Source organism: Globicephala melas, chromosome 12 (assembly GCF_963455315.2).
Source record: "Globicephala melas chromosome 12, mGloMel1.2, whole genome shotgun sequence".
Taxonomy (NCBI): Eukaryota; Metazoa; Chordata; class Mammalia; order Artiodactyla; family Delphinidae; genus Globicephala; species Globicephala melas.
In genome coordinates, this window is record NC_083325.1 from 26,945,111 (window position 1) to 27,056,274 (window position 111,164).

Below are 111,164 nucleotides of genomic sequence, written 5' to 3' on the forward strand. Positions count from 1 at the left end.
TCTCTCTTAGCATAGCAAAACCAGATGATTTGTTTATATGACATGGGTTCTGTGTTATGGTAATAGGAAGAAAACTAATCTCTCATGAAGGATAATAAAAGTTTTTTTCTGAATGAAACTTTCTGCCTGTCCGGTATCATTTAATATCCATTCTATGGTATTGTTGGGGACCAGGCTTTTTCTATCCTCTGGTCCCACCATCCTTATGACATGACTCTCAACCTCATGATGGCAGGAGATGTGTTGCACCTTCAGCCATCATGCCTGCTTCCCAATCAAGAAGAAGGCAGGAGGACCACAGGTCTTCTACCTAATGGAAGCCCTTCCCATCAGACTAAATTTACATACCATTGGTCAGAACTGTGTCATATCTCCATCGCTAGCTGGATTGCAGCTCGGAAAATTGAATACTTAGCTTTCTTCTCTGTGTTAGAGCAAATCAAAGGAGAATCAGTGTTGAGTGAACCAATTCTTGATTAAAGCAAGGATGGGAGAGAGAAGACATCAGTTACTTAATGAGCTATTCATTTATGTTATGTTTATTTCCACAGTCAGATGAGGGACTAGGGTTCAGGGAAACTGCAACAATTACCCAAAACGTAAAGGTAGGAGTCGAGCCCAAGTCATTCCAACTCCAACATTTTTGCTCTTAAAAAGAACTTTCCTTGCTTTGGACAAGAATGTAGAGTTTCCTTTTAAGCACCTCAAGACAGAGTAATGGTCTCCCCGGGTCTCCACTTCGGGCCGGAGTGGGTGGCCGGGGGCAGCCGAAGACATGCGTACGTGCGTGCGTGCGTGAGAGCGTGCGAGTCCACGGGGTGGGCCGCGCACGCAGCGAGTGTGTCAGCCCGGTCCCCGGCTGGTTGTTCTCGCCTCACGCCAGCCCGAGTTGGCGGTAGCGCTGGAGGCCCCGGTCCTGTGACCACAAAGAGGGAGCCGGGGGCCGGACGGGAGCGCGGCGGCGGCAGCTGAGGCCCAGGCCAGGCCCCCTCCCTTCAGCCTCCCGCCTGCCCGTCTGCCCCGCCCCCGCCGGCGGCGCCGCGCCCCTCCCCCAAGCGCCAGACTAGCGCGGTGCGGGCGCCGCGTGCGAAGACATGGGGGGGAAGCTGGAGCTGAGGCTGGAGTCGCTCGTGGGGACCGAGCCCGCCGTCTACCCGTGGCCGCTGCTGGTCTACGTAAGTGCCGCCCGTCCCCTCCTCCCGGACCCCCGCCCCTCTTTCCCCACGGCGCGCGCTGAGCCTACTGAGAAACGGAGCGACTCGAGTCGCCAGACCCTCTTTGGAGCCCCCGTTCCCGCCCCGCCGTGGTTCTCCGCGGCAGTGTCCAGCCCCCGCGCGCAGGGTGGGCAGAGGGGAGCCGGCGCCAGCCGGGGGGCACAGACTCGGCCGCGGGGACCCCGCGCTTCCGAGGGGCGCCCGAGCCGGTCTGCGGTTGGCTCTGCAGGGCTGGGGACCCCGTTTCCCCCGGGCCTGGAATGCCGGCGGGCTTACCCTTCTGTACTTTAGGATCTGACATGTAGGGTGTCTTGTTCCTGGTAGTTTATTCTTAGCGCTGTCAACGTGCTTAGTTTTGTTTTTTTTATTTTTCAGGGCACCCTTTCCTCCCTCACTCCAGTTTTTTTGTGTTTCTGTTTTGTTTTGTTTTAGTTAGGCATTTTGTCCCTCTGATCTTGAGTGGGTGGGCTGGCAGGACACTTGGAGAGGAGGCGTTCTGTCCCCTGATCTTGAGTGGCCTTTGGAAAATGACACGCCAGACGGAAATGTACACAGGCGTCCAGTGATTCCAGAAATGCAGGGTGTCCGGCTAGGTGGGCACCCGGCCTCTCGTCCCCCGTGGCGGCGTGGTGCGCGTGTTCCTTGTCTCAGGGTTTACGCTTGGGCCCCGCAGCCCACCTTCCGGAGGGAAAGCACAGCGGGCGCCTTGGGCCGGCGCTTTTGGGGCGCCCTTTCGTGCGCTCGGCTTGCGGGGGACCGTCCTCCAAGCGACCCGGCCCTCGCGCGGGCTCCGTGTGTGTCAGTTTGTGGAAAGTGTGTCGCGGCCGGGGTCAGGGTCGGGACGCTGGGACCGCCTGGGAGCCGATGTTGACTCCCGGGCCCCGGTTCTCCGCAGTTATCTGAGGTCCGAGGGTTTCCAGCCCGCCACCGCGCACTGACGCTTTCTATTTTTGCCCTTCCTGTGCCCGAAGGCGCGGCTGAGCCTGGGCTCTGGCTTTTCCGGTTGGGTAACTCCGGGTGGCCTTGGTGGGCGGCTTGAGCAGTGGGCAGGGCGGGGAGACATCCCAGGGGAGGGAAACTGAAAGTGGGGAGAACCTTCAGAAGTCCAGCTGATCCACTTGCCTCGCCTCCCTGCCCCTCTTACTGCACTTGTCATGCACGGGTTGGCTGGCCGGCGCATTTTTCAAAATGTAATCATTTGTTTATCCTTAGTAGCCGTGAAGAATAGTTCACTTGTAGTGCAGAGTTGTAGGAGTTTTGACAGATGATCGCCGTCAGGCGGCAGAGCAGTCCTGTCATCCCATTTGCTGCCCTTTGGCGCCAGCGTGCCTCTAGCTTCTTGGCCGCTAATCTCCTGTCTGTCCCTAAGGTTTTGGCTTTTCCAGAAAGCCAGATAAACGGAACAACAGCATGTAGCTTTTTGGTTCTGGCTGCTTTGGCTCAGCAAAACCTATGCGAGATTCATCCCGGGTTTTTTTTTGTTGTTGTTGTTGTTTTAAACATTGATTTAGTTAGTTATTTACTTGGCTGTGCCGGGTCTTAGTTGCGGCACATGGGATCTTCATTGGCGCGTGCAGTATGTTTTCGTTGCAGCGTGCGGGATCTAGTTCCCTGAGCAGGGATGGACCCCGGGCCCCCCGCATTGGGAGCGCGGAGTCTTAGCCACTGGACCACCAGGGAAGTCCGTCATCCCTGTTGTTGCGGGTATGAGAAGCCACTCATTTTTCTGGCTGTGTTGTATTCCATGTTCCGTTTGTCCATTTGCCTGTGGGTGGCAGGACTTGTGGGATGTTTCCAGTTTTGAGGGGATCAGGAATAAAGCTGCTGTAAACATCCCAGGGCAGGTTTCCATGTGAACTTGGGTTTTTACCTCACTTGAGAAAATACTCAGGAGTGGGACTGGGATCTGTGCTAAGTGTAAGTTTAACAACCCTTCTGCATCTTAGAAATTGGTATTTTTGAATATTGGAAGAGTTTAGAAATGCACTGTGACCCAGCACCCAGGCACTTGAAACGAAGTTGAAAGTTCATCTGGAGATAGTCACGTTGTCCCCGTCTCTTTTATTCGAGGCAGAGCAAGGCCACAGATTTGTAACCCTTGTAGGGAAGGCCTCGTGTGTCCAGGCCCTGGCAGGACCTGGCTTTCTAGTGGTGGGCGGTTCTGAAGTGGAGAGAGCGTCTTTCCCTTGCTGGGCGGACCTCGCTTGGCAGGGTGCAGGGTGTGCTGCCTGCCTGGCTGGGTGCTCTTTCTGCCGGTCAGCAGCCATTCCTGGTGTGTCTGTCCTACTACCAGGCAGGCGGTCAGGGGCCCTAGTGAAGTGCTCAGTGAGCTGCAGCCTTCCCAAAGCTTTGCGGGTAATGTCTGCTACCCTCCCATTTCCCTGCTGAGGAATTTTGCTTTCTCATGGGAAGTGAGGGGGCAGTACTTTATAAGAGTTCATATTTTGTGATGACTCGATGCTGAATACGTTAAGAAAATGGGCTCCTTCCAGAAGCTTAACTTCTTAGAAGGTGAGATTACTCATGTGACCGCACGTTTGAAATGAGTGAGCTTGTTTGTTCATTGATTCATTCATTCTGCAAGCACCTCCTGGATATTTAGAGTGAGTGTTCCAGGGGGCGCGGAGGACAGTAGACAGTATTCTTTTTTTTTTTGATTTTTGAATTTAATTTAATTAATTTTTTTATACAGCACGTTCTTATTAGTCATCAGTTTTATACACATCAGTGTATACATGTCAATCCGACTCGCCCAGTTCAGCACACCACCATCCCCACCCCACCCCACCCCACCCCCACGGCTTTCCCCACTTGGTGTCCATACGTTTGTTCTCTACATCTGTGTCTCAACTTCTGCCCTGCAAACTGGTTCATCTGTACCATTTTTCTAAGTTCCACATACATGCGTTAACGTACGATATTTGTTTTTCTCTTTCTGACTTACTTCACTCTGTATGAGTCTCTAGATCCATCCACGTCTCAACAAATAACTCAATTTCGTTCCTTTTTATGGCTGAGTAATATTCCATTGTGTATATGTACCACCACTTTTTTTTCTATTCGTCTGTCGATGGACATTTAGGTTGCTTCCATGACCTGGCTATTGTAAATAGTGCTGCAGTGAACATTGGGGTGCATGTGTCTTTTTGAATTATGGTTTTCTCTGGGTATATGCCCAGTAGTGGGATTACTGGATCATATGGTAATTCTATTTTTGGTTTTTTAAGGAACCTCCATACTGTTCTCCATAGCGGCTGTATCAATTTACATTCCCACCAGCAGTGCAAGAGGGTGCAAGAAGCTAACCTTTTAGCTTCTTTTTGTTCCTTGATTGTAGTTAAGCTTCATCTTGCCTCAGGGCCTTTGTATTTGTTTTTCCCATGTTTTGGAAATATTATTTCCAGAAAAATTGTCCATAAATGATTCCTTTCTATTCTTTGGCGCTCATCTCTTAAAAATATTTTTTCCTTGATTGTCCTACCAGCCTAACTTAGTCCCAATTTATCAGATTACCTTACTTCTTTCACAGAATAATTATAAAAACAAATATTATCTTTGGTGTCTCTTTGTATTTAGATGAACTTCTTCCCAAAGAACTCAAGCCCCACAGTGACAGAAGTTGTTACATTTCTTATCCCTTATTCTGTGTCTTAGAACTGTGTCTGGCATGTAGTAATCACTCGAGGTCTATTGACTGTGTAACGAATATGTGAGTAGATGAACAGATTTGGAGTTATTTAAGGTCGCTCTTAATGATGGCTGGTGTTGGTGATTAAATTAAAAGTGTAGGTTTTAGAGTTGGAAGTGATCTTGCTGAGTCTCAGAGCTACGGCAAAACTCTCCCTACTGTAGCATCCCTGACAGATGATCAAGTCTGAGCTTGAATGACTGTATATGAAAGACCCTAACCAGGGCAACCTCATAGCTTTCTTCAAGCAGATCACAGCCTTCCATGGGAGTTTTCTCCCTATTAGTCAGCTGTAATTAGGAGAAAACGGTTTGATTTACCCAGAATCATCTTCTCTCAGTCTCCTTGTTCTAGTTCCTAGAGAATAGACAGGACAGAGTTTCCTCTAAATTACATCCTTTGGGTTTGCACTCCGGCTTGTAACAAAATAAGCACCACGCTATGGCAGAATTCCCCTTGATTGTCTGCCACTTGTTGCTACATTCCTTGTTAGTGTTTAGAAATAATTTGTCTTAATGTTCCATATTATAATTGATGGAGTACAGAAGTAAAAGAGATCTCGGGGTTATGTCAGAAGCAATCAGACAGATATTTTAACTTACCCTTTTAATGTATTTAATGCTGACACTGTGAGGAATTGAGCAGTATAGTCACCGCGTTATTGCCATTGATGAAAAAATGTCTTTATGGTGAAATTTATGGTCACTTTGAAAGCATGAGCTGATGGGGGAATTGTCAGCTACATCTTAGAGCGCTGAGCATTTCTCAAAAAGTTGTGATACGAAACACCCCTGCCTTTTCTTGTATTTCTGTTACATTCACCTACTTCACAAAAAGCATTCGTCATATTCCTGAAATAATGATGGGCTTAGTTGAGATTCTTTTGGGTCCTAAGGGACCAACATGTGTGCATAATAGTGTCGAGTTACACAGAGCCTGGATGTTTGGCTCCAGACTGAAAGCCCCATGGAGTCGTTTTTTCACATCTGTTCACCAATGTGTATGAATGGGAGAAAACCAAAGTTCTGGTTTGTTTGATCAAGGGGAGCCACACTCCTTTTACTTCTGCTGTGAGAAACAAGTAAAGAGGTGTAAAATATCTGAAAAGAGCCTCTTAAGGTTTGGTAGAACGCTTAAGTGGGATGTAGAGAATATAAAACAAAAAGGAAAGCAAGTGAGTACTGCTGGCAAACTTTTTCAAGGACAGCTAACAAATTAATAATAGTAACAACAATATTAAGATTGATTTTCAAAGACTTAAGAGTGGCGCCACTCTACATGTATTAACTCCACGCCACAGCCCTGTAAAATGGGTGAGGTTATTAAGCCCTTGATTTTCAAAGAGGAAGTGGAACACAAAGAAGTACCACTCCTGAACTCCCACAACTAATAAGTGGTGGAGCTGGGGAAAAAAGATTCAGGCAAATTAATTTTAGAGTTAGTGCTCTTCACCCGTAGGTTATATCCCACAGGTAATATTTGCACATTTTGAAATCACTTTACAAATACTATTTTTACCCCTAAAGTACACAGGGAATACCCAGGGAAATTGGCATTCTAATTATTTTTATATCTTTGCCAATAATCTGTTAACTAAAATGTTCTCTTTTTTCTGATACTTTTACAAGTCATTAATTGAATGTTGCTCACTTTCAAGGCCAATCTGTGAGACATTATTTAACTTGTCTACTCTAAAGTTCCAGCATTAACTCAGGTGGGGCTTCACCAAGTACTGATCATGTGACCTTGGCCTCTTATTGCCTCAGTTTTCTCATTTGTAACATGGGTATAATAATAGGCTTATTTCATACGCCTGTGAGGAGGAAAACTATATATATATATATGTGTGTGTGTGTGTGTGTGTGTGTGTGTGTCTATATATATGTATTTAAACAGTGTCTTAGAATAGTGTTTGGCACATGATAAGCATTATAGAAGTATTGACTGCTGCTACTAGTACTGTTATTATGAGAACTAACTGTTGAGAATAATCCTTCATATAGTGGTTTATTCCACTGAAGATAAAGGAAACTCATAGAATATTAGAAATCAGATTAAACACAGAAAGCCAGTAAAATATACCAGGACAGAAGATGATGAGAGTGTGAAAGCATAGAGGAAAAAAAATGGCTTTTGTTTTTCTTTTTCTTTTTTAAAGAATGAAAGAGCCTAGAAATAGGACAAAAACTATTCATTGGCTATACTGACATGGAGATCACTGGTGACCTTCATAAGTAAAATTTCAGGACAGTGGGCAGAGAGATTACGGTGAGAGAAGTCAGATGGATGTAAATTATAGAGTAAATGGGACGTGAGGAAATGGAAACAATATACGATGATAACAGTTTTGAAAAGTTCAGACATGAATTGGCTAAAGAAGATATGCAGGGATTAGAGGAGGAGGGAGGCTTTCCTGTTACACGTATAGTTTTTAACATTTTAAGTTGGAGTTACTAGTCTAGAATGAGGTTGAATTTTGGCAAGAATCATTCATAAGGAGTAGATGGGTTGTAGAAAATGCAGTGCTGTGAAGTACTTGAGAAGATGAGAGAAAATGAAATGCTACCTGTAGTGCACGTGGCCTTTGAACTTGAACTCCTGTAGTGAAAGGGAATACAAAGATCAATGCAAATGCTAATGAATTAACGGATTTGGCAGTGGACTATTTACTGACTTCTGTGTTCCTAATGAGTTAGGAAGCGCCTCACCAGCTCAGAGTGAAGGAAGTAGAGAGGATGGAGGAAAATTTGAGGAGGGTAGGGAAAGCTTCTAAGAAAATAGTCCTTAAGGAGAATTAGAAAGAACTTACTGTAAGTCAGAGCAATATTTCCAGTCTTGAAAATTCATTTGGAGTTGGTGATGATTAATTTATTGGAATACCAATTTGCCCTTCCACATGATTTTTCTCCAGCTACCTGGATATAAGTTACACAGAGGCAGAAAAGAATGAGAGATAACAATCGAGGGAAAATACAATTAGTATCTTTTTTTACCATTTTCCACTTCTCGGCTCCAACTCTGGGGAGGCTTCATGGACATGGCTGCCCTCCCAGCCTCCAGAAGCACTCTGTTATCAAAGAATTCAAAGAAATGGAACATAGGTTTCCAACTTATTAATTTAGCAAAATCAAAAATTGTATATAATGTTTTCTGTTGGCAAAGATTTTTGCAATATAATTTGGTTCCATCTTTTGACAAGTAATTTGGCAATGTCTAGCAAGATAAAAATGTTAATAGCTTTTTACACATTAATTCTAATTCTGGAAGCTTATGCCATAAATAATTTATAATCCAGAAAATTATTATATAAAGATGCTCATGTCATTTGTAGTAACAAAAAATTGGAAACACCTTTAATTGTTAACAATAGGAAAACAGTTTAGGAAATTATATCCACTTAGTAGAAAGTGACACAGTTACTATATTATAATTACACGATGATGGAGCAAAATAAAATAATGCTTAATAAAGAAAGAATGAAGAAAGCTGACCTAAAATTGTGTCTTCCTTATGACAGTAATTATGTAAACATATCAATATTTATTAAAACTTAAAACCAAAATAAAGTTTTAAAAGCTCTGTACCAGTAATGCGGATTTTATGTTTGTTTCAAAATATTTTTTAACATAACTCTTATAATTTTGTTTTGTCTACTCCTTTTCTTAAGAATTTCTGACTCTTACCTCATTTTTCATTTCATAGTTTCAAATAAAGTCAGCAATTTTATCATCATAGAAGATTAGACTTATTTGACAGTTTATAATTCCAAGTTATTTGGTATAAAAAGACCATATACACTTGTAGGTACTTTCAAAATAAAATTTCGAGAATGTTTTTTTTTTGCTTAGTCTTTCCTAGTATGGAGATGAAGCAAACTACCTAAAATTGCTAGCCATTCTTTTTTCATTTTTCTCATTTTATTGATTTATCTTGCCCTTCACAGAAATGATAACAAATGAGTCTGCAGTTGCATCTGCCAATTTCTTAAATCCTCTATTATCCACATTATGAAATCATACTAGTACGAATGCTTCCAGTATTTTCAGAGCTCTTTAGTTAGTATACTTTAGCATTCTGTATGAAGTATCTTATGTAAGTGTAAAATTTAGACTCAACTTCTGGAAGCTTTTGATTTCTTAATTCAAAAGTGAGAGATCCTTAGTTCAGCCATATGATTAATAATTACTTGTATAGTAAGAAGCTCCTAATTTATTGTTTTATGTATACCTGGCAGTTTTCTTGCCATTTCTCAGAAGTTCTCTATTAAACACATTCTCTCTCTTTCTCTCTCTCTCTGTCTGTCTCTCTCTGTCTCTCTGTCTCTGTCTCTGTCTCTGTCTCTCTCTCTCTCTCTCACACACACACACACACACACACACACACACACACACACATATTGTGATTAAAAGCACAGATTTTGGCATTATGAAATCTAAGGTTCAGTTTCCAGTTCTGTAGTTTCTGGGCCACTTCACTTTAGGCAAGTAACCTAATGTCTCTGAACCTTGTTGTTTTCATCTGTAAAATAGAAATTACAATTATATCAGACAATCCTCAAAACATCCGTAATGATTTTAGAGTTTCAGAGTCAGATAAAAGCAGGCACTCAGTAAATGGCTAGTGCTTTTATTACTTTATTATTATTTAGGTCTTGGTTTTCCTTGAGTCTGTGAGTCCCCATAATGAAATGTGATTTCCAGTAGATTGAGTAACACCTGTTTTCACCAAAAATTTTAACTGAGTTCATTACTTTCTGTGCAACCCAGATTAGTTTTCTGCCTCTTTTTCTGTGCCGTATGTAGGTATTCAGTAGATTTATTCAATAAATGTATGAATGCATGAACGCGTAGATGAATTTTTAAATGCTTCTTTATGAGAAGGTAGAACAAATGTGACACAGTAGAACAGATAAGAAAATAATCCATGGAAAAAATGGCAAAGTCATGTATGAGCCCAGGGCCAGCCTAAGAAGAATTGCTTTTTTTTTTTTTTAGGAAAAATGTGTTGAATAGCTTATTTTAATTATTTTTAGAAGTTAAGTACAGGGACTTCCCTGGCGGTCCAGTGGTTAAGACTTCACCTTCCAATGCAGGGGGTGTGGGTTCAATCCCTAGTCGGGGAGCTATGGTCCCACATGCCTCGCAGCCAAAAAACCAGAACATAAAACAGAAGCAGTATTGTAACAAATTCAATAAAGACTTTAAAAAGTGGTCCACATCAAAAAAAAAAAGTTAAGTACAAAAATTTGCTGATGATTTACATATTTAGGACCAATAAAATAATGTGAGATTAGCTGTACTAAAACAGAATGTTGAGCTACATTCACATTAAGTGACACTATATAGTCTAAATTTATGGAAAACTTCTAAGATGGTGAGTGACCTTTGAGCAGAAAAAGACAGAAGGAGAAATGGCCTTTTCTACATTCTATTGTGCCTCTAAGTAAAATGCTTGGTAATCTAGCTACAAAGCTCTGTGTCATTTGGCTTTAGGCACCTACTGTGATTTACCTTGTGAAGATCAGATTTTGCCATGGAGAGGATTTGTAAAAGTATCACACGTTCCAGTACCGTTGGCAACCACAACTACCAAAAACTCCAATTTAAATTGATGAACCTAATATCAGATGATAGTATCATTTCCTTGTGGGTGTTCTGGGAAAAGGTGGGTAGGAAATGTATAAAAGTGAATACTTTATTGACTGAAATAACAATTCATCATTTTGAAAACATAAAATACATTAAAGTTGTTATAGCATCATACATTAATGTTTCACTGTATTTTAGACATGGCCTACAATCAATGTTTTCTGCCCTTTGAAACAGAACCATGCTTGTGGTATGCATTAATCATATAAAAGATTAAACACTGAAAAGAAATTCAGCCTTTAAAGACAACTTGCTTTGATTTATTCAGTGGGTTCTCCTAGAAAGTTAATACGAAGAATTATTGCTTGTTAAATTGGAGTTACAAATTCTTTCAGAGTTACTTAGTATTTTCTTTAATATCAGTATCAAGGAAGGCAAAGCAAATTTGCATATTTATTAGGAAATACAGGTACATAATCATAAAACAAGAAAACACAACGTTTTTATAGACTTTATTTTCTAGAAGTGTTTTAATTTTACAGAGAAATTGAGAAGAGAGTATAAAGTGTTTCCATATACACTATACCCATTTCCCTCTATGATGATCAACTTATATTAGTATGTTACATTGTTACAATCAATGAACAAATATTGATACATTATTGTTTACTATAGTCCATACATTAGTCCAGTTCCTTAGTTTTTACCTAATGTCCTTTTTCTATTCCAGGATTTCATCCAAAACATCACATTACATTTAGTTGCCGTGTTTCCTTAGGCTCCTTTTGGGTTTGATAGCTTCTCAGATTTTCCTTGCGTGACCTTGGCAATTTTGAGTAGTTAGGTTTGTGTAGGATGCCCACTACTAGAATTTGTTTGATGCATTTTTCATGATAATATTGGGATTATGTGTTTTGGGGAGGAAGACCACAAGAGTAGAAGGGTTATTTTGTCAGATCACATCAAGTGTACAAAGTATCAATATGCATTATGAATGCTGAGGTCGACCTTGATCACCAGGCTGAGGTAGTGTTTTTCAGGTTTCTCCATTGTAAAATTACTGTTTTCCCTTCTCCATATTGTATTTTTTGGAAGGAAGTCAATATGCTCAGCCCACAACTAAGGAATGGAGAGTTATGCTTAAGATGGAGTACTACATAAACTATTTGGAATTCTTTTGCACTGGAGATTTATCTATTCTCCCGCATTTATTTACGTATCCAATCACTTATTTATATCAGAAGAACTCATGGATTTTTATTTTATACTTTGGGTTATAATCTAATTCTACGTTAGTTACTTTGTTCCTCAAATTGCTCTAGTCCTGACCCTTGTGAACTCTTTTCAGTTCAGTGGCTCGTGTGCCACTCTGAGGTATCCCCATCCTATATATTTTTTTGGAACTTCCTTACTTTCTGACACTATAAGATGGTCTTGTATATAAATCTTGTATATTTACTGACCCAGTCCTAGAATCAGCTATTTCTTCAAGGATAACTAGGTCTTTTTAGTGGAGAACAGTATTAGACAGCAGGATCTGGGTGTGGGGTGTGCTGATTGCTGCCCGGATGTCATTGCTTCTAGATCTTCTCAGCTGACAGAGCAAAGAGATAACATGCATGTACATTACCCATGTATATGCACATGTCTATAAGTATCTCTCTACATAACCATGTGTATTAAGGTAATATGAAGCAATATTAAGCTAAACATGAATGTATATTGATGTTTCCAACTTTAATCTGTTACCACATAGATCATCTTAGCCTCATCTCTTGCTTATCTTTAAATTTCAACTCCGGCAAAACACTTGACTTTTAGAAGTATGAAAATCAAATTGTAGCTACTTTGGGAAGCCACATCATCTAGCAGAATAATTCTGAAAGGGCAAGGTGTATATCATCAAATTTTAATTTACAGTCAGCAGTACTTTGTAACATCCATAGGCCTCCAGACCTCTGCTTCCAAGAAGATGAAGTAGCCCATTTCTCCCAGGTTCTTCCACTTAAAACTAAAACCCTGAACATAACAACAGACAAACATAGGAAGACACTGAAAGGTGGAAATGAGAAGGCAGACTTATCTAGGGACTTTGGGACTTGAGGAATAACATGGTGATGAGTCCCCTGTGTTTCCTGTTGCTTCCCATACATCCTGGAGAGGGTATTACAGGAACCCCCAATCAATAACCACCAACAGAACAACAGACGAAAAAGCTTCAAAAAAGAAAACACAAAACCCCCGTTCCCCCTAGCCAAGGTGTGAGGAAATGGGTTGCCAAAGACAGAAAAGCATTTGGGCAATAATAGACACACTACTCGAGCCAAGTGCCAGTGGAATATTGCACCCATCCCCTATGTCCTGTGGTTTCAGTTGGGCCAAGCTAGGATTTGATCTTCCACACCACCCCACTCCTGCTCTCCAGAAGAGGCAGCACTCTGATTTCGCCACCAGGGCTGTTTCAGTGTGGTGCAGTGGTGAGCTGAGCCTCCACCCCTTTGCATTAGCAAAGAGACTTTGAAAGGTGGTGCCTGACAGGCTAGTTAACACTGGGCTGCCCTCACACAGTCGTGGGGTCCAATGGTGGGACCTAGCCTCCGTCTCTCCCTGACATCGATAAGAATAGGATGTTACAGGTTGGAGGGAGTAGGCACCCCACTAACCCCCAACACATGGTGTCAGTGAGACCCAGTGGGGTGCTGAATCCCCATAACCGTCCTGAGGCAGTAAGACAGAATGAGATGGCACAAGCAGGGCTAGTTGGCAGTTCTCTTCCTCTTACCCTGGTGTCAGTGGGGCCAGCAGGTAGCTGACCCTCTACCCACACCCGGCATCAACAAGAAGGAATGAAGTGGGAGGAAGGACAGCAAACACTTCACTTCTCCCCTCCCCTGGTGTCAAGAAATCTACTGGGGAGATGAACTTCCACTCCTACTAAAAGGCAACACAATGATATTAATGTTCCCACTTTGGGGGGAAGGTGTCAGAAGGGCCAATAGGATAGCTGAACTTCTACTTGATCTGTCTGCAGTGAGAGAATGTAAGTGCCCACTTTTGCTGGGGTATTGACAGTAGGGCCCAATGGAAATCTGTACGTAACCCCCCAGTCCTCATACTACACCTCCAATAGGATGACTTCCTTCTAAAAAGTAATAATAAAATTAAATGGGATACAGAGTCATGTAATAACTCACAATGTTTAGAATCCAACTGAAAAATACTCATGGCACCAAGAACCAGGAAATCACAGAATAAATGAGAAAAGACAATAAACCTACACCAGCACTGAGATAAAACATCTATTGAAATTATCAGACAGGGATTTTAAATAAGCTGTCACATAAATGCTTCAGTTAGCAATTATGTGTTCCTTGACGGAAATGGGAAAAATAGAAAATGTAAACAAAGAACTAGAAGTTATAAGAATAAAAATAAATGAGAACAGTAGAACTGAAAAATACAACAATCAAAAAACTTTGCTCAAGAGTAGACTGGAGATTACAAAGCATAGAATCATGAACTTAGAAGAGATCAATACAATGTACCAAATGTACAGAGAAAAATAGGCTGAGGGGTAGAGATGGGAGAAAGAACAGGAGGATCTCAAGAACCTGTAAACAGTAACAAAAGCACTCACATTCATCTCATCAAAGTTCCAGAATGAAAAAAGAGAGCACGTAGCTCTGACAACGTATTCAAAGAAATAATGAGTAAAACGTTCCCAATTTTTTAGAAGATATAAGCACACATTCAAGAATCTGAGCAAATCCAAAGAGGAAAAACACAAAGGTATCCTTGTCAAGAGGCGTCATAATTAAACTTCTGAAAAGTAGAGACAAAAAAAATCTCGAAAGTGGACAGGCAGAAACGATGCATCACTTACTGAGAAACCAATTCCAATGACAGCACATTTCTTGTCTAAAATTATGGAGTCAGAAGCTTTGACATAACATTTTTCAAGTAGTAAAAGAAAAGAACTCTCAGCCACAAATTCACACTTTTTATATCCACTTTCTTGTTTGACTTATATTAATGGACTACTAACTCATCTTTCTATATCCAGGCCTGCCATCACACTTCTCCAAAAATCTAGTCACAGTATTTCCAGAGTGATCTTTCTGAAAAAGAAACAAATTTTTCTTATAAAAATACCTGATTGTGTTATGAAACTTTTCTCTCTTCTAAGTTACCAGGTAAAATCCTTCAACGGATTCCCATCTTTCTTGGAGTAAAATCTCACATCCAAACTCTCTTTGTCCTTTTGGGCTGCTGTAAGATTATCCTGCAGGTTGGGTGGCTCATAAACAACAGGAATTTTTTTTCCTCACGGTTCCGGAGGCTGCAAGTTCAAGAATAGGGTGCCAGTATGGTCAGATGAGGGCCCTCTTCTGAATCACAGACTTCTCATTGTATCCTCACATGGCAGAAGAGCTTAGGGAGCTCTGTGGGGTCTCTTTTATAAGAGCACTAATACCATAATCATTTCCCAAAGGCCCCACCTACTAATACTATCAGCTACGGAAATTAAGATTTCAACGTATGAATTTGGAGGGGAACACAAAGACTAGACCATAGCACTTACTATACATACATGGACCATGCATGATCTGGCTTCTACCTCCCTCTCCATTGTCCTCTTTTCCTACACTCCAGTGAGCATTTCTCTTTTTTTTTTTTTTTTTTTTCTTGCGGTACGCGGGCCTCTCACTGTTGTGGCCTCTCCCGTTGCGGAGCACAGGCTCCGGACGCGCAGGCTCAGTGTCCTTGGCTCACGGGGCCTAGCCGCTCCGCGGCATGTGGGATCTTCCCGGACCGGGACACGAACCCGTGTCCCCTGCATCATCAGGCGGACTCTCCACCACTGCGCCACCAGGGAAGCCCCAGTGAGCATTTCTTATACTGATTATGAATGGAACTCCTTTCTGGACTGATCCTTAACCATTCATTTTCTGGCAACCGTGAATTTCTCTTCTCTTTTCCTCAAAACTTCACCCTTCCTTCGTGTTACATATCCATTTCAATTGCCTTCTACAGGAAGCCCTACTGATATGGCCCATATACTACTGTCCACAGGATGAATTAAGGTCTTACCGTGTCTTCCTATAGCACTCTGTAATATCTTTTACGGTAACTATGGATTTTCTTATTTGAGTGTCACAATACATTGAATTCTAGGTGGCACTATAATGATTTTAGTAACAGTAACACTGGTGCCTAGTTTAACCCATGACATACTTTAGGTGTTCAATAAATGTTTGTTGAATGAGTGAATGAATGAATGGTCAATTTGAAATCTTAATCATGTTACTTTTGCAAAATCTGTTAAAAGATACCACAGTTTTCCAGAAGATTAGGGAGTTAGGACCTTAAACTTGATTTAACAGAGGAAATTTTTACTCATACATCATGCTTAAATACCTCAAAGTAAAACCATAAACCCAGGAATTTAAGGTTATCCATTTGGACTTTCAAGCCAATAATTAATATCTCCTGCCCCGACTGTATTAGATGGTTTCGATGCTCCACTCATATCTCCCCAGCACTCATCATTCCAGTATATGCTGATAGAATCATGCTGCCACCTGCAATTATCCACCTTAGGGCAGGCCAGAAGTGTACAGGAGTTAATGTATCTGGGTGCAGAACCTCTTTTGGCACATTCCTTTGCACAACCTGAAAGTATGTGGGAGTTAATGTCCCAAGGGATAAACTTTGAACAGTAGGATTCAGTAATTTGTGGGTAAATTCAGTCCTATTTATCCCTTCCAATAGAAGGACCCAAAATGAAGCTAGTATGGATTTTTGAGAGTAATCATGGTATTCTGCAATTTGTCTTACTTAGTGGTAGGCAGTTCAATAATCTATACTTGTATCATCTCTCCCTTCCTCCTTGCCACTTTGTCTTTCACTTCTGCTCCCTAGAAATGAACATAACTCCTCTGCCTCAGGCTCAGCTTTCTGGAAAGACTAAGCTACCAGTTTGTACTTAGAATGCTAATCTTCAAGGTGGAATTTCGGAACTGAATTTTACCCTCAACTGAAAGCAATAAGAACACCACAATCACTAAAGATTTTATGTGTCATTTGGATGAGGTATAGGTGGAAGGTGAAGAGTTCAGATTTATAATGGCTAAGGCACTTGAGCAGTATGACAGCAAAAAATAATTATAAGAACTGTGAAGTGGGTTGGCTTTTTATAAACTGCTAACCATAAGAATGTACTGTAAACCGTTGTTATTTTTAACCCAAATTTTAGTATAAAAATATGTGACCTTCAAAAATTAGAAGTTTGCATTCCTATATCCCTTACCTAGAGTTTCCAGGTTTCATTATTTGCTATATATCCTTTATCTCTCACCCTCGGTCTACCTAAACATACACTCACAACAATACACATTTTGATTACATATTTATCAATTATTTAAAACTAAGTTTCTGATACTTCACACAAATATTTTAGCTTGTATTTCATTTTTTTTAAAGATATTTTATCTAATTGTAATGTAATTATCACATCCAGAAAATTTAAGCCTGATATACAAAATGTTCTTTAATATTTATGTCATGTGTTCAATATAGCAATTTTCCCCAAATATGCCACTGAAAATTTTTCTAGTTGTTTTTATTTCTTAGTTCTGATCCAAGATCTAATAAAAGATCACATATTGAATTTTCTGGTCATCTAGAACAACCCATATTCCTTTTATTTTTATAACGACGTTTTCACAGTTGTGACTGAGAATTTTCTTCACTTACTTCCAAATACCAGGAATGAACTTGACTAAGGGCTCCAAATCCACCACTCTGAAATCCAACTCTGTGATAACACTGAGGTCACAGGCTATCTACGGGACTCCTCTTAGAGCCGATGTTGCCAGTAACAATGTCCCTTTATTTTCCATTCTTGATATTGAAATTTTTCATTCTTATAGGAAGCTCTTCTCCCTTTTTTCTTGCCACTGTAACTAGAAGTTTGTCAATTTTATTGAACTTTTCAAAGAATATGCTTTTATTTGCATTGATTTTTTTAATTTTTCTATTTTCAATTTCATTAATTTCTTCTCCATTCTTTATTACTTCTTTCTACTTGCTTTGGGTTTAGTTTTCTCTATTTTTCTTTAAAAATTTCTTAAGATGGGGCTTCCCTGGTGGCGCAGTGGTTGAGAGTCTGCCTGCCGATGCAGGGGACACGGGTTCGTGCCCTGGTCCGGGAAGATCCCACATGCCGCGGAGCGGCTGGGCCCGTGAGCCATGGCCACTGAGCCTGCGCGTCCAGAGCCTGTGCTCTGCAACGGGAGAGGCCACAACAGTGAGAGGCCCGCGTACCACAAAAAAAAAAAGAAAAAATTTCTTAAGATGAAAAATTAAATTATTGATCTGAGTCATTTCTTCTTTCCTAATATAAGTATTCAATACTATAAATGACCCTGAAAGCACTGCTATAGCTGTATCCCTCATATTTTGATGTGTTGTATTTTTATCTGTATTTCATACAGACTGTTTTTTCATTGGTTTTAGACTTCCCCTTTAACCCTGGGTTATTTAGAAATGGGATGTTTAATATCTAAAGATTTGAGAATTTTTTAGATTTATTCCTGTTTGACTTATAGCTAAATTCTATTATGCTATTAAAATGTAGCTATGATTTCTACTCTTTTAAATTGTTTGAGATATTTTTATTGGCTTATTTTATGGTCTATCTTGTTGAATATTCATATGTCTTTGAAAATAACGTGTATTCTACTGTTGGGTGAATTGTTCTATAAATGTCAATTAGGACTATTTGGTTGATAGTGTTCCAATCTTCTATACTCTTACTGTCTTTCTGCCTATTTGTTCTATCAATTACTGGGAAAGGATTTTTGATGTCTCAATTATAATTTTAGAACTGCCAACTTGTTTTACTAACTTCCATTTTTGTCTCATTTATTTTGATGCTCTGTTATCAGTAATATATATATATATATTTATGGTCATTATGTCTTATTGGAGAATTGACCCTTAATGATGATATACTGTCCCATTTTATTCTGGATAGTATTCCTTGTTCCGAAGCTGGCTTTTTCTGATATTAACATAGCTATTCAAGGTTTTGGGGGCTATTTTCATGGCATATCTTTCTCCATCTTTTTACTTTTAACTTATCTTTATCAGTATATATTAACTGCATTTCTAATAGACACAGTAGAATTGGATCTTGCTGTCTGATCCAATCTGACAATTGCATTCTTAAGAAAGTTATATTTAAGCCATTCATAAGTAACGTGATTACGGATGTCGTTGGATAAAAACTTTACTAAATCTCTAGCTGTTTTGTATTTATTTAATTTATTATATACTCTTGCTCTGCCTTCTTTTGCATTAAATAAACATTATATAGTATATCATTTTACCTCCACTATTGACTTATTACTTATACATCTCTTATAAAGTTTGTAGTAATTTCCTGCTAATTTAAAATATACATTGTTATATCTTTAATGAATATACCTTTAATTAATCAGGTTCTACCCTCAAATGATTGTTTCACCTATCATGTAAGCTCGTTAAAACTGGCCTTAATATACCCTAAGGCCAGTAGTGTCACTGTTCTTTCTGATTAAAACTTTTGTCTTGTGGAAATAAAGAGGAAGCATCAGGATGCATATACTTGTCCCACCCACATGACTGTGTTCCCCTTTCCGGTCTGTATCACCATAGACACTTCTTAGTTGATTTTTTAGACCCTTTGCTGTGAGAGGCCAATGGGGTTCATGAAGAAAGAGTCCTTCAGGGCATGCAGACTCCTCCAGTTTCTTCAGTGCAGTGTTGTTTCACATGGCATTGCCAGCCTGCAATCATCCTTCTTCAAGTATCTGCTCTTCTAGCATCTTACCAATTTTGTTTTGTTTTGTGTTGTTTTAAGAACGTGTTTTTTTTCTGTATATAGCAGTACTATTGTATTATTTGGAACATTAGTCTTCTCTTAGATGTCACTTTCTAAGAAAGACAACTTCACATCTGACTCTGACAAACTGTAAATTCTTAAGTATGTATTACCTGCTTGAATTGTCACATAATAGTAAATGTTACACTGAAAATATTTTATGATGAAAGACCTTTGGAATAAAATACCCTTGGAATATTGTAAACAAAGTTTTAACATATTAAACAGGGAAATTTTTAAACAGAAGTACTTAGTAAGTTTCTCACAACTTGACATAACCTTAAATACATACCTTACTTAGAATGATTGCTTCTATCATAGAACAGTCCTATGCTGAGATCTATACCATTATTGAAATAGCTGAAAATCAATGTGTTATTGGGAGATATATAGCCAGGTGTATATTCACATTGTCAGTATGCTTTATAATAAATGCTCAAGGACTTAAAATTATTATAGCTAAGTGATTTGCCCTTGACATTCAGGGATTACTGTTATGTATTTTGATTCTTGCATTTTATATAATAGTAAGTTCATTTGGTTCAGAGCCCTAAATGTTTCCAAATGACTACAATTTTTTCAATGCCAGCAGTTTGGAAAATAATTGCTTTGAATCTCATTTTTTTTTATTACCCATCATCTACACTATGCCACCCGGACAAGAGAACAGTGAAGTAAAAACACATTGTTGATTTTTTTGTGACATTACAATGTCTTCCCATTAATGTATATTGATATGGAGTTTTTTTAAGTGCAAGGACTAAGATCACTGAAAGTACAAAATAACATGCCTTAAATTTTGTTGTTTCTGGTAGATAGGCTCTGCTATAGAAATGCTGATTTGGAGGATAGTCACAAAAAGTCACAAAATCAGATATGTAAATTTTACATGGATTAGAATATACGAGCTCAAATTTAACTTAATCCTAATTTTAGAAAAGCTACAGAACTTAACAGATAGTCAAGTTAAAAGCTTATTATAATTTGTGATAAGACAAAAGATCATATATTCATACCATTCCACACTTCACAATATATAGGGCATGGAATTTCTAACACTCTTGATGTCTTTGGCTTAATCCCATAAAGTTAACATTAAAAACTTCAATATTTTTTGAGAAAGATTAACAATTTAAACAAATATTACATATGGTTTAGGATTTACTAAATGAAAATTGAAATTCCATTCTGAAATTTAGTGATTATTGATTTCTTCAATCCACATAAAATTAATTTCAGGACACCAAGGCACAGTTCGGTCAGATGAGCACAAATTTCCTTATTTTCTCTGTTCAATGTTAGACAAGAAATATTCAAATATAAACCATACTATCCTCTGTCTGATGATAGTGTGTCAGATGCAATGGTGTTCATCAACCCAATCTATTCAGCCCCACTGTTTTCCTAATCTTCTTTCATCTAAGGAAAGCAATGTAGCATGGTTCCAACAATTAGATGGAAACAAGTCACTGAGTTGAGCTTTTAGGAATGTTTTGAAGAATGGTGAGGCTCCATAGGCAGGTAGTTATGCTTTTACCCTTAGGCACTTTATGTTTTTTCCACCCTTCTTCTTTATGCTTGGAATAATGGCAGGTTGTTAGAAGATTATCAACCATACTATGAATGGGAGAATGGAATCCACATGCTAAAAATGGCAAAGCAGGAAGCTAGAATGTACCTGGGCCTTCAATGGCATTGGTCAGAAGCTGCATGTTTAAGAAAAACTTATAACAGCAACAAAACAACTAAGAGAGAAGAGGAGGATGAGAGAGAATGAGAGAGAGAGAGAGACTCAGAATGAAGAATGTTCTTTTATGTTTTTCTCCCTTGTTTGTACTCTTTCTTTGAAAAAGAAAACCATCATAGGATAAAGTGCTAAAAAAGTTCTCACTATTTACTTAACTTATTCAATATGCATTCCAGAAGAAAAAAAAATCATTACATGAAGTGGTTGACAGAATTGTAAAAATATCTCCCCAAGATTTTTTGTTTCCTAGCTGTTCAGTAAAGCACTGATACAGGTACTGCTGAGAAGAGACTTTCACATGGAATTAAGGTTACTAATCAATTGCTTTATATTAGGAAGGTTATCCTGGATTACCTGAGTGGACCTAATGTAATCATATGAGCCCTTAAAAGCTAAAGAGGAAGACAGAATCATCAGTCAAAGAGATGAAGCTTGAGTGACTTGAGGCATGAAAGGGACTTGACCCACTCTTGTTGGTTTGAAGATGGAGGAATGCGGCCAGGAGTCAAGGAAGGCTAGCAGCCTCTAGAAGCTGAGAAAGATCCCTGATGTCTAGCCAACCGGCAATACCAGCAAGAAAACAGGGACCTTAGCCCTACAACCACAAGGAAGTGAATCCTACCAATCACTCACACAAGCCAGGATGTGGATTCTGCCTTATAGCATCAAGAAAGGAACACAGCCATGTAGACACCTTGATTTTAGCCTTCTGAGACCCAAGGAAGCTAGACTTCAGACTGTGAAGGCACTGTGAGATAATGCCTGTGTTAAGTCTCTGAATTTGTGGCAATTTGTTATGGCAACATTATGAAACTAATAATCATAGTAATACAAGAGAACCTGTTTAGGACATTTGCAAAAAATGTCCTGACATATTAACCTTTCAAAAATTACTTTCATCAAATTATAAGGCACAGATCAGAGATCAAAACCCTGAAAAATTACTACTCAGAACTCAGTGTTTTAGTGGAGGCAGGGAAGTAAGGATCATGAGATGCAATCAGGGTAGATAGTGTGTGACTCTGTGGATGGTCCTTTGTGATTGAGTTTCCAATTGGAAGTTTGAAAAATAAATGCCAAAAAACTACACTACTTCAGAGTTTTCACTAGTGTCAGTTTCTAAAAAATCTTACATGAATTACTGTAATTTCAACAAAACATTGATTTTACTAACATTTTATATTGTTGTAACTCTAAGATTTGAACAATAATGTTTACGGTGAAATATAGGACATTTATAATTATGTGTTTTTAAATTTTTTGCATGTAAAAAGTAGGTTGATTGAGACTATGCAATCCCATCTATTCACTTTTTGTGATTATACTGAAGTGCCATTCTCTTCAAAAAAGAAGAAAATATAGAGAGCTCAGCTGAAATGAAAGGATTATAGTAGTATGAATTACTCATTCATATTAGTGATATATTCAACCAATCCAAAATATTAATTGAATAACCATTATATCCAATGCTTTTTATACATAAATTTACCTATATTGCCACAACACAATGCATATTTTGAATGCATTTAAATTATTTTACACACATATACAAAATAAGACTGCTGATGATTAAATTTCACCTCGAAGTATCTTATTAGGTGATTAAATAGTAGGTGGCACAGAGTACAGTGAATAGTACCAACTGTTATTTCATCACTCACTTATAATAAGAAAACATTGAATAAAGAGTCAGTGTTGTTTTTATCTGAGTTTCCCAAGCAAACAACAAAATACCTAATACGTAGGAACATAAAAATGCTGTTGGAGTGAACTGTATGTTAATAGTTACACGATTTAAGCAAGAACATGACCAAGGATAAATGTATAACTGAATAGTTATGTTCTGTCATTTTGATAAAAAATTTCAAAATAACACTAAAAAATCAAGTTTTATTCTCAATTATTTGCTATCGTTCATTCTCTAAACAAATATTACATGAGTACTTGCCATGTAGCAAGTATCCAAGACATTTAGGGAATGGAAACGAACAAAGAGAGTCTCTGGCTTTAAGAATTTCCTGGACATGTTAGAATGTTTGCCACATGCAATACCTGAAGATGTTTATCAGAGCTTTATTCGGCATGCAGCAAAGGGCAGAGGAGGAAGTGCTTAACTCAAGGTAAGTTGTTTATCTGCTGGGGGAAAATCAGTGAAATCAGCTGAGAAAAACTGTCACGTGATATTATGGTTTAGTTATTCTGAAATGGGAAATAAAAGAATATTTTATACAGAAATATTAAATTATTTTATGATGTGCAAATTAAATTCTTTGCATTGAGGTTTTTTAAAATGGCAATGTTAATCATGAACTTAAGAAAAAATATAGGCGAAAAAAGAGAAATGAGTTATATTTTTCAGGATTGGGCTGAGGGGAATATATTCCAGGCAGTGGCAACGGAAGATGCAACTTGCAGGGCTGTGAAAACTCATGGAACTTTTGAATGATGACAGGGAGTTCAGAGCCAGAGCAGAGAGGTTTTGTAGGCAGACAGGGATGAGTCTGAGAAGCAAGCAGGAGTAAGATCAAAAAAGTTCTCAAATATATTGCCAACAAGTATTTGACTTCAAGCTAGGCTCTGGGAACTCAATGACAGATGTGAATTGCAGAGGAATGACCATATTTCCATTTCAGAACAATCACACTGGCAACAATGTGGAGAGTCAGAAGGGAGGCCAGAATGTGAGCACTCAAATGAAGAAAAAATGAGCATGAGCCCAATGCCAGCAGAAATAGGGTGGAGGGGAGGGCTTCAAGAAAGGTTTAGGACGTAGAGTCTGTAAGACTTTCTGATTGATTTGAAATGAAGGGGAGGAACTGCCAAAGGAAGATTCAAGGACCACCCCAATTTACTGGTTAGCAAAACTTAACTTATCACACATACTTGTGATAACTATAAACTGAGATTTTAAAAAATCTTATTTATACTTGAATTTCAGAGTTAACCTAAACATTTCCTAATAAAACTTGCCTATAATTATGATTCCTTCTATTTTTTTCCTAATACTCAAAAGCAGTGATTTTACATTTCATGTAATCATGGTATAAGTGGCATGAGAAATACTAATTGCAGAATATTTACTTCAATAAGCCTTTTTCTCATGTGTTTGAATATTTCAAAACATAGTTCGTGACATTAAAGAAAAGATATAGTTAATTCTAAAAGGCACCATGAAATGCAAAAGTGCAACCTATACTTAAAAAAAACATGAAAACATTGAGTATTTGTCCACATACACTGCCCACTGATTTGCAGCAGCAGTAATTCATGTAAAAGCTATCATGTAATATACATGAGGTTGCTTTTCTACAATCTTGCAGAAAGGATACTTGGAAGTATCCTTTTGTACCAAAACTGGAATCATTTTTCTGATGATAGGGTAAAGTAAGGTGAAGCTTTGCATTTCATGAGTAGTCAGTAAATGTAGGTGGGTGAAATCATTTATTCCTTTCAAACAGATCACAAAATGTGTTATTCTTGATGATTTCCAACAATATTGTAAGTCCTTGAAGTAGCACATGTATTTGCAGAAAAAAAAAATATACACATAAGCAAAGCAGGGTGAAAGAAACAAAAATTTACCCATGATCCCAATAGCGATTGTATATATATCTGAAAGAGAGAGAGAGAGGATGCTAGCTAACTGACTAGGTAATCAGACTCCCTAAGCAAAGTCTACCATTACAGGGATTCTAGGAATCTAGGGGTGGGCAGGAATATAGTGATTCTAGTACGTCATAGTGCTTAGTCACTGGGGAAGCAGTCTGGCAAGAACACATTGGCCAATCTTGGGGCAGCTGGAGGCTGTCAACCAGCTATCCTTCCTGCAGAAGTCTTCCTTGAATAGAGATGTAAGCAAGACACCTCCCATCCATCCCTTGCTTCATACAGATTCTCTTCTCTGTGCATGAGGTTTGGAAAACAGCTCCTTCATCATTTTCTTTTTAAGCTTTGTATATGCATTTTTCTTTTGAACCAGAATCATTTTTTTAATTAACTTTTAAAAATTTTTGGCCGTGTCCAGTCTTTGTTGCTCTGTGCAGGCTTTCTCTAGATGTGGCGAGTGGGGGCTGCTCTTCATTGTGATGAGCGGGCTTCTCATTGCAGTGGCTTCTCTTGTTGTGGAGCACAGACTCTAGGCACACGGGCTTCAGTAGTTGAGGCATGAGGGCTCAGTAGCTGTCGCTCACGGGCTCTAGAATGCAGGCTCAGTAGTTGTGGCACACGGGCTTAGTTGCTCCGCGGCATGTGGGATCTTTCCGGAACAGGGCTCAAACCCGTGTACCCTGCATTGGCTGGCGGATTCTTAACCACTGTGCCACCAGGAAAGTCCCTCCTCCATAGTTCTTGTCCGTGTTTCTGAGGAGAAACTTATGAGAGGTTAGTGGGAAGAGGTACAGACACCATTGCTGCAGGTAGGTTCAGGGTACCATTAATACTCATCCTCTCCCTCCTCAAACACCTATACTAATTTCCTCCTACCCTGAATTATTACCACAGGATTTGGTAGCTTACCTGGCTTTATGACCCAGGATTAGCTATATAATTTTCTGTGTTCAGTGCAAAATGAAATGTAGGACTCCTTGTTCAAAAATTACTAAGAATTTCAAAACAGTGACAGCAGAGCAATAGACCAAGCATGAGGTTCTTTTAAGTATGGGGCCCTTCATTTGACCTGTGGGACTGCCCAGGTCAAATGCCCATGAATCTGGCCCTGTTGTGGCCCAAACTTAAATTTCTAAAGGGACTGAGACCTTGGTAATCACCCCTCTGTCTGGCTGGGGTCGCTGCATCCATCCACTCACAGGTACAACTGGGTAAGTTCCAAATTTCATAATGAGAATGCATAATCATTACTGAACTGAGCATGAGGAATTGGATTAATATCATGATTTTAGGTGTGGAAATGGTAAATAGGAGCTTAGAATTCACTAAATTATAAAACTGAAGAATGTTTCAATGTTTTTGCCAGTTGAATGGTATTCTTTTAACAATGTTACTTTGTTTTCATATGTGATGGGAACCTCCTAATTCCTGAAAAGACCTGTGACTTCTGAAAAAAATAAACAATATCTTGAAGTTTTGTGACTTCACACCTACTTTGTAAACTCATTGAGCTGAAGATTGGTGTTTAAAATTCTTGTGTTCTCGAGTGGACAGCTTGTGAAAAAAATTGAGGAAAAAATAATACTGGAAAATAAGAAATTTGTTTGGTAAAGTATAAAAATATTCTATTGGAGAAGTGAATATGGCCTGTGCATTACTTATTAATAATAACAAATATTTACAAAGCACCTTCTAGGCACTAGGAAAAGTTCTAATTGCTTTACATTTTTTTTATTATATGATAAATGCCCCCATTTTATGGATAAGGAAACAGAATAAGTAAATATAGGTAAAAATTTAAGAGTTACAGTCTTAATCAGTTTTTAAAATTAATTACAAATTAATAAAATTCATGTTCTGGTATAAATTAAATTGTGTTTTGAATCATTTACTTTTAAAAATTTTGTTTTAATTTTACTCAAAGAGAAAAAATATACTCCTGAGTTTGATTAGAGAGAAAAGCGGTCACATTTCAGGAACTAGGTAATATATGATCTTTATATACAATGCCAGCACCCAGGAAGAGACTGCCTATCATAAGTTGTTTTTTCTCAAAATAACAGCTTTATGGAAATATAGTTTACTTACCATACATTTTACCACTTTAAAGTGTGCAATGTTTAGCATTAGCGGTTAAGTGTTCATTGTTTGGTGTATTCACAGAGTTCTGCAAGCATCACCACTATCTCATTTTGGAATATTTGCATCACCCCAGGAAGAAATCCTTTAGCAATCTCTCCCCTGTCCTTCCTCTTCTTAACTCCTATTAAATTCATAAGTTTTTCAAAATTGAAAAAAGTCACATTGAATCCTAACCTGAGGCCCCATTTTTTGTTTGTTTCTTTGTTTTTAAGCTGTGAGAGACTGATTTGAAGTTTATGATAATTTTGTTTTTAAGAGATTTACAATGCCAAATTACTGAGTGTTTGATAGTAATGTTAATTTAAATGTGTTACACTAGATATAACAAAATTCAGATTTTTCCTTATGTAGTATGTTTAAGATGGGTTGCTTGTATATTTTAACCCCTTAACATGACTCTGCATTGAATTTCTATGGCAACTGCATTTCTGCAAAAACATAAAAACATTCAGAGGCTGTGCCCTCTCTCTCCTTTTCCTGTTGCCTTTCAGATCAGGAGAACATGTCTCTCCAGAAGTCACTGGAATGCCCTACATACATTTATTATTATTGCTATTTCCATCCCCCAAATTAATATCAAAACTACCATGATAGATTTGTAAAGAAACCATTTAGGACTACTCATGAGAAAGAAAATTATCTTGGATAATGACAGAAAAGAAAAAAAAAAGTACAGTTAGAAGATAGGAAGTCAAATTCAAACTGTTTGGCCTAATCCTGAATGTATCATTTTCATTATATAGTCAACTTCTGCTGTGCCCACTTGACTTTATGGCTTAATGATATGATTATGCCCAGTTGATGATGAGTAGCTCTGGTCATAGGATCACCCAAAATCCTAGTCATGTTTAAATAGAACATAGTGGTATGTGAGAAGCTCTTACTCAAACTAAGAGTAATTTACTGTCACAGCAACCAAGACTTTGTCCCCCAACTTCAATTAGGCTATGATGTTTTATCATAATATTTCATTCTTCTCAGATTTCCTATCTTTGGTTATAGGACCAGATGGTTTCACTGGTGAATTCTACCAAATATTATAAGAAGTCATACCATTCCCTCTCAAACTTCTCCAAAACACAGATGAGGAAAGAACACTTTGAAATTCATCTTACAAGGCCATCATTACCTGATACAAAAGCCAGACAAGGATATACAAAAAAATTAAATTACAGGTCAATATATGTGATGAACATAAATGCAAAATTACCCAATAAAATATCAGTAAATCAAATTCAACAGTACATTAAAAGGATCATACACCATGATCAAGTGGGCTTTGCTTCTGGGATGCAAGGATGGGTCAACACTTGCAAATTAATCAATGTGATTCACCACATTACAAAATAAAGGATAAAATCCTGTGATTATCTTGATAGATGCAGAAAAAGCATTTGACAAATTCAACATCTTTTCCTAATAAAAAACTCTTAACAAAGTGGATATAGAAGAAATTTATCTCAACATAATAAAGGCCCTATATAACAAGCCCACAGCTAACATCATAATCAGTGATGAAAAGCTGAAAGCTATTGCTCTAAGATCAGGAACATGACAAGAATGCCTGTTCTCACTATTATTTAACACAATACTGGCAGTCCTAGTCAGAGCAATTAGTCAAGAAAAAGAAATAAAAAGCATTCAAATCAGAAAATAATAATTTAAATTGTCTCTGCTTGCAGATGATATGATATAATATTTATAATAGACTTCACCAAAAGACTGTTATAACTAATAAACAGTTTCAGTAAAGTTGCAAGATACAAAATCAATATACAAAGGTCAATTGTGTTTCTATACACTAATAATACCTATCAGAAAGAGAAATTAAGAAAACGATCTCATTTACAATTGCATTAAAAAGAATAAAATACTTGGTAATAAGTTTGATCAAGGAGGTGAAGGATTTGTACACTCAAGAATTGTTCCAGATTGAATGTTGAGCATCTTTTCATGTACCTGTTGGCCACTTGGGTGTCTTCTTAGGAAAATGTCTACTTAGTTCTTCTACCCATTTTTTAGTTGGATTATTTTGTATTGAGTTGTATGAGTTCCTTATATATTTTGGACATTAACCCTTTACTCTGTATATGGTTTGCAAAAATTTTCTCCCATTCTGTAGGTAGCCTTTTCATTTTGTTGATTGCTTCTTTAGCTGTGAAGAAGCTTTTTAGTTTGATATAGTCCCACTTGTTGATTTCTGCTTTTGTTGCTTGTGTTTTTGGTGTCAAATCCAAAAAATCATTGCCAAAATCAATGTTAAGGAGCTTTCCAAAGGAGAAACTAACGCACCTTTGTAAGCAATTATACTCCAATAAAGATGTTAAAAAGAAAAAAACCAAACAAACAAAAAAAGAAACATCCTCACAGATACACCCAGAGTAATGTTTGACCAAATATCTGGCCACCCTGTGGCCCAGTCAAGTTGAGGCATAAAATAAACCATCACACCTTCCATAAAACTCATTTCTTTGAAGAACAATTAGCAGAACAGGAATGTTTTTGAAACCCATATACACTGGCAGAAATATATAATAATAATTTATTCTAGTGACAAGACCAGTGATATTCTCAGGATGGAAGCTATTCAAAATAGTTAACTTGTTACCAGGTAGATAGTAAATCTCAAGAAATTATGTAATTTTGGAGCTTGGTTTTGGTCTCTTTTTCTTACAGGTTGGACATTTGGCAGTAGCAGTAGCTAGATTAGCCTTAGTTAGTGAGAATCCATGCTGTTGGCCTCTCCCTCTGCCATCATGACCACTCCATCCTCTAAACAGGGTCTCATGAAGGCCTTCATAGTACTAACTATTTGAAGAGATTAACATGCTATCCTGAAAGCAATGGATTCATGTGCTGCGCTCTGCACTGTTTAGATAGTCCGAGATCCCTTTGGATTACATTAGAGCAGAGGAAAAGGAATTACAGCTCAACAGCAAAATTTGCAAGTGTTTATTACACATTTGAAGTGAGCAAAAACTCTCCCTGATCCTCTTTTCTTACTGAAATAGAAAAGAATGCATATGCCAAAACAGTGTCCATATACCAGAACCTGAGGCTCTATCTGTTCTAACAAAGTTACCACATCCATCATGGCAACTTCAATCAGGGCAACTACTGGGCTGAGCTTGCAGCTGTCTACAGTCACCTTCCAGGATCCATCTGGTTTTTGCAAGATCATTGCTAGGTAACTTAACTGGGGATGTGATAAGGACCACCATCCTTGCATCTGTTAGAAACTCATGGCTGATATAAATCTCCTAAACTCTATATAATACATATATGATACAATTTTTATTTATATATTTTTACTTACTTTCTCATGACAGGAACAGTTTCAGAGGCTTCCATGTGGCTTTCCCTATTTTGGTAGTTATCTACAACCAAGGGCCCAATCTGGAAGTTGTACTAACTTCCAAGTATGTTAATACCAATTAAACATTCAGGGTCCAGGGAAATGACCATCAGGTGGTCTATGTAAGTGATTTATTACCTGTCTCCCATATGCCCCCATACATATAGGAAGGCCACAATAATGTTTCAAAGTATTCGTAGTTCAATATCACAGAAACCCTATAACCTATACCAACAGTGCTAAAAATATGAGTAATCCCCATCTCCCAATTTATAGTCAAGTGAGTAAATGGCCATAATTTTCTTGAGGAAAAATGCAGCAAATCATTGCTTTGTATACATGCTGTGGTATTGCAATTGTTCCACTTGGAACCACTGTTTAGTGGGCTCTGATTCTGAACAATGGTCCCCAGTCTGAAACCTATGCAAGGAATCATGACATATTTATTAGGGTGGCTATCCTCAGACGCCCAATCACCAAACCTTGATTTCTTCTGCTGGTTCAAGCTGAGTAGTGACTTTGTCAGCCACCAATCTATTTTGCCCCTAGGGAGGTCATATTCTATTAACCATCCTTGTAAGTCCCTGTGTATCTGGTTCCCAGGGCTATTACTCCAACTTTGCTAGTGATCACAACATATGTGGTTAAGTACCACCTGGTTACTGACAGTTAACTGCTGCCACCTACACTCTACTATTTTAAAGTCCATTCATGGACATTGTTTTCAGCTAGATAAATTCTGTAACAGTATTTTCTATCTCCAGCCCTAAAATGAAAAGTAGAGACACTACTGAATTTTTTTTTTTTTTTTTCTGTACACGGGCCTCTCACTGTTGTGGCCTCTCCCGTTGCGGAGCACAGGCTCCGGACGCACAGGCCCAGCGGCCATGGCTCACGGGCCCAGCTGCTCCGCAGCATGTGGGATCCTCCCGGACCGGGGCACGAACCCGCGTCCCCTGCATCGGCAGGCAGAACACTCAACCACTGCGCCACCAGGGAAGCCCCTGAACTTTTTAATGATGCTGCTTCCTGTCTCACCAGGCCATTCATATGGCCTTGATAAATTTTGTGTCCTTGGGCCTTCCCAAGGAACATAACCATCATGCTTATCTTCTGACTGTACATATTACATCCATTCTAGCATGTCTCCTTCTCTGAACTTTTTAATTTCTTTATCCATCATCTGACATTGCAGTTCATGCACTTCAATTTTGCTCAGCTTGGCCACTGTGTGTACCATGCCATGTACTGGGAGCCACCTTATTAGTTTGTACAATCTCCTGAGGTTCTTTCCAGGACACTAAATCCTTTATCTCCAAAGAATATTCTCAGGTAAATAAATTCTTCCCTTTCCAATTCTATGTTCCAGTCCCTTTGATAAAGAATCTTCTAACACAGTGCCACTCATACATCCCAGATGGCTACTGATACATGTCAGATAGGTTTGCAGCATCTTTAAATTACACTACTTTGTTTATGAAGCCAAGTGCATCCTCAGTTGCTTGATATTGTGACTTAAAACCTAGGTATAAGCCAAGTGGCCAGGAGGGAAAGTGAGGGCAGATCTTGAGTGGTATATCTGCTGCCTTTCAGGATTATTGAGATGACTGCTCTTAGCAAAAAGGAATGGAACACTTCTGCAGGCTTAGAAGGTTCAGAAGAGTCAGAGGAATCAAAATCTTCAGGAGCAATCATCCGCATGTCTACATTCTGTGTGTTAAAGCTTCAGATTTTCCCAATGGGGGCAATGCCCTTGGTATAACAAATCTGCCAAGTTTAACCTCCTTTGAAGTTAGTCACACAGACTAATAAATCTCAGGCCTCATGTTTGGCTTTCTCTGCACTCCTGCTGCAAAACGAGGGCTTCTTTGCCTCTACCAAGGAGTCCCTTTGGCTTTCACATCTCATTTTTATTTCATTCTTATTTTCTTTATCATTCTATTATCATTCTGTAGAGAAATTATAGCCCATAAGAGTGTGACAGAGAGGGGACTGGAATTATAGAAACTGAGGAAGGTATTAATGGTCTCCTTGCTCCTGGATGAATTCATGTCCATGTTCATAAGAGTGCACTCTCACTTGTGAATCCCATCATATCACTTCCTTTCCCTAATCTCTTCAGGATAAACCATATATATATATAACAAGACTGTATTATCTATTCCCCACCGAAATAGTAAACTCATTTCCTGTTGCTCCCTTTTGTGGCATTTTAAATTCTCAAAAAATATGTAAATATAGAGAAGATCAATAATTATCAACATATGTCCAATCGTGTTTTGGCTCTGCCCAAAACACGATTACTTTAAGGTTACTTTAGGATTACTTCAGAGCTACTTTAACCCCTGAATAGTATACATGAAAATCCTAAACATAACATTTCATCGGGGAAAAAATAGCATAAGGACTAAAAAAATACAAAATAAGACAAAAGCTTTTCCAGCTATCCACCCACAAATTTAACAATAAACCCTTAATATTAAAAAATCTAGTCAGTGTATATATCTGCATGATGTATCATAATTTATTTCCAAAGTTGTTTTATTGAAATCAGAATCCCAACAGGGCTCAGAATATTGATAGCTTGGTTGATTATTCTCTTGTCTTTAAGTCTATAGGTTGTCCCTCTCTCTTTTTTCCATGAAGTTTATTCTTCCTTGTGGGTGGTCATTTGCCTTGTAGAGTTAACAAAATTTTGCATTTTTCTGTGTGTATTCCTGTTTTATTTTTAACATATTTCTCCGATTTTCATGTTTTTCTTTTTTAACAAATTAATGATCAGGAACTACAGTTTTGATTCAGATTTGATTGGTAAGAGTTCTTCATAGTTGATGTGCTACACTTCTTATTTCTTCACATTAGGGAGCACATAATATCTGGTTGTCTCAAGTTTTATGTTCTTAAAATTAATCACTAGGTTCATTCACTTAAAATCCCCCTCGATGTGTTATGATTCTTAAACACTAATACATTTAGATGTACTGTTTTCTCTATGGTTTTGAGTGCCCACAGCATACTTATATAGCATTATAATAATTATTTTAAAGAAATAAAGCAATTAACAAGGATTAATGTGCAAGAATGCTTATTATAGAATGTTTGGGGATAGAAGAAATTAGAAACACATTTAATATCAAGTAATAAAGGCACAGATAAATTATGTGGTACTTGCATAAGATGGAATGTTTTGTAGGTATTAACATGCTTTCAAAAAATATTTAATAACATGGAAAATGTTCTTAATGTAATGCTACATCAAAAAGTGCTGAAGACACAGATTGTTCCTTAAGAAAATACAAAAGCTTATCAAATGTAATTTCAAGAGCAAAGAAATAATATGTAATTTTAACTTCCTAGTGTTTCTGAGCGTCTGTAAATATACTAAATTTTAATTTAGGATAATGGATAATAAGAACCAATATTACTAAATATCAACAAACTGATTTGTAATTATATATGGCTGAATAAAGTTGTTTCTTTTGCCCTTTTCTCAGTAATTTGGTGCCAACAACAAAAGTAAAAATTAATGAAAAATATTTTAAGTGCATCTTCAGTAAGAATAAAAAATACTTTTTTACCTCTCAAAAGAAGATTTTGTTAGCATAAGGAAATATGACCAAACTGAGGAAGAACCGTGAGATCATAAGATTAACAATACAGATCTCAATAACACAAAACAAAGTTCTAAAATTAGGTGACTATCCTTGTGTTTCCTGAATTAAAGTTTGGGAAAAGGAGCAGGTTTCTTCAGGAGAATTAATGAGTGCTAAGAAAACACATCGAAACCAAATTGTATGGATAAGGTTTTCTCGTATAGAATTGCTGGCATAGCAACCAAGTGAGGACAACTCGAAATCCCCATAAGAATGACAAATAAATTATGAAGAATCCAGAATATGTGCTATGAAGGTATTTTGAAAAAGTTATAAATCTATAAACAGACATGAAAAAGTCTCTAAATCTTACCATCAAATAGAAAGCAAAATCCAAAACAATACAGAATATTAGTCCAATGTTTATATTTCCATCAATTTGAATAGTTTACATTTAACAAATTTCATGAATTAAACATATAGACAAAACATTCATATTATTTTTATTTTAAATTTTGTTTTGTTGAACACCGGTTAGTTTGAGCATTTCATTGTATTTATCACATTTTTTACATTTGCTTTCCTGAATTTCTTCTTCCTGGCATTTATTCAATATAATATTTACCTTTCTTTTTTAATGAAATCTTTGCCCCTATATTGATTATTTTGCATTGCAGAAGTTATTTCTCTATTTTGAGATTTGTTTAAACTTTTTGAAGCTTTTGGTGTTTAACCAAATCATTATGTCTGCTTTTACTGTGTAGCTCAGAGTTTGTTATCTCCTGTATTATTTCAGTAATTTTATGCTCTATATATTTAAGTTTTATTCCATCTGAATTTTATTTTGATTTGTATCTTAAAATCTATATAAGGAGACCAACCATCTGCTAACTAAAATGTACATATGTATTTTGCATTATCATATCATGATATTTGTGCCCTACAGAAATCTCTGAATAAAGCATACTACTGTAGTTGAGGGGACGGGCAGGGGGACAGCGTGTCCTTAAAGAGAATAACTTACCATCAAGAGAAGAGTAGGTCCTTCGAGAGAAAACAGAAACCTAACAGAAAATGTTAACTTGCTGGACAAGAGAAAACACGTTTCAAGTTTCTCCTTAACCACTATTCTACAGAATGCCAAGCACTTGAGAGTATTCACTTTTGACAGTAGGGGATAGAGTGTATTAAATAATTTTGATACTCACTAGCTGATCCCATGAAGATGGGCTGCTGCTTCGGTTGCTTTGGAAAACCATAAATATCTATTTAAAACTCAGTTTGTGAACATCTGTGGTTAAGTTAACCAAATATTTTATCAACGTTTCTTCATGCATTCTCAGTTCCATGAGGTGAAAACGTGCTTCATTTTTCCCCCCTCAGTCCACCATTCCCCAGAGGAAAGTTCTCCTTCGTTTGCAGCAGATCAAATGTTGGGCAATTATCAGCTTCATCTTGACTTGTGTCTTCAGAAGTGTTGAAAGGAATCTGAAACTAGTAACTGATAAATAACTATGTCACTTTCTGGATTAAAAAAAATCTTGTAATTTGTAAAAGTGACTGTTTCATGAAGTTACAATTTTCTGTAGATTGGATTTTATTTTCCACCTTCTTTCACTTAACTATTTTCTCATCACACCTAGTTTCTATTATTTTCTTCTGAATTCTGAGAAAAATTGAGTATGTATGTATGCCGAGTATGTATTTCATTGCATTGATTTTCTAAGGAACATAACTTGCTGCTTACTGCTATCACAATGATTTTAAATTTGATAATTCTGTTTTTAATCAGGAATAATAATTTCTTTTTAATCTCTAGAATAATAAAGAGGCAATGATAGCTTTGAATCAGGTCGAAAATGGAGTGGTGGCTAGACTCTGGGTTTCTGGGGTTCTAGGTATGTCCCAGCCACATCTGGGGCTTCCCATGTCTAGAGGTGCCTCAAGCAAGGAGGGCTTAGCTCACACTTGGAAGGCCCCTATTTACTTTGTCACGTTCCCCAGGGTGGGAGTCAGCTTGCTGAACGCTTTCCCGTTTGCACCAGAGAAAACATAAGAACCCAAGTTTTTGTCTATCCCCATCTCTGCGTCAGGTCCAAGCCCTTTTCCTAGATATATGGTAACCATTCTTTATTCCATAACCCTCATTTGAAGCCACTTCTGACCTGCAATGAAGATGAATAAAGAAAACCTGGACCATTGTTCTACATCATGGACCACAGCTCACATTTGGACTATTCTTGCACATGGACCAGTAAAATGTATAGGACCTTAAGCCCATGTTCTTTATTTGCATCAAATGATGACCAGTAGACTGATTTTCCATCACTTTTCTTGTAGCAGGAGATGAATTAAATAAATAACTTAGGTAAAAAAAGAAAAGGAGAGAAAAAAAGGTAAAGTTAAGAGGAAGACCATGTATCACTCCCCCTTTTCTTGTTGCCCTAGATTCCAACCTTCCAAGCAAGGAATCATAACATTTATATATATATACACACACACACACACACACACACACACACATATATATATAACATATACATGCACATATATATATACACACGTTATTTATGTTTTGTGCAAATAAACATTCTGCACACTATATAAAAGACAAAAATTGATCAGTTACAATTAAAGTTCCCACTACTCAGCACTGTGCAAAGAGAAAATTGGAAAAATCAGTTCGAGATTAGTTCTCATTCTGATGCAATGGTCTCAGCAGAGGTGGATCTAGAGGAAGTGTAAGGTGGCAGGTCTTCTATGATGAATGGCTTATTAGAGGAGAGTATGAATTGGTAATAAAAAACATGGGATTTCAATTCACAATACTGATATAATTTGTGAGGTGAAAATAGCTAAGAATTTTTCAAAAATAATGACAGACACCAAACCATAGATCAAGGACTCAGAGGAGTCCAAGTGGGATAAATAATAAAAAAACTTTCACCTGGCATGTTGTGTTCAAACTACAGAAAATCAAAGAAAAAGTCTTGAAACACACACACAGAAAAACAACACCTTACCTATGAAGAAAGAAGTATAAGATTTATAGCAGACTTCTTGTCATCAACAATGCAAGCAAAAAGAGAGTGGAGAGAAGTATTTAAAGTGTTGAAATAAAGGAATCACCAAGCTAGAATTCTGTATTAAGGAAAATTGTTCCTCAAAAATGAAGGAGAAATAAAGACTTTCTCAAATGAACAAAACTGAGGAATTTTTCACCAGTAGATCTGCCTTTCAAAAAATGTTTAAAGAAGTTTAATTTTTTTAAAGCTTAGAGAAAGAAAATGATGCAGGTTAGAAACTGAGATCTACATAAAGAAATGAAGGGCATTAGAGAGGGAACACATAAAGGTAAAATAAACCCTTTTATTTTTCTTTTTCTTACTTGATTTAATATAAGTGTTCAAACTAACAACAGCAATAATATACTGGATGAGTATAGCTTATTGATAAGTGAAATGAGTGACATCAATGTTAGAAGGGATGAATACGAAATATTTTAAGGTACCTACACACTCATAAAATAATATAGACCTATTTAGAAGTGGACTTGTAAATACATGTTGTCAATACATGTTGCCATCCTTAGGGCAACCAATAAAATCATTTTTTAAAAAGAAGTATAACTGATTTATTAAGAAATGAGAGAAAACAGAATCATATAAAATGCCCAATTAAACCAGATAAGGCAGAAAAGGGTAGAATATTAAAAAATAAGAAATAAGAAGTGCAATGAATAGAGAACAGTACAGAAAGGGGAGAGATTAATCCAACTATACACATAATCACTTTAAATGTTAATGGATTAAATGCAACTATAAAAATTAAAAACAGAAAATGACAGAGGGGATTAAAAAACAACTGACTATATGTTGTCTGCAAGAAACCCACTTTAAAAAGAAAGACATAGATTATAAGTAAAGTGATGAAGAAAACTATACCACACTAACACTAATGAAGGGAAAGCTGGAGTAGCTATATTAATGTCAGGCAAAGCAGACTTCAAACAAGGAAAATTATCAGGGATAGAGAGAGGCATTACATAACGATAAGGGGGTCAATTTTCTAAGAAGACTTAATCCTTAATGTGTATGTGCATAACAGCAAAGTACCAAAATAAGTGAGGCAAAAACAGATAGAATGGCAAGATGAAATAAACAGCTCTATTATTATAGTTGGAGACCTCAACAGACCTCTATCAGTAATTGACAGATTCTGCTTACAGAAAATCAGTGAGCATACAGTTGAACTGAACCACCATCATTATCAACTGTATCTAATTGACATTTATAAAGTACTTATCCAACAGCAGAAGATTACAGTCATCCCTTGGTATCTGAGGGGGATTGGTCCAGGAGCCCCTGCATATACCAAAATCTGCTGATGCTCAAGTCCCTCATATAAAATGTAGTAGTAAAATGAATGGAAATTTCAATCCAAGTTGATTGAATCCACAGATGCAAAACCCAAGAATTTGAAGGGCTAATTAAAATCACAATAAATACATTAAACGTAAGATTTAATTTAGCTAAATAGACAATTATTATTTATTTATGACATACCCAATTTAACAGGACATAGAAAGTCTGAAGTGACAGAAAGAATCTAAGGGGAGAATACTGATCAAAAAGAAATGGATTTAGTTATAATAATATCAGAAAAAGAAGTCAAAAATACTATCAGGGATTAAAAGATATTTACTATGATAAAATGTATGAATCATTAAGACCTAGTAACTCCAGCTTCTCAAGCTTCTATAAATATAGCAACTCAGTCTTCACAAGGGAAAATTGAAAATCCACAAACTGGGAAATGTTCTCACACTTCTTTCACTTAATGCTATGTCAAAAAATATTTATAGATATAGATAGGTAGATGACAGATGGATGAATGGATGTGTGTGTGTGTGTGCACATGCACATGCATATGTGTATCTTATAAGAGTCTTGAATCAGCAACTGAATTATTGAATCTGACACTGACCTGGGGTAACATTCAGACACTTCAAAAACATCTAGATAAGTGGTCTGAGGTATCAATAACATCTATTAAACAGAAATGATACCCTCTCAAGTTGTTAGCATGAGAGATATGGAGGTCAGGTGATAAGCTGAGTTCTGACCCAAGCCCAACTCACAGTGTGCTCACCGGTTCATAATGAAATTTGTGGATATTTGTCCCGTTCCTGATATATAAGTGGAAAAAACACAGTTAGTGATAGAACACCCCTTGTCTTGCTTTTCAAATTTGTGTAGGAAAGCCAAATGAAACTGAACTGAACTCGTCTCCCATTCCAACAAGCTTGAAATCAACAGCAATACTGCATTTCTGGAATTATTGAAGAGATGTGTATTACTGTCAAAGATATGAAAAATGTAGTAGTTGTGATTCCTAGATATCCCCATTTAATTTGCTTACATGGCTTTAGCACAACAGTGATGGATCATGGCACATAAACATGGACTCCTGTATATTTAACAGGTGGCAGCCTGATTTTGAATCGAAACTGCTATGTCTACATATGATACCCTGACTAAAAAAGCTTATCATAGACATTACCATTGGAGATTTAGGTGTGCATCTATTGGTTTGGAAAATAATAAGTAAATTTTCAATCTCCATTAAGTGTGTGTGTGTCTACGTGTGTGTGTTTATATGGTAAGGACCAAGGACGATAGTTCCACCTTCACGGTTTTATATAAGTATTATATCAACTCTCTTGCTTTCTACATAATACTGTATATAGGGCATTTATGATCTCAATAATCCATAGAAGATACCAGTAATTTGCTATATTGATTACATCAGAGTGCTCATTTAACCCCTTTGGGCCCCCACGGGAGTGGAGGAAGACTGGACAGAGAGGGAGAAGGGGCCATTGAATGTACAGTATTTACTATGGGATTTAACTCCTCAAAGGCCTCCCAGTAGCTTCAGATCTGCTCAAAAATCCTTCATGTCCTGCTGGTTTGCAGCGAGTGGCTCACAGCTTCAAGGCCTCCTCTGCCAGATGGAGAACTATTTCAAACATCCTGCCTCTCTTTTGTACTGTAGCAATGCAGACAGGAGACCTGACCCCATTTTCAGGTTCTAAAGAGAAATTCTAAGTACCTGAAAGACTGAGGAACATGGTGGCTTTTATTTAAGATGTGGAGATAGAGAGCACATACCTGGACTTGGGCCTGCAGCAGCACCAAATTGCACCAAGAGTTCCCTTCATTTTCTCTCGCATCTCTGTTTCTCCTTTTCTCTCTGCTGGATTAGCCTCGGGGACTCCAAGTTCTTCATTGTGTGGTCCTGGTACCAAGATTCTCCTGGGAATTATAAAGCTATTCACCTTCTACATCGAGCACTTCTTATTTTTTCCCCAGCAACATAAGTCATCCTTAAGAGGAGTCAGGGTGCTAGCTCTTAAATATATTTGTCATCCCTTTGTACATTAAATTCTCTTTCTTGGAGACTGCTCCTGACATGGTATTCACCGTGCTCTCAGCTGGCCTCCTGAAGTTCTGCCCTGCCTTCCCCACCAGGTACAGTTCAGGAGCTGCCTACCTCAGGGTGATAGGTTATCTTCTAGTTGCTTTATTCCTTTCCGTTTTACATTTAGAGAGTATAATGGGAATACATAAACTTCTCTGTGACCACAGCTTTATTTGCAACCCACAGGTTTTGTTATGGCATTTTCATTATCATTCAATTAATAAAATTCTAATTCCCATTGCGACTTTATCTTTGACCTACATAATGATCAGAAGTATGTTTTTAATATCCAACTATTTGGTAAAATATTGGTTATATAGGTTTAAATTTCTTGCTTATTCAGAGCCTTGTTTTATAACCAGAATATAGTCAATTTTATAAATGTGCCATGTGCACCTAAAAATTTCTGCATAATATATATATTCCATCATTGTTGGTGCAGTGTTTTATGTAAATTTAGGCCAAAGTTTTTAATGATGGTATTCAGATCTTCTATAATCTGCTGATTTGTTGTTGTGGTTCTATGTTCCTGATCTAGGTAATTCAGATTTTTCTACTTAGATTTTTGGAATTTCCCTTCATATATTGCATTGAAGTTTAGACTTATAATATATTCCTTGTAAAGTAACAGTGGGTTTTATTATCCTGCCTTATCGCCAGTGATACTTTTTGCTTTCAAATCTATGTTAACATTAAAAAATCTTCTTCAATTTTACTTATTGTTGTTATGACATAATTTTTGAATCCTTTCATTTTCAATCTGACTCTTGTCTCTCGTAGGTGGCATAGAATTAGGTTTTGGGTTTGTTTCAATAATCCTTGTCCTTTAATTTCAGTATTTACAGTTAATGTATTTTCTTATAGACCGTTTACTCCTTGTTTACTATTTGTCCCACCTTGTTATGTTCCTTTTGCTCTTCTTTCTTCCTTTGAGATTTCTTCAAATTCCATTTTCCCTTGTATTAGCTTGTTATTTTTACATAAGTAGCAGTTACACGTGTACCATGACTTATTAGCTCTTTTACTGCTTCTCAAACAATGCTGAGATCTTAAATTTCTTTTACTACTTTTTCCTCTTCCATTTGTTTTAATGCATTCTAATTTTTGATATATTTTATTATTACTCTTTTGTGCTGTTAGATTTTACTTAGGTTTATCCACTTATTTATCCTTTCTGTTATACATAATTCTTTATAAAGTCCTTATTTTCATCTGTGATAATCTTCCTTCTGCCTGCAGGTCTCCCTTTAGAATTTAATTCAGTCAGTTCTGATGAGAACATATTTTCTAAATTTTGTTTGTCTGCAAATTTCCTTATTTCATCTTTCCTTCCAAACAACATTTTCTCTGCCTCTAGAATTCCCAATGGGCAGTTCTTTTCTTTAGCACTTAAAAATGTTATTCCATTATTTTCTAGTATCCAGTCAGTTTCGCTGAGAAGTAAGCTGTAATCTTAATCCTATTGTTCCTTTGAAAGTAATCTCTCTCATTTTCCTCGGGCTGCTTTTAAGATGTCATGTTTTTCTTTGCTGTTCATGAATTGTACTGTGGTGATCTTAGGTGTGGTTTTCTTTGTATTTGTTCTTGTTGCTTTTTTTTTTAGTGCTTATTGAATTTAAGGCTCCATAGATTCTTTTTAGTTTTAGAGAACTCTCAGCTGTTAATATTTCTGAAATATTGTTTTCATCCCAATCTCTCTCTCCTTTTTTCTTTGGACTCCAGTTTACACATATGATAAAAATGTTTACTGTGGCCCATATGTCTCAAATGCGCTTTTGTGTACTTTTTATTCTTTTCGTTTCCCATGCTTTAGTCTTAATATTGTTACTACTCTATCTTCCAGTTCACTTACCTCTCTTTACCTGTGTCCAATCCACTACCGAGTTTTAAATTTCGTATATTTTTAATTCTATCAGTTCAACTTCAACCAGTTTATAGTTTCTAGTTGTCAAGTTAAATTCTTCACCTTGTCATCTATTTTCTTGAACTTGATAATATTTACCGAAATATGTATGAACTTGAATGTTTAGGTCATCTATGATTCTGATTCTTTTTTGTTTTTTATTCTAATTCTCCTTTTCTTGGTAGTCTTGGTGGTTCTTCAGTGAATACCAGACTTGGGATATGACAAGTTGTAGAGAATCTGAATGACATTACAGTTGTCCTTTGAACAACCTGGGTTTGAACTGCACAGATCCACTTATGCATGGATTTTTTTTCAATAAGTAATACAGTACTACACGATCTGTGGTTGGTTGAATCCTCAGATTCAGAACCACAGATAAGAAGGGCCAACCATAAAGTTATACGTGGACTTTTGACTGCACAGGGAGTCAGCATCTCTAACCCCTACATTGTTCCAGGGTCAACTGTATTTTCTTGAGGAGAGAATTTCCTATTCTTAGGTAGGGAACAGAGGGGAAGATCACCTCAGTCACTGGACCAACTTCATACTCATTTTCCTTCTTTATAAGGTTCAATGTAGATGTTGCATCAACCTTCCTAACACACAGACACACACACACACATATGTAGAGACTTCCAGTGTCCTAATTCATATCATTAGTTTTCCATTGGGCCACAAATCTTTCATAGGTTCTGAACCCCAATTTTGTCTCTTCAGCATTATGAGCCAACTAAGTCTTTGCTTTGACTTCAGTTAGCTTTTGTTTGACTTCTTAGCATCTTGTCTTGTCTACCTTTTATACATGGAAAATACTGCAAGGGAACACTGTTGCTGAATCCAGCTCCGTTCTCTGAATCTTTACTCTCTCTGTGATTTTGGTCCTTAAAATTCTAGCTGCCTTGTTATTTCTCAATTCCAACTCTGGTTTCCTTAGTCCTATGACATTGTCCTAAGATCTACTGGCTTTTCTACCTCTTAGGAGCCACATTTGGTTTCTCAGACTTTTGCTCTTCATCAGTAGTTTCTAAATGACTGGGCTAGAAACGCATGTGCAGAATATTGTTCTCACTTCAGTGAGTTTCTTTCTCTATTTTACTTTTCTAGGTCATGGCTACCTCAGTAGCTTTCTAACACTCACAGTCAAATGTTTCTTATGATTTATCTGGCCTTTCTAGTTCTGGGGTAAACATTTTCATACCTTCCAATCCAATTTAAGTAATGTATTGTTTTTACAGTGCATTAGTGGAAATTAAATGGTAAATTCAGTCAGTCATTTCATACATCAAAAAGGAAAATCAGTCAACACAACTGTCTGACTGAAATGAATGAAGAAAACAATTCAAGGTAAACAACTGTCCCAGTAGACTTGTATAAATACAGTAGTGGTGTCAGGTGCAGAATTAATCTTTCCTCACCCTTAACTGCAGAACACTCTGCCAGCCAATTCAGTCACTCAAATGATACTGAATTATAATATTCAGTTACTGGTGACTGCCCTTCCTTCTCCTTCATCTGTCCATCAGTGGAGAATGTCAGAGCAGGAGAATAGTAATATTGGCATATTGTAATGCACTGTCTTGAATTCTACAGCTTCAAAATTCTTAGGCTAATTCAATGATCTTAAAGAGCCTGGTGCAGAAAGGATATGTGAATTAAATCCCAGACCACTGGCTGACCCTTCCAGCACTTACATCCCTTATTCCTGGTTCTAATATATCACAGAATACTCAAGAGGAAAGTTTTGAGTGGTCAGCAGAAATATGGCTCCAAAGCAGGCACACGGAAAAGAAATGTTGTCATCTATGAACCACTTGAAAGTTGACTTGTCTTTTACTCATAAACCAGATTCAGTGTGAATTCTGTTCTGCTAACTGTTAGAGAATCTGTTGGAGGAGTGTGGGCAATTCTTTTGAATTTTTTACTATCTAACTTTTTGGTTTTTTAACATCTTTATTGGAGTATAATTGCTTTACAATGCTGTGTTAGTTTCTGCTTTATAACAAAGTGAATCAGCTATACGTATACATATATCCCCATATCTCTTCCCTCTTGCGTCTCCCTCCCTCCCACCCTCCCTACCCCACCCCTCTAGGTGGTCACAGAGCACGGAGCTGATCTCCCTGTGCTATGTGGCTGCTTCCCACTAGTATCTATTGTACATTTGGTAGTGTATATATGTCCAAGCCACTCTGTCACTTCATCCGAGCTTACCCTTCCCCCTCCCCGTGTCCTCAAGTCCATTCTCTATGTCTGCGTCTTTATTCCTGTCCTGCCCCTAGGTTCTTCAGAACAATTTTTTTTTTTAGATTCCATATATCTGCATTAGCGTACGGTATTTGTTTTTCTCTTTCTGACTTATTTCACTCTGTATGACAGTCTCTAGGCCCATCCACCTCACTGCAAATAACTCAATTTCATTTCTTTTTATGGCTGAGTAATATTCCATTGTATATATGTGCCACATCTTCTTCATCATTCATCTGTCGATGGACACTTAGGTTGCTTCCATGTCCTGGCGATTGTAAATAGTGCTGCAGTGAACATGGTGGTACATGTCTCTTTTCGAATTATGGTTTTTTTAGGGTATATGCCCAGTAGTAGGATTGCTGGGTCGTATGGTAGTTTTATTTTTAGTTTTTTAGGGAACCTCCACACTGTACTCCATAGTGGCTGTATCAATGTATATTCCCACCAACAGTGCAAGAGGGTTCCCTTTTCTCCACACCCTCTCCAACATTTATTGTTTGTAGATTTTTTAATGATGGCCATTCTGACTGGTCACAAAAAAAACTCTGGCATGGTGTTCATCATCTAGCTAATCCTAACATGCAGACATTTATGAGAGTAAAGTCAGGTCTTTGCCAGAGTGGGTTGCGTATTTGGGCAACTGGGTCAGATCAAGAAGGGTAAATGTAGGCTGCCAGAGTAAATAAGGAGAGGAAAAACAAAAAGAGTGAGACATATCATTCATCAGTGATTTCCCCCCCGATATTCTTAGCCTCCACCTATCTCCATCTTACTGGTAACACAGGAAATAGACTGAAGAATCAGGTAAAAGGCCTCTACAGAAACTGAGGTAATATAGAAAATAAAAAAATAAAACATAAAATTGTAAATTTTCTTCCTAGGGATAATTGAGATGATACTTCAATAATAACATAAGATCAGGTGAAGTCTAAAGAAATTTTAGAAAACCCGGATAAAGTAAGAAAACATCTCTTCGCCAGCATCCGAATGTTAGAGAGACACCGAGACATGTGGGCCAAGTTCTGGAGAGAAGGGAAACACAGATGCAAGCTTAACATTTGGTGCAGCTTTTCTCCTTGGGGCATTTGCTGATTCAACTCATACAGCCTAGGAGCTGAAAAGCCAAGGAGTTCAAAAGACTCTAACCACAGAAGCCAAACGGCAAGAGCTCAAGCTAAAGGCAACAACTAATGGAATGACAAGCTACACGTATCCTTAGTCTCACAGGGCTGGGGGAACCATTACATTTAAAGCCTAACAAATACAAGGGTAGTTGGGAATAGGGAGAATCTAAACGTTCACATGGTAATCCCAAAGGGCAACACCCGTAGAGGAAGGACAAGACAGAAATAGAGCAACCTTCACACAGAGTGAAAAACGGCTTTGAATGAGCTCAAACTGAGAATGGACTAAGGTTTCCAGTCCCTATAGTAACTGTCTGCCATGGGCAAAAGGAAATCTTTTCAAGAGAACGATAACAACATCCTGAATGTGGAGGTATCTTTATAGTTTCCTAAAATAAGTTAAGTCCAATTTTAATATAAAAATAATTGGACATACCAGGAAAAAGACTAAATGATCAAAAGCTCAAAAAGAAAAAAAACAGAAAGAAGGAAAAAAGAAAATATAAATAGACACAGGAGGACAAGAGTTAGTAGGCCTTGGTTAAAAAACAAAACAACTACGATTAAACAAAGAAAACAGACACATGGCAAATAAGCGTATGAAAAGTTGCTACACATTCCATGTCATCAGGGAATTTTAAATTAGAAAAATAATGAGATACCACTACACACCTATTCAAATGTCTAAAATCCAAATACTGAAATACCATAGTTGTTGACGATGCAGAACAACTGGAATTCTCATTTGTTGCTAGGAGGATACTTGGCAGTTTCTTACAAAACTAAACATACTTTTACCATACAGTGATCTAGTAATCATGCTATTTGGTATTTACCCATAGGAACTGAAAAGTTACATCCACATAAAAACCTGCACATGGATGTTTATAACAGTTTCTTTCATAATTGCCAAAACTTGAAATCAACCAAGATGTTTGTCAATAGGTGAATGGATAAACGAACTATGGTATATCGGTACAAAGGAATAGCATTCAGCAATAAAGAGAAAAGGCTACGTAGCCATGAGAAGACATGGAAGAAGCTTAAATGCGTCTTGCTAAGTGAAAAAAAGCCAATCTGCAAAGGCTACATGCATATTATATGATTGCAGCTATATGAAATTTAGGAAAAGGCAAAAGTGTGGAGACAGTCAAAAGATCAGTGGTTGCCAGAGGTTGTGGGGAGGGAGAAAAGGATGGGTGAAGCCCGGAATTTTAAAGGCAGAGAAACTCCTGTGTATGGTTCTGTAATGGTGGATACAGGCTATTGCACATTTGTCAAAAATCATATAATGTACAAAACAAAGAGTGAAGTCTAAAGTAAACCATGGACATTAGTTAGTAATAATGTGTCAATATTGGTTCATTAACTATTAACAAATGTATTACGCTAATGTAAGATATTAATAATAGGGGAAACTGGGTAGAGAGGTAAGGAGGTATGAGAACTCTGTCCTTTCTGCTTAATTTTTCTGTAAACGAGAAACGGCTCCAAAATAGTCTGTTAATTTAAAAAACAAATCTAGACCTGCATACAAAACTTGCACGTAAATCCAACCACAGCAGCATTATTCATAAGCGCCCCAAAGTGGAAATACCCCAAATGGCCATTTACTGTGAATGGATAGATGAAACATAGTAATATCTAGACCATGGAATATTATTCAGCCATAAAGAGAAATCAAGTACTGATGCATGCTACAACATGGATGAACCTTGAAAACATGCTAAGTAATTGTATGATTCCATTTGTATGCAATGTCCAGTCTAGACAAATCTGTAGAGACAAAGTATATTAGTGGCTGCCTAGGGTTTGGAGAAATGGGGGAGTGAGTGACCTATAATGGATTCTTTTTCTTTTGGGGGGTGGATGAAAGTTCTAAAATTGATTGTGGTGGTAGATGCATAACACATTAAATTGTACACTTTAAATAATATGGAAAGTAAATTATATCTCAATGAAACTATTATTTAAAATTATGATTAATGTATTAAAAAAGGACAACATGTACAATTTAAGCAAAACTTGTCTGTGAAATGCAACCAAAAGAAACTTCTAGAATTAAAAATGCTGAAATTAAGCACTCAGAAGATCGGTTGAACAGTACTTTAGTCAAACAAAAGAAAGGATTACAAATGTCAATTAAAAAATAACTACACTAAAATGTGGAAGGAAAATGATGGAAAACAGAGAAATAAGTACTTAAGACATATAGAGTATATATAAAACACTGTGTCTAGCCAGCCCCAAGTCACACAGCCTAGGGAGGAGACACACAGCCTACCTGAATCACAAGGACTTCTCCAAAGGAAAAATGAGGTTCTGATGCCAGAAGTGGATGGAATGAATTGCAAAGAAAAAGAACAATGGTAAAGTATAATCTAGATATACATCGGTAAATACATAGGTTCCCTGGGGTTGTGATCTGATAGAAACAATAAAAAAAAAAAAAGATAAGACTCATAGTAGAGGCTGCTAGATTCTGCTGAGGAAAATGTCCAGGGAGGGAAGAGTTGATTTATTTCATTATTTTTTTAGAGTCCACATATAAGTGACATCACGCACTATTTGTCTTTGTCTTATTTCACTTAGCATAGTGTCCTCCAGTTTTATCCATGTTGACTTAAATGATAGGATTCTTCTTTTTTAAGGTTGAATAATATTCCATTCTGTGTGTGTGTGTGTGTGTGTGTATATATATATATATATATATATATATATATATATATACCATATTTCCTTTATCCATTAATCTACTATGGACACTTAGGTTGTTTCCATACCTTGGCTCTTGTGAATAATGCTACAATGAACATGGGAGTACAGATATCTCTTCTAATAATGATGATGTTTCCTTTGGATATATACTCAGAAGTGGGAGTGAGGAAGAACTTATGACACAAATCGACCATGTGTAAAAGACGTTGTAGGAATGAAAAAGTCTGAACACCTAGGCAGAGTGTGGAGTATTTGGAAAGGTCATTGTTCAAGGTCATACATAGTTTAAAATTATGACATTTCAGTGAGCCTGTGTGCATGAAGGCTTGCTTATATTTTGGGATTTGAATATAGTGCAAAGAAGTGTTGCTAAATTTTCGATCAACATCAAAAACAGGGTGGAAATGTTTTTTCTTTTATTATGAAACTGCAGGAAAGGCAATCCTAGAATTCTAGGCCCACTAGAATCTTCCCTGATGATAGTGCTAATTTAGGAGAAGAAGAAGGATCCAAGGCCATAGAACAATTTTGAAAGCAAAATAAGACTGCTGAGTCTTCACCCAGTGTATGAGATTAAGTTTTAATGGCATATGATAAAGTGGCCATGACACAGCCGGCAGAGCTCGTTGAGTTGTTGAAAATGGCTCTTGAAGCTACAGGAAATGAACAGTAGACATAGAAAAAGAACAAGGTAAATCCCAAAGAGTGGAAGGACAAAATTAATCAAGAGAAAAGTCAAAAATAGAGAAGAAAAGCAGTAAACTTGACAAATAAAACCAAAAGCTTGTTCTTTAGAAAGACCAATAAAATAAGCAATATTTGGCAAATATGATAGTGATGGGACTAGCTATAAAACAGAGAGTTTTTTTTTTAATTACAAAAGAATACCATGGTAGCTTTATACCAACACATTTGAAAATCTGGACAAAATGGCTGATTATTGATTAGTTATGTGCAGCCATTATTTACTCTTGTTTTGAGTAGGGAATACAAGTAGCTTTATGAAAATACAATATAATCAAAGATACACACCTTAGAAAGACATCAGTTATTTTCCAATGTATTAAAAAATTAGAAGAGTCCTAATACAAAAATCAGATATGGAAAATTTATCCAAAAGTAACTAGAAGCACATTTCTTTTAAGTTCTTAAGTTCTACCTTATATTAGCAAATAGATTCCAGCAACGTATTTTTTAAAAGTCATTATGATCAAGAGGGATTTATCACCATAAAGCAGATTTTTTCCTAATTGGGATTCGGGCAGATGAGCTATGGGACTTTTCAAATCTCCAAAAATAATGACAAGAATAGTGACAGAAAAATAGGAGGCTGCAAGCAAAAATATTCAGGAAATGAGGAGAAATGAATGAGATTTAATAGATGATTATGACAGCCAGGATAGTACAGTTCGTTGGCACATACTTCATACAAGCTGAGGCTTTGGTTTTTTGTTGTTGTTTTGTTTTTGTTTTTTTTTAATTAGGAGAAATGTCTTAGAAGCAGCACTGGGGTGGGGGGAAGAGAATGACAATCTAGTCTCTAAGCTCTACAACAGAGAGTTGTCCTTCTCTGAGGAGACAGTAAGGAAAGCTGTGTCATCAGGGGAAGTCAGTTTTTTGTTTTTTTTTTTTTTTGGCGGTACGCGGGCTTCTCACTGTTGTGGCCTCTCCCTTTGCGGAGCACAGGCTCCGGATGCGCAGGCTCAGCGGCCACGGCTCACGGGCCCAGCGGCTCCGCGGCACGTGGGATCTTCCCGGACCAGGGCACGAACCCGTGTCCCCTGCATCGGCAGGCGGACTCTCAATCACTGCGCCACCAGGGAAGGCCGGAAATCAGTTTTTTATTCAAGTCAGAAGATAAAGGAAACATTAAAGGAAAATACTGAAGATTGGGAATTTTGGTAATGACAGACTATATATTCTAAAGGATACACAGAAACTATTTGGGGAGTGAGGGATTGGAAAGAGACGGGAGATTAGATCAGATCAAGAGATGTAAGAGGTTATGGTGATAAAAATTAGTATTTAAATATCTTGAATGCTTGGACTTTGGGTAGTTACAGAGTAAAATGGGAATAAAAGCATGATGAGATTAATCCTGCTGGTCTTCTGGGGGAAGGTAAGTGGTGAAAACAGATATGGAGACACGCTGACTGCACTGGTGGGGAGTACTGGTTATTCACCATACTGGTGGGCTTTCAAAATGCTAAATGGAGGTGGGGTCCTGGCTAGGGAAGGGGAAGTCTATATCGACTTGGACAACAGAATTTGGGGGGGTGGCGATTTATTAAATCCAAGAGAGTAAAATATATCAAAAACAGTGGCGGTCGGGAATCAGATAATGTGAAGAAGTTGGGGAGAGAGGAGGAATTGATTGGGGGTGGGCTGTCCCTGAGTCATTACCTGGTGGTGAGCACTCCTTAAAAGACAGAGCTGGGGAGTAGAGGTTTACCTAATGCTGCGCTGGAATTAATTAGTTGAGGTAAAATATGTTTAGGAACATAGGAGTCTATCACTCACAAGTGTGGAAAAAAATTTCATCTCCCAGTAGAGACACTGCATTTTACACTTGCCATCAGGAAGATGAGTGTTGATGGGGGTCTGTATGATCATGGGCTGATGATCCATAACACATATAGTCATAAAGATAAATGGGTTCTAAGTGGATCTGGTGATAGATTCTATTCACACTGCTGGTACTTCTTATTAAAATGACTACAAACTCATTCCAGGGATGTATGTTCTTTGCAATTAAAGATGAAAACCAGGCCCCTTAATGAGCCCGTATAGGGTAATACATTGTCTAGTATTAGCATCATGCTATTGCCACTTTTCAGGAAGCACTGTTCGCTAGAGTCTTTTCGTAATTTTACAGATAATCATGAAGTGTAATGTAATCATGGGAAAGCATTTACAGGAAAACTTCATTTATTTGGCATGACTGGGAAATAAATGTTCCTACCTTATTATTTTAGATAACTCAAACATCCCCCTGGAGAATCCAAAATTTAAAGAAAAAAAATCTGTTCTCAATGAACTTCTTTTACAATTTGTTGTTTCTTTAAATACGGTAAAAGAACATAATTTAATCCTTTCTTGACTACTTAGACTAAGCAGGCTAGAGTCATATCTGAAAGCTAGGTAGCCAAGGCCAAGATATTTAACTTCTCTCAACTTTCCTTTTCTCTTCTATAAAGTCAATACCAATTTTATAGGGTCATTATGAGAATTTAATGAGATAATGCAAAGAGAGCTTAGCTCCATTTCTGTCACACAGAACACAATCAAGCGTACCTATGATTATCAGTAGCCTCATCAGATCAGCACCTTAATTAGTAACATCAAAATCTGCCTCCACTCCAATCAAATGATGGCATCAGATATGACCCTCGACAAAATGACCCTAGACTACTGAGGTTTTGAATTACAGTTCCGTGTTTTTCAGTATCTTCACTCTTTGCTGCAGTGTGTGTGCCTATATACAACTGCATTAATTTTTCTCTTCAACCACTGGATTTTCTGTTTCTAATATATTCTGGTATAACAAACTTGATACCTGAATTTACTAGGACTGTGTAGACTAAGTATAAAATTAATTTTGAATGAGAGCCAGAGGGCCTCTGTCATAAGCAAAGTCATGGATATTAGTGTATGAAATTGGTGACATCCACGTTGGTTATTGAGAAACATTTCTTGAATTCATCTCAACTTTTCAAATATTTGTCAGGCATCTGTTATATAAAGTCTAGATCACTGTCACAGCCTTTTATTTCATGATCAAATGCATTAGAGCACTTAATATGTTCAAGATGTGCTGCTGTACTAGGTATTAGGAATGCAAAAGTGATGAGCTAGGCCCTACTTTTAATTAGGGAGGCTGACCAGAATCTTCGCCATTGTAATATCTTAAGATTGGTACGGAGGATCAGGCTTAAGTTATTTTACCTAGACCTGAGTTTTCTAGGGGAAATGATATTTAACTTGGTTAAGTAAGAGTCAGACAAATAAATGAAGAGAAAGGCAGGGACACTGAAAGTGTAAAGGTCCAGAGGTAATAAAGAACTTGGAAAAGTTGATGACCTGAATAAAGCTCACTGTAGGCGAAACATAAAATGGAACTGGAGGATAATACTGAGTTGTAACGCTGAGTACGTACATTAAGCAGGGACACGGATATGCAGACTGTGTAAACCATGGTAAAGATTTTGGGCTTTTTTCCAAGGATTATGAAGGGCTGTTTAAAGGTTTAATCTGTGAAGTGATATACTCAGGCTTATGCTGAGTATATCATGTTTCAAAGGTCATTTTATGTTAACCACAGATAATGGATGGAGAGTACAAGTCAAGGGATGGGGGACGGTGAGCATGCTGCCCAGTGGTCCGGCAGGGAGACTGCAGTGACCCACACTAGAGCGTGGGCAGTACAAATGGTAGGGATTTTCACGAGGGAAAAACGGTAGGACTTGAAGACCAATAGAATAAAGGGAGTGAAAGAGAGGTAGGTGTCAAGGCTGACTTTGTGTTGCCCAACTTCACAGATGGTGGTACAATTTACTGAACAAAGGAATACTGACAAGGGACCACACTTGAAAAAGAAGGTCGAGAACTGAGACTCAAAACTTGGCAAATTTGAGGTACCTTTGAAGTATATACTTATCCCCTGGGAAGGGACCAAAAGGTGCCCCAACTCTCCTCCTTCAAAGATTCATTACTATGTGTATTCCAACCTCTTATGCTGTTCCATCAGTCAAAAGTCCTGATAGTATGTCCCAGCAAGGCCACTTCTAAATTTTTACCAAGAGGAAATGAAAGTATATCATCCACACAAAGACTTGTAGACAAATATTCCTAACAGATTTAGTCATAAAAGACAAGACTGGAAACAACCCAAATGCCCATCAGGGAGTGCAAAGTTAAATTGTAGTATATTCTTGTAGTGGAATACTATTCAGCCATAAATAAGTAAGTGAATAAATGGAGTAAGCTATTGATACGTTCAACGACATGAATGAATCTCAAAATCATTATGCTGAGTAAAATAACCCAGACCAAGAAAAAAAAAAGCATAATGCCATTTTTATAAAATTCTAGAAAATGTAAACTAATATATAGTGAGTAAAGCATAGAGAGAAGAAAGAATTGCAAAGCTGCACAAGAAAACACTGGGAATTATAACATATTTGGTATTTTGATTGGGATGATGGGTTTGTGGGTCTACGCATATATTAAAACTCACAGTATTTAGTATACTTTAAATATGAACAATGTATTGTGTGTAAATTGTACCTCAATAAAGTTATTAAAAAGTCAACCCCCTGATCACCTGCTTCTAACCAGGTGAGCTCTCATTCCCTGTTCTATGTCCCATCATAACAACCTGTTTGATAATTAGCAGCATACCTGTTTGCTCCTTCTCTCCCTGTGGATTTCCAGCTGGGCGCCAAAAGAGATTAAGCCCCTTTTGTTCCATGTGTCTCTTACAAACCTAACACAGTGAATGAAAGGATGAAGCATTGGTAGTCTCACTCATGCTGGTAAATATCTGAGAATGAACACCTTTTCCTATCAAATCAGGTCCTACGAGGACAGGGCAATAGGGGATGGATCAATGGTGGATACTAGGAAAGGTGTCTGCTTACTGTGCTCTCATATGCAAGTGAGGGACAGGAGGGTAAACAGGAGAGGGAGTGAGATAGTTAGGAAACAATGCTTTAACTTGAGACACATGTAGAAACCAGTAAAGAAAAATCTACGTGGAGGTGGAACACAATACAAAAACTATCCCATTTAATTTATGCTACCTAGGAGACACCAAAGAACAATGCTTACATTTTAGGAATGGTGTTGGAAGTGCAAATCGAGAGGGAGATTTTGTGCATATGTTAGATGCAGCCGTCGGGGAACACCCATTCTGGAATGAAGCGATGTCACGTCACTTGGGGTTTCACTGTCATTCAGCTTCACTCTGAGCTCACTGCCCTCAGGAAGCTAGCAGCTTAGACGCTTTAACTGAGAAGGCAAAGCTTTGAGTCCTGGGAGATATTCCTGTAGCTGAGAGTTTAATTTTAACTAAATGGAAACGGCTCATGACATAAAAGCAAGATTGAGCCTTTATGGAACATTTTAGGATTGTACATGGCGGCAGTCCCAAGATGAAAAACCAGGGTACAAAGGTAATCTTAAAAAGATGCCTGTAGGGTCACGTAAAGCATCTGAAATGACCTACCATGGAAAATAAAATCCTAATGGGCAAATCCTTGTGCTTTATCTATACATACAAATGGAAAGTTAAATACTTATCTAGCTGTTTTTAGATAATTCAGTTTTATGCAAACGATGTTATTCTTAACGGCATTTTTGTAAGGCCCTCATTGCATACCATTTTAATTAAATTTTTATTTATTTAGCCACTGTGTTCACTGCCACGGAGCTGTAAATTCTAATTTAAGATATAATTATTTCCTGATTTCAAGGATTAGCCTCTCCCTGCGCTACTTAAATAATACTTAAATAATATGATAGAAATTCTGTGATTCAACACTCAACTGAAAGACAAGAACAGTGTTTCAAGGGGGTTGGAAGCAGAGAGATCTATGTAAGCAATAAGGAACAAGTAACTTTGCAAAGAAGAGATGGGCTTTGAGGCTACTCTTGAAGGATTCTTGAACTGGGGAAGTGATATAAGATAGAGAAGGGCATCCACATAGGAGAACAGGAGGAGTACAAGAGAGATACCACAGAAAGCTCTCAGGTTTCCCTCCTTGTTAAAAAAAAAAATCTTATGGTGTCTGAGTTTGTTCAAAGTCTAAGGAAAATATTAGCATAGCAGGGCTTCTCTATAATGGTGTAATGATCGAACCTGAAATAGAAACCACCTCAGGACAGAGGGAGGGTAAAAAGGCATCAATTTCTCATTGTCTCCCATCAACACCCACTGTAGACATAGTTCATAGATTAAAATCTTTTTTGACTGTGGACCTCAGATTGGACTGCCTGGGAATATGGTGTTCCACAGCACAGGCTAGTTTTATCTGTTTCTGGATTTATTTTTATGCTTATTTTAAACTTCTGTAGTGAGAGATACTCTAGCAGGGTACGAAATATCAAAATGGAATTCGTCTTTACTAATGGCTTTAAAGTTAATCTCGGTTAGTGATTATGAAATTATAGATATTAGTATTTCCCTACTGTGTGATGAAAGCAACCCATGCTATACCATGCATTTAAGAAATGTCACCACACAAATCCCAAGATGGTCTTCCTCCACAATTCCAATGGCCAAATCCTTCAGGAACAGAATGCCATCCTCTTCTTAAATAATAATGTTAGATATAGTACTATTTTTAGAGTTGCTTGAGGGTTTGTTTTCTTGGTTTTTTTTTTTTTTTTTTTTTTTTTTTTTTTTTGCTGTACGCGGGCCTCTCACTGTCGTGGCCTCTCCCATTGCGGAGCACAGGCTCCGGACGCACAGGCTCAGCAGCCATGGCTCACGGGGCCCAGCCGCTCCACGGCATGTGGGATCTTCCCGGACCGGGGCACGAACCCGTGTCCCCTGCATCGGCAGGCAGACTCTCAGCCACTGTGCCACCAGGGAAACCCTGTTTTTTTTTTGATGTTAACTATAACAGGCCAAGTAGGAGGCATAACCAATATGAGAGGCAGATCAACTTGCCTAGGGCCACAGATACCGCAAATAAAAGAAAATAATTTTAGCACGTATTTAAATATTTTATAGGTTCTAGGCAAGATTCTATGAACTTTCACATACGTTAAGATCACCGTAACAACTGTGTGAAGAGAATATTATTAGCCCAATTTTATGGATGAGGAGACCGAGGCTCAGTAAGATTAAAAGCTACAGAACACAGATATAAACTCAGGTCATCTGACCCCAATCCCAATATTCTGTGTAATCATCATGATTAAAGTAACATGTATTAGGTACTTGCTCTATGCCATCTTCTCTGCTAAGTGTTTTATATAAATCATCTCATTCCCAGCATAATGTCCCTAGAAAGGAATATCACTGGCTAACAGTCACAGATTCAGAAACAGGTTGATCAAGGTCACGCAGCTGATAAGTAACCCAGCTAGAACTTGAAATCTGAGTTTAGAACTAACACTCTTTATTAATATATTTTGCTGCCTCTTAAAGGATAGTGCAATCCTAAAAGTGAATTCAGTTACAGGTATTAGGACCTTATTCAGGCAATATCTATGTGATAAAGTGAGGGAGAAAATCCATTCTCTTGGGGAATCAGACAGCAAGCACACATTGAAATCTCATTAGAAATCAGTTACAGCAAATAATACGTTTAAATGTTTCAGTATATCATCCTCCTCCACAAAAAGGACACTTCCACTTTTGCTTAATATCCTATCCTTAATTAGCAATGACAAGAGCCTCAATTATGGATTGCTTTCTATATGTGCCTAAAGCCATGCTTAGCAATTTATATAAAATATGTCATTTAATCCTCACAACCAGACTATTAAGTCTATGATTTCTTCCTGTCAATCAAGGGAACAGTATACAAAGCTCAAAGAACTCGAACAGGTACTAACCTACCTAGTTAAGGGAAGCAGAGCAATTCTGGCCCACAAACATCTTGGAAGCTAATCATCTCTGCCTTTCACATGGAAGCCACAGTTGTGAGATTATTCAGCAGTCACCTGGTGAGATGTAATGCATTTTATCTGATACGACTGTGGGAAATGTGCTATAAAAATAAACCCAGTGTGCCTTGCTTGTTGTGCCGAAGAAACCTCCCTGGACAGTGTGAGTGGATAAAATAGTGAAGAAATATTGCTGCCCATGATTAGAGTTAGAGGGATGGAAAACAATGAAGCATATATTTGAGAAGGGGATAAACAGCCACAGACTTCCTTACTTTTGTCCAGAGAATGTGAGCAATTCAGCAAAGAGCTCCTAGCCTTCGTCTGTGTAAAACTATTGCTAGATGTTAACTTGCCAGGGCTGCAGGACCCAGCACCTCCTGCATGTATACCCTGTCAATGGAATGTGAGCAAAGGTAATGAATGTCACTTCTGGGATGGAGTGATTAAGAGCAGAGCCTCTACACCCTTTTCTCCTCTGTCTTCCAACTACATTCCAAAGGCTTTGAGGCCCTAGGAAATAGAGTCAGGACACAGAAGAAGCCTGGGCTCCTAATTCACTTCATGGAGAAAAGATCTCAGCAAATAAAAAATATCATGTTGGATTATGTCCTTAAAAGTACAAACTCTATTAGATAGATTTCCATCTTGGGCAGGTGAATACTCAAATACATAATAAGACTAAATAAAATATTTTTCTCCTGATATTCTGTTCATAAGACTATAATGATACTTGTCCAACTGTACAATAATTATGTGTTAACCTCTATGACTCCCCTCAAGACTGGGAGACCCTCCAAGGTAATGATAATGACTTTTTCACCTTTCCAGCTCAGCACCTAGATCAATACCAGGTATAGTATCCACAGTAACAAATATTTTGTGAATATATGAATGATGTGTAAATAGATGAATACAAGTATGAATAAATGAGTGGAGAGACTGGAGTATACAGAGAATAAAACTATTTTCATAACAAGACCACACAAATTACTTTCCATTTGACTTTAGAATGCATTTTTGAACTTATATTTAAATGTGGGTGTGTCCAAATCAATTCAAAATCATTCAAATAATAGAATTAAGTCAAACCATGAGAGGTTAAAAAAAAGAAAAGGAAAAAGCTTGTCTCTTTTGTTCTTCATCCTCAATTTCTCTCCCTAAACCTTTCTGGCTTAGGCAAAGCACCAACCTAACTTGAATTGTCCTTTTTCATTCAAAGTGTGTTACCTTCCTGCTGAGTGTCTGAAGTAAAAGATAAAGAATAAATATGTTCTCAGCTCCTGTGAGGCCGCAGGTTTAGTCTAGGTAAAGAAAGGGTAAAATAGAGAAGTTTGCCATTTTTTATATTACTTTCAAAGTTCTTCAAGGCTGTTTTAAGTCACATACCTGAATCAGAGGGTACCAAGCAGTCTGCTTAGGTATACAGTTCTGAATCTAATGTTTGTAAGTGGGACATGAGATAATGATCCCCTCAACACTTGGGGCTGCCTGGTACAGCCTGGGTTACCCAGAACCCTGCAACTATTCACATTCAGCCACAAATAGCCTCTCTAGGGTCTCCCAGGAAGGTTACCCAAGAGAGAGAGAGTCAGACAAAAGGTCAAAAGTGGTCTCGGATGGCAGACACAGTGAGAAACGCCACACCCATGGGTCCATCAAAGTTCTCTCGCCATTCAACCAGCGGGCATCAACTTGTTGGGACATTATTATTGGGACATACCTTACAAAAGCAACCACCAACTTGGAACGAAATCAGTCTCATACACATCATCAGATGATACTGCAATGAGTTTTTGTGTGCCAAAGAAAGAAGAAACTAGATTCTTTGAAAAACACTGGCTTAAAATTTTTGATCGTAAAAATGATTAAAATTTTGTCTAATGTGACGATCAAAAATAGAGAGATGTTATTAAAACATTGATTAGAAGTACAGTCACAACTTCAAGAATAAGACCTGGTAAACAAAACAAAACAAACAGAAAAACCAAAAAACACTTATGTTTGTGGAAGCAACTACAAGTTTCTCAGTAAAAATCCTGAAAAGCATTACTTGAAAATTATGTAAATTAAGTATTTGATATCTTTCCCAATACTTTATACTTTATTATGGCTTGTTATTTTAAATTTTTATTTATATTAGTTGTTTTACTTTATCATTGTTTAATATAAAGGCTATACAATTTTTACCAAGCTCCATTTAGATCCCCTCTAGTTTATTCTAGTATAGCATACAAGTATCATTTAATAAGTGTGCCATGAAGTGAAAACAGTAAGCAGTAGTACCTACCTATATAAGCAGCATATTAATATTCACAACTAGACAACGCGTTCTAGAGTCGAAGGGGGCAGAACCCAGAAGATACCCTTAGCCTACTGATTAGGTAAATATTCAATTTAAGATGATATATTCCCTAGACCACACAAAAAATAGATACCAGTGTAATCATAAGATTTGAGGTCTGTAATTTTATCTAGCAATGTAGCCCTTAAGGCAGCAATCGCTGGTGTTTCATGAATTAATTGCCTACCGTGGAGCTTTTCAACATAGAATACAAATTTAATCCCACACACCTTACTATTATAAAATTTACTTACATTTTTCATGACACATGCAGAATCTAAAGATTTATAAATATGGAGTAGATAATGCTTTCCATTTAAATTTGGCATCAAGCCATCGCTCTGAGCCCAAAATAACAATGCAGACAACGCTGGTTTAAAAAAAATCCCAGATTTACTTAATTTTGGCTGTTTGTTCCTTTGCCTAAGTGTTTGTTTTTTCTTTTTTTTTAATCTTACTCTCTAAAGCCAAGCCAAAGTTCTTTCTTCGAAGAATCAGATTTTTTGACTGATGGTGAAGCAGATGGATCACAAAATTAGGAGGTAGGACAACTGGATATTTCTGATTACAACTCTTTTACAGATTTGTTTGCTTGAGTATGGTTTTTTGCTTCTTATTTGAGCTAGAGTTTCCTCATCACTAGAATGAAGGTTTTCATTAAATATTTCTGAGTGTTCTTTTGAGCATCATGTGAATTTGTGATCCTGTCTAACTTGTTGCAGAAAAAATTTAAATGTATATAATCTTAGCAGTATTTATACTAGTTATAAATTCAAACAAAGTAGGGATTTTAAACGCTGAATTATCCTGATTTTATGCCATGCTGCCACTAATAAACAAACAGCAAGTTCCCTGATAGTGATTCTCTATTATGGGATATTGATATATTTTGGGATTTGGAGGTTGGATTGACCTCCCCCTGTTTACAAGACACAACTTTCTGATTTGCCACCTGCTACGTCCTATTCATCTTTTTGTAAGACTTTTTAAACATTCAGCAAAACCCTCATGGTACAGAATTTCCCCCAAGTGGCCCACATTTGAACAGTAGAATTCAACTGAGACTTGAAGATGGGCCACACGCAGCACACCCTGCTGACATGTTCCTCTACCCACGTCCCTCCTTTTCTCACTGCCTGGTAATTGAAGTGTATTTTTGTCAGTGGTGTCAAAGCCTGTCTCCTAGGCTGTCTTATTATTTTTAAATCCCCGACAAGTCCACCACAGTGATCCAGCTCCTTGCACATTATAGGTGCTCAAGATCTATTGGCCAAGCCAACACGTCTCTCTCAGTTTCTCTAGACTTGCAGGTCCTTAACTGTGGACCCTAGGGTGACTGGGAGACACAGCAGCTGGCCTGGAAGAAACTGTGCATAAACCACAGATTTTTACTTATGCAGCTTTGTGCATTAATTCTGGATAAGCACATGATAGAATGTCATATGTGTGAATTTTATTTTTCAGGTGTAGTGATGGTGGGAAAGAGGCTGGCAATAGCTATTGTAGACCACACTGCATTATAAAAAAATCTGATAAATCCAAGCAATTCAATTCAAAATGGTCAATTAAGGGGAAAAATGCAGTCATTTAACTTGATAATTCTACATGATACATTAAGTCTCTCACAGACTCCACCACAATGAAAGCGAAAAGAGTTGAATGAAGGTAGAGGAAGATTTTCTTTAAGGTCCACTACTTGATTTCTTTTAGCTCCTAAATATGTGGGAAGCAGTAAAGCATGGTGCTCAGGCCATTGTACTCACCTGATCTTGGAGTTGGGCAGTGTAATTTGTGCACTGGCTGAACAGATGGATAACTAATCATAGGCAAATTCTTAACTTTTCTCTTCCTCAGTGTCTTCATCTGTAAAATGGGGATATTATTGGTACTTACTTCTTAAGAGCTTTGTGAGGATTAACTACACTAATCCATGGACAAGAGACATGTTGTCTACATAACAGGTGCCCAATAAGTTACAGTGACTGTGTTGAGTTTTTGATACTGCCCATGACAACAATGATGGCATATGTCTATTTTTATCATTATAGTGTGATTACACGTCATATATGTTGTATCTCCTTGTTCTGAGATTAACATAGCCTCTTTTAGAAACCACCAAAAGGCTCAACAGTATTGGTGAGAAACATCTGTGAGCAACAAACATTCAGACACAAACATTCAATTAAGACGACCGCTTCCAGAAGCAGTCTCTGAAGCATGTCTGATCTAGAAGGGATGCCCCCATGCACTTCCTGCTGGGAGAGAATCTTCTATTGTTGCCAGTCAGGATCATTCCCTGTTGGTTTAAATTAACCTGAAAGAGCCTCAGCAGTTCAGGTATGTTTAGCTCAACATCGCAGATTGTTTATACCTGTGATGCAGGCACGTCAAAAGAAAACAACCACTGAGCCACTGGCTTAGGGTTTCCAGCTGAAGCTACAGCGGTTCTTTTCTGTAAGCACAGGAAATCAGCCAAGCTCAGTTTGCTTAAGACATTCAGGTAAACCGTTTGCTTTGTCAGAGCGCTCTCCCAGGAACGACCAAGATATTCCGAATCATTTACTTCTTTCCCATTTGCCATTCTTTTCATGAGGTGGATTCCCCAATCGTAAACACAAAGAAAGTGTTTAATCAGAAGCAGCCAGAAGTGATTGGTGATAACTGGGATTTAATGGCTCAATCTCAAATCTAGTTTCAGTTGTGTTTCACCAGAGATTTTTTCAGATTCTTGCTATGAGAGTTTGGCAGAAGACAATAAAAATCATGATTTCCTCACTTTTTTCTGATGTTTTGCTATGGCGCTAAGTAATATGTTCAGTATTCCCCTGGAAATATATAAAGCACTTGACGTGGTGTGTTCATCACTTGCCTCTGACTAAAATGTCCAAATGACTGAGAATTAATGAAAATCATTACGGATAGGAGCAAAGGATGTGTACCAAGATGTTCACTAAAGCACTGTCTACAATTGTGAAAATGAAAACATATATTATAAACTGTATAACAATAGGCATGAAGTATTTACTACTACATGGACTACTATGAAACCATTAAAATAATGATGTAGAAACAAAAAAATGTGAAAAATGGGTTTTAAAATTAAACAATAACACACTAATATTAGATTATTTAGTTATTATTCTGGCTCCAACCAGAAGAAAAACAAACAGTAATTTGAGCATGGAAAGTGTAATGAAAAAACTATTAATTATGAAAGACGATTAGAGTAAGGAAGGAATGGCCAGCGACAAGTAAAGAGAACGCCAAAACACACAGTTAGCAGAAATAAGGAGAGCCGCTAACCCTCCAGTTGAAAAGAAGACCTCCTCCTCCCTGCCCACAGGACTGAGGTCCAGACCCGGTTGAAAAGAGCATGACTGTGGCTCACTGGATGGTAAAGAAGCTGCTGTGGTGTCTCCTGGTGGAACTTTCTGGAAATATGCCCTCTGTAAGTTGCTGGAAATCCACATTCTAGGGTTCCAGTAAAACTATGCACGGGGAGATTTCTCACCTGAGGCGCTACTCCAAAACTGCTTGATAGAAGATGCTGACGGAAGCTGTCGTCCACTGCTCTCTCTGCGCACTGCTGAAGCCGACTACCGGAGAAGTTGTGAGCCCCGGGAGCAGAGCTGAGGACGCCCTCGGAGCTGCAGGAGTGAGTGGGTGCTGAAGACGCCACCAAGAGCCTTCCCAGCAAGCACCGGGGCATCACGAAGCAACACCTTCCTCAGGTGCCATCAATTAGGAAAGCCTAACATCACACGAGCTGGCCAAGGAAAAACTATTTAAAGGACCCATAGCACTTTTCACAGAGCAAGTAACAAAAGGTGAATTTCGAGCTGAGAGGCGGTAACCAATGTTACCTCAAGAAAAATTAAATTAAAACGGAGTTTTCTTTTTTTTTTTTTTTTTGCGGTACACGGGCCTCTCACTGTTGTGGCCTCTCCCGTTGCGGAGCACAGGCTCCGGACGCGCAGGCTCAGCGGCCATGGCTCACGGGCCCAGCCGCTCCACGGCATGTGGGATCTTCCCGGACCGGGGCACGAATCCGCGTCCCCTGCATCAGCAGGCAGACTCTCAACCACTGCGCCACCAGGGAAGCCCTAAAAAGTTTTTATCACATAATCAGTGAAATGCAAATTCAAGCAATAAGATGCCATTTTTGACTAAAAAACAAACTGACACAAAGAGTATATAATATTAAAACGTTAACAATGGCTCTCTTTGGGTGGGAAATTACCAGTGAATTTCTCATTTTTCTTGGAGCATTGCCATATTCCTACAATATAAATGTACACAGATTTCCAATGCACAAAAATAAAATACAATTATCAACTCAGCTACCCAATAAACTTAATATTCACTCAATAACTTTTACTCTGTATTTAATTACAGCATAAAATGTAAGAACAAATGCAATATGGATGCTGCATATTAAAGGGACTCGATCAGTCTTACTCATTTTGTGGAATCAAGGAAAGGACCATTCAAGCGTTTCCATGAGTTTCTCTTCCATTCTACCTAAAACTCCCTCTTGCTGGAGGAATTCTGTCGATCAAATTCTAGTTATCCAAATCAACACATTTAATATATCTTACAGGGGTATTAGTGCTTTGTGTGTGTGGGGGGAGGGGTGGTGGGTACAGGTGAAATAAGTTTAGGAAATGATCAATGTACCAAAGGTGAACAGGTTTACATATTGCTGTTTCTATCTGTACATACCACACAGGTTTGTACAGAACTGCAATAGTGTTTGGATCTAGCTAGAGCCTGGATATGATTCTGCTTTACCAACCCAACAAGGAACTTCTTCTGTGCACATGATTGAATCAAGGTGAATGAACATGTTTGGGGGAAGTTTTAAAGGCTTACACAAAGAACTACAGCTCTGTCAAGTGATGTAATATAATTATAAAAGTTCTTTTAAAAAAATTTACTGTTGCCTTTCAGTCTACCTTCCTGTATTTTACTACACTCTACCTTATTTTAAATGTGATTTAAGGAAATGTTTTGCTCCATACTTTCTTAGTCTATCCCTCCCTTTCTTCCTCTTTGCCTTATAAAAGAATAAATATATAATCGAGCCAAAAAAAAAAACCCCTCCAGCTTATTTGTACAAAAAAGCTTCAACTAGCAACCTAAGTGTCCATCGACGGATGAATGGATAAAGATGTGGCACATATATGCAATGGAATATTACTCAGCCATAAAAAGAAATGAAATTGCGTTATTTGTAGTGAGGTGGATGGACCTAGAGTCTGTCACACAGAGTGAAGTAAGTCAGAAAGAGAAAAACAAATACTGTATGCTAACACATATATATGGAATCTAAAAAAAAAAGGCTCTGAAGAACCTAGGGGCAGGACAGGAATAAAGACGCAGATGTAGAGAATGGACTTGAGGACGCGGGGAGGGGGAAGGGTAAGCTGGGACGTAGTGAGAGAGTGGCATGGACATATATACACTACCAAATGTAAAATAGATAGCTAGTGGGAAGCAGCTGCATAGCACAGGGAGATCAGCTCGGTGCTTTGTGACCACTTAGAGGGGTGGTATAGGGAGGGTGGGAGGGAGGAAGACGCAAGAGGGAGGAGATATGGGGATATATGTATGTGTATAGCTGATTCACTTTGTTATACAGCAGAAACTAACACACCATTGTAAAACAATTATACTCCAATAAAGATGTTAAAAAAAAATAAGCTTTAAAAAAAGCTTCAACTACAAAGGGACATGTTACCGCCTGCTACCATCAATATAATACCTAACAATTTATCATTGACGCTGTAAGAAAGTTAGTGGTGTACCTAAAACCATCTTTTATTTTAAATATCCCTTGTTGTGCTAGTAATGATTTTCCTTTATTATCCCCAAGTCATATATTTAAACCTAAAGAGACAGACCCAATTTCACTTCTCTAAATTATTCTACTGTAACCACATGTACCCTAACTGTAGGAGATGCTTGAGCCATTTTCTACTTAAAATTCTGAAAGACTCGTGCTCACATGTCGGGAGCCACATAGGAAGTGCCTTTGAGTCTCAGCACGGACGAGACCCTTAGTGTCAGCAAAGCTGGTGCTGTCAGGTATAAATATGGAGAGGTAAAGTTCTCCTCTGCAAAGCTGATGCTGTTGGACATAAAAATGGAAAAGCAAAGCTCTCGTTTGCAAAGCTTCCTGAACACAGGGTTTTCTACACTCCCCCTACCCTGTTGTTCCATGAAGAGCAGCTCCCTCCTGGTGGCTGGTGCCGTGTAATTGGTCTCTCTTGCCCAGTGCTGTAAGCTGGGCCCTCTCTGGAGGAGAAACCTGGGTTCCCGAAGACATGTGATCAGAGCCGGGGCCCCGCCAGTTGGCGAGGGAATCCCAGGGCAGGTGCTGGGCGTGGAGGCCACGGGGGCATAGGCTACCAAGGTGACAGAGAACTGACCTTCTCTGGGGGCGCTGCACCTCGCTCACTCGCACACCTCACATCTCCCTGCTTGGCCCCGGAGGATGGCTGGTTAGCCAGAGACGGGTAAGATTCCTCAGGGAAGGAACAACCTAAGACAGGCACAGTCGCAGAGGGGCCATCAGGAGAGAACTTGGGGGCCAACAGAGGTGGGGCACAGACCCTCACCCCCCCAACTTGTCCCCATGGCTGCTTCGCTTCCCACGCCCAGCTCAGATGGGAACCCAGGTAGCAGATAAGAGACCTGGCCAATGGCAACTGCTCTCCCGCCGCAGCAGGGCTTTGTTTCCCATTTTCTCCGTGGACCACAGCTTTCCTCTGTGTGGAAGCAAAGCTTTGCTCTGTGTGATTCCCCTTGTTTTCCCCTGCCTTTGCCTAAGGTGATTTTTATAGGATTGCTATTGGTGTTGGGAAAAATGTATAGTTTTAATGCAGGGGTTTAGAAAAGACCCCAATTTAGGGTAAAAACCAAGAGAAGGATTATAGCTACTTTGGCTCCTTTAATGATTATATTTGTTGGGGAAATACAATGGTGGGAACATTTCTGCAGCAGCTTTGTACTTTAAAAGAAAAATTGCAAGAGTTATGGCCTCCCAGTGGAGTTATAAACATGCTGGGAAATACCTGGGTATGGTGGCAAGGTTTTATGCAACAGTGGGTTTAATCAATGAGTTTATGGTACAATGTCCGTTCCCATGGCCTTCTAGAAGTATAAAAAATAATGTACATTGTTTGGATTATAATGATAGGGTTAGAAAATCTGTGGATGAAATGTTATATTTTTGCTTTTAATTGTTAATAGAATTATTTGCTTAAGTTTATAGCTTGATTGAGCAGAATGTGCAGGTACAAGAACACCTTAATCTTTTGAGAAGAATGAAGAAACCGTAAACAGAGTTCCTGACGTAGATGTGACCAACATGGACCTAACCACAGGAGATGAAAGAGACTCTGGGCGATGGGAAAATTACCTAACCTGTTTTGAGAGACTCTGGGCGATGGGAAAATTACCTAACCTGTTTTAATCAATCTGCTGATGTAAATTACCTTTGTTTTGTGGCCTATGTGGGGGAGTTTTTGGTGTGGGAATGAGGATGTTGAATTTGAAAATGAGATTACTTTATAGTATAAATACTTTGAAATCAGGAGAATAAATTTGTCAGAGCCTTGCATCCTTTGAGGTGTCTTGTGCTCTGTCCACGCCGACTCCGTCTCCCCTTTGGGTGAAACCTGTTCAGCTGGGGCTGGTCCCCGGCAAGTGGCGCCCGAACAGGGACCTGAAGGGGTAAGTATTATTTCTTTTTCAGACGGATAGGAGTCTCACCGTAGGGTGCTGCAGACCCCCAGTTAAGAATACTGGTTAGGAAGGTGAGTAAGGCGGTGTCAAGATGGGACACGCTGAGTCCAAAGAGAGGCTCTTATTTATTGATATAGTTAAACATATGATAAATGGAAGAGGAATTAAGGTAACTAGTAAGCAACTAACTCAGTTTTTTCAGTTTGTACAGGAACAATGCCCATGGTTTCCAGAACAGGGAACAGTTAATATAGAAACCTGGCAAAAGGTGGGGCAAACTTTGCAAGTATATTATAGTCATTTTGGACCTGAGAAGGTTCCAGTAGATACTTTTACTTTATGGAACCTTATTAGAGAGAGCATTGCTCCCTTGCCTGAAGGTCAAAAGAACCCATATAAATATCCTACAGAAGTAATGGATGAATGTACTCCGTTACTTTCCCCAAAAACATTAAAAGATACTAAGGTTTTGGCTGCAGCTTTAAAAGACTGCAACCTTGATGACAAGGACTCAGAGGAAGAAAATGAGTCACCTACTGATAATAAGTTTAATTTGTTAAAGAACCCTTCTTTTGATGATGAATTGCCTCCTGCAGATCAGGATGATTTAGATGCTGCTGCATATGAATATGAGAGAAGGAAATATGAACCCCATGGTGCTTTTTCTATGCAAGAAACTAAGAAAAATAGGCCTAAATTACAGGATATGCGCCCTTTGGGTCGTTTACCGACCGCCCCACCGGCACCTCTAAGTTCTTCAGTTCCCCCTTTAAAAAGGTCAGGGCATTCAATTTTAAATGTTGGGGGCCTACCGCCTCCACCACCTTTTAAGGCCAAGGGCCCACCACCTCCACCACCTTTTAATAATAATCAAGGCAAAAATAAAAAGCATAGGAGAATAAACGATGAGGATGATGATTATGCTTTTGCAGCCTGTTTTCCAGTCATTTTTGAGGACGGTTTTGATGATGATGATGATATATATTGGGAACCCTTGCCTCTAAAACTTTTAAAAGAACTTAAAAAGGCCTGTGTAGATTATGGACCGTTGGCACCTTATACTATGACTCTTATAGATGCCTTGGCAAATAGATGGATGACTCCATATGACTGGATTCAGGTTACAAAGGCCTGTTTATCGGGGGGACAATATTTACTTTGGAAGGCAGAATATGAGGAAGAGGTGGCTAAACAAAATGCTTTAAATAAGAAATGGGATAAATTTAATATTACTAAAGATATGTTATTAGGTCAAGGAGAATATGACTCAACCCAACAGCAGATGCATATGGGAAAGGAGGCCTTATGGCAAGTAACTACGTGTGCAGTGAATGCCTGGAGGTCTTTGCCTTTGACTCCAGGAAAGGCCTCTGCTTTGACAGATTTAAGACAAAAGTCTGAGGAGCCATATGAGGATTTTGTTTCTCGCTTGCTAATAGAGATAAACCGAGTGATGACTGATGAGGATGCAGCTAATATGTTGGCTAAACAACTAGCCTTTGAAAATGCCAATCCTGTTCGTCAGAACCTGATTCGCCCTATTAGAAAAACTGGAAGTATTTCAGATTTTATTAAACAATGTTCTGACGTTGGTCCCTCCTATATGCAAGGGATTGCTTTGGCAGCTGCCCTAAAGGGAGAAACACTTCCTCAATGCGTGATGAATATGGTTCAAAAAACGAGAAACTTTAAGGGGCCAAAAGGAAATAATTGTTTTGCTTGTGGAGGCGCAGGTCATTTTAGTAGGGAATGTCCTAATAAAAATATACCTTCAGCAAGTCCTATTAGAATGATATCTTCTGGTAATGATGGGGTCCCAAAGACTCCTTGCCAAAGATGTGGGAAAGGAAACCATTGGACTAAATTGTGTCGGAGTAAATATCACAAGGACGGACACATTCTTCCCCCTAGTGGGGTTTCTGCAGTGCCTCAGGCTGGAGCTCAGATGCCAATATTTCCTGCACCTGTTTCTTCAAGTACACCTGCTGGAACTAATTCGGGAAACTTACTTCGGGCCCGACCCCGGGCCCAACAAACAATAGGGGCCATTCACCAGACGCTCAATCCCTTTCTTCCCTCAGGGGAGTCGATGAATTGTTCAGGGCCACCCCAGGCAGCGCAGGATTGGACCTCTGTGCCACCTCCGCAACAATATTAACTCCTGACTCTCCAGTCGTAAAAATACCAACTGGGATTAAAGGTCCATTGCCCCCAGGAGTAATGGGTTTAATTATTGGTAGGAGTTCAACTTCCTTATCTGGCTTAACAGTTTTGCCTGGAGTAATTGACTCTGATTATACAGGAGAAATTTATATAATGGTGGCTCCCTCTAATAAAACACAACAAATTTATGTAGGACAAAGAATAGCACAGTTGTTATTATTACCATATTATAAAACAGGAAAGAATGTTGTTCAGGAAGCAAGAAATGAGAAAGGATTTGGCTCCAGTGATATGGTATTTTGGATTCAAGAAATTACCAAAAGCAGGCCTTTAAAAACTTTAAAAATTAATGGAAAGAATATTCAGGGACTGTTAGATACAGGTGCAGATTCTTCCTGCATAGCAGGAAAAGATTGGCCTAGCAGCTGGCCCACCCAGCATGCTGACAATATGTTAACAGGTCTGGGAACTGCTCCAACAGTAGCTAAGAGTACCCAGATTTTAACCTGGGAGAATACTACCAATAAACAAGCGGGCTCCTTTTGTCCTTATGTAATACCTGGCCTGCCAATTTCCCTTTGGGGAAGAGATATACTTATGCAGATGGGAATGCTCCTGTATAGTCCAGATGATTGGGTCTCCTCACAAATGTTAAAAATGGGATATGACCCAGATAAAGGTCTAGGAAAAAATCAGGAGGGAAGATTATATCCTGTGGTTGCTGAGCCCAAATATGATAAACATGGAGTGGGCTATCCAAATTTATAACGGGGGCCATTGTTTTAAAAGCAGCTGACCCTATAGTGTGGCTTTCAGAGGAACCTGTATGGGTGGAACAATGGCCCCTAACTTCTGAGAAATTAGCAGCTGCAGAAGAATTAGTGGAACAGCAATTATCGGCAGGACATATTGAACCCTCTAATAGTCCTTGGAACACTCCTATATTTGTTATAAAGAAAAAATCAGGAAAATGGAGACTATTACAAGATCTTAGAGCAATAAATAAAACCATGGAAACAATGGGGGCTTTACAGCCTGGACTTCCCTCTCCAGTAGCCATTCCTGAAAATTATGCTATTATAGTTATAGACCTGCAAGATTGTTTTTTTACGATTCCCTTATATGAGAAGGACAGAAAAAGGTTTGCATTTAGTGTGCCTTCTCCTAATTTTATTAGACCATATCAGAGGTATCAATGGAAAGTTTTACCACAGGACATGAAAAATAGCCCTACCTTATGTCAGAAATATGTAGATCAAGCCATATATAATATAAGACAGAAATATAAAGAAATATATTTAATACATTATATGGATGATATATTATTGGCCCATAAAGATAAGGCCTATTTACATCAGGCATTGCAGGATATGATGGAGGCTTTACAGGAGTATGGATTAAAAGTTGCTCCAGAGAAAATTCAAACTGAACCTCCTTATAATTATTTGGGCAGATTAATACAGGAATTTTCCATTCAGCATATACCTTTTCAGCTAAGAACTGATCATTTGGTTACTTTAAATGATTTTCAAAAGTTTTTAGGAGATATAAATTGGATAAGGCCTTTATTAAAAATTACTACTGTGGAATTAAAACCTTTGTTTTTGATATTACAAGGAGATTCTAACCCCTTATCCCCTAGAGAGTTAACTGTAGAAGGAAAGCAAGCCATAGAAAAAATAGAAAAAGCTTTAAAAAATGTTTTTATTAAAAGATTAGATTATACCAAACCTTGGGATTTAATTATTTTAAGGACTCCAGTTATTCCTACAGGATTATTATGGCAAGATGGACCACTAGAATGGATACATTTGGCTGCTAATCCAAAAAAGATTGTTGCCTCATACCCTTTTATGGTTAGTTTGTTAATTATTAAAGGTAGAAAGAGAAGTAGAGAGTTATTTGGAAAAGATATGGATAACATAATTATACCTTATAATAAAGATCAATTAGAGGCCTTGCTGTTGTTAGAAGATTCATTAGGAATAGCCCTGACCTCATTTGGAGGTCAGATTTTATTTCATCTGCCTAAAAGTGTATTGCTACAGTTTTTCAAGGAACATATGGTGGTTTTCCCTACATATTATAAGATGAAACCTTTGGAAGAGGCCATATTAGTATTTACTGATGGATCCTCCTCAGGGAGGGCAGCCTATATTATTAATAATGAAAAGAAGGTATTAAATACAGAAAATTGCTCAGCACAGCAATCAGAAATTATGGCAGTTATAGAAGTGATGAAATTAACCAGGGATAAAAAAATTAATTTATATACTGATTCCTTATATATAGTTAAATTATTTCCAGCAATAGAAACAGCAGCCTTTCCTGAGAATAAGAGTACAATAATTAAGTTGCTTAAGAGATTACAAAAAAGTATATGGGAAAGAACACAGCCTTATTATATAGGCCACATTAGAGCTCACTCTGGATTGCCAGGGCCTTTAGCAGAAGGCAATGCCTCTGCTGATGCCCTGACTAAAATTTTTATAGTGGATGAAAATAAAGTACAAGAAGCCATAAAATCTCATCAGCTACATCATCAAAATGCTAATGCCTTAAGATATCAGTTTAGCCTAACTAGAGAAGCGGCAAGGGAAATAGTAAAAAATTGCTCTGTGTGCCCTACACAAACTAATGTACCTCAACAAGGAGTAAATCCCCGAGGTTTGCGAGCTAATGATCTGTGGCAAATGGATGTGACTCATGTACCCAGTTTTGGAAAGCTGTCATATGTACATGTTTGTGTAGATACCTTTTCACATGTAATTGTAGCCTCAGCTAGGACTGGAGAAGCCTTTAAGGATGTGTGCCAGCACTTGATGTTTTGCTTTAGTTATTTGGGAATTCCCCAAAAGTTAAAAACTGACAATGGCCCTGCTTATGTTTCTAAGTCTTTTCAGCAATTATGCCAACAGTTTGGCATAGCCCATAGTACAGGAATTCCTTATAATCCACAAGGACAAGCTATAATTGAAAGAACTAACCAGGTATTAAAAAATATGATTTATAAATTGCAAAATGGAGATTTAAAATATTTTTCTCCTCATCATTTACTTAATCATTCTATGTTTGTATTAAATTATTTAAATATGAATGATAAAGAGAAAACTCCTATGATGAGACATTGGGATATAAATGAAGAAAATGTAAAACCAAAGGTATTATGGAAGGATGTTTTAACAGGAAAATGGAATGGGCCAGATATATTATTAACTAGTGGTAGAGGATACGCTTGTATTTTTCCCCAGAATTTTGATTCACCAATTTGGATTCCTGATCGATTAATCAGACACCCTGAGGTGGGGAACTTATCAAAGCGTCTTTCAGAAAAGAAATTTCACTGCCGAGATGGCGGAACCGCATCCACAGAAAGTGAAACCAGATAGTCTTGTGGCTCCGATGTTAGATCCCCTGATGACACAGCTGTCGCTTGAATCATCTTGCGATAAGGAAGTACAAACTTCTCCAAAAATTTTGGAGAAGAAGCCTTTATTGCCTTCTCGTTTACGAAAAAGAAGGTACGCTGCCTCTACCGTTGAAGCGGCTCCAATAACTTGGGGAGCAATTGAAAAGCTTTGCCTGAGTGCTGAGAATGCTGTGAATGCTCAAGGATTGCCTTTGACGACTGCTAATTTTTTTGTGGCTATGCTTAGCCTGCTTTCGGTTCAGGTAAGTGCCAACGGTACGTATTGGGCTTATTTTCCAGATCCTCCTATTTTACATACATGTACCTGGAAAGATTTTAATATTCCAGTAACTTCCTCATTTCCTGAACTGACCGATGGCATTCGAGGAGTACAGGGTTATAAACAATTTGTAATTAATTTTAATTATTCATTTACAGGTCAGACTGATTTTCCTCCAATATGCTTTTTTCTTGATTCAGGGTCAATAGGAGGTAATCAAACAAAAAATGGGTGTTTGTCAGTAGTTGATGCAGGATTTTTGACAGACTCCCCTAAAAGGCCTAAAAAGCCAACAGGAAAAGATAAAACCACAAGATATTTATGGTCATTGTTAGGGAAGGTTGTAGGACAAAACCAAGTTTTTGTTAATAAATCTTTGGCTAAAGTTGTTCATCCTCCTAAATATGATGATTGTGATGAGATTATAGGGGAAGCTACAAATGAATGGATTTGGATAGATATTAAAACTGGATATCCTTCATGGATATATTGCATGTATAATAAAGAGAATAAAATATTTATTCCTGGAACTAAATATTATATTTCAGATTGGAGTAGTAATTTTCCTGAAGGAGATTATAGAACATATTTAAAGTTAGGCTTGCTATACCCATGGAACGATTCCTATATTCCCCGTCCATTGAAGGTAGATAGATGGAATAGTCATGGATGGGTGGCTCCTATTTATACTTTTGTTTATGAAAATAAAACCTATTATCAATCTCAGTTATGGAGATTACCCTTAAACACTTGTAAAATAACGTTAATTAGAGCTACTACCCATGCGGAAGAATATTATGTTCAAACCTGTGTGACATCTCCATATTCCTTATTGCTTTCCAATGATAGTGAAAAGTTGCAGATTATGCAGTATAATATGAGGTTTTATATTACCTGTCAGCAATGCATACTGACCACTTGTATTATTCCTGAAATGAATGTGTCAACCATAATGGTGTTAAAAAGACCAGCTTATATTATGCTGCCAGTAGCGCTTAATGAATCTTGGTATACAGATATAGGGGCGGAAATTGTAAGACAGGTTGGAGAGCTCATACGGCCGAAAAGATTTGTGGCTACTTTGATTTTGGGAATTTCCGCCTTAATAGGAATACTGAGTTCTTTTACTGTTGCAACATATACTTTAGTAAAAGAAGTACAAACAGCACAATATGCTAATGATTTATCAAAAAATATATCCTTGGCTTTAGCGACTCAGGAAATAATAGATAGAAAGTTAGAAGCTAAAGTTGATGCCCTTGAGGAAGCAGTTTTACATATTGGTCAAGAACTTACTGCTTTAAAAATTCGCCTTTCTTTAACGTGTTATAAAAAATATTCTTGGATATGTGTTACTCCCTTAAAAGTAAATTATTCTGAATATTCTTGGGAACAAATTCAAATGCATATTTTAAATGTATGGAATTCTAGTGATTTGGGAATTGATTTGGAACATTTACATAAACAAATTCATGATATTGCGGCCTCTCAATATGATATGAATCCCTCAAAAGCTGCTGCAGAATTTTTACAAAATTTACAAAGTTATTTTAAAGATAATTCCTTTATGCATATTTTAATAAATTATGGGGCTGCCGGAGTGGTTATAATTTTGCTTCTTATTTCTTTTCCAGTCATTATCCGATTAATTCAAGCTGCCCTTCAAAGTGTATATAAAACCAAAGTGGAATTGCATACTGCCCTTTTAAAAAATAAAAAAGGGGGAGATGTCGGGAGCCACATAGGAAGTGCCTTTGAGTCTCAGCACGGACGAGACCCTTAGTGTCAGCAAAGCTGGTGCTGTCAGGTATAAATATGGAGAGGTAAAGTTCTCCTCTGCAAAGCTGATGCTGTTGGACATAAAAATGGAAAAGCAAAGCTCTCGTTTGCAAAGCTTCCTGAACACAGGGTTTTCTACACTCCCCCTACCCTGTTGTTCCATGAAGAGCAGCTCCCTCCTGGTGGCTGGTGCCGTGTAATTGGTCTCTCTTGCCCAGTGCTGTAAGCTGGGCCCTCTCTGGAGGAGAAACCTGGGTTCCCGAAGACATGTGATCAGAGCCGGGGCCCCGCCAGTTGGCGAGGGAATCCCAGGGCAGGTGCTGGGCGTGGAGGCCACGGGGGCATAGGCTACCAAGGTGACAGAGAACTGACCTTCTCTGGGGGCGCTGCACCTCGCTCACTCGCACACCTCACATCTCCCTGCTTGGCCCCGGAGGATGGCTGGTTAGCCAGAGACGGGTAAGATTCCTCAGGGAAGGAACAACCTAAGACAGGCACAGTCGCAGAGGGGCCATCAGGAGAGAACTTGGGGGCCAACAGAGGTGGGGCACAGACCCTCACCCCCCCAACTTGTCCCCATGGCTGCTTCGCTTCCCACGCCCAGCTCAGATGGGAACCCAGGTAGCAGATAAGAGACCTGGCCAATGGCAACTGCTCTCCCGCCGCAGCAGGGCTTTGTTTCCCATTTTCTCCGTGGACCACAGCTTTCCTCTGTGTGGAAGCAAAGCTTTGCTCTGTGTGATTCCCCTTGTTTTCCCCTGCCTTTGCCTAAGGTGATTTTTATAGGATTGCTATTGGTGTTGGGAAAAATGTATAGTTTTAATGCAGGGGTTTAGAAAAGACCCCAATTTAGGGTAAAAACCAAGAGAAGGATTATAGCTACTTTGGCTCCTTTAATGATTATATTTGTTGGGGAAATACAATGGTGGGAACATTTCTGCAGCAGCTTTGTACTTTAAAAGAAAAATTGCAAGAGTTATGGCCTCCCAGTGGAGTTATAAACATGCTGGGAAATACCTGGGTATGGTGGCAAGGTTTTATGCAACAGTGGGTTTAATCAATGAGTTTATGGTACAATGTCCGTTCCCATGGCCTTCTAGAAGTATAAAAAATAATGTACATTGTTTGGATTATAATGATAGGGTTAGAAAATCTGTGGATGAAATGTTATATTTTTGCTTTTAATTGTTAATAGAATTATTTGCTTAAGTTTATAGCTTGATTGAGCAGAATGTGCAGGTACAAGAACACCTTAATCTTTTGAGAAGAATGAAGAAACCGTAAACAGAGTTCCTGACGTAGATGTGACCAACATGGACCTAACCACAGGAGATGAAAGAGACTCTGGGCGATGGGAAAATTACCTAACCTGTTTTGAGAGACTCTGGGCGATGGGAAAATTACCTAACCTGTTTTAATCAATCTGCTGATGTAAATTACCTTTGTTTTGTGGCCTATGTGGGGGAGTTTTTGGTGTGGGAATGAGGATGTTGAATTTGAAAATGAGATTACTTTATAGTATAAATACTTTGAAATCAGGAGAATAAATTTGTCAGAGCCTTGCATCCTTTGAGGTGTCTTGTGCTCTGTCCACGCCGACTCCGTCTCCCCTTTGGGTGAAACCTGTTCAGCTGGGGCTGGTCCCCGGCACTCACATAATCCCCACTGACACTTTTGCAAATGACCAAAAATTTCATCAAGGCCACTGGATCAGAACAATTAGTGGGTACATCAAGTAAAAAGCAATATAAAGGGTTAACACTAAGAATACCTTGAGGGAAGAGCCTAATTGTGTGCCTCTGTAGGTAAGACATCCATATTTCTTTTAAAATGCTTTTAGGGCAATACTACAGATGCATGTTAATATACCCTGCTTGATTTAAAAAAAAAACTTTAATGGTGGAACATATCAAATTCAAATCGCACAAGTTGCAGCGCTTGATTTTTCTTAAAAGGTCCATTTTTACTCCTTACTCTTCAATCTTGACATCACTTTTGGAATGCATCCCCAACACCTTCCCCCTGATCCAGGCAGCAGTGATATTTCCTTACATCTATGTTTCTTTTATCACATTGCATCATAATCATTTACTTAATCAACTTTCTGCTTCACTACAATATGAGTTCTGTGAAGCCAGGATCCATGTTTTATTAAGTTTGAATCTCCAAAGTTTAGTGGATTTGCTGTTTCAACAAATATTTATTAAATGTCTACTCTTTCCCAGATGTGTGTGCCGGGTATAAATAAGGTGGCTTGTCAAAAAGAGAGATGCGGTTCTTGGGCTCATGGAATTTAGAGTTCAGTGAGGGAAACAGTAAATTAACAAGAAAACATTCTAACAAATGATTACAAATTCATACAAGTTCTATAGTATAAAATAGAAAGACGTTGCGACACATATTAACCTGGGGGAATTTCTCGGGATAAACAGGACAAGGCCACCCTTGGAGGCCACTTGGAAGCCACTTGGAAGTATGTGAGGCTCAACATAAGGGAATAGAGTGTGTGAAGTTTCTGAGTCCAGGAGAACTCAGCAGGAATAAATGGAGGAGTGAAGAAATAAATGATTTGGAAATGAACACTGTGGCAACATGATGGAAAGTTGAAACATTACCTGTGTCTCTAAGAAGCTTATAAACAGCAAGGAAATTGAGCCCGAGAATCCCCATCCTTTCCGTCCTGCAAGTCACTCAACCTATTTCTATTCTTTTTTCTTTTAACCAAGGCAGACATTGCTAATCAATCACGGCATTCTTCCCCCCTAAGGCTGGACAGAGCTTAAATTTTTTTCTTAATTCAGTGCTTCTGCCAACCATTACCACTCATTCAGAATGGGCACTCAAGATGATACCCTTTTGCCCTTCCTGATGTAAGTGGTTAATACCATTTTTACCTAATTAATAAACATTTGATATTGGCTTGAGGGGGACAAGAGGTAGCAAACTGAGCTAATATATATAAAAAACAGTGAAGATTGTAAATGGATAAGCAGCCTGGCTCATTACAGGTGCTGAACTGATAGGAGTGATTATAATGATGCTGGGAAAATATGGGGCATCCAGTAATTGATGGGAGCTAGCATTTGAGGCTACTCCTGAGGGTGAGAGAAATTACCAAGTGGGAAGCACTGAGTCACTGAAGTCACTCTTTCATAACGCCATAGTTTTTAGCTAACATAACGTCATATGTTAGCTTGGGACAGCCAAGCTAATATTTTCTCAAAAATACAGAGAAAAGAATATCTTTACACTCAAGCAAAAAAAAAAAAAAAGATAATCATCAGAAAGGATATATGCAGTTGGAAACTAGCATCTTGACCTAGTCCTAGTACATTTAGAAATGAAACCTCATCAGCTTTACTGACTTCACCACTTAGTCCGTGTACCAGAACTTCAGCAAGCCAGAGTTAGCCAGTTTAAAACATTCAGTTTTCCCCCACCTGCACTGAGTGAACCATGCATCTTAGGTATAAAATGATAGCATTTATAATTCAGTAAGAGCTAAACCCAGAAGTACTCTAACATATTATTAAGGTTGAAAATTTCTTAGAAACCAAAGAAATACAGAGGTTTAGTTCTTATGATGATATTAATTGGAAATACGTTGCATCTACTACATGTTGAGAATCTCCTTGGATATGAATTGATGCACTGAGACCTAGCCATAGGATATAGCTACCCAATCCACTGCCTACTTATAAGTTCTTCTGAATAAGATTTTATTATATATTGTTTCACTTTAGAACTGCCTATGTTGGGCAGAGTAGTCTTCCTGAGTTATAGTAATAGTTACCACTTTGAGTGTCTGTTTTATGTCACTGCCATGCTAGGCCTTTTATATATATTATTTATAATGCATACAATAACCCAGTAAAGACTGACCTGATTTCTACCTCACAGACAAGGCAACTGCAGTTCAGAGAATTTAAGGAACTTGTTCAATTTACGTAACTAAATCAATGTTAGGGATGGGATCTGGATGCAGTTCTGTCTCACTCCAGAGCTCATGTCATTTTCACTACCCTTTGTTTGCACGTTAGCTCTATCTCATTCCACAGCCACACATAGATTACGGAAAATTAGAGGACCACCCCAGACACCACATTTGTAAGGGCCTGCCTTTAGGAAGGGGGAAAGCGAGCTAGCTTGTGGGGGAGAGAGTTGTTCCCATCTGATGCTAGGGCTTGTATAGCCTCCATCAGCCCCGGAATCTCTCTGACAGCACCTGAGCAATGTATGTGATCAGCACTTTCCACCTTCCTTATGGTTACATATGCTGATTAATTTTTCCTGGTATAGATGCTCATTTTAACAAGTCACTCGTTGTAAACAAGGCCAGGTGTAGGGCCCATTTCCTGCTCCACCCACTTTATTGAAGCCAAATACTCCATCTATATCCTTCCCGAGTTGTATCTCACAGTTATAGACAATAGGCACTGTGAGTCTTAAGCATGAATAGATTGACATAAAAGCATTCTCTCTTCACTAAAAGGAAAAAAAAAAAGTACACTTACTGGGTGATAATATGGCAGGAAGTCTGCTATATATCTTTATAAACAGGGTACCGAGGTATAATTATTCCACTTTAGCTCACAGATGCTTTCACTCGTTTCCTGATTTTTGTTTTGTTTTGTGCGGCTCACGACAGACCAATCCATTTTTGCAGAGATCAGGCCCTGCAGCTCAGGGCCGACTCTCATAGATACTCTGAATCAAGTACAGGGATGAGCAGCTGGGAAGATGGGGGAGGCGGTCAGGGAGGCAGGGAGACCTGAACAGATGAGTAACGGGGACCAGGAAGGAGGACAGAGGCTCCATACATGATTAAACATGAATATGGGCCCTCTTGCCAACCAGATGCATCATCTTTATGCAACTGGAATGACCCCTTTTCCCACACCTCCCTACGCTACACAGAATGCTTTGACTGATTTTTTTTTTTTTTTTGGCGGAGCACAGGCTCAGCGGCCATGGCTCACGGGCCCAGCTGCTCCGAGGCATATGGGATCTTCCCAGACTGGGGCATGAACCGGTGTCCCCTGCATCCGCAGGCAGACTCTCAACCACTGCGCGACCAGGGAAGCCCCTTTGACTGATTTTTATTGACAGCTCAGCATGTGCTATAACAGCAGTAGCACACCGAGTAGAACAGGTTGACAGTGTGGCAGATACCGCCATCCCTTTCCAATGTTTGTAGGCTTTCTGAGCAGGCCGTGGGCGTCCCGTGCACCTCACTCCTCTTCTAGCAGAGGCCAAGCGATGCAGACATTAACTATGCACCTAAATGAGACTCCTAATGAGACAGAGCAGGACCCTATGATCCTTTCCCCTAACCATGTCCTCTGCCTGCTTTTTGTCTGTGGAAAAACTTTAGCCCAAAATTAAGTTTAATCAGAGAAGTGAGAAAATGCAGAAGCAAAAAATAAAAGCAAACAGGACAAAACAATAATAATTTATCAGTAAGCAAAGTTAAGGACATTTAGTTCCTCCTCAATGGCTATAGATAATATTCTGAGCCATATCCTGTGAGCTGTGTGAAACCCCACTAGGTGAAGAAGTTAAGTACGTGATGACCAGACTGTAGGCATGACATAAGCTGCCACAATTCACAATTCTGAGAACTGGCCTCAAAGAAATGAGAACGAACCGACCCTGGAACTGAAGACTAACTGTACTTAAAACAATCAAGATGACACTGGTCAGACCACCGATGACCAATTTCAAGATGACGGTCAGAGCTGACTGTGCTGTTTCTGCGTGTAGCCCCCCTCCCTCCGTCTATAAAAGCTCTTGCCCCCTCATTGGGTGGGTGCGGGGAGTTGGCCTTCGGACAGGCGTCCTCCCTCCCACACCCCCTGGTCGCCGGCACCCAAAACAAAGTAAACGTTCCTTTCCACCAACCTTGCCTCTTTACTTGCTTTTGAGCGGCGAGCAGCTAGACCCCACCTCCGGTTACACTAACAGCAAAGGCAAAGAGAAAAAATCATTTAAAAACATGATGTAGAGAACACAGATGTAGAGAACAAATGTATGGACACCAAGGGGGGAAAGTGGCGAGGGGAGGGTGGTGGTGGGATGAATTGGGAGATTGGGATTGACATATATACACTAATATGTATAAAATGGATAACTAATGAGAACCTGCTGTATAAAATAATAAATTAAATTAAATTAAAAAAAAAACGTAAGTGGCATTTTATGCACCAGTTCAAATAAAGGGGAACCTAATCATTGTGAATGATAAACCAGTTTGTGAAAAACCCACTGCTTATTAGAACAGCACGCTCCATGTAAAAAGAAATTTTCTAATGGTAAATATAGCAGAAGGCTACAATTACAACCGTTCAATGATTGCAATCCACAGAAAAGCCATTTAGTGATCAATTGGAGAGCAAGAGGAGATTATCACCTGTTTAAGCTTCCACTGATTCTATCAAGTTGTTTGCCTGGCAGTAGCTAGGCTATGATGGAAAAGCTGAGAAAAACTCATTTTTCCCCTATCTAAGTATTATTAATTGCAAGCATTCATTTTGAAAGATTTGTGGCTCTTTGGGAGAAAAGGATCTGCTTGACAACTACTAATTATACTTAATAATAAATAATACTTATCATTTACATAATTATTTTCATATTTAAATCCTTTCACAGATTTTGTTTCCTCATATGGAATATCAGTGCAACTTGACTGCATATAATGTTATGATATTTCTGTGAAACCAGCCCCAAGTAGTAAGCTTTCATAAGAAAATTGGGGCCTTAATCTTATCTATATTAACAAGTGTTAACAAATCATTAGAATTTCCTTTTTCAGCACCTGAAGAGGCGGGCAGTATTGAACAACTATCTGAGGAACACTGAACTGACTTTTTGGCAAAACACCCAGTTAACGCCAAAACTGTGCAAAAATATTTAGAAGAGGCAGAGACATGAGGCAACAAGATCAATGAGAGACGTATTAAATTAAAAGAAATGCCTTTTTTTTTTTTTAACATCTTTATTGGGGTATAATTGCTTTACAATGGTGTGTTAGTTTCTGCTTTATAACAAAGTGAATCAGTCATACATAAACATATGTTCCCATATGTCTTCCCTGTTGCGTCTCCTCCCTCCCACCCTCCCCATAGAAATGCCTCTCTCTCTCTCTATCTGCCTACCTATCTATCAACAGGGTGAAAACAAAAGAGCGAAACAAATGAAATCAATATACTTAATATAGTTGTGAATGTAAAGGTCTGAATATAGATTTTTTAAAAATTGTCTGCACGAGTTGGTTATTTGACCTAGTGAGTACATGTGTAGAAATTTATTCTAAGGATTTCACAGAAATCTAGGTACCATGGCATTAACTGGAATACTATTTGTAAAAAAGAAAAACTTGGAAATAATTTGTTTCCAACAATAGGGCATTGTTTAAATAAGTGATATCATATGTTGAAATATTAAATAAGTTTTAAATTTTCTAAATGAGGAATATTAGATCATGTGGGAAATTGTCATGATAACATTAGGTGAAAAGGTACTGGAAATAAAAATTATATAAACAGTATATCTTATCCTTATTAAATAATGTATGTATAAAATATGTAAATATATATGTTTATATAAATATATATGCACATACAAGTGGGAAAATGCAAAAATGGAAAAGATAATATTTATCTCAGAGTTCTGCAAGTGTATTTATATTTTTCCTTTACATTTTTCTGTATTTTATAATTTTTCTACCATATTAATTTAATTACTATGTATTTTTGAACAACTATTTTTTAAAATTGTTTTTACATATAGAGTGGTCACGTGTTTGCTTAACAGAGTGCAAGTGAAAAATAAAGGCTGTTTTTGTGGTTCTCATGATGTCTAAAAGACTAAAACAAGTTCTGAGACCTCGAAGTCTACTTTGGCCACACAATTCCACATCTAATCTGGGAGCTCATCATAAGACTATCAAGCAACTGGGTGAAAAAGATATACGCTGCAACACTATTTATAATAGGAGAAACAAGGAACCAACATTAAGGTCTACCGAAAGGGGATTTATGAAATGAATGGTGGTACAACCACTGCCTAGAGCTACAGCTATTAAAATGATCATGTTCCGGGAACACAAATTCACCCAGGAGGGGCTGTTCTTGCAGGCTGTTTGCATCAAACAGGAAATGCTGACGATGAAGCTCTCGTTGGAGAACACCTCCCAGGGCATCAGATGTACCTGCGCTTCAACTTCCCCCACATCCAGGTAAGGCTGCACACCAAGTATCACCAGACTGTCCACTTTTCAGGAGAAGCTGCAACATGCCAAGGCTTTTCAGATGTTGTGCAGGCCCGGGGGTGGGACTGGGGGGTGGGAAATAAAATGTCTATGGGCTGAATTTAACTAGTCAGCCAAGAGTTTGCAAACTTTGATGCAGAATTAAATTTATAACTATGTAATAATGTCCAATGCTTACATTAAATTTTAAAATGGGTTTAAAACATTATGTTTTTATTTAGGTTAAACTATGTGTATATATTAGTATGTTTGTGTGATGTTCACACAAATGAACATACACACAATATAGGGAGATAAAAAGCAGAGATGAATGGATCTGAAAGTACTTTTCTTTGGGTAATGGGTTATTTTGAATGACTTCAGGGGGTTTTTTCCATACTACTCTATATCTATATTCTATTATATAAAATATTGTATATTTACACTATTCTGTATTTTTATTTTTGAAACAAACACATGCAGATTTTATGATATAAGAATTAGACAATTATACTTAATAGAAATATAGATTTCCTTTTTTGCATATGTTGTCTCATTCTGTCTCAAAAGGACCGTGTCAGAAGCACTAGATCCAGTTCTGAGCATTGCCTTTTTGGGAGTATTTTAGAAAACAAAAGCAAGTACAAACATCAATAAACAAGATGGGGAAGGGCCTAGACATACTTTCACAGCATTTTTAGGAAAAAACATTAGATGGTTTCCTGAAGAAAAGTAGACTTCAGTTGTGTGATAATGGACTACAAAGATGTGAAGTGCAAACATGGGTATTTGAAACTCAAATATTTTTCTCTGTAGTTCCATCAGGTCAAGCTAAGACCAATGGGTGACATGCTTCAGGAAGGCAACTATAAGGAAGTACTTTGTAGAAATTATAGCTGTTCGTATGCTGGATGACTTAACTCACCAAGTAGAGCATTCAAGATACGAGGAGTGCTCAAACAGAGGCCAGATTACCAGTACTTTTATAGCATGAACTCTTACATTGGATGAGGTGATAAAACAGATGACGTCAACTTCTAAAATCGAGATCATATTTCCCTTCGAGTCCTAACACTATGATAATATAATCTCAGTTATGGTATAAAGCAGGTAACTGATTTGAGAAGGGTACTGAGTTTGAGGACATATTGACTGATTCATTCCACAGATACTTTACTAAGGGACTATGCTAAGGGCCTGGGATCCCATGAAACAAAATGCCAGCAGAAGTGAATCTCTTTAATGAAGCAAAGTATGTGGAAGACAAATCATTAAATGCTTACTTACAGTAAAGCATGCAATGTATCCTGAAATAGGATATATAAATGACTATATGTCCAGGGCTTGCCCCAAGAGCAAGTCTTCTCTAAATGGATTCTTTTCTTTTCTCTTTCTTTACCTTGTCTTCCCCACTTATACCTCTACTCTCTGCTTCAGTGAAAGATATTTCTCCTTTCCACTTCTAGCTGAAAAAAAAAAAACAAGTCTCAGGTGTCAATTTACTATGTAACTGTGGGTCCCTCTCTGTATTACAAAACAAGACTCAGGGGACAGTGAGTCCTGATATCATGACCTCCAAAAGGGTCACAAGGGATCTCTGAAAATTTCAATCGTTTTAGAGTCTTTTCTACATCTTTTCCAATGATTCAGGTATGGAGGTTTCTATATCTTGGGCCTAGAATTCCTTCTACTGAGTGGCGAGTCGATGTGGTTTTAGTGCTTATATCCTATAAGTTCTTTTAATTAGTGTCTTATAGCCTCCCAAAGTGTTTATATATATATGACTGGCCACCATTTAAAATGAAAAAAATAATTTACATTGCTACTTATCCTCATTGAGTTGCCCATTTAAGAAGCAGAACTGCACTGTCAGGGCATCCACTTTTGTAATACCTTAGCCATAGTATTTTAACATATATAGTAGTTCTCAATATTTACAGTGTATTGGAAGCACCATATTAGTCAGGGTACTCCAGAGAAACAGAACCAATAGGAGATATATAATAAATATAATGTAATCTATGTAATTGCTTTAACATATGTAATTGATATTAAACATATTAAATATATTGTATATTAAATAGAAGCTGGAAACTAGGAAATCCAGGGGTGTAGTTTTCAGAACTGACGTAAGCCACAGTCAGAGGGCAGGGGATCAGATCAAACACTCAGGCAGAGAGAGCAAATTCTCCTTTCCTCTGACTTTTTATTCTTTTGGGGCCCTCAAGAGATTGGATGAGGCCCACCTACACTGGAGAGGGAAATCTGCTTTACTCCATCTACCAATTCAAATGCTAATCTCATCTGGGAACACCCTCACAGACCCACCCAGAAATAATGTTTAGCAAAATATCTGTGTATCTCAGGATATAGTTGAGAGTTGACACTTAAAATTAACCATTACATTCTGCAAACCTTAAAATATACCAATGCCTCAGTCCAACCTCTAGAAATTCATATTTAATTGGTAAAAATTACAGGCTGGGCTTTAAGATTATCAAAAGCTCCCCAGGAGATTTCAATGAATCACCAAAAGTTAAGAACCATTAACATCATAGAACATTTCTTTCTTGATGAGAAATCAAAATGCTTCTCACTTTTAGCGTTCATGCCCTGGGAGAGATATTATCTACCTGTGTAAGGTGCCTTCAGAGTATCCCACTGTACCCCATGTAGTCAGTATTTTCAAACAGGCCACTGCAAACATGTGCCTCCAAGTCTGGTCAAAGTCAATCCAAATATTTTTCCCCAGTATGGTAGTAGATGGGTAGAATTTCTTTTATGATCACCACGTTGTACGGTAGGCAAAATTATCCCCATGTAGAGGGTGAACTGAGATTCAGAGAAAAATAGGGGTGCATATTGCCACAAAGCTAGCAAATGTAAAAAACAGGAAAAGGTCAAGTTTTCTGATCTGAGTTAAATAAGTAGTAGGTATCATTATTTTATTTATTCCACAGATACTACTGTCAGGGGTGAGTAGAAAAAAAGCAAATGAATAAAAATGTAGTCAGCTTATGAACGGGAAGATTAGCTAGCATCCTTCACACAAAAGACCTGATATGTACTCGGCCACTAGGGAGGTTTAGTCAGCTGTATTTTACAGTCCCATAAATGGAAAGAAGCATCATGACAAAAGGTAATGCACTATGTACATTTACACATGTACTATGAATCCAGGAAAAAACACATCAAATTAAATAAATAATTCACGGGCAGAGCAAAGATTACAGAGTTGGCTCTGATAACAAAGTATCTAAAATAAATGGTGATGTGTTTCTCCAACCACACAGGCTGCCAGTCCAGGTGCAAAGGAAAATAAATAAAACTATTATAGATCTAGTAAGAGTTAAACCGACAATAAAAACCAACAATGGAGATGAATTTTAAGTTGGTGATTCTTTGAACAATCTTCAAAAGATTTCATTTGCTCTGTTAATGCAATGTCAAGTCCATTTTAGAAATAAAAGAACATTTTTCTGCTTGCTAGAGTTTAGACATAAATCCTCAAACTGTATTAAATCAAGATGCTGCTAGAATCATAGCGCTAAAGATCATCAAGGATTATTAAAGAACTATAGTCACGCCCTCATTTTACAGGTGAGAAAACCAAGGTGGTAAATGACTGTGTGATGGGCTGAAAGTCCACATGATTCCCATCAGTGGCCAAAACAAGATTAGAATGCAGGTCTCCCATTTCCTCTTCACTTAATTAGTCATCATTCTTTAGTCATTTTGAGCACAACTAGTGCACTGCTGTTTGAAACCTGACCTTTCCAATGGCAGTCAAAATGCCATACTTTAATAGTGCTTCCATTGTCTTTGACCAGAATATTAAATAACTGGCAATCATGTTCTGAGCGTCTTTCCAGATGAATTATATGTTAAGCTCTATTTCAATATTGATTTGTAATATACTTTAAAGCATGTTGATCTTCCTCTGGTCTCTTCTTACAGTTCTGAGCTACATGAATGCTAGAGTTCCTAAAATTTGTGATTTTCTGAATGGCCATCTCTACTATGTCCACCAACCCAACAATAGGCACTGCTTGTTGCTAGACAGAAAAAAAAAAGTTAATAAATTTACAAGTGAAATCCTGTGTTCGTTTTTTTTTTAAATGAAAAACAGAAACCTATTTGATTTAGAATCTAAACCCTAGAAGCATACACAGGGCTTAAAGAAATGTATGATTCTTCTATGGAATATTGGAGAATTCTTGTTTAATCAATGGAAGCACATCATTAGTTTACTCAGGTCCCTAAAAAGGTGGAGGACCTCACTTAAAAGAAACAAGTGACTATCTTAGTTAATGTAAATAGAAATGCATTTCCAGCTTATTTATGGTTGTTCATTTCTATACCATACAGTGGTCTGTTTCTCAGGACATCAGTATAAAAGGCAAATTGATAGGTGAGAAGCATAAGTCGTATAATAAAAAAGTTACAAGCATGGGCTACATGACATGGACAAGTTACTCAGCCTTTCTAATCTTCCATATGCACATCTATAAAACAGGGAATAAAACATATTACAAAGAGATATGCTTCTCCTCCCACCATGCTTCGGCCTTCACATGTTTGGGAGGCATAGGAGATCCAGTGCCTTTCCCCTCCATCCTATTCTTGGAAGAGGAATTGTTAATGTTATTGGTCAGTAACCAGAACATCTATGGAGCAATGGGTAGAATTATTACATTTGAAAGTGACAAACGTGTCACATGGCTCTGTCCCAGTAGCTCAGCTTATGATTCACAGAATAAGGCATGTTAGCTTAAGCTTGTCCCATGACCTAGTCATCTGTGATTTGGGGGCAAGAGAAAGAGAGAAGGAAAGCCTCAATTAGAATTCCAAAATGAAGTAACAGCGGCTAGCTCACTAGTAATAAATAATACTTTGGTCTTTTCTGATTATCGTTTCTTGTGTATGGATCCCTTGGCAGGAAACTTAACCACCCACTTCAGAGGTCTGTTATGAAGTCCGATATGGTATAAAAAGTGCACAGTGCAGTGCCTCATATGCAATAAGCTGTCAAAGAATATTATCTAGATGACCTTGGATTTGCACTTAAATGTTTGTTATTAAGTCAGTTTGCATGGGACTAGTATCCAGAGCCTCAGGATAAAGTAGATTCATGTGAGTTAATAAATGAAAAGCTCTCTGAAATTCTAGATGGCAGGTCATGCTAACTCAGGTAAGTGGAAGCTGGTGGCTGGGCGTTCCCTCAGGACACGTGTTTTGATGGAATGAGGACTCAGGGTGTAGAAATCAGCTTGGCAGTGGATGGTAAACCACTGCCCAGCACATGCTGCCTCCTGTTAAGCAGAAGGCTCTCATGCAAATTGCCTTCTGAATCATTAGCTGTCGGCAACCCTCATCTCTCCTCCTGCAGCTGTTCTTTCTGATTTTGCCTGCAAACTTTTCATATTGGGCAGGCTCCCAAGCCAAACAAGTTGCCCCTCTGCAGGCTTTGTTCCTGGGGGCGAGAAGTGAACCTCACAGATAAGTCAAAGTAAGGATGCACCATGGACTAATACACACTGAAGGAACAGACTCCTGCAAGCTAAGGTGATGGATGCCTTTGAAAGTAATTTTCATGCGGCTTCCTATGAGAATGTCAGCCAGGCTCCAGAAGTTATATGCTGCAATTTAAAAATTATCTGCCTCTGTAGACTTCTAAAGCTTCTATCAGCTAAGAAGTATCTTTTTAAAAAAAGAAAATATTTTTATACAATTTTAAAGACTACTTTCCATTTATTACAAAATATTGGCTATATTCCCCCTGTTGTACAATACATCCTGGAGCCTACTTTACACCAAATAGTTTGTACTTCCCACTTCCCAATTCCAACTCTTAAATTGCCTTTCCCCCCTCCCCCACTGGCAATTACTAGTTTGTTCTCTGTATCTGTGAGTCTGCTTCTTTTATGTTATATTCACTAGTTTGTTTTATTTCTTAGATTCCACATATAAGCGATATCATACAGTATTTATCTTCCTCTGTCTGACTTGTTTCTCTTAGAATAATGCCCTCCAAGTCCATCCATGTTGCTGCAAATGGCAAAATTAATTTCATTCTTTTTTATGGCTGAGTAGTATTTATATATATATGTATGCAAATATATAAATTTAAATTATATATATATTATATATATATATATATATAAAATCTTCTTTATCCATTGATCTGTTGATGGACACAGGTTGTTTCCACGTCTTGGCAATCGTAAATAACGCCTCTATGATGCTGCGAACATTGGGGTGCATGTATCTTTTTGAATTATAGTTTTGTCTGGATATATGCCCAGGAGTGGGCTTGCTGGATCATATGGTAATTCTATTTTTAGCTTTTGAGGGACCTCCGTACTGTTTTCCACAGTTGCTGTACCAATTTATTACATTCCCACCAGAGGAATGTGTGGGAAATCTCTGTACCTTGTGCTCAATTTTACTGTGAACCTAAAACTTAATTAATTAATTCCCAGCAGCATTAGCAAATAAGACCATGCATTTTTTTTAAAAATCTTTTTTGAAGGCATAGTAAATATTTGCTGAATAAAATGAGAAACTCTATCTCGATTGGGTGGATTAAATCAGCAGAAACTAAGCTTCACCTGTGATTTTAGCAGCTGAACTGGTTGAGAAATTCAAAGCAGAACAGGCACAAGTCCTCTCTGAACAAGGTAAGGTACAAGAAAAGGAAGGATGGATGTTGTAGGCAAATCATAACACTCTACCATGGCTAAATATAATATCAGGAATTAAATAACTTGAAATCATATAAAAGTCTCCTTTACTCGTATGCCCCCTCCCACATAAAGTGGAAGGTGAGCACAAATGTAAATCAAGCAGGCAGAGGCTCCCACTATCTTATATATGAAATCAAAAATTTAAAGTGTTTTCTTCAGAATCCCTTTTGCCTGGGTGCAGAAGAAAAAGTAGCTGATCAGTGCACCCAAAGGTAAAATGAAAAATAGTAAAAGAAAGTTTTTCTACATTTTTGAATTTAAAATCTGAAATACATTTCTTTAACACTCTTCTTATTTATACCCATGTACCTTAAAAACCAAAATTAAAATTAAATTGTATTAGAGCAGAGGAGCAAAAATTTCCAGCCAATCCAAAGGTTAAGTGGTGCCTGATACACTGTTTGAATAAAGTTACGAATCCATATCCAGACTCAGCTAGAAAATTAAAGCGTGCTGTGATCACTCGGTACGAAGAGGGGTCATGGCAATTGATTTTATTTATACACACTTTCATACATAATAATTTATCAAATTTGTCCTATGCCACTTTCCATGCTTATTTAATCCTCATTTAATCTCTACCAAATGAATACTGTGAAACATGTTTAATCATTATTCCCATTTCCAAGATGTGGAAACTGAGGCAGGAAGTATGGTACATCAAAATTCAGAAATTTTGTCACTCCAAATATCTCCAGGTCTAGCTCTTTAACCTGTATAATAGTCTTTTTCTCTTTTCCTTGCTGTGTGAACCTTTCATCTTCTCCCACTGTCAAATTCAAATGTTAACTCTAACCTCTCTTGACCTCCGCTATCCACTGGAGGATGCCTTCTGCCTTCCTAGAAAAGCCTCACCATTCTTAGCAGAGTACTTGAGATCTAGCAGGTGCTTTGTTAAGTAAATGAGTTAATAAACATATGAGAGAGCATTCAAATTGCCATTTAAGGGATGGAGAAACAGGCTCTGAAAGATTAAGTAACTTCCTTCATGGAAGGGGTCAAGCTGGAATTCAGATTCTGAAGCCCAAGTGATCATCGTCAGAATAATCTTAAGTTATCTTCATTGGGATAGAATATGCTCAGTCTATATCCCTCACTAGACTCTAAGGAACAAGAAGGCAGTACTAGGTACCTAATGCACTTCATTTTGGGTAAATTTTTCATTTATGCAAAACTACTTGTGTAAAGATAGACTAAAGCCTTAAGCTTTCCCTGCTGGATTCCCTGCTCAACTGTGAGTACTCCTGTGATGAAAACTCGCCTAATGCACTGAATGACCTTGACCAAGCAGCTTTCCTTTACAGCCTCCATTTCCTTTTCTGTAAAATACTGTTGACAGGACATGTTCCACCTGCCTCATAGAAATGCGTTTATAAAGCACTTTGGAAAGCATGAAGCTTTCTTTTTTTTTTTTTTTTTTTCGGTACGTGGGCCTCTCACTGTTGTGGCCTCTCCTGTTGCGGAGCACAGGCTCTGGATGCGCAGGCTCAGCAGCCAGGGCTCACGGGCCCAGCCGCTCCACGGCATGTGGGACCTTCCCGGACCGGGGCACGACCCTGTGTCCCCTGCATCGGCAGGCGGACTCTCAACCACTGCACCACCAGGGAAGCCCAAGCATGAAGCTTTCTTCAAAAGCAAGCAAGTATTTTAAATGTCATTATTATAGGACTCCTTAAAAGGAGCCTTTTTATGGTGAAAAGAAACCTTAGCTTATCAATTGTGCAACTCAACCACAGAAAAGTTAAGGCAGAACATGCATGACACAATAATAATTCCAAATAAATCCTTCTAATAGTTAAGTAAAGAGAAGTCAAAATTCTTCTCTGGACTATTTTGGTTTCATACAAAGGGCATCCCTTTAGAAGTTATGGAAGTTCAGATACAGAGCCTCAAACTCTAGACTGCAATGTGACATTTGTTTCTGAACTTCTGCTGCCAGTCTTGCTAACAGTTCACTTGCAATGTAATATATTACTGCATTTCATTTCTAGGCAAGAACATTATTTACTCACAGGAGAAATACTTTCCTGAGGAAAGACTGTCTTTGGAAACTTTCAAGGACATCTGAGAAATGCTTCAGCCCAAGCCACAAAATTATGGGCATGCTTTTGTGCCGCTCTGTTCCCAGGGCACCGTTTTTAAAAATCTTTCATTTAAGTTTATTGCAAGCATCCATCTTCCCTTTCCAGAAAAAATAGCAATTAACACAACTTCATTGATTTCCAGTTTTCCTAGGTGTCATTTCATAATGCATATATTGTAAGCAGTTCACATCATCATTTTCATCGCTTTCAACATTTTCCATGTTGTCTCCCTACCTGAATTGTGACTTTTTGTATGGAAAGTTTTATTTATCACTTGCATCTTACTTTGAATAAGTCTGAAATCAACATTCCGTATTACTTAATTATTTTTATTTTCTTCAGTATGTTTCTAACTTAGCAAACTATGGGTAAAAATGCCACGTAACAACAATATGTAATATTTACATAGAGCCCATGTAGTGAACATAGTCCTAAACTCTTACCAAATCCTCACCAGACCCTATAAAGTAGGTACTATTAACCTTGTCATTTGATAGATGAGAAAACTGATGCATAAACTGGTTAAGTAACCTGTCTGAGGTCAGATAGCTAGTGATTACTTTCCCCATCAGCGCCACTGCTTAGTTAATGCGTCCTTCCCATCTCAGTTCAAATGGCACTGACACAAAAAAGCCTTTCTTTGACCTCCTGAAAATACTGGGTCTCGTTGCTTTTACAGCATCATATGTTTATTATTCATTTCACATATTTGTGTGATTATCTAATTATATTTGAACGTATTTTTCCTAAGGGTAACTCTAGTCCAGCTGTGCTTTCCAAATTATGAAATCCGGGACTACGTGGGCTATGTCTGTTTTGCTTATTACTGTAGTTTCAGTATTTGGTGCATGGTAAGTATTCAGGAAATGTGCTGGATGGATGAATACAGGACTTTGTAAGAACAAATAAATAAATGACTGGATCAATAAATTTGGTTGATCATAACATAAACAACAGTGCCATGTTAAAATTTTTCTCTGGGTCTATACACAAACTCTTCTCAGACAGGGATCCTGTTTGCTGTCTACACCACCAGTTGGGAGAGAAAAAAGCCAATCAAGGTCTGACTGTCATTATGTGTACAGGCTGAAGCTGATGAATTAGGTTGAGAGACAGGGTGATTTAGGAATAATTTTACTTCTGGCTGAACTATATATAGAACCAAGTCTTACGTAATAAAAAAAAATCTACTTTTAATATGTTTGTGTGAAGAATGAAATAGGAGCATCAAGCCCACTAATTGTGATATTTAATTATATCGTCCCATTTCCACATTCATTTCCATGAATTTGGATGCCTTTAGGTCAAGCTAACCCAAGCATTTACACCACCATGATAAATAGTGAAATATCAATGGATACACAGAAAGAAAATTTCCCAAATTTAGCAGAGAACACATTAGCATGAACTTGTAAATTTAACATTCAAGTTCATTGGCGCGCAGAGAACCAAGTGACTTTTGTTAAAGTAGGAAACTTTATGACTATGTGAGGAGATGAACATTGAGAAAGTGCTCCCTATCTTAAAACCAGGACATTAGAATTATTTTAATGAATTTATTTTTTGCATATCTGCCATCTAGGTGACAGTAAAACTCAATATTTATACATCAGATTTTTAAAACATTGTGCATATATACTGTATACTGCCACAGAATATAAGTTGCCCCCAAATCTCCAAGATACAATATGGGATCAAACAAACAAACAGAATGACAAGAAAAACCAACTGTAATATTTTGACACCTCTTAATTATTAAATAATTATGTTTCAAGAAATAGAAGTTTAAAAATTGTGCTCTGAAGAGTATTTAAAATATGAATGAACCTTCAAGATGGCAGAGGAGTAAGACGTGGAGATCACCTTCCTCTCCACAAACACATCAGAAATACATCTACATGTGGAACAACTACAGAACACCTACTGAACACTGGCAGAAGACCTCAGACTTGCCAAAAGGCAAGAAACTCCCCACGTACTTGGGTAGGGCAAAAGAAAAAAGAAAAAACAGAGACAAAAGAATAGGGATGGGACCTGCACCTTTGGGAGGGAGCTGTGAAGGAGGAAAAGTTTCCACACACTACGAAGCCCCTTCACTGGTAGAGACAGGGAGCAGTGGGTGGGGGGAAGCTTTGGAGACACGGAGGAGAGCACAGCAACAGGGGTGCGAAAGGCAAAGCAGACAGCATCCCGCACAGATCGGTGCTGACCAGCACTCACCAGCCTCAGAGGTTTCTCTGCTCACCTGCCAGGGCAGGTGGGGGCTGGGAGCTGAGGCTCGGGCTTCAGAGGTGAGATCCCAGGTAGAGGACTGGGGTTGGCTGTGTGAACACAGCCTGAAGGGGGCTAGTGTGCCACAGCTAGCTGGGAGAGAGTCCAGGAAAATGTCTGGATCTGCCTAAGAGGCAAGACACCACTGTTTCGGGGTGCACAAGGAGAGGGGATTAATAAAGCACTGCCGAAACGAGCTCCAGAGATGGGCGCGAGCCGCGGCTATCAGCGCGGACCCCAGAAACAGGCATAAGATGCTAAGGCTGCTGCCGCAGCCACCAAGAATCCTGTGTGAAAGCACAAGCCACTGTCCACACTTCCCCCTCCCGGGAGCTTTTGCAGCCCGCCATTGCCAGGGTCCCGAATTCCAGGGACAACTTCCGCAGGAGAACGCACGGCGCGCCTCAGGCTGGTGCAACATCACGCTGGCCTCTGCTGCAGCAGGCTCGCCCCACACTCCGTACCCCACCCTCCCCCCGGCCTGAGTGAGCCAGAGCCCCCGAAGCAGCTGCTCCTTTAACCCTGTACTGTCTGGGTGAAGAAAAGACGCCCTCAGGTGACCTACACGCAGAGGCGGGGCCAAATCCAAAGCTGAGCCCCAGGAGCTGTGTGAACAAAGAAGAAAAAGGGAAATCTATCCCAGCAGTGGAATACCTGAATAGACAATGAATCATCCCAAAATTGAGGCGGTGGACTTTCTGTGATTTTGTCTGTATAGCTTTGCTTATACCATTTGTCCTATGGTTCTGTCTGTACGTCTTTTGTTTTTTTGCTTTTTAGTATAGTTTATAGGGCTTGTTATCATTGGTGGATTTCTTTTTTGGTTTGGTTGCTCTCTTCTTTCTTTCTTTCTTTTTTTAAATTACTTTTTAATTTTTTTAAATTTTTAATATTTTTTTATTTTAATAACTTTATTTTATTTATTTTTTACTTTCTTTCTTTCTTTTTTTCTCCCTTTTGTTCTGAGCCGTGTGGCTGACAGGGTCTGGGTGCTCTGAAGGGTGTCAGGCCTGTGCCTCTGAGGCAGGAGAGCCAAGTTCAGGACATAGGTCCACGAGAGACACCCCCCCCCCCCGGCACCACGTAATATCAAAAGGCGAAAGCTCTCCCAGAGATCTCCATCTAAACGCTAACACCCAGCTCCACTCAACGACCAGCAAGCTACAGTGCTGGAAACCCTATGCCAAACAACTAGCAAGAGAGGAACATAACTCCACCCATTAGCACACAGGCTGCCTAAAATCATAATAAGGTCACAGACACCCCAAAACACACCACAGGATGTGGTCCTGCCCACCTGAAAGACAAGATGCAGCCTCATCCACCAGAACACAGGCACCACTCCCATCCACCAGGAAGCCTACACAACCCACTGAACCTACCTTAGCCATTGGGGGCAGACACCAAAAACAGCAGGAACTACGAACCTGCAGCCTGCAAAAAGGAGACCCCAAACACAGTAAGTTAAGCAAAATGAGAATACAGAGAAATACACAGCAGATGAAGGAACAAGGAAAAAACCCACCAGACCAAACAAATGAGGAGGAAATAGGCAGTCCACCTGAAAAAGAACTCAGAGTAATCATAGTAAACATGAGCCAAAAGCTTGGAAATAGAATGGAGAAAATACAATAAACGTTTAACAAGGACCTAGAAGAACTAAGGAGCAAACAAATAATGATGAAGAACACAATAAATGAAATTAAAAATTCTCTGTAAGGAATCAATAGCAGACTAACTGAGGCAGAAGAACAGAAAAGTGACCTGGAAGATAAAATAGTAGAAATAACTACTGCAGAGCAGAATAAAGAAAAAACAATAAAAAGAATTGAGGACAGTCTCAGAGACCTCTGGGACAACACTAAACACACCAACATTCGAATTATAGGGGTCGCAGAAGAGGAAGAGAAAAAGAAAGGGACTGAGAAAATATTTGAGGAGAATACAGTTGGAAACTTCCCTTATATGGGAAAGGAAATAGGCAATCAAGTCCAGGAAGCACAGACAGTGCCATACAGGAAATATCCAAGGAGAAACATGCCAAGACACATATTAATCAAACTATCAACAATTAAATACAAAGAAAAAATATTAAAAGAAGCAAGGGAAAACAACAAATAACATACAAGGGAATCCCCATAAGGTTAACAACTGACCTTTCCGCAGAAACTCTGCAAGCCAGAAGGGAGTGGCAAGACATATTCAAAGTGATGAAAGGGAAAAACCTACAACCAAGATAATTCTACCCAGCAAGGATCTCATTCAGATTTGACAGAGAAATTAAAACCTTTACAGACAAGCCAAGGCTAAGAGAATTCAGCACCACAAAACCAGCTTTACTACAAATGCTAAAGGAAATTCTCTAGATAGGAAACACAAGAGAAGGAAAAAACCTCCAATAACAAACCCAAAAGAATTAAGAAAATGAGAATAGGAACATACATATCAATAACTATCTTAATGTAAATGAATTAAATGCTCCAACCAAAGGACATAGACTGGCTGAATGGACACAAAAACAAAACCCCTATATATGCTGTCTACAAAGGAACCACTTCAGACACATACTAGGGACACATACAGACTGAAAGTGAGGGGATGGAAAAAGATATTCCATGCAAATGGATATCAAAAGAAAGCTGGAATAGCAATTCTCATATCAGACAAAATAGACTTTAAGATAAAGACTATTACAAGAGACAAAGAAGGACACTACATAATGATCAAGGGATCGATCCAAGAAGAAGATATAACAATTATAAATATTTACGCACCTAAAATAGGGGCACCTCAATACATAAGGCAAATGCTAACAGCCATAGAAGGGGAAATCAACAGTAACACAATCATAGGAGGGGACTTTAACACCCCACTTTCACCAAAGGACAGATCATCCAAAATGAAAATAAATAAGGAAACACAAGCTTTAAATGACACATTAAACAAGATGGACTTAATTGATATTTATAGAACATTCCATCCATAAAGAACAGAATACACTTTCTTCTCAAGTGCTCATGGAACATTCTCCAGGATAGATCATATATTGACTTGCAACAAGTCAAGCCCTGGTAAATGTAAGAAAATTAAAATCGTATCAAGTACCTATTCTGACCATAATGCTACAAGACTAGATATCAATTACAGGAAAAAAACTGTAAAAAATACAAAAACATGGAGGCTAAACAATATGTTACTAAATTACCAAGAGATCACTGAAGAAATCAAAAAACACCTAGAAACGAATGACAATGAAAACACGAGGACGCAAAACCTATGGGATGCTGCAAAAGCAGTTGTAAGAGGGCAGTTTACAGCAATACAAGCCTACCTCAAGAAGGAAGAAACAACTCAAATAAACAATCTAATCTTACACTTAAAGCAAATAGGGAAAGAAGAACAAAAAAACCCCCAAAGTTAGCAGAAGGAAAGAAATCATAAAAATCAGATCAGAAATAAATGAAAAACAAATGAAGGAAACGAGAGCAAAAATCAATAAAATTAAAAGCTGGTTCTTTGAGAAGATAAACAAAATTGATAAACCATTAGCCAGACTCATTAAGAAAAAAAGGAAGAAGACTCAAATCAATAGAATTAGAAATGAAAAAGGAGAAGCAACAACAGACACTGCAGAAATACAATGGATCATGAGAGATCACTACAAGCAACGCCATGACAATAAAATGGACAACCTGGAAGAAACACACAAATTCTTAGAAATGCACAACCTTCTGAGACTGAACCAGGAAGAAATAGAAAATATAAAGACACCAATCAGAAGCACTGAAATAGAGACTGTGATTAAAAATCTTCCAACAAACAAAAGCCCAGGACCAGATGGTTTCTCAGGCGAGTTCTAGCAAACATTTAGAGAAGAGCTAACACCTATCCTTCTCAAACTCTTCCAAAATATAGCAGAGGGAGAAACATTCCCAAACTCATTCTACGAGGCCACCATCACCCTGATACCAAAACCAGACAAAGATGTCACAAAGAAAGAAAACTACAGACCAATATCACTGATGAACATAGATGCAAAAATCCTCAACAAAATACTAGCAAACAGGGGCTTCCCTGGTGGCACAGTGGTTGAGAGTCCGCCTGCCGACGTAGGGGACACGGGTTCGTGCCCCGGTCCGGGAAGGTCCCACATGCCGCGGAGTGGCTGGGCCCGTGAGCCATGGCCGCTGAGCCTGCGCGTCCAGAGCCTGTGCTCTGCAACGGGAGAGGCCACAACAGTGAGAGGCCCGCATACCTCACACACACAAAAAAATACTAGCAAACAGAATCCAACAGCACATTAAAAGGATCCTACACCATGATCAAGTGGGGTTTATCCCAGGAATGAAAGCATTCTTCAATATATGCAAATCAATCAATGTGATAAACCATATTAACAAATAGAAGGAGAAAAACCATATGATCATCTCAATAGATGCAGGAAAAGCTTTCCACAAAATTCAACACCCATTTACGATAAAAACCCTCCAGAAAGTAGGCATAGAGGGAACTTGCCTCAACATAATAAAGGCCATATATGACAAACCCACAGCCAACACCGTTTTCAATGGTGAAAAACTGAAACCATTTCCTCTAAGATGAGGAACAAGACAAGGTTGTTCACTCTCACCACTATTATTCAACATAGTTTTGCAAGTTCTAGCCACAGAAATCAGAGAAGAAAAAGAAATAAAAGGAATCCGAATTGGAAAAGAAGAAGTAAAGCTGTCACTGTTTGCAGATGACATGATACTATACATAGAGAATCCTAAAGATGCTACCAGAACATTACTAGAGCTAATCAATGAATTTGGTTATATAGCAGGATACAAAATAAATGAACAGAAATCTCTTGCATTCCTATACACTAATAATGAAAACTCTGAAACACAAATTAAGGAAACACTCCCATTTACCACTGTAACAAAAAGAATAAAATACCTAGGAATAAACCTACCTAAGGAGACAAAAGACCTTTATGCAGAAAACGGTAAGACACTGAGGAAAGAAATTAAACATGATACAAACAGATGGAGAGATATACCATGTTCTTGGATTGGAAGAATCAACATTGTGAAAATGACAATACTACCCACAGCAATCTACAGATTCAATGCAATACCTATCCAACTACCAACAGCATTTTTCACAGAATTAGAACAAAAAATTTCACAATTTGTATGGAAACACAAAGGACCCTGAATACCAAAAGCAATCTTGAGAAAGAAAAACAGAGCTAGAGGAATTACGCTCCCAGGCCTCAGACTGTATTACAAAGGTACAGTAACCAAGGCAGTATGGTACTGGCACAAAGACAGAAATACACATCAATGGAACAGGATAGAAAGCCCAGAGAGAAACCCACGCACATATGGTCACCTTATTTTTCATAAAGGAGGCAAGAATAGACAATGGAGAAAAGACAGCCTCTTCAATAATGGTGCTGGGAAAACTGGACAGCTACATGTAAAAGAATGAAATTAGAACACTCCCTAACACCATACACAAAAATAAACTCAAAATGGATTAAAGACCTAAATGTAAGACCAGACGCTATAAAACTCTTAGAGGAAAACATAGGCAGAATACTCTATGACATAAATCGCAGCAAGATCCTTTTTGACCCACCTCCTAGAGAAATGGAAATAAAAACAAAAATAAACAAATGGGACCTAATGAAACTTAAAAGCTTTTGCACAGCAAAGCAAACCATAAACAAGATGAAAAGACAATCCTGAGAATGGGAGAAAATATTTGCAAATGAAGAAACCGACAAAGGATTAATCTCAAAATACACAAGCAGCTCATGCAGCTCAACATCAAAAACACAAACAAGCCAATCCCAAAATGGGCAGAAGCCCTAAACAGACATTTCTCCAAAGAAAATATACAGATTGACAACAAACCCATGAAAGGATGTTCAACATCACTAATCATTAGAGAAATGCAAATCAAAAGTGCAATGAGGTATCACCTCACACCGGTCAGAATGGCCATGATCAAAAAAAATCTACAAACAATAAATGCTGGAGAGGGTGTGGAGAAAAGGGAACACTCTTGTACTGTTGGTGGGAATATAAATTGATACAGTCACTATGGAGAACCGTATGTCGGGTCCTTAAAAAACTAAAAATAGAACTACCATACGACCCAGCAATCCCACTGCTGGGCATATACCCTGAGAAAATCATCATTCAAAAAGAGACATGTACCAGAATGTTCTTTGAAGCTCTGTTTACAATAGCCAGGACATGGAAGCAGCCTAAGTGTCCAGCGACAGATGAATGGATAATGAAGATGTGGCACATATATACAATGGGATATTACTCAGCTGTAAAGAGAAACGAAATTGAGTTATTCATAGTGAGGTGGATTGACCTAGAGTCTGTCATACAAAGTGAAGTAAGTCAGAAAGAGAAAAACAAATCCCATATGCTAACACATATATATGGAATCTAAAAAAAAAAAGAAAGAAAGAAAGAAAAAATCGTTCTGAAGAACCTAGGGGCAGGACAGGAATCAATACGCAGACATAGAGAATGGACTTGAGGACATAGGAAGGGGGAAGGGTAAGCTGGGACAAAGAGAGAGTGGCATGGACATATATACACTACCAAATGTAAAATAGACAGCTAGTGGGAAGTAGCCACAAAGCACAGGGAGATCAGCTCAGTGCTTTTGACCACCTAGAGGGGTGGGATAGGGAGGGTGGGAGGGAGATGCAAGAGGGAGGAGATGTGGGGATATATGTATATGTAGAGCTGATTCACTTTGTTATAAAGCAGAAACTAACACACCATTGTAAAGCAATTATACTCCAATAAAGATATTTAAAAATAATAATAAATAAATAAATAAAATGTGAATGACTGTTTTACATGTGATTCATCACAAAATCATAAAAGTGCAATTCTCCATTGTATATGTTTAAAAATATATTCATGATGCTGACTAAGGTCCTCATATGACTGTGGCTTTGGTCTTGAAACATGTAGAAATTTTTTCTTGAATTTCTATCAAACACAACTACCCAGCTGCCATTAACAAGTGATGTGCAAAGTCAGAGAGGGTCAACGCTTGTAGGATTTGGGAAAATTTTCTCCATTCTGTGAAGTGTCGAAGTCACTTATTGAACACCCACTAAGTGTAAAACAGGGCAGGACACTAAAATACTGAAAAAATGGACAACATATACTTTAAGTCTTCAAAGAGGTGATACTGACATTAAAATATGTGAAAATAACCAACAAAATGAAGAGTGCTACACTATCATTTTAGATAACAAATATGTGAGTTAAAATACATTTCTATGTGATCAAATATAAGCTGTTATTATTAAGGATTGACAACTATATTTGTATTGAGGAGAACTGTATTGAAGCAGCCTATGAACTTATTAATGGTTTATTGACTGATTGACTTATAGATCTTGGAAAGCAAAAATTTTTTTAAGGTCAAGTTGTAAAGGTAGGAAAGTAAAGACCATGTAGGATTTAAGATTGTGAAGAAGTTGAAAGACTTCCTAGGCAGATGAAATAGGGATATATTGGAATATAAGGAAAAGAACTTGCACTCCAGATAAGTGAATGCAGTTGGGTGAATGGATATTTGCTGTATGAAAGAAGTGGGGAGAACTACTGGAAGTGGATTTTGGTGGATTAGAGTATGAGTATCTTGAATGCCAAGCTAGGGGATTGAGAGTCCATCTGGCAGGCTGTTTTTGAAGGATGGCATGCCCAGGAAGCCAGGGCTGAGTAGTTCATTGCTAGTCCTAGTCAGGGACTCAATCATTCAGCCTGGTTGTCTAATTTTTCTACTGCAGGAAATTCATATGAAGAAAGGTTGGGTGGAAGACTGTGACGGGCTGAAGACCACTTATCCTTACCCTTACTACTAAAATCACTAAAATGCTAAACCTTTAATGGAACAGCCTTCTGGCTTGACTAGGAACACTACTTCACAAATAAAGGATGAAACCAAAAGGTTTATCAAACTCAGACCCAGAAGTGGGGAGAATGGTGGGATGGCTGCAAATAGTCAATCATTTAATACTGAATGGAGAATTAAGGACTCTAGAACTAACCTTTGGAGAAAAGTAAGAACAGAAAAGATAAGATTTGGAACACTCATTATTATTCCTGTTTTCATATAACAGGGTTTCTTGTCATCCAACTATTCGTTATCTACATCCTAATTTTAAGGTGTCTATAGATTCCAGCCCTTCTAAGTCAGCAAACTGCTCATCCTGTTTCAGAAAATTACTTACTGATGGATTCATAACATAAACATAATACCGTATAATAGAAATAAAATTCAAATCAACTTTAAAGTGAAATTCTGAATTTTAAAGATATAATATCCTGAAGCCATTGTAAATAATACCAGAGATCTGCTGGGTTAAACATACAAAGCCATTGATAAATGAGGATGTGTAGTTAACAATTTAAAAAAGAGATACAATAGAAGTAAAAGAAAAAACAATTGAGTATCAAATAATTAAGAGAAGGCCTTGGAAAACTGTTGAATTTTTACCAGAATTAGCCTGTTTGAGCTGCTAACATTGAACATGCAGTGAAGGACAGTTTACTGTCCCATAAACCAGTTTTGCTGAAATAATCACTCGAAACAGAATGTAATTCTTTTTTTTAATTGTAGCACTTGTGCTTAATTAAAATTTAACCTAAATTTTACTGGCTATAAGAGAAAATATACTGGATTCGTTTATATAATAACATATTTTGACATAAATTTCAAATGAAAATTATTTTCAAATGTATTTTCAATTACTCTTCAGTCACTATTTACAGATGATTTTAAGTATATGGATTTTTTTTTTTCATGTACAAATCATCCTTGAAAAATAAAGATTCTTTTACTTGAGTAGGACTTATCTTAATCCAGAGATCAGATCTAGGTCCAATAGACAAAATTTTAAAACTTAAAATTTTCTAATAGTAAAAGGCACTTAAAAAGTTAAAACCCTGGGCTTCCCTGGTGGCGCAGTGGTTGAGAGTCCACCTGCCGATGCAGGGGACACGGGTTCGTGCCCTGGTCCAGGAAGATCCCACATGCCGCAAAGCGGCTAGGCCCATAAGCCATGGCCGCTGAGCCAGCATGTCCGGAGCCTGTGCTCCGCAACGAGAGAGGCCACGACAGTGAGAGGCCCACATAACGCAAAAAAAAAAAAAAAAAGTTAAAACCTCCTAACAGACCAGCATTCCAACTATAGAATCAGTTGATTTATGGGTAGTGAGCATTTTGTTATCAAAATACTCATCCACAGCTGAGTGAGCCTATAGCATGGATACATGGTAGATTTCTGTACCAGAAATTGGTTGAGCTTGTGTGTGGATCTCCTTCCAAATGCTAAGATTTCAAGCGCTTAACTGAGACCAGAACAACATTTTCCAAAGTTGCTAGAAACAAAGAGTCCTTTAAAATGTTCCACTGACAAAGGGTTGTAGAGCCAAATAAAGTTTAAAAACACTTCAGACAAAACTCTACTTAAGAGTGAAATTCACAGAGCACATTATAGCTCATTCCACATCTCAAAAGTCCTCCAGTCACGAAACATGTTTAAATTTACTGAACCCAGGATTTCTCAAGTTTATTTTACTACAAAATCCTTTTTCTTACTTTTTTTTCTTTTTTGTTGACTTCACATTCACTAATGTCCCATGGGAGCATAGGTGATCGTCAAAATATTTAACAAACTTCAAGTGAAGGCACTAAACAATCAGAAGGCTGTCAGACTAATTAGAATGACCGTAAAACTAGTGTTCTTTGGATCACTATTTAGAGGAAAAATCTGGTTTAAAACTGAGATCTTAATTGATAATCTAATGCCATCAATCTGCAAAGTTGCCTTAATTAGTAGGGTTTTTTCTTTCTTTTTTTTGGTTACAGTTGCTGGACTTAAAATGTAGCTGATATAATGTAAACCATTTCAAAAAGGTCAAATGTATGATGTCACATGTTCTCTAGCATCAAATCCATTTCACTAAGTCTAAAATAATCTCTTTCAAGAGACGCAATATTTTTTTAACCCTGGAAGGTTCGGTTCTAACCTTAAAATAACTTAAAGACACTTTTCAAAACTAAACTAAAAATTGAAAAAATAAATAATAAGTAGAAAAAGGCAAGAGCTAAAGTAAGAGACATTTTCACTGGCCATTAAAAAAAATTCTCTTCTTAAATCTGATTTTTAAAAATTAATAGAAAAGACTGGCAATTAACTTATTTTCCCTGGTGACTACTGCCTGTTTGGGGTGATACAAACATTCACCTAGATAACTGTGATTTAGGAGTAATAAGAATTATATTTTTGGTCTCTGTCCCAGTTTCTGCCACAGAGTTTCTAAAACCCTTGGGATTTCCTATGTGACGAGATGATAATGGTGTCTTTTGTTATGTTAACAAGGTGATCTTCCAAAAGCACCTAAGGATGGGAGCAGGCAGCCTGTGGAGCCAACCTTGTGATTAGAGGTTGGAACTTTCAGTCCCACCCCCTTGCCCTCAGGGCAGGGAAGAGCCACCCAAGATTGAGCTCAATCGCCCATGGCCAATGAGTTATTCAGTCACACCTGTGTACTGAAGCCTCCATAAACCCCCAACGACAGGGTTCAGGGAGCTTCCCAGTTGGTGAGCACATGGAGATTTGGGGAGAGTGGGCTTCCATGCTTTCTCCCCATACCTCATCCTATACATGTTTTCTATCTGGCTGTTGCTGAGTTTTATCATTTTATAATACACCGGTTAATCTAGTTAATAGAATATTTCTGTGAGTTCTATGAGTCACTTGAGCAAATTAATTAAAGCTAAGAAGGGGTTCGTTGGAACCTCTGATCTGTGGTACAAGGGTCAGAAGCACAGGTGACAACATATGCTTGGTGACTGGCACCTGAAGTGTGTGTGTGTGCATTCCTGCTGGACTGAGCCCTTAACATGTGAGATCTGATGCTATCTACAGGTAGATAGTGCCAGAATTGAGTTGAATTATAGGACACCCAGCCGTTTGAGCACTGCTACGCTCTCTCATTGGAAATGGGGTGCTCAGGACCACTTAATGCTTTCCAGGCTCTGCCTTCTGTGAATTCATGACAACGGCAACCTCTGAAACATACACATGTACCTTTGCCACAAAAAACTTCTGATAGACACATAAGAAATTAATAAAAGTTGCTAAGAAAAGGGGTAAGGGACCTAACGTTGGTTGGATGAGGGGCAAAAATATTCCAGAAGGAATTACTACTACTATTTATCTTTTGATAGTATGTGATTTTTAAATATGTGATCTCATTAGATTTTCCAAATACAAATAAACAAGATAATTATCATTTTTTTAAAAAAAGGCTGAAGAAAATGTAGTTTTATATACTTCAGAAAAAAGAAAATTGAGGGAGGATTTGATTATAGCGTTCAGTAGGCCAAGAAATGTGAATAAAGAAAGAATTACTATAAAGGGGCCAGAAAAATGATTTAGGAGACAAGACTCTAGGAGACACTTTCTGATAAGCAGAGCAGTAACTCTTGCCCATTTCCTTTGTTTTTGGCCACGAATGGTTAAAGGCTCCTGTGAGAGGGCTGCAAGGGGACGAGTGTCCACAACAAGTGGATGGCTTAGATCCTGATACCAGCTACTGGAAATTATCCAGGGCCCAGGAAAGAAGTACTGGTAAGCTGCAGTTGCCAGCACGGTGCTTGGTAGATGTAAATATTTGTGGGTCTGCTAAATTAACAGTAAGACTATAATTCATAATATCTTGCACACAAACTAGATTGGTAAGTTTTCAGTGGATGACTTTATTACCATTCCGAACTCAGTTAGATGGAACAGTACTCCTCAATGACTGAGAAATCAATCTTCCTCAATCTTCATGTATCACCATCTGCAAACATTGCTCTCTCTCACAGATTACCTGCCTTCAGCTATGGATGACACAGTGAGATGCATTTCATTCTCCTCTTCCTGGACACACAGAACAATGACCTTTTCTAACCTCCCTTGGAGCCAGGCAGAGGTCAAGTTTTTGCATTCTTGTTGAAAGGGTATGGGTCTACCACTTTCAGGCCCAGCCAGGAGATATTATGCATGATTGCCCATGTTCCCTTCTGCTGTCGTTTAGGTAGTCATGCATTTAAGACAACACCTCAAGGTGGAGGGGGCATGGGTTCCTGATTCACTACTTGAAAGCAATCTGCTAAGAATGAACCACCTAATTCACACTGGTCTCTGACAAGAGAAATAAACATTTATTAAGTTAAGACACTTGGCTTTCAGGAGTGTTTGTTAGACTACCTAGCATCAACTACCTTGAGTAATTCATTGCTAAGCTGGTACACTGGTAATAACCATGGACTAGTGATGAGTCTACTTAATTCCAATCCTCTCCATTTCTCATTGCTGATTTACTCTATACTCACCAGAAATTATTTTTCATAGGACTTCTTGATGACCATGTCAGTCTAGAATTATCCATAGTACCTCTATGTCTATCTCTTCCTCCAATTCAACTTCCCCGTAGGGGACCTGGCATTACCCCTCTGTGTAGATACAACCATGGAGGATCAGGTCCTAACGAGATCGTATCTAGAAGGGCCCTGTTCTGCAAGGTTTATGGTTTATTTTGCTATACCTTGGATTCATATGTTGGTTTAAAATAAAAAGTGACATGATTTTTGAAGGTTGAAGCTGAGTGGCTGAACCAAATTTCTATAATCAAGTTAACATATATTTTCCCCCTGAGTCTGTACTAGGTCATTTCTTAAAAATTATTTTTTCTATCCTATGAATCTATATGTTTACATAAGCATTAGCTATTATTCCCAACGTCTATGTTATGGACGGAAAATAGGATTCTTCTCGTGTCCCAACTCAAATCAAACAGTAAAGCATTGTTTACATTATACAAGGTTTACATTGCACAGGACTGTTTATATTCTACAAGCATCCTGAGGTCATGTCTAGACCCAATGGGAAAAAATGTCATAATAGATTAGTAAGGACTGTAATGAAGATGGAAGGGGAAGAAAGTGGTGGCATATGTGCTAGACATTTATTTCCCCAACTGAGGTCATTTCCTTGTCATGTACAGTAAAAAAATCACAATGTTACTGTAGTTGCTCATGTGCTGCAATCCACTGCCCACCCATCCACGCATCTAACATTTTTGAGGACTTAATCTGTGCCAAGGACTCTACTCTCTGCCTGAAAGGCAAGTGAAAAATACAACCCAGGTCTTTCCTGAAAAGAGCACATAAAGGAAGACTCATCTCTGAATAGTGACACAAGATAATGGCTGAATGGGTGCTTTCTTTTATCGTGCACTTGCAGGATAGAAAGCAGAGAGAAAAATAGCTCCAAAGAGTTGGACAGTTATATTATCATTGATTTTCGAGTGACCACCAATTAAAGGGCATGCTTAGCAGCTAGAAATGAGGACCTCATTAGATGACTACAAGAGCCAGACACTTTCAAAACTTTCCCCTAAACTCTCAGTTCCATTTTCATTTCATGAAGAGACAGCTTGGGAAGTCGGAGGTCACGCTCTTGTATGTCCACAACAGGGATGATTTAAGGCACCGGTAAGCTCCTGCTGAGCTGCCACCTAAGGTCATACGACTGTGAATCATGGCGGGATATAATGACTTGGGCAACATTCTTTCCTGCAAATACATGCAAGATGGATGGTGAATAGTATTGAAGTATAATATATGGTGCCGATCATGAATTTAAATTCCCTCAGAAATGGAGGAGAAACAATTAGCAAAGGGCATTCTTGACTTCGTTGAGCAGCGATGCCTCTCTGACTCCCGAGACACTCATTTTCAGCAGTCAGGCCACAAGATGTGTCTTCAATTTCTGCAAAATCTAGTTCTAGCTAGATTTTGGGAACTAATGGGAACATGATCTTAATGGATGTCTCATGTTTCTCACGCAGTGTGGCTGTGGAAGTTTATGGGATGGAGTCAACAAAAAAGACAGGTCCTTTTTTACAGCATTCTTTATATCTGTTCAATCTTGTCACTACTATAGTGTCCTACTAAAAGGACGTTTCAGGGATTGTGTGAGGCCTGGTACAGTGTGTTTTTATAGTGAGAGTGGGTCAGCGGATGGAGAATCACATGAGAGAAAACGAGAGGATGAGGTGCTATTCCTGGCTCCGGCTTCACCTCAGAGAATGACCTTGGCAGAAGCACTTAACCTCACTTTGAATCTTTGAACCTCAGTTTTCTCATCTGTGAAATGAGGAAAGAACATCTGCCCCTTTGCTCCCTCTCAGGATTGTTGGAGGATTAAACAGATCAGGGCTATAACCTGAACTACGGTGAACCCATGAGGAAAAAAATCAGACATCGCTTAACTATATAATATTCTTTTTAATCATTACTAATTTCCAAAGGTGAAGAAAACCTTGTTAAAAAAATATGTAAGCTGATTGTTTTTCTGGAAACAAAATAAAAGGCTCAACTAGCAACCCTGCATTAAAAAAGAGAACCTGAAATTCACATTCCAAATCTACTTCGAGACAGAAAGACCCCCAAATTCCTTCCAGTTTCCTAAGATTTTTCCACTATATTTTTTTTTCGTTATTGTCTTCTTCATAAAACGTTAGTTATATTTTGGGGTTTTGCTATTGCATAGTTTAGCATATATAAGGAAATCGTCTTTCCAATTCACAAATAAAAAAGGGAGTACAGGAGAGAAGAAGGAAGAGAGGGAAGGAGGAAAGAATAAACAGAGAACAAACCCACGTGGCTAAAAGAAACTGACCTGAGAAGACAAAACAATTCATAATTTAAAATACTATATAATACAAATGAAGTTGAAGATGTGTTTGCCCAGAAGAGGACTGACTGGAAGTAAACTGATATGATTTTCTGGATAACCCCCTGTAATTCCCTGCTTTAGTGAAACAGTCAGTCATAGAAGAGCTCTATCTACAGGGAAATTATGAAAGAAATAATCTTCATTTCTCCATGATTCTTTAAAACCAAACTGGACTTTATTCCTTCTTATTTCTCTCTCAAACTCCACTCCTCGACATAGAAAATAGCATTCTGGAATGACTTAGAATTAGAGATCAGTCAATATTTCATGATTTTAAGGTTCTTCATTAGGAACAATGTGAATTCGGGCCCAATAATCCTAATCCTAGCTTTTTCTTTAGTTCTGTAGTTCTATTAGGCCATGTTGTCAGAGCACTGTTTACACTTATTACCAATAGTCTCTGGATTGGAGGTCAAACTGTTACCTACCTTCTTCAGCATACCCTTCAACGATTAAATGCCCCCAAGGACTTTTAAGAATCATTTTCATCTTGTAAATATTTTTTAATTGACATCTTAACTTTATAGTTGCTTCCCCTGTGAGGGAAAGAGACTAGGGTGATGGAGGGGTTTTGCTTCTTACTTTGTATTTTTTCAAGGACTTACTACTTTTTAAATTAAAATCAAGGAACCAGCACAAGAATGCTAGTAAGGTATAAGTGAGATGTAATGCTTGGTGTGCATAAGGGTTTAATAGTCCACTGTGAGAGTGCAGCCTGTTGAACAACCTCAGTGATAAGTGGGAACCACTTGTCCAAGACTATTTTATTTAAGATGCAATACTCATTTCTATCCCCTTCAATACATTTTAAGTACCCCAAGCTAGAATAATGGGGCTAGAGGTGCAAGAAGAATATTATACCAAACAGGGGCAATATAAAAAAAACATTACAATCAAATTTTCCTTGTTAAAAATATAAGTTAAAAACCTAAATACAATATTATTCCACAGAGTTTTAAGGTATATTAAAAACACTGTGATAGGATGTTTCAAAAATTATGGCACAATCCCCTTCTGACACCCTCATTCCTGAGTCACCACTTCAGCAGGACTGGGCTTTGGCATACTCAACCCACATGATGAGACAATAGCAAAAGAGCTTGATGGCTCAGTTGCCGAGGACGAGCCCACTAGGTTCTGAAGACAAGTGGACCAGGTGCTCCCACTGTCCATGCCAACCACCAAACCTGTGAGTGAGGCTGTCTCAGACCAGCTCTCACTCAGCTGATCCATCAGTTGACTAAAACTGCATGAAGGAGCCCAGATAAAACCAAAAGTAAAACACTACCCAGATGAATCCAGTCCCAAATTGCCAAGTAATTGCTATTTTAAGCCACTAAGTTTTTTGTTGTTGTTGTTTTGTTTTGTGTATCTTTATTGGAGTATAATTTCTTTACAATGGTGTGTTAGTTTCTGCTTTATAACAAAGTGAATCAGTTATACATATACATATGTTCCCATATCTCTTCCCTCTTGTGTCTCCCTCCCTCCCACCCCTCTAGGTGGTCACAAAGCACCAAGCTGATCTCCCTAAGCCACTAAGTTTTGAGGTGGTTTGTAATACAGCAAAAGCTAATCTATACTATAATACGATTTGGTCAAGTGGGTTTATCCTTGAGAATGCAAGGTTGGTTCAGTATCAGCCAGTCAAATCATGTGGTTCACTGTATTAGTTAAATAAAAGGAGAAAATCATATCATCATTCTTTTTAGATAGAAGAGATAAAAAGCATCCCATGAGGTTCAAACTCTAATGGGTAGGGTAAATTTTATAAAACTAGATCCAAATAATAACTATCTTTCCTTGATAAAGGCTATATGCCAAAAATGCATGGCACATGTATACACTAACACAAATTATTATACGACTAATTTTTTTAAAAAAATAGCATTTCCTTTAAGGAGAGAATTGAGATAAAGATTTCTAACATTACTGGTCTATTGGAACTGACCTTTTTGGAGCTGTGTATTGAGAGAAATAGAAAGAGAGAGAAGGTTTAGAAGAATATAGATAAAAATGTCATATTTATAGATTGTTTTGATTATGTATTTCATTGGAAACACAGGAAAATCAATAAGCTATTAAATCTAAGAAAAGAGCTCAACATAGGGGCTGGAAAAAAATTAATGCACCAAAATCAATTGTGTTCCTCCATACCATCAATATCTAGATACAATACAATATGAATTTACCATACTAACAAAACCTATAGAGAATATGGGGTTTCACCTAATAAATTATGCAGAAAATCTTCATAATGAAAACTTTATTAGAGGACACATGAGTAAAAGAAATATATATCACAGGT

At 38.2% G+C, this 111,164-nt stretch overlaps 2 protein-coding genes and 1 long non-coding RNA gene across 3 annotated transcripts; all 3 read left to right on the top strand.

Annotated features, from left to right (window-relative positions):
* Positions 1–937: 937 nt before the first annotated feature.
* Positions 938–64,394, top strand: LOC132598215 (uncharacterized). Its single transcript, XR_009566112.1, has 2 exons — positions 938–1,175; positions 59,765–64,394. It is a non-coding gene; the product is annotated as an uncharacterized lncRNA (long non-coding RNA).
* A 2,743-nt stretch (positions 64,395–67,137) lies between these two features.
* On the top strand, positions 67,138–69,204 carry LOC138842930 (endogenous retrovirus group K member 5 Gag polyprotein-like). The gene has a single exon (XM_070046904.1). The coding sequence runs from the start codon at positions 67,138–67,140 to the stop codon at positions 69,202–69,204; it is 2,067 nt and encodes a 688-aa protein (XP_069903005.1).
* A 3,209-nt stretch (positions 69,205–72,413) lies between these two features.
* On the top strand, positions 72,414–76,242 carry LOC138842921 (endogenous retrovirus group K member 25 Env polyprotein-like). The gene has a single exon (XM_070046875.1). The coding sequence runs from the start codon at positions 72,561–72,563 to the stop codon at positions 74,679–74,681; it is 2,121 nt and encodes a 706-aa protein (XP_069902976.1). The 5' UTR covers positions 72,414–72,560; the 3' UTR covers positions 74,682–76,242.
* The last annotated feature ends 34,922 nt before the right edge of the window (positions 76,243–111,164 follow it).

Excerpts from the sequence above, each read along its gene's own strand:
- LOC138842930 (XM_070046904.1), top strand. The coding sequence starts at position 67,138 with ATGGGACACGCTGAGTCCAAAGAGAGGCTCTTATTTATTGATATAGTT.
- LOC138842921 (XM_070046875.1), top strand. The coding sequence starts at position 72,561 with ATGGCGGAACCGCATCCACAGAAAGTGAAACCAGATAGTCTTGTGGCT.